Source organism: Plectropomus leopardus, chromosome 13 (assembly GCF_026936395.1).
Source record: "Plectropomus leopardus strain MGB_pleo_1.0 chromosome 13, ASM2693639v1, whole genome shotgun sequence".
Lineage (NCBI taxonomy): Eukaryota > Metazoa > Chordata > Actinopteri > Perciformes > Serranidae > Plectropomus > Plectropomus leopardus.
The window spans coordinates 31,366,365-31,488,260 of NC_142188.1; the positions used below are offsets into that span (position 1 = coordinate 31,366,365).

The window sequence follows — 121,896 nt, forward strand, 5'->3', positions numbered from 1 at the left end:
ATCCACCATATTCCGAATGACTCGTGAAGGTAACATTTCATTTACTGTTTTCAAAATCTGTCCCTTAAATACTAGATTAGCCCTCTGTAAAACAAGAAAAGGCTAATCGGTGCAGGAGTTATGGCCTCTGGTCATCTGCCTGTTGGAGCATGGGAACAATCTTGTTCTCAAGCTCCTCGTTATTTCTTTATGTCTCTATTTCTTCATCCCTCTTTATGTCTCTGTGCAGCATAAAGCTCTAGTGCAAACACACACACACACACACACACACACACAGGGAGAACAAAATACAAGAACACGCTGGCCTTCATGCTGTGATCTATGTTAGCCTATCTATGAAGATGTATGAAGCTAGGAGCAGTCATAAAGACCTTTGAAAGATTGTGCGTGTGCCTTTGCTGACACAAACAGGGCTATAAAGGCAGAGGGTTGAAGGGGGTCGTACACAGGTTCTCTCTGCCACACTGAGGGGCCTTTGCAACAATACTGCTTACACCAACATGTAAAAAAAACTGAAAAACTGAACAATTTTCACCCATCATAACCTCTGCCCTCTAGCAAGTGTTCATAACTGCATAGTTAAATCTGTCACATTGGTGGGTTGTAATGTGCAGCATGCAGTGAGCCACGGGCCATTTCATTTTTCTATTATGAAATCACAGGTAAACTATGCAGCGAGATATCCTGTGGTGCATGTTTCTGTCATGTAGCTGCAGATTTACAGCACTTCTGTTTTTGCTGAGACTTCCACTAATTTAAATTCTAACAGGATTTCAGTTCTGCTCGTTGGGTTTCTGCAGGATTAATTACTCCGAGCAGACATTTCTTTATTTTTCTATGGAGAATGCCAAAGGCAATGAATGCATATAGAAAATGATACATGGTAGTTAGAAGGAATGGGGTTTACACCTAAATAGATAAAAAAAAAACACACACACACATCAAACCCATCAACCTGAACATGCTCCACACACACTAAAGGAAAAGCAGTAAAATCTTTATCACAGCTAAAAAAAAGATACACAAAAACATGCAGCGGCTCCCCTTTATTACTTTTTTTGTTCTTTTCTCTATAGCTTGCTCTGGACTGTAAAGATGAGGCAAAGCTTACTCAGCATGCAACTGCTGTTCAGCACTACATGCAATCATCTCACATTTAACTGCTAGCAGTCTGGGCTATTCCTCTGGTAGGGATGTAATTACTATATACAGTAGATGACCAATAAGTGTGATAAAACTATAATACAGTGGCCTATAAACCTTATTTATAGATAAAGCATGATAACATGATTTTCCACCATGGGTCCCAGCGATAGAGATGGATCTCAGTGCCTGAGGTGAGCCTGAAGCTCTGCAGCTAAATGTCAATATAGCACTGACTTCATACTGGGTAAACTTCACCCTTCACTAAGTGGCTCATTTTAACCCATTGTTAGTGTTTTACTATTGCTAGTTTCTTAACCAAAACTAGTTTCTATCAAACCTCAATTTGCGCAAATTAAAATTTCAAATATAAACATGGCTGCTCCCATGAATGAGGGGCTTGCCTTGCCATTATTGCTCAATAACACACCTACCTGGCCTTCAATTTGAATAATGATGGCTAGTGCAGTGGCTGCAATATAAATAAAATGCAAATGTTTTGAACATCCATCACCATGCTTCTTGGAATGTTAACGTGAGAGGAGAAGTTGCAGAACATCACTCAGTGGAAACGCAGTCATTGCACAATTGTGTTTTTGTGCATTTTGAAGTTTTGCATAAATCTGTAATTAAAACCTGCCTACTCAACCATTGTTAAACACAACACACTCAAGTTAAACTTACAGTTGCACAAATGTATTATTAGTTGTATCAAATGGTGTGCATGGAACATGTAAAACTGTCAAGGATAATGATTATGAGACACCACTAACGACGACTGACATACCGTTGACAACCATATCATATTGTTTACATACATTTTCAAACATCAATATATTGAAACAACAGTCACACTTGCAAACAAGTCAGGTAGATCCATCCATCCAGTTTTATCTGCATACCTGGGGCCAACTCGTGGGACCAGCAGGCTGAGCAAAGTACTCCAGATATCCCTCTCCCCAGCAATGCATTCCGGCTCCTCCTGGGGGATCCCAAAGCATTTCATGCCAGATGAGATATTTCATACCTCCAGCATGTTATGGGTCTGCCCTGGGACCTCCTACCAGTTGGACTTTTCTGGAACACCCAGAGGATGCCCAGGAGGCATCCTGATCAGATGCATGAACCACCTCAACTGGCCCCTTTCACTATAAAGGAGCTTCACTCCAACATTTGTCAAGATGCTGTAGCTCCTCACCAGATCATATTTCTCCTGGAGAACAGTGATTTTTCTGCCATATTTAAATATCGAAAAAATTAACATGTTTGTGAGGCCTCTAGGACAAACATTTAGACTGGGTGAGAAACACTGAATGTAAACCTAACTCTTGTTTTCTAGTAAAATCCACAGAGCACCGTTAATTATTGCAAATTTGATTCAGTTTTTGGTGAATATCATTTTCCACTCTCCATCCCTGCCCATTTGTCTCCTACAATACTTCTGTCTGAATATCTCTCCCTGATACATTTTGTCTGTCTTCTTCCTACACTCCATATGGCCCCTGTCCACACTTCTGCCTTCCCTCTTCTCCTCATGCAAACCTGTCTTTCATAAAATATGTTGATACATTGCTAATTGGTTCTACCTAATTGCTGTATGGATTATGTTAGGTGGCAAGTTTTTCTAATGCAGAAAATATGATGTTATCGTGCTGCACAGAAGTTTTATGGAGGAGGGTTGGTGAATGTACAGCATAGACCAGCGGCTGTGTTATGTTTCCCACAAGATGCAAAATATTTGAGAAGCAAATGTTTTTGAGAATAATTAAAAGGAGACTGGTGTGCTTTCTCACATCCATCTTTTCACTCTTTCTCTCAGGTTGCTTCCCTCTGTCTCTCTCACTCCTCCCTCCTTCTCACCTCTCCTCTCTGCTCAGAGTATTCCCTATTTCACAGCCTGCAGAGCGAGGCGAGCTTCCATCAAGTCTGAACAGCCAGATACAGTATGTTCTCACAAGATGTTTTGCTTCTCACCTTTGGCTCATACCTGCCTTGCTAACGTTGCCAGGCTTTCCATTACCAGCTCTGCCAGTTGTCAAATATGAAAGAATATTTCTTTCTGAAGAAATGCAACCTGACCTGCTGTGACTGAAAATATTTGGAGTTTCATATAAAACTGGCGGCCGAAACAGGTTAATCACAGACACATACAAAGTTAAGAGCTTCAGCACGTTAAATCGGGTGAAAAAGATTTTTTATGAAAAGTCAGAGTAATAACATATTGCAGCTTTGTCAGTGGACTTCCATATCTAAATTTGACATTTTATTACGTTGTATGTACCAGGTTGCCGCTTCTGTGATGTCAACACAAGCACATGGTGGGATACTGCTGCATGTGGTTATGTTTATACAACAAACACTTCTGTGTAATATCATGCACATATGACAAGTTCCATCCAACTGGGTTCTCAAGTGTCGCAGCTCATGCAGGTATCAGGTGCCATCCGACAATCTACCGCCATATAACAATACAGTGGCTTGCCGCAAGCACTAAGCAGGTGGCCGTATTTTACGAGTTGAGAATAAGAAAAGGCTATTGTACATCTGTCCATCCTGGAAGAGGGATCCCTCCTCAGTTACTCTTCCTGAAGTTTCTACCATTGTTTCCCCTGTTAAGGGGTTTTTGGGGGTAGTTTTTTTTCCATATTTGCTGTGATGGTCCAAGGACAGAGGGATATCCTACGTTGGAAAGCCCACTGATAGTACATTGTAAAGTGCTTTACAGATAAAATGAAATTGAATTAAAGGAAAAAATATCTCACTTGCTGGAACTTAAGGGTGTCTGTATTTATTGTTATTTTTGTCAGGAAAACAGACAGATGGGCATACATCTGTCTTGTCTGATAATCCAGCCTCAATATCTTGCATAACAAGGAGTTTGTTACTGACAGCTTTAATTGCACTTTAAAACATTCATTTAAATTTATCTTCCCTGTGTGATCAAATATTCCCTTAGACTGAATAATATATTATAAAGTAATTCATTTACTCTAATTGCATCATAAAATAAATGCATTCTATCCCCACAGAAAATCTGTGCTATTCTGAGCTGTTTCAAATCAATTGATGATGTTTAATAATTGACATACACAAACACACACTAACACTCAGTCAAATACCGTTTATTTAGTAATACGTGGTTCAAAAACAGTGGTCGCCTATATGCAAAAAACATCTTTTTCATTCAGCATTTAAAAGTCATTTTTACCTACACATTTTCATGGACAAACTTTAAATTTTTTTCAATAGTTTTTTCAAGGATCTTTCCTAAATGTTTTTATTTTTCTTGTCCCACTTACCTGGCATTTTTCAATATAGATATATTTTTATTCTAGGTAGCATATACGTAGAGTAACATTGAATGGAAAAATAAAGAAACTATGTGATGGTAAGCAAAATGATAGAAATCAACACATATAAGAAAGACGTTACGCCAACAGCTATAAAAAAAAAAAAAAATTGCAGTTATGTTACGTTATATGGAAGGTTACAATGTCAAATGATTACACAACAAAATTTCCATTATTTTTTCCAAAACTTTCAATGATTTTTGCTGATTCCATATATTTTCCAGGCCTGGAAAACATGATTGTGAACTTGTGAACTCTTTTAGAGCTTCCGTGACCACAGGGAGTCCTAAAAAAAACTACATGTACATTTTTTTCTACAATATTTCCCCAAGGGACTTGCTGTGCTTTGTTTTTATGAATACCATGAATTTTCCTCCCTCTATTGGCAGTGCCATAAGAACACCTCTTCAAACATCAGAGATGATCAATATTAAACAATGAGGTGAGAGGTCAAAGGTCACCAAATCAATAACAGTGTTCTCAATTATTTTCTAATACGCGACTCTCTGTGCTTTCATTAGTGGGCCCTGCGAAACGAAGCAAGTGAGTCGTTAAGGAGCCTTAATTCTGCCTTTAAGGTGCTCTCTCAGATAGAGAATGGAGCAGATTTACATGGAAGATCTGTTTGGCTTTGTTCATTACTGCAATTTTCCCCGTTCCTCATAAGGGAAATAGCACGAGGCGACAGTTGAGCGCTCACAAAGTAGGAGTGAGGGCTGTAGAGAATTGATTTGATGATGTTTGCATTGTGACTGGGTTGTTTACAAGCTGTTTGTTTTCACAGCAGGAAGAAGACGAGTGATGTATCGGGAGCTGTCAGTTCTGTCCTAAAAAAATACCTATAAAGCTTGCATCAGTGAAAAAGACAGGAGAAAAAGAAGAAAAAAAAACCAACTGCATGCCCCTTGAAACTTTGATTAATTTAAATTTATGAATAAAACAAAATTTCAGGCTTTAATTAATAATACATTAGACATTTATTATTTGTGATTCATTATGTCAAGTCCAGTCCAATAATTTCAGCCTCCAGATGAATTTGGATATCCTTTAGAATTTGTGTGAGAACTAAAAGTATGCCTTCCAATAATGTGATGGAGAGATCTATTTCATATCATCCACATGTCCCAAAGGAAAGAAGAGGCGTTGATAAGTAAGTAAGTAGTTAAAGCCCGTTCTTATTCCAAAGTTGTCAAATACCGCTGCTTTTGGTGTAAGATCCAGATGCCAAAAGCAACCGTTCGCGTCTGCATGATACGCCACTGGACAACATCAGCTGACAACGTGGCTTGGCAGAACCACTTGTGGTGTTATTATATGCTGGCAGATGATAGGTGGCAGCATGAATGGTGGATGGTCTCTGTCAGTTTAAAACACAGCTGGTAGGAACCTGTTGCATCTGCATAATACACTGCTGGATGGTGTCTAGTTGCAACATTGCTGATAACAATGTAATACAAGGAGCATTAGGTCCCCTTTAGAATGGATGTAAGGGCCATTGGATGGATCCAACAATCTCTTGACTTTCATGCAGGAGTCAAGTGTTTGCCCTCTGTCTGAATGTGATGTTTTTTTTCTATAAGTGTGCGTTTGTTGATGTCCTGCAGTTGGTTGCCATGTGGTTGTTTGTTATAGCACCCCAGAACATCAACAGCAGAGCGAAAAGGATACCTAAATTGTAATATGTAGACACTCACGTCCACTGCAAAGTGGTGATATGTAATGACTTGGGATGAAAACGTGCTGCTGGTTAAGGCTAGTAAGTAGAGGAGTTATCATCAGCTCATTCACTGTAAATGCAAAAATCAGCTGCTGACTCGCTAGCATTTAATGTAAAATCATGACATCAACAGTCTAACACTGGCTAACTGGTAAAGTTAACATTAATACTTGCAAGTTTACCTGACTGGCATGGGTTGGATTCATAATTGATGCTGAAGTAAAAAAAAAACAAATCCCCCCCCCCCTTTTTACTCATATACTTTACTTGTAATGAGTTACTGCCCATCCGTGACACTGACCTCTGTTAGTCAGCAAGCTAGATAAATGTAAAAATAGTCATTGACGCTGGTAAAATCACCTGTTGAAGACAAAGAAAGAGCCTACGCTGTCTGTGTCTGTGTGAAGTCAAGGACTCCTCTGGAGTACACTGGATTACCTCAGTGCTGTATCTCCTCTATGTACAAAAGGCTCCAGCTGGCTCCTCCTGAGGGTCCATTGACGTATCGGCCACTTGCCACACGAGTTGAAATATGGCCCTCGCCAGGAGGGATTATATATCCCCTCGCCATGACTTTTCATATGTCAGGGTTCAAGGGTTAATGTCACATCATAACTCAGTCCAGTCTGTGGTGCTGATATTTCAGTCTGCGGGGAGACACAGAGAGAGGAGAAACTGAAAGGAGCAGTGAGAGGTACGGAGGAGAGGCTGTCAGGGTCAGGGGCTCTGCTTTAACCTCACTGGGCTACAGGGAGGATTGGAATAAAGGAAGATTAACATATCAGTCATTTGGACTCATGACAGAATATAGTGGGAGGAGAAGCAGATATGATTCAGGGCACTTGGAAAAAAGAAACAAAATCAACATTTATCATACTTTTTATCACCTGTACTGACCAGTCCTGGATTGGAGAAGTATGTGGAAATGCTTTTCCCCAACTCAGATGGCTGATAAGCTGCTCGCCACCCACAAAGTTGTGTTTGACTGTGATTTCTTTCTTTTTTCTTTTTTTTAAATGATGGTCTGTTACGTACACGCCTTTATTTACATCTATTGCACGGTTGTCCGTCCCGAAAAAAGGGGATTTCTCCTTGATTACTCCTCCTGAGGTTTCTACCATTGAGGTTTCAACACTAAGAATAAATTAACCCTTATTTCAAAACATGGGAAGAAAGCAATGAGCAACTTAAGAAGAAAACCTAAAAATTAGTGAAAAGTACAAGAAAATGACCTGAAAATTAGGGACAAATAAAAAAGAAGAAAAACCCAAACAAAAACAGAAATGATCTGAAAAAGTGTTTAAAAATTATAATTCTGTAACATAATATTGAATATCAATTATGATGATTAGAAATAGTTTTTCCCAAACTTATTTTACTTGAAATTTCCCCAGATTTTTAAAAAAATAAATAAAATTCTAAATCTACTAATTTCTTCAAACTTGCGAAACATGATTTAAATACTTGTAAAAGGCGTCTGAAAGCAGCACAAGAAAATGAAAGAAAACAAGAACTTGGCAAGAAATGCATTTCTTGCCAAGTTACTTGCCAAATTTCACAGGTGTAAATGCTTGTGAATGCAGCACGAGAACACAAATGCTGATCTAGGTTATAAGGGGCTAATCAGTGTGTGTATGTTTGTTATTTAAGGGAAAAAAGATAATTTGAAGAACAATCAATACAAAGACATAACACAGTAAGTACTACTACATAACACAACAGGATTGTTGTGGAACTCAAAATGTTAAATGTACTTTGCACATCAGATGATAAGAAATATAAATACATCAGTATGTGAATCAGTAATGCTCATAGTGACATTGTTTTCAACTAGCTGACACACTGCAGCAGCATAGTAGAATTCTTGAAATTCATCTACATAAGACAAAGAGGGAAAAATGCAAAAGATGAATAAAATGTTCAAACAGAGATAAAAGGTGAGTGACGAAAACAAATAGCTGAGCACTGAGGAGGTGACAGTGCTTTATGCAGACTGTGCTGTGACCTCCCCTCGTAGAGGAGGTGTATGACTGATGGCTACCACTGCAGATGACAGAGACAAGAGTGTTTGTGCGGAGGGTCCACAACATACAGTCTGTTGCTGTGTCACAGCTCATTGAGCCACGATCACCCTGACAGATTAGAGGTGAAAGAGTCTGAGGGTCAACTCGGCAATGAGGGATGGCAGCATTAATCATTGCATTGCAACGCATTCTTCCACGTAGAATTTATACTTTATGTATATACACACGCGTGCACACACACACGCACACACACACCCACACACACTTGTGTTTCAGAACAAAACAATTTGATACAATTATTGTGTTACTTATAGAGTAACAGACAACTGACTTATCTTTAAAGGGGAACATCACCTACGTAAATTAACCCTTAGAGCCCACTTCAATATTACACATGCTCAAATCCCCCTGTACACAACATGTGCTTTTCAAAATCAAGCTCTAAAAAGTATTTTCTACTTTCATTAAATGAATATTTTTGGACAACATCAGTCCTAATCAAAAAATAAAACATAAATTAATCTTTAGAATGTTAATCATTTAAATACCAGGTTTTCATCATGGTGTAACTATGTTTTAAGGTGAGAGAAAAAATAACACACACAAAAAAATATTTTCAATATACTACATGCTAAGTTGATTGACTGATTGATTGATTGATTATTGCAGCCTGGTATATGTCAGTAATTAGCAGCAACATTGATTGTGACAATGCACCTAATGGGATAGCATGTATTTTCTCTATATGTCTAATATGGCTAGGAATAGGCATAGGAGAAGAGACGGGTTATGAGGTGGGACTATAAGACGACGAGGGACGCAGAGTCACGGATCTGTAGGGGGATGCCTCCAAAAGGCTGGGAGCTGCCCTGGAGAGGGCTCTGTCCCCAAAAGTGTGGAGGATAGATTTATGGATGGAGAGGAGATTGGCAGAGGCAGATCTGAGGGACCGTGGGGGTTGGTAAGGGGAGAAGAGGTCAGTGCGGTGAGGGGGGGGCCAGGTGGTGAAGGGCTTTGAAGGTGAGGACCAGGTTCTTGAAGATAATCTGATGTAAGACAGGGAGCCAGTGAAGGTTTTTAAGACTGGGGTGATTTGGTGCCAAGATTTGGTGCGTGTAATGAGACGGGCAGCTGTGGGATCAAAAATTGCAAAAACTGCAGTTTGAATGGGTTTCAATAGTGCATTTTTGCACTGAACAGTATGAATGTAACAATTTTATATACACTGTGTATTTTAGACTTATTGTAGGAGCTGAGCAGGATAATGGATGAAGTTCTTGTCACACCTGTCCTGCAAGCAGCCAGTCAGCACCCTGTCTGTTCTTCTGCCTCATCACCTTATTCTCCTCACCTGAGCTTTTTCGCCCTTTTTCTCCCCCTGCACTTTATCCCCTTGTCACTGTAGTTTGTATTTAAGATCTGGTTTTCACTTCAGTCTTTGTTGGATCCTTGTTTTGTTCCTGTGATGTTATGTTTGCTGTTTTCTTTGGATTAAACAGTGATCCCCTTGAGCTGCCACTGCAGCTCTTCTTTAACACACTTCGAAGTCTACATAAGATTTAATTAATTTAGTTAATTTACTCAAAATACTAGCTAGCAACAACAAATAACCAAAAAAGACACATAATGTGGATAATTGCTACAAAAAGATGATAAATGTTGTCAGAGAGTTGGTTTGGTGTTTTGCATAACTGTGCCCTGAGGCCCATATTGTCTCATAATCTGCCAATTGGTCGCCTTGGCATTATACAATATCTTTGGCGTACCAAAATAGAGTTTATCTAGGTGATTAATTCCTATTTATTCTACACACCTTGAAAAAAATACTGTGGTCTGGACCTCTGTGATGTCAGTGATGGTAACGTGGCCATGTGTGTGTCCATGTCTGTCTGCTGTCAGTAATTTGGGGGAGCTGTGCTGGCACGCTGTTGTCTCTGACACTGACAAGAGTTTATCTGGCAGGGCTGCTGTCTGGGAGTCAGACACCTCTGTTGACACCAGTTGTTTTCAACACCTCGCTGTGATGGCCTGAGGCTGTGGAGACACAAAGGGGGAGAAAATAGGCTCTACTGGAGAAAAAAAGGAGAGTAAGAGGAAGGAGAGGGATGGTAAGTGCACAACAGAGTGCAGTGATGGCGGTTGCAGTTTTAAGCATGACAACAAAGACGTCAGAATTTCTGTAGCTATCTCCACCAACTCTGTGGGTAAGAAACATAAACTGTATGTCAAATAAGTAACCAACCTTACATTACCCTTTGGTTTGACGACTCCCATTTTAACTTTAATAACTTTTGCATTTTGGCAATGTTTTGAGGTAAGGTAAAGCCCATTATCACAAATCACAATTTGCCTCAGAGGGCTCAGACCCTCACATCGGTATTTATGTATGTTAGGTAATAAACAAACTAATTGTAATCCACAACATTTTTCTAAAACTAATCAAGTAGTTTTTCTACCTAACCCTAAACCTAACCGCAACTGTTCTACATCATTAACTCCATGTTACAATGTTTTTTTCAGCAGTTTCAGCTTTTTCAGCTTCACATAGCCACATTAACCCTTTGAAACCTGAGAAATCTGTTTTGATTTCTTTCAAAAACATAGGAAGAAGGCAATGAGCAGCAGAAAAGGAAATGACCCAAAAATTAGCAAGAAATTTGTAAAAAGTACAAGAAAATTGTTTCTAAAAAAGAAGAAAAGAAAATGGCTTGGAAAAAGTGCTTTAAATGTTTTACAGTTATGTGACATAATTTTAAATGTCTGTGATAAATACCTATAAAAGTAGTTTTTCCCTAATTTTCTTAATCCACAAATTGCAAGAAATTTGTGGAGGATTTCTTACCAAGTTGCTTACTGCCCTTTTCCCCACATTTTTGAAAGAAATTGCACCAGTTTGCTTCGGGTTCAAAGGTTTAAATCCTTTTGAAAGATGCCTGAAAGCATGAAAAATTGATGTCACTCCAGGTTTTAAAGAGTTAAAGGGTGCCCTCTGTGTCACCATGAGATGGGATGGATTTTTGAAATAACCCACTCTAATCTGGAAAAAAAAATCAAACATTAAATACAGATTTTATTTGATGATTTTGAAATGGCAAATCTACTGGGACATAAGCAAGGTATCTATCTATAAGGTTGGAAAGTTGGGGGAAAAAATCAAATATTGTTTAAAGAAAGTTTTCAAGAATCTGATGTGTAGAAAGTTTATTCCTGAGATGTTAATGATTCACCTGGAAAGTGTTGGGTGTTCACAGGAGAAAAATTTAAAAAGACTAGAGTCTGTGATTGTTGTGCTGCACTACAGGTGTTTGACAGCGCTGAACCAGTGTCACAGGTCACCAAGCATCAGGTACATTTTTAATCTCCAGGTGTTAATCAGCTCTGCAATGTGAAACCAAAGCACTGACTTGGTGAATATTTTTTACTGAGGGTTCAGGTTTTACACTGCAGGCGTTAAAGTGCTGAAACAGTGTCAGAGGGGACCAGTTATTAAGTGCATTTTTACCATATTCAAATGTAACTCTATATTTGAAGTACATATTTTATGCTTCCCGTCATGGACCCACATACACCCAAACTGGTGTTATATGTACACTTACAGGCACTATACACTGTGATTGTTGCTGTGTAAGAAAATGAAGCACATAGGAAGGTCTGCACAATTAATCAAATCTCAATCTCTTTCATGATTCTGGCTTCCCACAATTAAATGAACATGATCGACTGCAATACTGACAATGACAATGCATGCTTCGTTCATAGGAAACTCAACTATATATCAGATCAAGTCCTTCCTAAACTAATTCCCAGCTCAGTTTTTGGGGAGTTGTCAAGGTGCTGCACACGCACACTGCAGTGGCAACCTGCAAATGCAGAAAAACTTTCCTAAATGTTGTGACTATAGGCGTGGGCATTATTAAATTTTTCCAGAAACTTCACTGGTGTATATGGTATATGACGTTATAAATGTGTGGCACCGAGCTTTGGTGGTGCATGCTGTGCACAACATACAATGAGTTTAACCTTTTGAAACCTGGAGGGACATCACTTTTCTTGTGCTGCTTTAAGACACCTTTAATAAGTAAAACCTTTGAATCGTGAGCAAACTGGTGAAAATTATTTTTTTTAAAAACGTGGAAGAAGGCAAAGAGAAGCTTAGTAAGAAATGTTCCACAAATTGCAAGAAATTAGTAGTTTCAGATTTTTTTATTTATTTATAAGTATCATAATCACATGTGGAAAAAAAAGAAAAGAAAAGAAAAGAAAAGAAAAGAAAAGAAAAGGAATAGCTAATTTTTTTTCTTTAAAAATCAACCTTTCAAACTTTTTAAAGATATTTTTAAATAAAATATGCTTTTTCAAAAACCTGCGGGGCATGTCTTCTTTTAAAAATGGACAGGACAATCAACACAAAATACAGCCATTTAAAGTTTTATGTCTTTCCCCTAAATAAAAAAAAAAACATAAGTCCCTCCCTAGTGCCTAAAAATTGTTTGACATGCCTCTTCCTTTTCGCACCACCCTCCCCCTTTCCTTAATAAAAACAAAAACTGTTTTTTTTAAATAGTCAGTTTTAATCCTGTTCTGACACACAGTATATAGCAATAAACTAACTGATAAAGATTATTGATGAGTGTGTCTTTAAAGTTTGTGTCAAAGTCCTGGAGAAGTCATGGAAATTTATTGCTGAAAATACTGTTGAACACAATTACTCTATTACATGGAGTCTCCCTCATTGGTTTCAGTGGGGAATCTGGACAGAGTTTGTTGGTGTCTTCTTAACACTTGTGTAGACAATCTGTCTCTCCTGTTGTGTGTTACATAAAACAATAAGGAAATTATGTGATATATTTTGTGCATTTATGCAATAAGTTATATAGTTAAAAGATTCTCAGCATGTATCTGAAAAATTGCATCCTCCCGTCTGGGTTACACAATGCTACAACACCTCCACTGACACACAAAAAAATACACACACAGCAAAATTAAAAGAACACAGAACATTCAATAGGCTTACCTCTGCTCACTTCTAGCGTGTGCTAGGAAGGGATGTGGGGATGGGGTTGCCATGGCAACCGGCAGGCAAGCGGCCAGAGCAAGCCTTTAGGTGGACCTCGGCCGAAAAAGATGTATGGGAGTATTCCCCCGAGGCTCGGCTCCTCATGGCCAAAGCAAAGGCAATACATCTTCTCTTGTCCTTTCCAAACGAGAAAAATCAATTGGATATATTGTCAGCCCGTGCAGCACGACTCAAAAGTGTATCTCAATTCTGCCATGAATCAATGGGGTGCATGTAGGACTGCTGCTGTTTCAACAGAATAAAAAATGTGCTTGCTGAGCCTCAAAGTGTAGATTTTATTTAGATAAAATGTCCCCTGATGCACCAGATGGTTGAAAGCAACAATTTAAATATAATAAAGCATTTGAAACCTGAGTACATTAGCTTGATTAATTAAAAAAAAAAAAATGAAAAAAACAAGAAGTACAAGAAAATTGTCTGAAATTTGAAAAAATAAAATGATGATTAAGTTAAAAAAAACAACAACAGGGCAATCAAGACTTGGAAAAGGTGCTCCAAAATTATATTAGTTCTGTAACTAAATTTACATGTAATTATAATAATTATAAATATTGTTTTCCCTACCTATTTTCTTTTTTCCCCTAGACTTTTTTCCCTAGCTTAAAAACAAAAAAAAGATAAAAGAAATAAATCTAAATATACTAATTTCTTTTTGGGGAACATTTCTTACCAAGTTGCTCATTGCCTTTTCCTCCTGTTTTTAGGGTTAAAAGGTTAAAATAGTTGTGAAAGATGTCTGTACGCAGCATGAGAAAACTGATGTCAGACCTGGCTTCAAAGAGTTAAGGAGACAAATTGCCATTTTTTTCAGGGGTGTTTTGCATGATCCCATCATACATGGCACCTGTTTGGGCTTACCTGTCATGTAAAATTGTTGTGTGACATTGTTAATAAGCTGCCTCAGATGTCTCCTGTGACATTTGCTGAGGCATTTCTCCGGCTTCACTCTAAACCAATATCAGGGCAGGTCAATCTTTTCTTTTCTTTTTCCTGGGTTCAGTTGGGAGATCAGAGTCAGAGCTTTGGACAAACCTGAGCACAAAATCCTTTGTTTGTCTAATTAAGACAAGAGTAGAGATCTTAAACCTAATCTTTACAAATGCAAAAATCTTTTCAGTCATTGTTGAAGCTTAAGGCAGGAATATCCAGAAGAGATACAAGATGGACTGCACAAATAATGGAAGAGGAAAATGTGGGATGTGATTAAAGGGACATATATATATATAATATTGCAATTACATAATAGTGAACATAGTATTACAAAAAAAGAGCAATAAATAAATACATAAAAAACAACACACATTTTAAAAAGTAATTCAAAGTGAATAACTGAGGATAATGAAAGGACATAGGAATAATCCACCTCAGAGGTTGAGGGCTAAAAAAAAAATGTAACTGAATTGAATCCACTTTTGGTTTTGATCTTGATCAACCCCTCAGTATATGTTGTTCAAAACTTTTTAATAGGATTAGGATACCTTTGGTTCAAAATGTCTGGATAATCTTGACTCCAGCAAACAGTTGAATTCAGAATAGCTTTCAGGACAAAAATGCAATCATTTTTGTATTGCTCAAATAATACAACATTTGCACTTAATTAATTTAACTGTTACAGTGGTTAAGTATATAAAGTAGACATTAGGCTACCTACTCATTTGTTTACCCTGTAGTCTACATGTATATGTAGTCACGTTTAAAGTTCTATTTATGTGGATTTGATTGTCTTGAAAAGTTTGTATCTGGACCAGGGTTATTCAAGCTGATGCTGTTTCTACGGTGGCCGAAAAAGGACAAAACACGCTAAATATACACAAGCTACATATACAGAAACATGCTGCATATACAGAAACACGCTGCATATACAGAAATGTTCAGTTTTCGAAGTGTGTATGCAGCGTGTTTCTGTATATGTAACACGTTTCTCTACATACAGCGTGTTTGCGCTGCTCGGCTACTGTAGTTTGAAAAAACAGCACAAACGAAAATGGATCAGCTGATCTTGAATAGCAAAACATGGAATCCAATCATGGTGTTTGAGTCTGTAGAGGTCTGTAGAGTCTAGTGGGGGTCGGGGGGCTGTGTGGCAGTAAAAGTAATCTGTCATCTCTTACTTTCTCTGTGACTGATGACTTTAAACATCAATATAGCTGTTGTTGATAATCAATGATGTCGTAATAAAAAAAAAAAAAAAGGATGAGCAGCTTGAGAATTGCTGAACATGTGGTGTTTATGAGCTGCTGTTAAATTGTGATTTCACTCTGGTTCTGTTGTCTCACAGCATAAATAGGAGAATATGTAAATGAAAACAACTATATGGTTATGTCAGCTGCATTAAGACACAGCAGGGGACCACAGAGAGCAGGTGGACACTGAATACAGGCTGAGTTACACACTACATCTGTGGCTGTTGTCGTTAAAATGTATTTGTGTGGGTTTTGTCACTCATTAAAGCGTTGATAAAATGATTTGGTCAGCAGGTCGGTCGGCCTCACCAGGTGGCTGTGATGTGCAGTTTTGTTGTTTGTTAGCTAAAGAAGGTAAAAATGAAATATATCATTTTATATGTATGTTGTTCAGATGTTTCTATGAGGAAAGAGGTCCTACCTTAAATGGCCTGTAAACGTTAAGTGAGTTTGTAAACGGGGAGTGTGTATATATAAAAACTATTGTTAAGAAACCTTAAATTAAACTGATACTGTATGGAAACAATGTAGTTGCCCCATGTGGCAGCCTGCCAAAAAGAAAAAAATATATATTGGTACGGAATGTTATGTTATTTTTTTTTTGCACTGTGCATAATTTCAGGTAGTTCTTGTAGCATATTACTATTTTTATATATTTTTTAAAATATTCTGGTCTTCTTGTTTAGTTATAGTTGCAAGTTTGTGCATTGCCATCTTCCCATATTTTGAAAGAAATCAAGCCAATTAAGGGTTAAAATTTTCACTGTTCTATTGTTAGAAAAAAATAACGTGTGGCAGGCTTGCCAACACTCCTGGTGAGAGAAATGACTCTCCTCTAAATTCATATTCTACAGAACACAAGCTGCCATAATGTGTTGGTGATTAAGGTGTGAACGAGACACCTCTGCAGAGACGACACCAGCGCCGGCACAAAGGAAGATTTAACCGGAGACATCTGCAGCTTCAGTCGTGTAATATCCTCGACAACAGGAGCCCCAGCTGCCTGACTGCAAACACTGAGACACAATAAGCCAAATGGGAAATTACATTACAGCAGCTAAGTTATGCTAACTTCAGCGCTGGGATTTAGTTTCCAATTCTGTCAGATTGGTCTCATTTGCAGCCTCCTAATATTGAGTTTGGAATTCAGCACGGGGCTCTCTGACTCATCCAAGGTCACCACATACATCTTAAATAGCAATTCAAGAGAACAAACTATTGGTGATCCATGGCCCTGCTGGCAAAATGTCAATATCATCCGAGGCATTAAACAGTCACACTCATGTTGTCGTAACCTTTTCAGATCGGTGCAGTCCAACATGCACAGTAACTGTTGTTAGCTGATGTGCAAGTGTTGGATGTTACAAGTGTCTTTCTAGCTATTTAGTGAAAACAGATCAACGGTGAACTGATTTGATGATAAAAACACTCAAGGTCATTGTCAGTCATCTAAACATGCCTGGCTTAAAGCTTTAGGTTTCTCTCTCATCCACTACCAGATGATGTAAAACCATTTTAAAGGGGCATCTCCCCATTTTACACATAACACTCAGTTCTCAGTAATTTGCATCTGCAATTAAGTTTTGAGAGAAACAAGACAAACTGTGTTAATTTATTAACAACTGACCAAAACCACAATCATTCCTTTATGAACCACTGGGATAGATGGACATCTAGTATCCAAAATGGTATAAATTAATCCTGACCATGTTTTTAATAGTGTAGTGGCTCAGGAGGTAGAATGGTTGTCCGCTAATTGAAAGGTTGGCAGTTTAATCCCTGATCTTTCCATTCAACAGGTGACGGTGCATCCCGTTATCACTACGAACTCGTCAAGTAGCGCAGCTCTGTCAGTGCTTTAGGTGTACAAGCATGAAGCCAAAAGCCACTTTCTGCCTTCTGCCCAAGTAATAATGCCTCTGGTAACCACGTAATATGAGGAGCATGTGTGTGCTTATAGGGTGGATGGGTGAGAGGGTGGATGAGTCCCACAAACAAATGACTATCATACAGAGTTTGCAGCTAGAGTGTCTTTTCTGAACCTAACCATCCATAACGTATTTGCCTAATCCTAACCATTGTGACATTCTGTGCTGTTATGTAAACATGAAGACTGTGCAGCTTTATCCCACCATGTGCATTTGTTGACATCGCCGTAACGGCATCCTGCTGCATAAACGCAGGAGGAAAAACCTAAAGCATCATAAGTAGATGCAGAGGGTCACTGACAGAGCGGCACCATGTGACAAGTTGAGATGAAAATGTGTTGGATGGTGTGTGTGTGAGTGTATAAATATTTAAGTACTAAGAAAAAGGTTGCACCTTGTATCATAGCCTCAGCCACTAGTGTATGAGTCTGTGTGTGAATGGATGAATAAATAAGAAAAGCACTATACAATTGCAGGTCCATTTATAGTCAACTGAAACTAAAAATCATATTTTGTTACCCTATAATATCATTTATGTTAAACTTATAGCACGGATCTCTTCTTGGGAGTTCACCATGTGGTTCTATAGTAGCCCAGCCCTATTTCATGTTTTGTTCTACATCATATGCCAGTTAATACCTGACTTTGTGAAAGGAAGTTGTTTGCTGACAATTTGCTAAATGAGACTACAGACTACTACAAACTACATCACTCCTTGTGCCAAACATGGTTTTAGCCTTGTTGTTTTGGCAACATGAATTTATGCAACTTCGGTTTAGGTCATTTATAGCCCTATGTTAGTTTTAACATCTAGCAAAAGTACATTTAAGCTTCAAAAATCCTAAACGTGATGTTCTTTTGTGAAGGTTATCTTGCTGAACAAAACTTGTAAGTAACATAAATGTCTGTTTACCACAGAGCTTATTTTCTGCAGTAATCCTAAATCCAATGTAAAAATCCAAAAGGCTTTTTGACAAGGGAACAAAGGCGATGCTAAATTGTCAACTGAGGACGTGATGAAAACTCAGTTATGCTACAGTAAATACTGCACAATAAATCAATTATAATTAAGAGATTTCAAATAAATGCATCTGTTACTTATATTTTGGGGGCTGGGCTGCTTGCAGAAATGAAAAATTCTGATGAATGAGGTTATTATGGAAGCAGAGTATAGGACAGAAAAAGTTTTTGGTCTTTGCTTGTCATCTTGGTTTTCTGTAAAATTCTTCTTCAGCAGAAGAAAAGACAACAGCAGGTTGTAAAGACTCAGTGTACGACCTTGGATTTTCCTCACAACTGAATGTTTTATTCATGTGATTACATCTAACGCAGGTAGTCATTAACAGGAGCCGTTAATTAGCAACCTGGAGATGTCTGTGAAGAGTTGAGTCAATTAGCACCCAGAGCTGCGGCCCACAAACTGCTGAGTCCGGCAGAGTGAGAGTCCCTGTACCCTTTGGCTGTCTGTCTCAGAATAATGCAGCATGGAGCCCACACACCACGTGTTATCACACCAACCTCAGCCAACACTTTGACTGGAGAGCAGCTGATAGGGAGGTACAATGTTTCAAAACCCTTTTTTTCTGATATAGGAAGAGATCGCAAAAGGCGAGCCCACTAAAAATATTAGGAAGATTCCACTATCATAAAGTTTACATTTTCTAACCCCTTAAAAACCTATATCGACATCACTATTCTTTGCTGCATTCAGCTGCCTTTCACCAGTATTGAATGAGTAAGTATATATAAATATATAAAGCACATTTAAGTAAACCTTTGAAGCTTGCTTAACTTGTTAACTTGGCGAGGAATGCCCCACAAATTGCAAAAAAGATATGTAGATTTGAAATATCCAAAGAATTATACATTTATAATTATCAGAATCAACTAGTCAAAATAATTTTACAGAGTAATTCTATTTTTAGTTTAGTTTAGTTTTTCAGGTCAACCCCTTTTTTTTTTTTTTTTTTACAGTTTTTGTTTTGTTTTTGTTTTTGTCAACACAAAGGTGACTGAGCCTATGGCCCATTATTTACATATTTGCAGTTTTATTAACTTGACAATACCATTTGTGGAAAAAAAAATGTAAAAATTTGTTATATATATATATATATATATATATATATATATATATATATATATATATAGAGAGAGAGAGAGAGAGAGAGAGAGAGAGAAATACGTGTGTGTTTATAATAATTAAAATTATACATTTGAAATTACATTTCATATAATTATTAGAATATTTGAGCAGTTTTTCACGTCATTTCCTTTTTTAATATTTCCTTTTTTACTTTCTTGTGTGTTTGTTTGGGTTTTCTGTTTGTTTGTTTGTATGTTTATTTGTTTTTTGTGCTAATTTCCAGGTCAATTATACATACTTTGTAATAATTTCTTTCTATTTTTTTGAGTTGCTCACTGCCTTCTTTCCATGTTCTTGAAGGAAACCAAGCCATTTTGCTCAGGTTTAAATTTACTCACCATCTCTGTTTTAATTAAAGCCACCTTTTCACACAGCTTGCCTTTTCAAACCGAGTGTGATGTTTACTGCAAAATTAAACAGTGAGACAGATTCTGCCGCATTTTCTATGTGTTGAGTTTGGTGCGTGTTCCTGCTCGTTGTCATGGTGACCCCTGCATCATCTTGCTCTTATCCTTCTATTCTCCTGGATGTGATATGACAGGTTGAGGTTACAGCTCGGTTAACTTTACCTTTGTGCACAGAGCACTTTACCACTTGTTTTGGACTGTGCAGAACGTGGGAGTGTCTCAAGTGGTTCTATGCTCCAATGGACACGTTTTGTTTTTGTGTTTACTCGGTAAATTCTACAGGCACAGAGTGAAATTTCAAAAGACAAATAAACTATAGAACTAACAAACTATTTTCCCCTTTAGACAATCTTTTCTCTGATTTGAGTGTTTTCTTCACCTGTGTCATAATCTCATAATCTCTTCATGTCAAATTCAGTCTCATTAAATCTCTCTCCTCTGCAGTTCATGTGACCAGCTCACCTGCCTCACAAGCTGTGTCTCATCAGTCTTTAGTACAAAGGATAAAGGGTCTGCACAGTAGCAAACAAGAAAACATAAAAAAAATGCACAGATGTGTTTGGTTAAGTTTTTTAATTAGAAATGTTGAAGCAATAGTAATCTTAAAAAAATTAAATACATCTCTTTCAAGTCAGAACTCGGTAAAGACGTTTGTGGAAAAAAATGTATTAATCCCTTTGAAAACAGGGAAAATGGTTCAGTTTCTTTCAAACATGTGGAAAGGTCACATCTACTTAAAAAAAAACATAGCCCAAAAAACTGAAAAAAAAGGACAGAACATAAAGAGACAAGAAAATCACCTAGATACAGTGCTGAAAAAAATGATTGCCAGAGTTTACTAATTTATAGCAATTCGTGAGACATGTCATTGGCCATTTTGACCTTGCTTGTAATTATGGACTTTGATTCTTGTGTAATTTCCCTGAACAGTTTTTTTTTTTTTTTTTTGCCTTGCTGACTGCCTCGTGATGAAACAAAAGGATGTATGGATGCTTTATTAGTACCATGAATGCCACATACAGAATAAAGATGTTAAAAATCATCTAAAATATTTTTACATTTACAAATAAAAAAAAGTTGCACAGCCTAACACTTCCAGCAACCAGTTAGACAGTATAGTGAGAGCTGAGTGGGAGGTAAGAGAAGAAATGGCAAACAAGGCTACAGAATAATAAGTATTCTGAGAGAATCTACTGATTCACCAAAGATGAATTCATTAGCATCCAAAAAGGTTTTAGCTGTGACTGTGAGGGACTTTGGGAGTGTCCTCAGGTGCATCTCTGCGTCACTTCTCATGCTAAAAGATGACCTTGGCCAAGGTGAGAGGGAGCCCCGGATTGGGAAGGCATCCTAAACATTTTAACAGCTCTGCACACACACACACACACACACACACACACACACACAGGACTCCTAATGAGGAAGGAAACTGCTGAGTCATGTTTCTTTCTGTCTGTGTCACTCAGAGCTGCTCTCATCTCAGTTTCTCTGCAGTATTAGATGATGAAATTTTCTCTGATTGTACTGCCTGTCAGTTTTTATGCAATGGGGGAATTATATGACATAATTTCGGTTTATTGCACAAGAAATTTGTGAAAATCACTAAACAGAGGGCAGAGACTGTGCTTTGTCTCATGTATACACTACGAAACTCAAAGGGATCCCACATGCCTGTGCACACACTCACTGGCAGTCCAATCACATTTCCCCTGTGTGCTGATTTATTTCTGCGAGATTAAGTGCATTGATTGTGGAGTCTCCGGCCGAGGAGCTGAATGCTGGTTAGGACTTAAGCCAATGGTGTGTAAAGTTAACACACACACACACACACACACACACACACACACTGTTTAGCATTTGATAAAGTCCTACTCGGCTGCCACTGTGGTCTCAGCGGTGGTGGAGATGGTACTCAGATCTTTCACTTAAAGGGATACTTTGCATATTTAAACAATCTTTGTATGAAAGCAATGTGGGTTAGTGGTCTGCACAGGCTTAAAAATTAAGCCCAAGCCCGCTTCCAGCACTCACTCTCAGATTGTTTTCCTCATTTTGACTTGGCTCACCACTGACCACCCCTCCTCATCTCTGCCCTGGTAAACCTAACAACCTTCTGTCTCTGACCATGAGTTTTGCCTGTGCACTTCCTGGTTCTCGTCTGCCTGTGGCTGTGCTGTGTTTTACTGCTTCGGCTCCTTCGAGAGAGATTGCAATTCTTCTGGCTGTCTTCAGAGCCTCCGCTGAGTGAAATATCTCTTCTGTGTGAGTGCCGCTGGTGCCTATTGTTGGTTGTTGATGGTACATTGATTCCCAGCCTGTCCTTGTTGATCCTGCTTCCTGCTCCTACTGGATTTGTCTGGTCCGCTGCCTGCCTGCCTGCCTGTCTGACGCCAACTCTGCTTCCTCCTCGACCACTAGCCCTGCCCGCCCCTCTATGGAGTCCCTGCTTTTCCCACAAGCTCTTTGCTGTGTCCCTGCAACTTACCTGATACATTCACCTGCCAAGTCCGCTCAACATTTATAATTTCCCCGCCCAAACTCTGAACTATCAGAGTACCTCACATTAACTACCTGTTAATGTGAGCTCACCCCAGTCTCTCTACGAACTCTGCTCGACCCATGAACTGTACTCCACCCCAGCACTGTCTCTGCTGACCTGCAACCTAAACATACTCAACTTTGCTCCATTCAACCTGCCAAAAGATTGAATAAAGGTCATTACCAACTACTCTCCTGTTCTGTTGTGCTGCTACTGGGTCCTACCACACCCCATTACAACACGAATATCAGAAATATTGCAAAGCCGAAAATGCACTTTTGCCAGGTACTCTTGGGTCTCTCTCACCAGTCAAGTTGAAGTTCTCACACAGACTAGCCTTTCCAAGACACACCAAATCAGCATCCAAGAACTACTGGTGACAAAGGCCAACTGTTGTGTTGCCTTTCCCTCAGACAAAAAGCTACACTTGAACACACCCCAAAGACTTTAGCCAGTGGCCAACTATGTTCATCAAAATGACTCTCCTTGCCAGCAGGAGGTAGTTATCTGTCTTGTCACTCAAAAACTGAAAGAAACTACTTCTTAAAGAAATTGCTGTCCTTTAATGTCGATGCAAAAATGCTCCACAATTTTTACTCTGCATTTCTTGAGAGTGTTCTGGTATTCTGCATTATCTGCTGGTTCGGAAATACAACTGAGGCTGTGCAGTAACTTCAGCCAGTAAACTGTTAGGGATTAAACAGCCAAATATTGAATGTATTTATATCAAATCAAATCAAATCTTTATTTGTATGGCACTTTTCATACAAAGAGTAACACAAAGTGCCTCACAGAGATTAAAAACAATAACAGAAATGAAAAACATCAATGAAAATCAAGAAAAATACAGACAGCCTGACCCTCCCACCCCCACCCTAGAGCGTGAACAACACACACACAATCATGTAGATATTCCCACACATATTCGCAAAGGCACCCGAACATCCACCCCTTACCACACACACACACATACACACCAACCACACACCAATTGTTACTAAAGAGACATGGCTAGGCACTGAGACCTGAGGCGAGAAGTTACCTTTGGGGGCCAACCTCACTGAGAGAGAGGTCACGGTCCAGCACCGCTGGGCGCCGCCACAGAGACCATCCCAACCCGGGCGGACAGGAGTGCCCGCACCAAGATGCCGAGCCCTCTAGCCACCCGGGCCGAAACAGTCCACGGTACAGCACCCCCAATGGTGGACCAGAGACCACTCCCAGTCCGGTAGGCCCCGATGAGGAAACACTGGAGCTAAAAACTAACACAATAAAATAAGGTAAAGAACATAAAACCTAAGAACGTAAGGGACTGAAACAGTAAAATAAGACAAAGAATACAAGTGCACAGTAAAATAGATTAAAGGTTATAACCGCTAATAATTAGATAGATAAATAAATGGGAGACTAAAACAGTGGGATAAGATAAAATAAAAAAGGAGAATAAATAAATAAATAGTTAGTTAGTTAGTTAAAAGCCTGATTGAAAAGATGGGTCTTGAGCCTCTTTTTAAAAACCTCAACACTGTTCTGTGATCCTGAGGTTCTCCGGAGGCTGTTCCACAGGCAGGGGCCATAGTAACTGAAAGCCGCCTCCCATTTCTTTTAGAGCCAACTTGTGGTATGGTTAAAAGGCCAGTGCCGAGGACCTCAGGGTCCGCGAGGTTGATAAGGTAAAAGCAGCTCAGTTAGGTAAGAAGGCCCAAGACCTTTGAGACACTTAAAAAAACAAGTAAAGAACCTTAAAATCAATCCTGAACGCACGGGAGCCAATGAAGCGATTTTAAAACCGTGTAATATGCTCCGCCTCTGGTCCTCCGTCAGCTCGTAATGCGGCCGAGTTCTGCAATAGTTGTAAATTGGAAATGCTCTTTTTGGGAAGACCAGAGAGCAGGGCATTACAATAATCTAGGCGACAAGAGATAAAGCATGCATCAGTACCTCCGTGCTGGCCTGAGAGAGAGAAACGGGCGGACTCTGGCTATGTTCTTTAGATGATAAAAACCAATTTTTGTTGTGTTTTTGATGTGTGGGATAAAAGTAAGCTCAGAGTCAAAAATCACACCCAGATTTGTTACAGATTGTGATGTTCTAAAAGCCTGTAACTTTGGTAAAAGTCTCTCTTTCTGGCCTTCAGGACCGATGACTAAAACCTCTGTTTTGTCCTGGTTGAGCTGTGGAAATTTGCTGCCATCCATGAATTTATGTCTGAAATGCAGTTAAAAAAGGGCATCAATAGGCCCTGTGTCATCAGGAGACACAGCGATGTACAGTTGAGTATCGTCAGCATAACTATGAAAGCTGATGCCGTGACTCCTGATGACGTCCCCAAGGGAAGCATGTACAGATTAAAAAGAGTTGGGCCTAAAATTGACCCTTGGGAACCCCACACTTTATCTCATGGATTCCTGAGGAACATGTATCCATACTTACAAAGAAGTGTCGATCTGTGAGGTAGGAGTGAAACCAGTTCAGAACAGTACCAGAGAGGCCGACCAGGTTCCTCAGTCTATTTAATAAAATGTGATGGTCTACTGTATCGAAGGCGGCGGTTAGATCCAGTAGTACCAAGACAGTGATTTTATGGTTATCTAAGTTGAGCCTGATGTCATTTTAAAAATCTTTACAAGGGCCGTCTCGGTACTGTGATTCATCCTAAAACCAGACTGACACCTCTCTAAAATGTTATTTGTGGTTAAAAAGTCATTTACTTGGTTAAACACAAGTTTTTCCAAGATTTTACTTAAGAATGGTAAGTCTTGATACAGGTCGATAATTATTAAAAATGTTGGGATCTAAATTGCTCTTCTTCAGAAGGGGTTTCACCACCGCCGCTTTAAAGGAGGTGGGGAAGACACCCGTCTGAAGAGAGCAATTCACCATGTATATCAATTGTTCCTCAAAGAATGCATGAAACGTTTTAAACAATGGAGTGGGAATTGGGTCTAAGAGGCAGGTTGTGGGCTTTACTTGGGAGAAAACTTCGACCAAGTGTCCTCGCATCTACCAGGGCAAAACTCTCCAGTGTTTCCTCCGGTAAAATCAATGATCCGTGAGTAGACACTAAAATCTGATGCGGTAAAAGACTCGATCTGATGTCATTGATTTTACTTCTGAAGTGGTCTGCAAAATCCTCACAAAAGGGCGTCACTTGGTATCTTGAGGGTCTATTAAAATTTGGCGTTTGTTAAAAGGTCGATTGTGGAGAAGAGGAATTTTGGGTTGGTTTTATGGTCGTTGATTAATTTTTGAAAGTGAGAAATTCTTGCCTGTTTGTTGACAGTGTTATTGTAGGTTTTGAGGTGTTCACGAATATTTCAGAGTGAACTGTTAACTTTGACTTTTCGCCATCTCCTCTCAGCACTCCTGCAGTTTCTCTTCAGCTTTTGATGTTCATATTTCTCCAGGGCGGTGTATGTTTTGTTTTAACAGTCTTCAATTGAAGTGGGGCCACTGTGTCCAGTGTTGTCTTTAATTTATTGTTAAAACTGTCAACAATGAAATCACATGGTGCTGGTAAAATATCTGCTGGAGTGCTCTGTAAAAATCCGGATAAACTTTGCAGCCACTTCAGAAGTTAGGTAGCGTTTCCTCACTGATCTCACCGGGCCTCCCGTTGATTAAAACTGGTGACTGTAAAAACACACAAAGTGGTCAGACACAGCCAGATCCACAACAGATGGCCCCACCAATGGACAGGCCATAAGTTATGACCAGGTCCAGGGTGCGCCCCTGCTGTGAGTTGGCTGTGTGACATGCTGGCATCTAAAATCTAGGCAGTGTAAAAGGTTTAAAAATTCTCTCTGGACACTGTGTCTGAGGAGTTGTCCATGTGCAAGTTAAAATCACCAGTTATTAAAATTCTATTGTATTTACTATAGATAATTGATAAAAGTTCGGAAAATTCATTGATAAAAGATGATGAGTACCTGGGTGGTCTGTAGACGGTTAAGCAAAAGAATGGGGGTTGCTAAAACAAAGGCATGATACTCAAAATGATACGAAGTTGTTAAAAAATACTTCATTTGAGCACATGGTAATCTTGTAATTAAAGCAGTTCCGCCTCCTTTTTTGCCCTCTCGAGTTGAAAATAAAAAGTTAAAATTTGGTGGGAAGCCTCAGTGAGAGCGACAGGTGCATCAGTGCCAAGCCATGTCTCTGTCAGTAGAATGATGTCTAAGTCGTTGTCTACAATAATATCATTTATAATAAATGATTTGTTTAAAAGGGGGCGCACATTCAGGACAGCTATTTTAGTGTCTGCACTGGGACGTGTGCTTGTCACCTCAACTCGGGGATTTTTAAAATACAGTTATTTCTATGAACAGACCCTGGTCTTACCTGTCTGTTGTTTGTAATTCTGGTTTCGATTGTCTGAATATTATCCTGCGCCTGTATAGTGGCGGGTGACAGTGGAGGTGAAGGTAATTGGGAGGCAGGGGGTCTGTAAGTGCGTGTGTCATTAGTGAGTCAGGAGGAGGTGTGGAGCATGAACGGATAGTCAAGTCAATGTTCACAGATAAAAGATGTGAACCATTCTTGTTTGGGTGGAGGCCGTCGTGTTTGAAAAGGTGGGGCCTGTTTAAAAGCTGCAAAGTTGTCAACAAATGGGATAACCTTTTTCCCAGGCAGTATCCTTCAACCACCACGTGCAGCTGGCGAAGGCGGGAGGTGGTGGCGTCACCGTAACGAGGGGGAGCGGCCTGAGATAATTAACCGCTTCCCGTGTCCAGCAGGTGGTCAATTAGAATTGGCGAAGTCCCGTTTAGAAGCTCCGACTGCTGGTATTTTAGGTCGTTGATGCCGCCTCCAGGACCAGTGTAGAAGCTGAGCTATGCTGAGCACTCAGCTGCAGAGCCGGAGGATGCAACGCCCTGACCATGCGCCAGGGTGGCAGAAAGTCCGGCCGCCATGCACTGCCACGTGCCTGACCATGGAGGTCCCAACCACCAGCACAGAGGGGCAGGTGCGCCTCTCCAGTGCGTGCCTTGACTGGGCCATGGATGGTGGAGCGGGGCCGTGTGGCTCCGTGCCTCACGGAGGAATTCCCAGGTAAGCCCCAGCGGAGGAGCGCTGTTGTGCGGCAGCACGAACACTGGTCAAATCAGACCCGTTAGGACCCGGGTGGTGTCGGTCGCGGGGCCGGGGAGCCACTGCCCCGTTGAGGGTATCCGGAACCCGGCTGCTATGGGTGGTCGCGGGATGTCTTGACAGCGTTCTTCAGCAGCCTCATACGCGCGTGGCGAAGACGCGTTGCCCGGGATGGCAGCTGTTGGTCCCGGACTCCAGCGGCGCAGCGGTGGGGGCCCACCCGAGGCTGCAGCGGAGATGACAGACCGGTCGCGGCAGCGGGCGCCGCTGCCTTGGTGCCCGCCGATGAGGAGGGACCTGGGACCGGGTGGGAGGAGGTCTCCTGGGTGGTGAGCTGCGGTCACTGCGTCGGTCCGAGGCGGGGGCGGTGCAGCAGCCTCTGGAGGAGCTCAGACCCTGACCGCGCCTGGAGCACCAGCAGCATACTGCGACAGAGCCTCAAAGCGGTTGGAGGTAGGAGTGGAGGCGAGGTGGTTCCAGCTAAGGTCCTAGATCGGCCACGGGTAACCACCTCAGCCCATGAGCGCTGGAGGCGGGGGGTGGAGCAGAAGGATGGCCGCGGACCGGTGGGATCCCAGGGCACCGTGGTCCTGGAGAGCCGCTGAATCACGAGGAGATCCGGAGACATTGCTCGTGGGCGATGGTCATACACTGGTCCAGCTGGGCTTCCCTTACTCCTCAGTTCCTCGAGAGCGGCGGACATCATTCAACAGGTCAGCGATCTTTTTCCGCTTTCCTTAGTTGGAGATGATGGTCTTCAGGGGACATGGCGGTAGCCATGTAGCATAGCTTTAGGTTAGCTAGAAGCTGCGATAAACAGAGGGACAAAACCGGATTTTTCCGGTCACTTCTGTTTAGTTTGTCGTCTGTGTTGCTCATGCTTGTGCCACCAAGGCAGTTAGTTTGTCCGCAGAAGTTGTGTGAGTTTAAAGCTTAAAAGTTTACACAGGAGCGGCGATTAGCCTAGCCACCAGGCTAAAAACAAACCTGCTAAGTTAGTCCCATAGAAGTCCGGTAGGCGGGATAAACTAAAGACCCAAACGCGTCGATGGTTAAAATCTTCGACCTCAAGTTAAAGATGAAGGTAAAACAACCACAGTCTAAAAGTAAGAAGTATAAGAAGTCGCTTTAAAAGTAGAGAAAAACGTTAGTTCATGACAGAGTAACTGGCCGTACGCTCAAAACACGCAAAACGCTGTAGATTTTGGATACTTCATAGTTTTCCTATAGAGTAACGAACAAAGCAAACATCATCATGGGTGATGAGAGGCATCCACTGGCCTCCTTATTTTACCTTCTCCCATCTGGACGACGCTATTGCCCCCTCTTTTTATAAAAATCAGAACCAAACTGTCCTTTGTTCCACAGGCCATTACATTTTTAACCTTGCACAAATAATACGTAGTATGTCCATCTAGTCGAGCAAAACATCTCCTCTGTTCTCTCTTAAAATTGGACTTAAGGTGTAATGTAAGTGTGAGGTTTGTCTACTGACGTGATTATTTTATTAGGTCAATATATGGAAGTGTCGAATGATTGTTTTTGCCAACCAATTTCCCCACAGGGACAATAAAATATCTACTAAAAGGGAAACTGTGACACTAGAAGGACAGATTCAAGACACTAGTAAGTCTGTTAGAATGACAATGCATTTAAGCATTATTTTGCATAGCTTATTTCGATTTAAATTTGAATTTAAAAAAGACATGACATCTGTAATAAACACAATGTCAGACTAAAGTAAAACAAAATTCAGGCTAATTAACAGGCTAATGTTACAGCTGTATGCAAACAATTAGATGCCATTAAGCTCAACTGACTATACAGTCATTACCTCTCCTATGACTACCATCCATTGTTTAGTTACTGATTAACCCATCAAAGTGTTGCCCTTCCCACTGAGTATGTGTGTATGAATTTTCTAATGTATGACCTTGCAAAGATGAAATTAGCCTGTGTGTGTGTGTGTGTGTGTGTGTGTGTGTGTTTGTGTGTCTGTATTTAATAACATGTCTGACATTGTGTATCTCAGCTAGTGCATTGGTACAGTGCTAATTACGAGTGTTTATCTACCTCAAATGAACCGTGCCATTATCTTCCACGGCTCACCCCTCAGCTTGCAGCTCACCATTAACAAACAGGACTGGTGTGTGTGATTGTGTGTCTTTGTGTAGGTGTTGGTGTACCAGCCATGCATGTCTCATGTAGTACTCTGTTATTTTTATCCTAAAACTATAGTCTTATAGTGTCAAGATAAAGCCCATTTTCACAAATCACAAGAGGGCTTTAACAGTTTTCGACATCTCTCTGTCCTTAGACCCTCACAGTGGGTGAGGAAAAACTCCTCCCCAAAAAAACCCTTTAACAGGAAAAAATGGTAGAAACCTAAGGAAGAGCAACTGATGAGAGATGCCTCTCCCAGGACAGACAGGCATGCAATAGCTGTCCTGTGAGACAAGGGAGCACAAAGGCTTCAGAGAAGAAGCCAAGTTAGTGAAATGCAGTAATAGGACATGGATGTTTGTAAATGAAGAGAGAGAGAGAAAGAAAGAGGAATTCCCCCAGGAGACTAGGCCTATATCAGCCTAACTAGGGGCTGGTTCAAGGAAAGCCTAAGCCAGCCCTTACTATAAGCTTTATAAACAAGGAAAGTCTTAAGTCAACTCTTAAATGTGGAAATGGCATCCATCTCCCAGACCAAAACTGGAAGATGGTTCCACAGAAGAGTAGCATTGTAGCTGAAGGCTCTAGCTCACATTTTACTTTTGGAGTCCCCAGTGATACTCAAATTACGGCCTGTGGGCCAGATCTGGCCCCCTTACCATTTTCTAATTCACAATAAAAAGAAAGTGATTCATAATGGTATTTTTGTATTTTTAGTATACATAAGGTGCCAGAGTTGATAAAACAGCATCAAAATAGAGCTTGATTGACCAAAAAAGTGCCAGTGGAGGATCTTCCGCATCCCCCCGACAGAGGTCCAAGCTAAGCCCCTAATGTCTTTAAATCCTAGAAATGTCCAAAAAATCCAAGAAACATCCTGAAATCCTAAAAAAGGGTGCTTTAATCCTAGAAATTTCTTTCTTCAATTTTAGAAACATGAATGGGGCTGCTTTGACTGGCCCCTATCCTCCTGTCATTTTGCAAAAGTGGTCCCCAAGCAAAGTAAGCTGAGTATCCCTGCTCTAGCAACCCTAAGTTAACCCAGATTTCTCGAGACCACTCTTAAATGTGGGAACAGCTAAGCCTCCTGGACCAAAACTTGAAGGTGGCTCCACAAAAGAGAAAGAAAGTGTAGTTGGAGCAAAAATGGTTGTAGTGACTTTAAGTTTTGTGACTTAATACATGTACAAATGTGAAAATAAAATAAATGAGTTTACACAATATCCAGGCATGTGGGTGTCTGTGGTACATTCTCTTGCACAGGAAAACTCAGTTATTCCCATGCACTCATTGTAAGCTGGCTCAATACAGAGGGATTTATCCATCTGGCCTGCAGCCACAGTGGCCTCATTCAGGCAACACTCTTATTGATTACAGTTTGAATGAAATGGATTCCCTCATTACTGGGCTATTGACAGCAATACCAGGCCATTACATTAACAACAGCTAACGTAACTGCTACTATTTATCTTGTAATGCGTTGTTAAAAACACATTAATGTCAGAGATACAAAAGAACCAGCCAAAGAGGGACAAATAGGTGCTAGTGTGCCAGGTTGAAAGGCCTGCGGTCAGCACAAAACATGACAGAATCAGCACTCACTGGATCACTGAGGAATATAGACCTTCTTTCTCTCACTGCCAAAACCTTACACCATACATAGAGTCACTCAGAAGGGTGAATGGTGTAATTGGTCCATTTAAATTGGCATTGTAAAGAAAAGAGATAGCTATAGTGTTTGTCTAAATGTTCTGTTTGTCCAAATTAGAAAACCTGCTGAACACAAGGCTTTATATTAAGCTGAAAATGAGAAACTGCATTCTGTGGCTGGAAAATTATTTTGCAGGAGGATAACCAGGTCGCTGAGTTTCATTTAGTGACAAACACTATATAATGCACTAATCATGTTTCCACTCTATAAATCAATGTTAACGCACCCTTAATTACCTACTGACATGTTGATACTCCACCAATCAATACAAATGCCAATTAAAAGTGTATGAAAGGGTTTAAAGTGAAAGAAGGGCAAAGATGTCTTCCAACAACAGAATGGTTGTCAGTATGCCTGTCATTGCATCATAACAGTGGATTTTAATAGTGCTTGCATTATCATTAATCCATCACATGTAAGCCCATTGCAACAATGATATTTCAGATATCATCATACATCCAATAAATAAATAAAGATATGAATATATAAATATATATATATATATATATATATATATATATATATATATATATATATATATATATATATATATATATATATATATATATATATATATAAATATATATATATAAGCTATGGGCTGGTAATGTACATGATTATTTTCAAAAGAGAATCAACCAGTTATTGAATACATGTGTAAAAACAGTGTTAGTGTTGTGGTGAACATTTTGGTGATAAAAATGACCAGATTGTCAAAATGTCACAACAGCAAGTGTGTTTTTTTGTCCTTAACATCCCATACATCCCTCAGTGATTCAAATTGTGATGCAGAGTAACTGACATATGGAGTAAATATTTCAGTTTGACTTTTAATGAAAAAAGTATCATCATTTATTGTGTTCTGCACTTCAGTCTGTGTATTGAAAAGAGAAACAGAATTTTTAAATGCTGCAGATCCAGTGTACAGTGACTCCAGTTAGGCCTTCAGTAAATGAGTAGTTCCACTCCTGGGACACAATGAAATTTACATGAAGCATCCCTCTCCATTTGCACTAATAATGATGAATGATATTCAGTTTTCATTTTAATGTTTTTACATACAGTGTGCCATACACACCATACATCACGTATTATCTCAATGCCAAGTTGATATCCAATTAGATAATGCATATGAATTGATTATTACTTTGTACTATACCAAATGTTATTTATGATGAGATCTTTTTATTGTTATACAGCTCTGACTGTACAGTTTTTCACACCATCAAATAAATGCAAAGAGAAGTATTTTAGCCAGGTACAGGCTTTTACCCACACACAGTAGTGTGTGTGTGTGTGTGTGTGTGTGTGTGTGTGTGGATGAAAAAGTGTCTCAGTAGCTTTATTGCTTTCTCATCCCTCAGTGTCAGCCAGGCCGCCACTGTCTTGCAATTCTCTGGTCTAGATCCCTCAGCAGCACACTTTAAACTGTGTGTGTAAATGTGTGTGTGTGTGTGCATGTGTGTGTGTGAAACAGAGAGAGAACAAGAGAGAGAGAGAGAGAGGACAGAGAGGGAGGATATATGAGGAGCCCTGTGTTTAAGAAATCAGATCACAATCTGTAATGCCACTCTGCGGCATGGGGAGACTGAAGGAGGAAAGAAAGATCAGAGGGGCTGAGTGAAGAAAGTTGCAGATTGTTCTCAGGAAAATCATTGCAACAGAAACCTGCAGAGGTCATGAGGCTAATTTCAGAAACATACCAAAGTCACTCAGAAAGAGAAGCAAGGTAGTAAACTGCCCATCAAATCGCTGCTAAATACCTAAAAAAGACACATTTCATATCTTGCAGATTCAGTATGTAATTCTGGGGAAAGATAATTGATTGTTGAGTCTCATTCCAAGGTTTTTAAACAACGGCGACCTTGGGTTTCAGTCGGACCGAACCACCAGCCCAAAGTGACACTCAACCATAAACTGCATATAAAGATGGAGGACACACCCCCACTTACCTCCGCTAAGCGTAAGTGAGATTAAAATATCTGAGTTACAGGCATTGCCATCCTGCGATGGTGATGTCATTGAGAGCCAGAGTCTGCACGGTAGCGATATCTGGGGAGTTCCCAATGGAGTCATTGTCATTGTCATTGGTCAGACTGGTGTTCACCCTCGCAAGATGGCAACGCCAGTATCTTGGATATTTTAACCTCACTTGAGCATAGCGGGGGTAAGTGGGGTTGTGTTGTCCATCTTTCTATAAAGTCTGTGGTTTTGAGTGGTGTCAGTCCAGCAGTTTCAGTTCAGTTTGACTGACAGCTTTCACATGATCCCAAATAAACCACACCAGTGTTTAATTAAACTGCACTAAAGGGGGTAGGCATGAAAGAAAGCAATCTTAGTTCCTGAGTTTAGTTCCTGGGGCTTCTTATTTCTGGAACTATTGGGTAAAAAAGGCTGTAAAATGGTGTGCTGTCACTGGTGAAAAGGTTACGCAGTACAGAGAGCTAACTTGAGTTACAATAGAAAGCGATCTGTCTTCTTCTCTCTCCCTGTCACCCATCTTGACTCCCTCTGTCTCTAAATGTTAGAGATAAAACCACAACACACAGAATGCACGCCATATTGTATTATCTTCTACAATGAAAGAACTGTAATCACTCATAACCAAAAATAACCCCGCTAACAAATACCAGTAAATGGCAAACAGTGACTGTGTTCCCAGCTTGGCTATGCAAATGTGAATCGAGCCCCTCATCTGAACGACGCTTTGTTTACTCAGAGCCAAGACGGATGAGCTAGCGTCCCTCCTGCTCCTCTGCCACTATTGGCAAAACAACAGCCCCCTGATTGCAAGAGCTGTTCATTTGCATTGGACACACGGTGGAAATGAGATTCCCATGGTGATGGATGGGCTCAGTCTCCCTGCTATTTAAACAGACTGACTGAAGACCCATGGGTGCACGTCCCGCAGCTCAGCGCATTCCCAGTTCCTCCATCCACTGCACCCTCACAATCCCATTTTAAGATAATAGACTTGGAATGGGAATTGTCACGCTAGTGGATTAATGCTGTTTTCCCACACTGGTTTATGTTTCAGAGTAACTTCAGAGCGGTGAAGATGGATAGAGATGACTTTTATTGATCATCTGCGTTTTAAATACAACAAGCCGTCTGGATCCACGTGGATGACTCATATCTCTGCAACCCAGGCCACTCTGGGGCTTTTTTTATCAGTGCAGTGCCGGTGGCTGTTTGTTCAGTTTAAGTCGTCATTTTTCATCTCAAAATGAGTCCATGACTTTAATATTTGTAAAAAAAAAAATGAATAACCTTTTTCTTCATGAGAAAGCAGCTAGTGCCAGTTTGATTTTGCCATTACGACGTTACAATGGCTGGCACTGTTTTCACATTGTGAGTGTGAATGTTTGGCATTAGGGTAAAATGTAATCGTGGTCTTGTGTTTTGTTGCAGGAATTATATCAGAAGACATTTTGAGTATTTTGTCAAGTGTTTATGTCTGTGGACAGACGTTGTCCACACAATAAGCAACTGTGCACGATACAGTCCTGACCAGAAGGCCAGAAGTGACCAAATCTGGAAAAGAGGGTGAAGCTGTGAAGGAGGGAGCATCCCCACCCTTCAATATGTTTTCATTAGTTTGTAATCACCTCAAAATAAAAATGTGTTTTTGTTTCCTGAGATTGAGCTGTTCACATCTACCAACCCAGTCTCACTCCTAAGGCATCACATTGTGACATTCGGCCAGGGACCGTGCACATCAATTTATAACGTGTTTGGTACCACCTCTACGTCAACATTTGATGAGGTCCGAGTAGGAACAGGTTGCGTGACCATACAATATTATGGCGCACAAGAGCATCTCAAGGCAGGGCAGGTGGGGAGGTGGATGGGCAAACAACCAACCAACTAACCCATCGGTGTGGATGTGTGTGTACGTGTGTGTTTGTGTTCCCACTTTGTGTCATGTATGTGTGTCTTTTTTACACCTTACCATGTGTCCCTTTTGTCTAAACTTAAACATCCGTGACTGTGGTGCCTAATCCCAACCACACGTGGCTCAGAGGTAGAGTGGGTCATCGGAATCAGGTCAGTGGTTCAATTCCCAGCTCCTCAGGGCAACATGTTCGAAGTATCCTTGGGCAACATACTGAACCCCCAAATTGCTCCTGATGCTGCGTCAGCGGCATCCCAGCATGTCATATTTTGACGTGGGAGGGCAACCAAAAACGTCATAAAATTGATGTAGAAGGTCATTGAGTACGTGACAAATTGGAGTGAGAATGTGTTGCATCTAGTTCCTCTTCAACAGAGTATGTCATGTTGTTTCTACAGTGGCCCAAAAAGGACAAACCAATCATCAGATAAGCCCTTTCATATCCTGGGGTCGACCACCATATTTCTCACACACACTTGACGCAAGGAAGAAATTTACAGTCCTGCAACCTCACCAATAGATGCCACTAAATCCCACACACTAAATCTTTAAGTGTGTCATAAAATATATCTAGATTCCATCTAGGTCATAAGTTTTATCATACAGTTTACATATTATAATTAACAGCAAAGTGAGAGATTAAATGGAAGTCGATGCCATCACTGTGGCATGGGCCCTTTTATTTTGCAGACAATGCAAAGTATCTTACTTCCCAACAAGTGTCAAAAGTGTGAGCTCAAGATTTTAATGTAGATAAATAACCTCATTTTAAAAAAGAAAGATTTGCCAAATTTTCAATATAATGCCTGCAGTTCATTCAGCTGGACACTAAAACAATGTTAAAGTCATTTTTCTCAGTTCCACACTCTGCTGAGTTAAGGTCTTTTGTCTTTATAGAGCAGAATAACTGCAGTATCATTATAACTTTCCCGACACAAAATGTGAGGAGACTTCAAATTTCAGTTTGACTTTATAATGACTCAAACTGCATCTTACTTATTCCCAAGGACTCATCTTTGAGCGTTTACTCTGCTAAGAAAACTGATTAATATGCACAGACTTGGGTTTATGTTGATATCTTATTGTGTTTTATGACCGTGCCCAGAGAGTGAGGTTTGAGCTAATAAAGCCGATGTTAATAGTTTGCAATCAAACAATCAGACAATCAGGCAATTAGGCGTGTGCAAGTATTTAATATGCTGATGTGTTTTGTATTTGGTGCTTTGTGTTACATGCATTTCAGGCTGTATTTAGCAGAATGAGCTTTCAGGGTCATTGTGTTTCCCCTTTGCTGATCTTAATGATGTTACATGATCTTCTACACATACTGTATGTAATCTGATGTAACCTTGTTCCAACTACTGTGGTCTTCATCTGATCAGATCTCACTGTCTCAGTGCAGCAGATTCTAAATCTGATCCTTCAAACTGAAACACAAGGTACAAGGTACAAGGTAGATTTATTGTAATTTTTCTTAAACATTGTTTAAGAAGAAATGAAATTTAAGCTGATCATAAATCCCGCTACATCTTTTTTGCGTCGAAGGAGGAGTTGAGGAGTCTCACAGCCTGGGGAAAGAAGTTGCTCTGTAGTCTGCTGGTTCTGCAGCAGATACTTCTGTATCTTTTTCCATTTGGCAGCAGGGTGCTGAGGTGGCTGCTGTCTTTTAGTATCCTTTGGGCTTTGTGCAGACACCTCACTTCACCAAGGTCACTGATGCTCTGTAGATGGGAACCAGTGATGTTCTGAGCAGTTTTAATCACCCGCTGTAGAGCCTTCCTGTCCTGGGCCGTGTACAAACCATGCCAGCTTGTGATGTTCGTGTCAGTATGGTCTCTATTGCTCCTCTGTAGACGTTAACCAGGATCTTGCTCTGAAATTTAGCCTTCCTAAGTTTCTGTAGGAAGTAGAGCCTTTTCTGGACTTTGTTAACCTGGGTGGTGATGTGTGATGACCAAGATAGGTTCTCAGTGATGGTAAATTCCCACTACTCTGCAAGATTGTTGATTTCCTCCCAGTATGAACTGTCATCGTTGTTTGTAATACGGCCAATGATGGTGGTGTTGTCCGCATACTTCACAATAGAGTTCTCCTGATGTCAGGGAGTGCAGTCATGGGTGTACAGTGTAAACAGGAGGGGGCTGAGCACATAGCCCTGGGGTCCTCCGGTGTTGAGCACTAATGTAGAGCAGGTGTGACAGCCAATTTGAACTCACTGGGGTCTGCATGTAAATTTTTCAATCAGCTTGTAACACATTAAATGTAACAGTCAGGATGTTCCATTATCTGCACCTCAGATAGCATACAGACTGACAATCTGGTCAACACTTTACTGTTCACATCAAGTAAATTATTATCATATTGGGGACGGTTTATGTCAGAGCACTTTGTGTGAAGTAATATATAAGGACTTTATATTGACAGTAGTGCTGGGCCGTTAACGGCATTAACGTGCTGCGTTAACGCGGGATTCTTATCGCGCGATAAGGAAATTATCGCGCGATAAACTATTCACTAAGTTGGGTCTATACAGTGAGCAAGGCACCAATTTCACTTTGTTGTTTAAGCGCGGATGTATACCTGGTCAAATTACGCGGAGGGGGCGTGAACAAGGCGGAAGCTGGTCGGCCTGAGTGACTGGAGTGATTGGCTCAAGCCGTGTCACAAAGCTGCTGACTGTTAATGGTCTTCTTCATGACCTCTAATGTAGGCCCACAGTTCAGTTAGGGTCATGTTATCAGAGGCTGCGCCCTCTGCTGTTCATTCCAGTTAGCAGGAAAAAGCTTTTCCACATGGAGACAGAACCTGTGTTCCTAAATGTCTGTGTTTAACAAAATAAAAAAAAGTTAAACACCAAAGTAAATCTTATGGAACATTATTTTTCTTTACCAAATATTATAGTAGAACAGCTTTCTCAAGCATTTTGTGATGCATTTTCATCATTTAGATAGATAGATATTATTTTGAATGTCTTTGGCAAAATTCAAATCTATAATTTTAATCTAGATTAATCTAGATTAACTACAGGATTGCAGTGAGATTAATCTAGATTAAAAAAATTAATCTATGCCCAGCACTAATTGACAGCAACAAAACAGTGAATAGTCAGTCATTGTTAGTTAATACAGCTCCTTAATTTCTAATGTGATGCAGAGTAACCAATAATTGAAAGCACAAAAACCAGCCGTAAGGACGAGAGAAACCCTCTTGTGTCTGAAGCAAATCAGATGTTTGTGTTTGCATGCTGCCGTGTTACAAAACAGCGATATTGGTTTGAGGAAAATTAAGCAAGAGAAACTGCACTCCACATGTGGAGCTGTAACAAGATTATCAGCTATTGAATGCAGCAAAGTATGAGATGATATAGTTGCTAAACTTTACATTTTTTAACTAATTAGAGAAGCAGCACTCATTATTCACAAGTGACAAGACAGCACACGTGGGTTAACAAACCACAGGCTGACTCAAATGACTAAAAACACAAACCGTATATATGATGAGCAGCTCGGGAAGTTTCAGTTTACATTAAAATACAGACTGTCTTTGATTGTCGTACCAGTTACAGATTTCCCCATGTGTGTGTGTTGCCAGTAATTGCTCTACTCATTTCTTGATAAGTCTTAAGTGTTGCTCCCTACTATTGTCAGGGGGTGCTTATTATAGCTCTGAGCTACTAGAATGAAGATTAGCCTTCAACAGGAATTATCTCTCAATGGAGAGCTAATTAAGTAAGAGGCTGATGTCCTTTGTCTCGTGTGTGTGTGTGTGTGTGTGTGTGTGTGTGTGTGTGTGTGTGTGTGCATAGGGTGGTGTATGTCCACTTGGCAAGAATGCATATTAGGTTGCTTAAATAACTGCCCAGAACACCCTTTTGCTTAAATATGAACTTTTTGGAAGAAAAAAAGAGCTCCTTCCAGTGACAATTAAGGGTCAGCAGATTGTCCAGTCCTTGAATGTCTTAGTGTCTTCATGGATGATTAAACTGGAAAACAAATACATTATCGTATTCATGAAGGCTTAGTCAAGATTATGTTCTTGAGCAATATACAGCCCATTCTCATTCCAATCTCATAAAAAAGTGCTGCTTTGTCAGTGCTTTTTGCGTAAATATGTGATGGTAAAAGGCATATTTTGCATGTGCATGAAATGCCGTTGGAAGTAGTCAGGTGAGAATGTGGCAAGAGAAAACTGTTCACATTGTTGTTGTTCACCAGAACCTTTTGTGTGAGCATTAAATGTGGCAGGATGGTGTCAGGTTGAAATGCTGCCGTTAACGACATAATGTAAGGAGCATTTGGTGGCTGGGTGGTTGATGGATGGGTCTTACAAACAATGGACTTTCATGCAGGGGTTCAGTGTTTGCTTCATGTGTAAATGTCTTTTTTTCTACACCTTACCATGTGTGTCCTTCCTCATAATCCTAACCAGCTGTACCCTTGCTGCCTAAACCTAACCATGAATGCCAGCATGAGCTTTTGCTGACATTGGGCATCAGTTGCTATGTGCTGTTGTTGCCTAAACATAAGGACATGCAGCATTATCTCACAATGTGTATTTGTCAACATCACGGCAGACTCATCACTAAACATAAAAAGCAGCCTACATAATATGTAGACGCGGAAGTCCACTGACAAAGCTGCCACATGTGACAACTTGGGATTAGAACGTGTTGTTAAATCATAACATTCTCGAACAATAACATCCAAGAGCTCTAAAATTACACAGATGTTGCATTCTAGAAGCCTAACATTACAACATTCTATGATTGCATCATAACATTTAAGATCTGTATAATTCTACAATTACATCACTACATTCTTGTCAAACAAAAGTCTACAACCCTAGAATTCTAAAACTGACATTCTAGAATCCTGACATAGTAGAGCTAACAGCATTCTACATGATTTCACAATATTCTAGAGCTGTTACATTCTAGAACCGCAGCATTCTACAACAGCATGATGTCATTCTAGAACACTAACATTCCAGAACCCTAAAATTTTCTAAACCTTACCATGTGCCTCCTTCTGCTAAGCCTAACTATCTCTTCCAACATGTGTGTTTGTTGACATCCCTCTGTTTGATGCCATGTGTTTTTGTTGCCTGAACATAACCACGTGCCAACTTATGCCACCATGTGCATTTGTTGACTTCACAATAGCAGAAGGACAACTAGAGCGTAATGTGTAGTCCACTGCAAAGCGGCAACATGTGATAAGTTGATGTGACAATGTGTTGAAATATCTAGTAATTTATCATATTCCTTACAAATAGCAAGTCCTCAGTTACCACTGTTTTTAGATTCAGCCCTCAGGATGTAATACTTAGAGGATGTTTCAATATCACTGAGGAATAAATCTACAGTCCTGAATATCCCGTAGTGGCAGTGTCACTGTGTAGTCAATCACAGAATGAGCAGAAAGGTTGGAAGCACATTCAGTCGTCTGCAGGCAGTATCAGTTGGTAGCACGAGCACTGATTCAATAGGCTGCTGCAGAGTGAATGTGTGATCGCACAGACAACGTCGCTCACAGCTGCTTTCATTCGGCCTGCAAGAATACACTGATCTCAATACAGCTGAAAGGAACAGGCATGGACACATTCGGCTGCTAAGCCACAGAGACAAGAGTGGAGACAGAAGAAAGTACATGTGAGAGTGGATTGCATAACTCTCTAAAAACAACGTTATTCATTAGGAGCACATTAGGAGTGACTGATAAGGCATTAATTCTATAATAAAAGGAGTATGAATGCACTTATAGGGCGGGTGGAGGGTCCCACAAACAACCATCTTTCATGAGGGTCCAGAGTTTGCTTCCCATGTGGATTTGTGTGTTTTTTCTTAAAGCCTAATAAATCATGCGTGTCAGTAAGACACCCTGTAGTACAACCCGTTCTCATTGGGAGCTCATCAAATAGCGCTGGTCTGTCAGTGCTTTCAGCGTCGCATGTAACGCTAAAAGCTACCTTCTGCATCCATATGCAATGCACACCGATGGCATCAGATGAGAATGCAGTCAGACAGAAACAGTGGCATTGTTATTGTATGCTGGCTGATGGCAGGACCTGGCGCATCCACATGCAACGCGCACAGACGGCGTCAATTGCAAATGCAGCTGGATGTAACCAGTGGGGTTGTTATAATACATTGGTAGACACCGGGCACATCCACATTCAAGGCACACGAGCAGTGGCATTTGACAATACAGCTAGACGGAACAGGTCAGTCTTTTGAGCGGGAGTTCGGAGTTTGCTTCCAGTGTGGATGTGTTTTTTTGCTACATCATACCATGTGCCTCTTTTGCCTAAACCTAAACCTCTTTGACTTTGTTGCCTAATCCTAACCATCGTGATGGTCCGTGTCGGTTGCCATGTGCTAATGTGTAAGTATAAGGACCATGCTGCATCATTCCACCATCGACGCAGAAGGATAAATAAAATGTCACAAGTAGACGCGGAAGGTCACTGACAGAGAAGCACCATGTGACAAGTTGGAATAAGAATGTGTCGGAACTATGGTGGACAATGTGATTATTGTGAATGGCCCTATCAATAGCCTTTCTGATTTGTCCATTCTGGGCTACTTTAGAAACGACATGGTGGACTTCGAGAGCCCAGTCCAGAAGGCCCCAGAGTGTAGACATATGGATCATTCTAAGGTAACAAAAATGCAAAGACTCTTATTTTCAGGTAATTATAAACTAATGAATACATAGTTATGAGTATAATATTCCACTCCCTTAAATCCTACACACTGGACCTTTAATTTAACTTTACAGAGCCTGTACTGATGCCCCTGTAATCTTCCAGGGAACTGGCATTGTATCAAATAAGAACTTCTTAGTGTTTTTTGTAGCAAAGACTGCAGCTTGTCAGTGTACATTTCTGACACAAACTGACAAGCTGCTGTCTCTCACACACCCACTCAGCAACCCCTTACACACACATGCAACACACCAAAGCCTTAAGCTGAGAAGCTGTCCTGCATCATAACTCGCTGCTTCCTCTGAAGACATGGTGAGAGACAGGAGCACGCCATGTCTCATATTGCATAATGCAAAGTGAAGTCACTATTTTGCATCCCATCATCAAATATCAGGGATGCAAAATGAAATGGCACCGCAAATCATGTTGAGTTTCATTGAGTTGTATTTTAGCAGATACTTCCTCCTGACAAAGGATCATTTCTCAGACAAAACTGCGTCTTTGTCGACTTGACTGTGTGAGCGCCTGGAGCAGGGCGCTTGCAGTGACTCCTGGGAAAATGAGTTTTTTTTTACAATCCAGGATTAGTGGAGCCCGGTGAATGAGACAGAACCAGCGGAAACACTGATAATCACATTGTGGCATGGGAAAAGAGTTTAGGTCTGTTACCATGATGACGAGGTCATGTTAGCCAACAGTTGTTCACGGCTCGGCAGACAATTATGTAAGAACAAGCAGGGTCAATGAGGCAGAAATGAATGTGTGTGTGTGTGTGTGTGTGTGTGTGTGTGTGTGTGTGTGTGTGTGTGTGTGTGTGTGTGTGTGTGTGTGTGTGTGTGCCAGTGATGTAAGGGCCTAATGTGCACAGGATATATGCCTACATTTAGTCTGACTATCTGCCTCACTGCCCATTGCTCACTTCTGACTGCCCATTCAGAACAAAGAACAAGAGGAAAAAAAGAGCATTTTTTTAAAATGACATCAAACTGCCCACTTCTCTAGATCTTTATGCCAAAAATCTAAAATAGGCCCTCAGCCTCAGGGCTGGCAGTAGGAGGGCCGAGCAAACTCATGACTTACATACTTGGACTGCGGAATAAAGTGGATTCAAATCAAAGTTGGACAGCTGGCATGCCACATTTTAGCATGTTATAATGCATCATGTTGTGCGTAATCATGGTATTTAGGACATATTTATATTTTTACCTCAGGCCTTTGCAGCTACAGTACATTGTGCTCCAACTCTACAAACCTAGATCTTATGTAACTCACTAACTTATGTCCAGAAACTTCAGATAGACCTGAAAATCTGAGGTTTGCATCTGATAGTTGCAATATGGAGTTTTACTGTGTGTTTCCGTGTATTATTGTATTGAATGCTACTATACAACATGTTCTCATTCCAAACTCGTCACATGGTGCTGCTCTGTCAGGACCTTCAGTGTCCACGACATTTTAGGGATCCTTCTGCATCACCTGTTTACGCTCCACGATGCCATTACTGCGATGTCAACAAATGCACATGGTGGGTTGATTTCTCCTGTGTAGAAGGGAATAAACATATCCCAGATGATTTATCTATCAATCTTTCACCAATTCCAACATTATAGGATTTTGTCAAAGCTGGAATTAGCTAAAAGAATCAATCTCTAGAGGAAATTGGGATGTAATATAGAACACTACCTTATGATCACGATGTCACTCAAATCATGTAAATCTTTGAAACCTTTCTTTGTTCCTTTCCATTACTTTTTTAATTGCTTTATTTTGTCCTTTACTCCTGAATGTTAAATTGTTATTATCATTATTGATGTTGTTATTATTATTACTTTCTTCAATTAGGGTGGGCTTAAACCCCCCCCGAAAAAAAATCACTGTATTAGGTGATCTGTGTCCAGAAATTTAATTTTTGAAATTTACAGCAATCATGGTTAATCATTACAACAGTACTAGTTGGAGGTGATTTATCTATCAGTCTTTAACGCCTTCCAACTTCATAGGAATTTCTCGAAGCTTTTGGACGTCCTGCTTCCTATTTGTAGTGCAGTCCTGCAGGTTTGCTGTCCCAGTTTGAACAGAGCCACGCTCGCTGCCGTCTGTCCTCTCAGCTCTCTCAGTGACTCAGACGATCTCTGGGAGGCCTTTTAACTGAGTGACCAGAAATGGCGAAATATGTGAGAGCAGTCGGGTGTTGTCAGAGAAAAGGAGAGAAACAGATAGACAAGCAGACAGGGTGACTCACCAGCACAGACGGTCACGGAGGAACTGGGACAGACGTGTATACTGGCAGACTGACAGAGACACTGAGAGCCCAACAGTGCTGCATTGCAGAGTGAAGCTGCAAGTCCTGGGTACTGTGTGTGTGTGTGTGTGTGTGTGTGTGTGTGTGTGTGTGTGTGTGTGTGTGTGTGTGTGTGTGTGTTTGTGTGTGTGTGTGTGCTTGTGTGTGCATGTTTTTATGCCTACAGTGACATACCTTAATAAGCAAGTTACCTCCTCTACTGTGTGTGTGAGAGAGAAAGAGGCACAGGGAGTGATGGGTGAATAGGAGAGCAGGTTTGGTATATTATGCTGCGAGTGTGTGAGTGTGTGTGCGTGCTGTGTGGGTGGCTCATATTCAAATTTGTTTGATCCTTTGCCATCCCAGCTAATAAATAATAGGGGACCATTTCCTCTGGCTGGCAGCCAGCCAGCCATCTGTTCACTGTACACAGAGCTCATACACATACAGAGAAACACACACTCACCGCCGCTATAATTGAATAAAATAAATAAAAAATACCTGATCTGCTTAGTATACACACACAGCAAGTAATGTTATTGATGTGGCAGCAGTGTGTGTGCACCATAAGCAAAGTGTGCCGCCTCGGAGCACAGAGAGCCTTCATCTTAAAGCAGCAGAGTAAATGACAGTAGTTGGCTCCTGAATTGATCTCAAGTTTTCATGCCACTGTTGGTAAAGATCCTGCATGCTACACTCGAGCCATCACCACAGCTACACTGAAAAAAAAACATTTTTCAACAGTTTTAACAAACTCAAAATAATTATCTCAAATTGTAACCCATGAATTATTAAAAAAAAACAAGCTATGAAGTTCAATAAACACAGTTGTTTGAAAAATGAGCTAAGAAAACTCCTCATGTGCTACCGATTGAGTGATTATTTTGATTTGGTTATCAATTCTCCTTTTTCAGTGTGATTTGTAATTTTGATTATCTCTGTCTCTACAAAAGGATGATATTCTGCACAAATCATCTTTTTTGTTGACATTTTTATACATAAAACGTTCATGCATTTGGGTGCAGTTTTTGCTCGTATATATGCTTTACCATTCTGACAAAAATATAGAATAGATACTGAAGGACTTAACAAGCCAAAATCCATTCTGGCACTCTCACATAGTATATTTTTTCCTCACGCATACATATATATTTTTAACTCTGATATTTCTTCATTGTCATTCTCACCCCCCACAGTTATTCACATTTTGTATATATTTTAATTAACACATTCATATATTTTATTCTCATGTACATGCAGTCAATTTATACATTTAATATAGTATAATATATAATATAGTGTGTATGTAAGAAGAAAATGTATGTATGTCAGAAGAGGAAAACAATAATATATAATATATAATCTTTTATAGAAAAGTATGGATGCGTGTGAGAGAGTTTGTTGGAAACTGAAGATTGCAAAAACTGCAGACTTTATTGCGCTGTAGTTGGCTGAAAGCTTTATTTATTTTTTATCCTTCCCTTCTGTGCTGTGATTGGCTTGTACTTTTTTACCTCATGGTGCCCTTTTCATTAGGAACTAACTAAGCTGCAATATTATGTGCTGCATTAAATACATTCTTATATTTACAGAGGGCATGCATATTATTGAATCTATATACAATATAACCCCTTGTATATATATATAACATTTGCTTCTCGACAAATTATGTATCCATAACCATAACTTGTTTCAGTGAGTAAATACATGCAATCTACAACCATGTGTTTTCGCCGAGCACTTTAAAATGCAGAAACTTGTTCTGAAAAAGACTAAATTCCAACCAAGATATTTACATGTCTGATGAAAATGAATGTTCTACTTACACTCCTGTTTACATGCAGCTGTGCATATTCCCATTAATGTGTCCTAACATGTCGTTTGTCATGTCAAAATATGGATTACAGTGTTCGCCTCCTCATTTAGATGTGATGTTATTTTTTTACACCTTACCATGTGCCTCTTTCACCTAATTTTAACCACCCTTGCTGTCATGCGTGTTTGTTGACATCACAGTAGCGGCATCCCAGAACATCAACAGCAGACACAGCATACACACAGAGTATACAACATGGTTGCTCACTTTTACAAGTAGACAAACAAGGATGAGATGCACAGAAACAGCTGTTAACAGATTGTAGCTTTCTCTCGTAACTTTGTCTTGTCCCTTCAGCCGCGTTTCTACAATGGGAGAAAATTAGGAATTAAGGTAGAATTTTCATTTAGAACCACGAAGAACAAGCACACTAAAGGACGTCCATCTAACTGTACCTCCATCCTGTTTCAGCACCACGGACAGCACCGCACCAACACTCCACCTTTAAAACAGCCACAGGCGAGCGTCATCATTTAACCCTCTAACAGCAAAAATGACCACTTGCCTGTGCATAACAGTAATCAAATGCCAAAAATATGTAGACACCCCCCAAAAAAACAAAAAAAAACATGACACTACATAACAGCAGATATTGCATTAATTATATTATCACCAGCCTCCAAATCAATAATCAGCACAGACGCAGCAGAGAGTAACAATAAAAATGTCTTCCACCCATCAGGCTTATTTGTCCAAAACAGCCAATAAAACATCCACAGAGCCCTCAGCCTGACTTCACCTGCTTGTTTCTTCACTCAACTTGTCTCGGACAGCTCTATGTCTTCATGCTGTCCATGACCTCATCAGGGTCTCCACACTGTTGATCTGCCGAAATGACTTTGGTCTGTTTGGTCTGTCTAGTTTGGAGAAATTCAACAAACTTGATGTTTGGTTACACTGCTAATATTGATATCGCGTGATTGCCTTGAATATAACATCTTAAAGTTGGTGCCTCAGTAATGATTTTCATAGTTGATGTGAGAACCTGTTTCTTGTATTCTCAGTTTTGTATCTGTTGTGTTTTTATTGTGTTGTTTATTGTGCCCCCAGAGACCAGAAAAAGCAGTTGTATGATTTCACCAGTGCACACCTGTGGCAACTATAATCACTCTCTTTGTCTGAAACAAAGCATGTCACGACACGCAAGAAGTTCCCCCCTTTTTTTCTGGAAGTATTCCCTTCCATGAGCACGAGTGGTTTGAGGGTTAGGGTGCTAAGTGCTCCTTTTGTCTCCCTTCTCTTCTGAGACAAAAATGTATTTACGTATTTTTATAGTGACACAGGAGGTGCCGGATCCAATTAAACAGGTTGAACCCTTTGATACCTAAGAAAACTGCCTTCTTTCTTTTTTTTCAAAAAAACACGAGAGGAAAGCTATTTGCAATAAAGAAAAATTACCCCAAAAACAGCAAGATATTAGTAAAAAGTACAAGAAAAATACCTGAATATTAATGAAAAAAACAAACAAATAAGGCAAGCACGACTTGTCAAAAAATTATTGAAAATTATAGAAATTTTGAAACATCATTTTAAATATGGAATTATGATAATTATGAAAACAGTTTTCCCTGGACATTTCCCCTTGCCTTTTAAAAAATATATAATTTTTTTGCAATTTGACAAACACATCTTCTCAAATTGCTCATTGCCTTTTTTTCAACATTTTTGAGTGAAATCGTACCAATGTGCTCAGGGTTCAGAGATTAAATATTGTGAAAGATGTATGAAAGCAGCACAAGAAAAGTGATGTTGCTCCAGGTTTTTAAAGGGTTAAGCCCTGCCTAGAGCATTATATGTGTACATGGATGTCCACTGCAAAGTGACAAAATGTTCATGATTTTCAATGAGAGCGTGTTGGACAGAACTATGGCTCATTGTTTAACCCTCAGCTTTATGCTAAGCTAGGCTAACCATGTTCTGTCTTGAGCTCAAGATATCTGAAGCTTCTCATCTCAGTCTCAGAAAGTAAGCAAATATTTTGAATAAGAATAATAACGATTTTTGCTTGTTAATTTTTAAGCAATATCACACTCAAGGTCGTTTATTGTGCTGTATATCATCACGGCTGTGATTTGGTCGTAGGCTGTGATGATATACAACAGTTCTACAAGAGTATTTTATTTGTTAATAGAAACAAGTAACAACAGATTATGATTTGTTTTTTTACGTGACAGCTGTTGACAAGCAATGTATAAACATTTTCCTGCACGCTGCTTGCTAATCTGTGTTAGCTCGGTCTTCATGTTCTGCACTGACCAGCTGCTTAGTATCATGAACATTTATCTCTGTGTTTTCAGTGAAATTAGAGTCTGTTAACAGACACTTTGGAGGCCTGTGTGATTCAGATAAGTTAGTTCGATCAGACAGATCGTCGCTGAAACCTCACTGCTGGATCTCCATCACCTCGAGTCATGTGTGTGTGTCGCTGTCTCTCAGGCTGCGGTAAGCGTCTGACGAGTGTGTCCCTGTCTCACTGCACATCCTTGTAACATCTGTAACAGCTGGTTTACTCCCAATGAATGGCGGTTTACCAAAACCCGTCTGTCAGAGCTGCTCCCTCCCGGGCTTCCTCACAACTTTTAGTAACTTTAATACATGTCCAGTCAGCTGAAGACACACTTCAAAATTCCTGCTCTTTCTTGCTCGCCCCCCACTCCTCTATCTCCTCTTTTTCTCTCCTCCCTCAACCTGACCAACTGACAGCTACGTGGACAGCGCCAACTAGCTGTTTGAACCTATGCTTACACCATACTATAAACATATCCCACTTTTAAAACATATCCCACTTTCACTCTTACACTAATTCACGGATTTGAAATGGCTATGAAGCGGAGTGATACATGCAGAGTTAAAAGTTAACAGTCCCAGTGATGTTGCACTCCTATATCAGCACTCATGGAGTGCCTCTCATCTAATCAAATTGCTTTGTTTGAACTAACTGTTGTATAAACAGTTTATATATACATTCTATATATTTGTGTATGTATCCATCAAAAGCATAAAGACACAATAAATACTTTCTGCCAAGGAGTCGGTTTTACATAAAGACACTTTATTAGCGTATACATACATCTCTGGTTATAATAATAATTAGTTATATAATACCAAGAAGTCAAAAATAATAACTGTAGTTATATATTTATAAAACTAAGCAGATATACTACTCTTGACTTTTAAAAACATAAAGGTCTTTTATAGTATATTATAGTTCTTGTCTTGTTTCATCTGTCACCAAATCTAAAAAAAAAAGGGGGGGGTGACGAAGTTATACAGTATGAATTCAGGATAAATGTACGCATATTTGCGTATGTCTGTATGTGTATACTATTGTGAGCCACAGTGTGTGCGCCAAGTCAAATGTCACATTTTCCACACGTCCAAGCGTCCAGTTTTATTAAAACAACACGTTTTTATAATTTCACCTGGGGGCAAAAATTCTCAAAATGCTCCGCTTTTCAAGAGGTAATTAACATTCTGGCATAAATCATCTCACGTAGTTTGACGACAAACATCCCCTGATACTAATCCTGCTGAAACTTAGCTTCCTGTCAGGAAACATACTGGCCCCGATGAATCTCGAATGGATGATTTTAAACACATCCTTGACACAAACCAAAAGTTCTGTTTTGCAAAGTCATTTCTTGTTAAAGCTTGACCTTGGATTTGGTGCATCAGTGCTTCTAGTGAAATCTATTTTTCCTCTGTAAAAGAAAAGCACAAAAGCACATACTGGAAGTATGTGGGAGAATTTCTTTTCATTAAATCTCTGAGAATAAAGACTCCTTCACTAAAACACCCACAGCAGATAGAACTGTGGTTCCGTCATGAACTCAGAAGATGTTTCTACCATTTAGAAACCATGAAAACAGAATTTACGGGTTCACTAATGTCCGTGATTAACATCTTTATATTAAAATTGTGATACAAAAAAGTGTCATTTTCATTTTCCAATGATTTGCCATAATGTTATAATTATCAATGGTGTGTGTAAATTTATGTGCAGCCAAATGACAATATCATATTTAACCCTTTAAAACCCTAAAAAAGCAAATTGGCCTCATAAGGTGTGTGCTTTTGATCACAATTGTTACATTTGGTAACAAAAAAAAGGTGATTTTCATATCCTACATAAAAGATATTATCTCTTTTGTGAGAGATAGCATTCCGTACATAGGAGATAATATTATGGTCATAGGAAATAAAATGTCTTTTTTTTTCCTTGCCTCTCAGGGCTTCTGTAGGGATGGTCATTTTTTCTCAAGAAAACTATGTTTACTTCAGTCATTCAAAAAAGTACCTGAAAGGACTACAACAATAAGCAACAACTTTTATTTATGACTCTATCAATTCTTCTGCCTAACTGTTTATGTCTAATTGAAAATTGGGGAATAATTTATAGAAAGTAATAGCAATTTAAATGCAATATTTATAAATAAAAAAGTAATTAGGTTGTCTTCAATAGTTCTGCCCTGAACAAATGTTTACTCTGTCTTTTTCATATATATATATATATATTCAAAACATATATATATATATATATATATATATATATATATATATATATATATATATATTCAAAACATAATTCGCTCTCCCGTTAAAGCCACACACTTATTTTAGTGCTACTGAATATCCACTGTACGGCCCACAAATCTCTCTCTGATCTTTGTCTTCTGACAGCTAAACCTTCATATCAATGTCATATCTCCTTAAAGATGCAGTTAGTGGTTAGTGGCAATATGCTTTTTGTCAAATTCAGCGAATATCTCCTAATTGTCCACTTGCTGTCCATTCTGTGTGTGTGTATGTGCTGAAAAAAAGAAGCCTCTGTAAATGCAAACATTGTGGCTTGGACTGAGCGTTACAACCCTGTGTTGGCTATTTATAATATCAGAGATATTATTGAAAGGGTGTTTTTGTTTGGGTGTTTGGTTTACATATCAACAATCTCTCTCCAGAACCACTGACTCCACCTTTAACATGCTGTGATAAAATGATGCCCAAAACATGTTGTCAATGTCTAAATAGCTGGGAGTGTGGAAAATGTAAAGCACACACACACAGCACCATATACATGACTGAACGCTGACACAAGGTTTAGAATACTCTAACACTGTCGGTATAGGAACAGACCTTGACACAAAAGCTGAACAAGGAGCAGAACGTGAGCAAACCTTTTCTTTTCCCCTAAACAACGACATATTTAAATCCCTCCCCACACATCCCTACAGTTCTCTGTGTAACCCATTCAGTTACTGCACCCTGGGTATAAATGCCTCATTATTACACAGGGACAAAATTTCACACAGAAGCTATGCATACTTCCAAATATGGCAACTGGAACTCGTTTGGTTCACTGTTAGCTTATTTTCATCACGTGGAGGTAAATGCAATCTGTGCTGGTAACTGCCGTCAGACCCAATAATTTGAATTAACTGCTGTCTATATGTTCAAAGAAAAAACAATGTGTTTGCTCGACGGAGGTCTTCAAACTATAATTTATCTTCATTACCACCTTGCTTTTCGTAGTCATGGTAATAATAACAATGTACTTATCAAATTAAAGGCTGCAGCTACTTTTCAACACAATCCCCAAAAATATGGCATTGCACATTTCTATAAACCACTCATATGGTAGATTTGCACATGATTATGTAGTGGCATAACTTTTTTTAAATCGGTCAAATACAGAAACATATCAGGGGCCAAACAACAGAAAATGCATAGTGTTCAACAAGTTACACAGCTGTAAAGTCTGTGTTTCTAGACCAGAAAAGCCCATTTACCATAGAAAATTCATTTTTTTTATGAAATTACTAAGCAACACATCTCAACAGTTTAACCTTTGACATGAAAGAAGCTTTGTTATTTGTTAATCTTGAACAGTAGTCTGCAGTTTGGCAGGCGTCTCTCCAAGTGGCATGCCTTCCACCATCCTCTCCAACTCCAAAATCAGCAAACAAAGTCAGCTCATATACTACTTCACTTGAGAAATCTCAATATGTATTAAGTGTGAAAATGAAATATAATTGTGGTTTGCAGAAATGTACAATACCAACATTTTTCTGGACAACTGGGCTATTAGTTTCCATGAGGGGGATCAGTAGTGAGGGATCAACATCTGTGGTGAACTCACTGTCAGTGCAACCTCCAAATTATGTGGTTTAGGTGATGTAACTAAACTAGCTTGTTTATGGGTGTCTGACCACTTGTGTTTGTTGCCTTATGGACTGTTGTGTCAGTCAGTATGTTGACATGCACAGAGAAGCGCACAACGGTTATAGCTCCATTGGACCATTTAATTAGACTACTGTCCTTGTTCCAGTATACAAGCACCAGGGGAAAATTAATTTAATAATTCAAGTATATCTGACACGTCCGGTTCATCTTTTACATACCAAAAAATTTAGCAAGCGGGAAAAAGAGTGCATGTGAAACGGCCAAATAATGTCTTGCTTTGTTTTCTACCTTCTTCTTCTTCTTTTTTGTTTTTTCCTGGTTTTCTTCTAGGAATTTATGCTGTTCGATTTCCAGCTCAATGTCCGGCGTGGGGACTATGGTGCGTGTGCAGAACACCTAGGCCAGTTATGGTCCGATTAAGGTGTGTACATGAGTGATTAATCTGACCCGGAACCACATTATTTAGGTGTGTCAGTCTGACTTCAAGAAATTTGACTGAATACAATTTCAGTCGGGCTAACACAATAATTTGACTTTATCTGCCATTGTGTAAACATACTGAATATTACCATGTTCCCAAATTTCAGGCGTACCTTTGGTGAGTACAATGTTAGTATATGCTTTTAGCTTTAACATCCAATGAGGCTTCAAAATTAATAATAGAAAGTTTTAATAACAGATTTATCTTTCAAATAACTCAGAGAACTCTTTTAGTTTAAATGACTCAGTAACTTTTTTGTGCTTTAACCCCAGGCCCACAAAGACTTTGTAAAAGTAGTTACCATCATCACATTAGGTATTATGTTTAAAAATAATCACTGGCGTTGTGATTGTGTCAAGAAGGGGCTGTAACCTCCAGTGTTTCTCCTCCATGTACAGGTTCCTTCAACCACTCTGTCTCTGTCTTTCCAAAGAGGTAGGACTATTTTGTTGGCAACACAAAGATTCTCAGCTGTCTGACATATTTTCCTCTATTTTGGCAATGCAGGGATGAGCCTCTGCCCGTCCAAACAAAGACATTCAGTCTCTTCTGGTGGTCCACAGGGAATGCATAGCAGCAGCAGCAGCAGCAGACAGGGCGGACAGAGCGTTCAAGTATTTCCAGTGTTTTGTCGCCTAGTTTCACTCATCTGCTCCCTCGCCCTCACTGCTTTATTTTTGAATTCCATTATCATTTCTCCATCCAGTTATGCCTTCGATCGGCTCGTCCTGCCTTCCATCTATCCAGCCTGCTAATAACCCTCTGCTTGTCTCTCTGGGGTGTGTGTTGTCACTGCAGCATCTGATCAGGAGGCATGTCATGGTCAGGAGGCATCAAAGCTGAAAGACAAGAAGGAAAGCGTGCAATTACTACATGTGCACGCATGTATGTATATATATATATATATATATATATATATATATATATATATATACATATATATATATATATATATGTATATATATATAAATAAATGTGTGTGTGTGTGTGTGTGTGTGTGTGTGTGTGTGTGTGTGTGTGTAGAGCCCATGCTCAGCAGAATGCAGGGGGTCTGTCCTCTCCTGGTAAAGATGGAGGCTGATTTATTCAGCCATTAGGAACTGCTTCATCATTAAATATTAACCCTGCGCCATCACTCACCCTGCGGCCAATGCATTAAAGCAGGGGTCACACCAGGGTGACCTCTCTCACACACACACACACACACACACACACACACACACACACACACACACACACACACACACACACACACATACACACACACACACACCACAAGCCACCTCCACCAAAAGCCAACAACTGCTTAAACAGCCAGAGCTGTAGCTACCTTTATGGACAGTGATGTCATATCCTCTGTGTTTTAGGGATATTTGGGGATCTTTACAACCTGAAGAGGAGTTAACATTTTGCATTTGAATGACTACACAAATCATGTAAATGATATGTTCTCCAGCAGCATTCCTAAGTCAGTCATTATCTACTCCCCCTCATGCCGATGGAAAGTCAGGTTAAGTTTCATAGTTGACAAAACATTGCTGAAGGTTGGGCTCACATGAGTGAGCGTTCATGAACACGGCTCCCACACTAGGAGCTACAAGTTATAGCAAGGCTAAAAACATGGCACATCGGGGCTTCAGGACGCTTGGATTACTAACTACAAGCAAATTTGGAGACATTTTGTGATTTTATTATGTTTTTTCATTTGAGTTCTCGTCACCATCTGCTTCAGTTGTTTGGGAGATGAGTGCAACGCCTTTTCCCTGTGCTCCCTGTGAGCAGTGTTTTGTCAACTATAAAACTTCACCCAACTTTCCATCGGCATGAGGGTGAGTAGATAATGACTGAAATTTCAGTTTTGGGTGAACTATCTCTTCAAGGTGGATTCTGCTATATCCAGAATCAGTATTATTATCCTTATCACCCAAACAGAATAATACATAGTAACTAGAGGTCTACATAGTATGTGTAATACATATACATATACATATATATAGTAATACATAGTATTAGAGGTCATCATATAAGCAAAATAGTAAAATGACTATAAAATAAAACTGAACCAAAAATATGTTACCAATGAGATGAATATATGTCAAGGTACTGCTAAAACTTGTGTGTATGTGTTCCCTTCTCTGTTTTCCTGTCTCTCCATGTTTAATTATGTCTATGTGACAAGGAGAAGGACAGGAGAAGTTGGAGCCCAAAACAGACCAAAAAAAGTGTGTGTGTGTGTGTGTGTGTGTGTGTGTGTGTGTGTGTGTGTGTGTGTGTGTGTGTGACTCACCTGTCCCAAAGCTTTACACTCCTACAGGAGTTGGTGCAGCATCCAGCAGATATCAGAGCTGCAAGAAAAAAAAACATCATTAATAATCAAATCAATCTCAGCACTCACTGACAAACATGGGTATGAGTGTTTGTGTGTGTCTTTCAACCACAGAAAAAAAACATGGAGGAAAATACAATGACCAACTTGGCAAGAAATGTGCCAAGAAATTATACTATTATTATTATTATATTATATTATATTATATTATATTATAGGGGTGGTTAGAGAAATATAAAAACTAGGAAAAAAATATAAAATAAAATAAAAAAAAATATGTTAATATTTACTATAAATTAATGTTACAGAAAATCTATACTTTTTTTTAAATGTGTGTTTATTTTAAGGTTATTTTCTTGATACTTTTTACAGTTAAAAAAAACAATTTTAGTAAAATTTTTACTGATTTTAGTTTTGTTTTGTTTTTTTTAAGCCATGTTTCAATAAGTACAACTCTCCAAGTTTCAAAGGGTTAAGCCAGTTTGCTGCTACTATTCCAAACACGCACACACACCTACAGTGAAAGGTGTACCTCCTCTGAATTGCTTCAATGACTGTGTGACACACACACTTTTCTCTTACTGTCAATCCACTCTGGTTCCCGCCATGGATGGGCAGCCACTGGCAGCACTTCCTGTTACCCATCATTCTCTCCTGTACTTTCTTTCAGTGACAGTTACCATAGATACCGTATGTCAGTCTGCTGGAATCCATTCTTGGTGCAAAAAAAAAAAAAAAAAAGCATCACAGTCAGACCTTGATACGCGACTCTGCAATAATGATTATGAAAATGAACTGTCAGAGAAAGAAACGTATGTCTGCTTTGCTGACAAGAAAAAAACGGGTGCTGTTTTTTCTACTTTTCTTCTGTTGTGACCCTTTCTGTTCCTCTGACCCCTCCAGCTGAACAATGTGGCAGTATGTCGGAACAGAGCTGCCACACCAAATACTGTCACTGTCCACCACACACAAAATGACGCTGATAAATGGAAAAAGAAGCCATAATCCAAATTCTGCTCTGTTTCACTGAAAGCAGCTCTCTTGTCTTGGCAACAGAGTGTTTGAGACCAAGATGTCAGCTCAATTTGATGAGGCAACGAGACAGTTTCCCATTATCTCGCAAACAAACTGCTCAGCGTCTCACGCATCACACACACATTTCTCTCATGTGCCAAAGATGAATGTTGATTGGGTATACACAGATTGGATAAAATTGTGATATTAATGCAGTTTGTCAACGTGGTTCTTATCCTTTTTCAGTGACATACTCAGAACTGGAAGAGAGGCTGACTACTGGAAAAAAATGTTGGCATCGTCTGTTTCTAAAGACCACACATACATTACATTACTAACATTGCATGCTTCATACATATTATATCAATGTTTCTTAAGTGACAGAGTATATGAGCTGACTTTGTCCCCTGGAGGTGGAGGGGATGGTGGATAGCGTGACACCTCGGCAAGACACCTGCCAAGCCGCAGACTGCTGTCTAAGACAAACAACAAAAGTGGTTGCGATTTAGCGAGTCGTTGTTTTCTGGAGGCATTTTATGCACCAAAGTTGGTGATTTGTGACTTGCAGGGGCGTCATAGGGAGGGGAAATGTGGGACTGATTACCCAGTGCGTACATATCAAATATGTGCGCTCTGTCAGTGCTTTCAGCATATGAGCGTGACGCCAAAAGAAACTTTCCACCTCCAAACGAAACACAACTGGATGGTGTCAAATGAGAATGCACTCGGACAGAAGTGGTAGCATTGTTATTACATGCCAACGGACAGCCAGATGGCCAGACAGCGATGGGCAGCGTTACTTCAGAACGCGGCCAGATGGAACAGTCGTAATATGATAAATCTATAAGGTGCACGTGCACTTATAAGGAGTCTAGGATTCACTTCCTTTGTGGATGTGAGTTTTTTTTCTACACCTTACCATGTGCCTCTTTTGCTTAAACCTAACTATCAGTGACTTTGTTGCCTAATCCCAACCATCGTGATGGTCCGTCTTAGATTACATTCTTGTCAGCAGTGTTTCAACCTGCAGCGTTTCATGAGGACATGACAAGTTCCGCCCAGCTGCGTTCTAATCTGCTAGTGTGTAATAACACTGCATCTGGTTCTGTTCAGCTGATTTCTCAGCTTCATCCAATGGCATATGGACACAAAAAAGTGGCTTTTGGCATCTGGACCTTACAATGAAATTCCTGCAAAAGTGGAAGTATTTGACAACTTTGGAATAAATAACAAAATAATGACATTATATGGACTTACAAAAGCAACAATGAGCTGAACATACTTTACATGCTAACTTACATTTCCATCATCAGCATCCCATTTTTATTTGTCCCCTTACTCACCTTTATCATAGTTTTAATGTATCATATCATATGGTAATAGCAGTATGTTCTGCTGTACAGTGAGTTTATATCACATTTTTCTCATGTGATGTCAGAACTAAGAGACTGTCAGATACTGCACTCAATCACAGCTGAATAGCCTAGATGGAATATAATGATCCAACATAACAAAATCAGCATGACCAGAGCTAGCATGGCAGTGTGTACCAGTGCAACAGGAAGATTACTTTAAGTGAACACACACTGCTGCGCCGTAACAGCCGTTTCTGCCGGTTACCACGGTGGAACTAATGCCTGCTGTACGTGTTGTACAACTCAGAGTGAGCATGTGGCAGAGCAGCTGTGGAGAGGAAGAGAGGCTGACCACTGACTGTGATCATTTATCAACCCACAAACACAGCTTAACCAGTCCGTGTGTGTGTGTGTGTGTGTGTATACAGGATGCTGATGAATATTCTAATTACAGAGGAAACACTGACAGTTCTTTGGATCACCCTGTGTTACTCCATCTCTCTCTCTGTTTCATACATTCACACTGCCCTCATTCTCACTCGCTCTCATGTTGACCTGCTTACGCCTCTGGTTTTGTCTCAGTGGTCCAGGCTGTCAGACACAAACACACACAAACACACACACACATACACATACACACACGCGCCTCTGGGTTGTTTCACAGCTGTGTGCTCTGCTTCGCTTCAATGCGCCTCCCTGTGTGTGTCAGAGAGAGTGATGGACAAAGGGAGGAAGGGTTGGAGGCACAGGAGAATGCACGTTCAGGGCAGTGTGAATTTTGGCAGCTATTTTAGATTTAGACTTAATCCTTTCGAACCTGGATCAATATTGGTTCTCTTGTGCTGTGTTTATATGCCTTTCACAAGCATTCTAAGCCTGTAGAACTGAAGAAAATTGGTAATGGGCAACCTGGCAAGAAATGTCTGGAAAACTGCAAAATAAATAAATAAATAAAAGTAAAAATAAATAAATAAATAAAAACTGAAAATTACAGTGTAGGTGACAAGACAATTACTTAAAAATTAGCTGTCGATAATCTGTTAAAAGAGGAAAAAATGTCCAGAGAACTATATTTGTAAGTCTTAAAATTATGCTAGAAAAAAAAAATATTTTGTTTAATTTTATTTTATTTTTTTACACTTTTTATGTGGTCTTTTTGTTTTTACTTTTTTGGATTTTGCCTTTTTCCTTTTTACAAAAGTAAAGATTAAAAAAAAAAAAATCTAAATTTTCATGCAGTCTTTTCCAGGGCATTTAGTTTATTTTTACTTTTTGTTAATTTCCCACTAATTTCTGGGTCACTTCTTCTAAAACTTCAGTGTTTTTGAACAAAATCAGTCCAGTTTGCCTAAGTTTCCAATAGTTAATCATCAAGATCTATTTCAGGTCAACATCTCGTCTTGGTCAGGGAAAAAAGGTTGTTGACAATTTTTACATTTGTTAACAAAATTACCACTGGTTCAGGAAGAGAAAGAGAGACATTGGCACTTTAGCAATTTTAGCATTTTAGAGAGGAGATAACAGAATCTGAGGATCTCTTTGAACAAGAGGACTGGCCTTCTGTCCCACATCAAAGAGCACACACACACACGCCTCATACACACCTCAATCACGCATACACACTAGGTGGTCGAGCACACACACACACACACACACACACACACACACACGCACACACATAGGGAAGGTGAATATGCTGCATCTATTTGAATAACTTACACATAAAGCAGGCTTGGAGCCCACACCTGGACACTTGTATTTTTGTGTATGTACCCTCCTACAAAGAGGTTTTAAATTAGTGTGTGCACATGTGTATTTAAAAATGGTGTGTGCATGTGTGTGATGGTCAGTGTACTAGAATATGGGCTCTATTAATATGCAAAATGTTCCTGTTTTGAAATAATAGGAAAAAAGACTTCAAAGCTGACTAGAGATGAATTGCCAGGGAAGCAGCTGTTGGCCTAGTTAGCAGGCCTGTCCTTAACACAGGACCTCTGATCACACAGGCACACAGGCACACACACACACACACACACACACACAGCCATGCATTGCACAAGATCGTGCACGTTCACACACGCCCCCCCCACCACCACCACCACCACACACACACAGCCTTTGGATGAACACGCTAACACAAGCTGCCAGCTTCAGCTGAACTTTGCCTGAGACCTCTGCTGACCTCCCGACACGTTATTATGCATGTAAGTGTACTTCCATTTGTTCATCTGGGCCCGTGTGTGTGTGTGTGTCCCTGATTTCCCTGAACTGTAGCATCCCAAATCCACCAGGCCCTCAGGTCAACACTTAATGACTTTCTTGCCAAATATTCCGAAGCTCCGCCACCTTCTGACTCACTTGCTCATATAAAAAGAGGACCTATGTCATATACAGTTAACCTGCAGCAGGCCAGATTTTTATGAAAAACATCAGCCAACATCACGAAATAAAGGAATGTAAAAGAGAAAAGGAAAGCTACTCCCCCCCTTGGACATTTAACTTAACATTCTGAACTGCTGACATCTGACTTCCTGTCCCTCTCTCTTTTGTTAAGCGTTGATTTGTCATAAATATGCTTATGCATTTTGCTTGTACACACTCTTATTCATGCTCATGCATAAATACACAAATGTACATAGATCCATACACCCTCAGATTTGTTTTCTTTTTTTTTCTATGTCTTTGTTATTTCATATTGGCCTTCTAATTGCAGTTTATTAATCCTATGTCTACTTTTCCTATGTGCTTTTTTTCTTGATACTGTAGGATTATGAATGTGTTTTTGTAATCCATTTTGAGGTGAGATTCTCTTATAAACCTTTGAGGGGTTTTCTGCAACTCACCTGCACAATTTGCTTCTATTTTGTTGTTGTTCTGCTGGTTTGTTTTTACTGTGCAAAAGAAATTGATAAAAAATAAAATTCAATAGAAATAAAACAGTCAAATCTTATATGCAGAAAAAAAACCACCAGTGTGCTAAATCTGAAAGGCTGAACTACATTTCCCGCCACCTGAGGTGATTTCTGGGTAATGAAGTCTTTGGACAGCCATTTAGCTTACAGTGGCTTAGCAACTAGGGATGCTGGTTAATCAGATCAGTTAATCAGTTGATCACTGGTTTTGATTGGTTACACTCTTCAATCTGAGGTTAATTTTGATATTTTTCTGTGTACTGCACTGTGCACCACCCACGTCTGGTCAGAGCTGGCTAGTATTGTTCATTCAGACCATAGACTGTATATTAAGAGGACAACATGACAGTTTCCACAATGCGTAACTTTACAGTCTTGATCGCCCCCTGGTGTCTGTCTGCAGTACAGGTCATAAAGCCCGCCCTTCTATATTACTGAATGGGGCATAGGCCAAACTAAAAAATCAAAGTACATGGTAAATACGCTTTTCCCAAAGATAGTTTCTGTCACTGAAGGTAGTTCTTGTCACCCTGATGTTTGTTCGAGTGTTTGTTTTTATAAGTTCTGTTTTAATGAGTTATTCAATTATACAAAAAAGATGATTTTCCCCTATGAAGACAGCTGTGACAGCCAATCCATGCGCTCGCATTCAATAGGGCTGCTCCGTTTTTTCCCCCCATTGTTAATTTTGTGTAAAAATGTAAAGATTGTCGTCAACGACCTTTTTCTGCCCCGACTGACCGGGAATTCTTCACAAAATCAAATTATTTTATAGTTCAGTTTCATCAAAGTGTTTTTGATTTGTCACAAAGTGCTGCCTGCCTGTCTTTGTGGATGCAATTAGGTAAGCAACCACAGTGACATACAATAGATGAGCAGACAAGGATATGCTGATGGACACTGGCAGGAGAGGGTGACTGATGATGATGCAGAACTTTGGTGTTTGGTGTCATATTGAGGCCAAACTGCACAGCCACAGCAGTGTAACACAGAGAGGCATCGAGAGTGACAGTGCAATACTACACTTGCAGATTGAAGTGGTTCAAACATCCAACTGCTGACATATGCATAATGGTGCATTTCATGCAGGAGTTTGAGAAAATGCATGTCTGAGTCCACAGAGTACACTGAACATCAAGTCTTCTCTTTCATTCTTATTAATCTGTTTCCCCTGAGTGTAAACTGCTACTGACAATCTGCTTTTCCATACCTTTCTTTTCCTTTATGTGCTAAGTACTTCAAATAGGCTTGTTTGGATTGAGTTACACTGAGGTAAAAAAAAAATACCAGTGGAGCATATAACCTACAATGTAACACACACACGCACAAAGACAGTGAGCATCTAGCAGGAAATTAGTGTGTCATTGCTAGTTCAGCCCGGAGCATACACCCACATACTTCACTGCATCTCTCTCTCTCTATCTCTCTCTCCCTCCCTCTCACTCTCATTGATGCTACTGTCAAATTAACTGTCCCTTGGTAATGTTCCCCTCCATTAGCAACAAACCAACTGTGTTCCTGCAGGGTATTCACAAAGACAAACATTCACATACACAGTACAGCAGGCTGGATACAGTCGGATAGTGAGCAATAATTAGGTTTCAAATAAATCTGCATCAGTTTTGTATCCAATAGCGATTGCACCAAATCCATCTATGGACATGGTTTAGCAGCGCTGCTAACAAGAGAGCAAATTTGCTAGAATAGCAAACTAATGACTCACCCTACTCTGCCTTACGCTTGCCTTACCCTGACATTCTTACCCTAAATCATACCAATCCCACTTATCTTGCCTAAACCCAACAAACCCAACCAACAAAAACAACTAGTACTAGCCAATCAGTGGTAGTACGGAAGGGCGATCATTCCTTCGCTATCCCAAGGAGAATCAAAAGAGGAGAAGTCTTCAATGACGTCACTCCACTGGGGCATAACACACTGGTTCACAGTTCTCATCCCAACTCGTCACATGGTGCCCCCTCTGTCGGTCACCTTATGCATCTAGTTATGATGTTTAAGGTGTCCTTGTACGTCTGCTGTTTACGCTCCAGGATGCCATGACCGTGATGTCAACATATGCACATGATGGGATGAAGCAGTATGGTCCTTATGTTTACACAACAGCATGGACTGTCACAATGATTGGGATTAAGCAACAAAGTCATCAATGGCTAGGTTTAGACAAAAGAGGCACATGGTAAGGTGTAGAAAGAAAAACCAACACACATCTGAGCCAGAGCTCCAGACACCTGCACGAAGGTCAGTACACAGGACACCGTTTACTGTTTACCATTGTCCACAGGCACAATGGTAAAGTGTCCAATTTCTTTAGGCAATGATCAGGTGCATTCATAAAAAGCAGATCACCATAATCCAACAATGTGAGGTTTGAACAACAAAGTTTGGTCAATATTAATACCAAGATACTTACAGATGTTAACCATTTCAATTTCAACTCCTTGGGCAGTTAGGATCTTAGGAGAAGTAGATGGGAGCTTTTTTCCATTTGAAAAGAGCATGACTTTAGATTTGTCTGCATTTACAATGAGCTTGAGTTGAGTCAGATGGGACTGAACAACATGCATCAAAGGCAGACTGCAGCAGTGTTAGAGTTTGAGCTGCCGAGGGAGACGAGCAGTAGATAACGGTGTCATCTGCATAAAAATGAAAAGCAGCATTTGATAAACTGATACAAAGATTATTCACATATATGATGAACAACAATGGACCTAAAATGGAGCCCTGGGGCATGCCTTTTGATACAGGGAGGGAGGTAGAAGAAGACCCAGCAAACTGGACACACTGTGCACTATCAGACAATTTGTGAACCAACCTACAGCATGACCAGATATCAGATCAGCCTGATATTACAGAGCCTATCCACCACAAGGACATGATTGACTGTGTCAAAAGCTTTTGACAGGTCAAGAAAAAGAACAGCACAAGTTTTTTTGCAGTCAAGTGCATCAATAATATCATTCACCACTTTAGAAGCAGAATGGTTGTGCTGTGTTTTTTCCTTAAGCTGGACTGAAGCACTTTTGAACAGCCTTGCACTATCCTAGGAAACCCAAATCTGCATCCTTGCTGGATGCAAATTTGCAAGGTAGAACTAGAGGTGAGCTCTTGTTCTGTTCCTCCTTCTGTTTTGTAAGACTAATAGCTGTTTTTTCTTTTCTTTGCGAAAGCATGTGCTTGATGCACAACTGCTGATTGTGTCACTTTTATATGCCAATGTACCTGATTGTTAAGTTCTGATCTCATGAGAAAGTGTCCTCGTAAAAAAGGTAATGCACTTTATGTACCTTCTACATACAACAAGTTAGGGCAATAGTTGTTATGCATATATGTAAGCCATCAAGGAACATGCTGGTATTAGCTGGTAACCAAGACCAGCTGACTGTCAGTTAACAAGCAGTCACATAGTTTATTCAACAGGCATATTTGAACCCCAAACTTTTAAAACACATATCTTTTTTATTGAGCACTTTTCAGACTTTCTGTGAAGGTGACTCCATGGTGTAAGTTGTATTTGATGCTGAAGATTTGCATTTTTTCTCTATAAATGTATCTGATTTTATAAAAATTGATTCATTTCACAGCAAAAATGTACCTGGTGTGACATTTCATTCATTGATTGTTTCAGCCACTTTAGGGCAGCAGACCAGCCATCAAACAAAATATTGACATTTAATGGCCGAAAGTTGATATGGATAATGTGTTAGACCATCAACACCACCTAAACTGAGACCAGGTCATGACTGAGGCCAGAGTGTGTCGAGACCGAGACAAGACCAAGACTTTGAGTGGTTGAGACTGAGTCAAGACCAGACCAGTGTAAGTTCCACACTGCATGACACACTTATGATAAAACGTGGAAACCATAGGCACTCCTCAAACTGATCTCAAAGATCCACATACCCATAAAAACAGCCACAGATTTTTTTTCTCAGTTACTGCCATGCTGTACATATGTGTATATGTAGCATGCCATCAGAAATGTCTTGATAAAGTAATCAAATGACATTGCAAAAGTGAAATTTATGTGGGAATTTTGCTTGTGGTGTTAAGAGCAAAAAAAAAAAAAAAACACTAAGGAGCTGAAGTCAGCAAAACCATCTTATTTCAACATTCCTTTGTTGCACATGCAATTTAGTGAAATCTCTGTAGTTGTGGTCTTGACTGGTGTTGACATTAAGTCCTCTTTGTCTGAGGCCAAGAGAAGACCCAGGAAAGTGCGGTCAGTTCCGAGACAAGACCAATCTGAAGAACAGTAAAGATGTAGGCCATAAAGCAATGCTATTCTGTGGAGTACATAATCAGTATAGTTTAGTTTATTGGAAATGATTATATCCGAGTAAAGTTTAGGATGTTTCAGCCAAATCTCACTCCGAACACGTCAAATACAACCACTCTGTCAGTGCTTTCTCAGTAAAAAGGTGAGGCCAAGCCACTTTCTGTGTCCAACCTGAGTGTGGCCGGACGGTGTCGGATGAGAATACGCTCAGACAGAACGTGTGGCATATAATACACCTGCAGACATGGCACCAAGCACATCCACATGCAACATGCACGAGTGGCATCACTTGTAATAACGTTGTCGGTAACAACATGATATAAGGTGAGCCAGTGCACTAATAGGGTGGGTGCATGGAGAGGTGGATGGTACCACAAACAATTGACTTTTGTACAGGAGGCTAGAGTTCATGTCCCGTTTGGAAGTGAGTTTTTTTTCTACACCTTACCATGTGCATCTTTGCCTAAAACTGACTTTGTTGCCTAATTCCAATTATCATGGGAGTCCACACTGTTATTTAAACTTAAGGACCATGCTGCTTTCTGCATGCTGTGATATCACAGTAACGGGCTGCGTCATCCCACAATGTGCATTTTTTGACATCACGGTAACGGCATCCCAGTGCCTAACCAGCTGACACAGAAGGATACCTTAAAACATCATAAGTAGACGCAGAAGGTCACTGACTGAGTGGCACCATGTGGCGAGTTGGAATGGGAATGTGTTGGATGTACACGTTATGTAATTCCTCAGTGAGGTTAACAACATTATGGTACTTGGAGGAACATAGGGTCTAAGCAGGGACTTGTAAAAATTTAGTTTGACGGCTGACTTTGCAGTTGCCTAGCAAAAAATACAGGACACTTCCAGGCTTAGCCTCTCATTTCCATTTGGCCCTGATGTGTTCATGTTTCCTTGTGGTGACAGACTTCGCAAGTTCAGCTTAAAAAAATGACATTCAATGTGTATCCCATGGTTGCATCTGCTTTTATGAAAGAAAAAAGGCTCCATTTCATCTTGAATGCAGTGAGAACAGGAAGTGGAATATGTCCTGACCCCTCCCCTGCTCCCCCACACAAAAACCACACACACACATTTGCTCTGCCTCAGCCTGTCACTCTGACACAAACTCTGGTTGTGGTCCATCTCTGAGGGGGCTGCACACAGCACAGGGAGCAGATGCAGGTGTGTTTAACCCGAAATCAGGGGAAGGACAGTTACATCATGTTCTAGAACATTTATATTCAAAGGAGGGTTCCTGATCACACCACAGACATGTCATCTAAACAACATAGTCCACATATAACCACGCTCTGATACCGAGTCATCACATGTTGTTGCTTTGCAGTGAACTTCCACATTTACACATTATGTTTTATGTATCCATCTGGGTCAGCTGTTTATGTTCCAGGATGCCGCTACCATGATGTCAACAAATCCACATGGTTGGAATAAGCATCATGTGCTTATGTTTAGACAACACAAGCATATGGTAACCAACGGCAGGACGTTAACAAACGCACATGCTTCCACAGATGTTTAGGTTTAGGGGAAGGTGGCACACGGTAGGGTGTAGAGAAAAATACATTCAGATAGGAAGCAAACACCAGACTCCTACATGAAAGCTCATGGTTTTTGGCATCCATCATGCAGACACAACAGGTACTGTCTGGCTGTTTGTCAGCATATAATAACACATAGACTGATTCTGTCTGGCCATCACCTGATACAAACCAGCGGTGTTTCATGTTCACACCAAAGATGCACAAAAAGCACTGTCAAAGTGGCACTATTTTACAAGGTGGGCATGAGAACGGGCTGTACAATCCCATTGCAATTTCCTTTTGAATACACTCTGTCATCCGCCAAACTACATGACAGATACTGAAATTACAGAGAAATTTTACAAGACTTGCCCCCAAGTTTGCCTAAATTCAAACATATTCAAAATAATTACAAAATGCAAAAGCGTATATCCTCATTGTAGCTCTGTATCCAGCCAATATTTGTATGTGGGGCCCATGCAAATGATAAATGGGCTGGAAAATGGGCCTTAAATGGGATTGTCCATAATCCAATAATGGCCCCATACCAATTGCCCACATTGGTAGGTTTATCGAGGTGGGTTATACTCAGGCTACCTGGGTGCCAAGAGGTTATGGGCCCAAAATGTGTATCTTATCTGGGACCCACTTGGGAAATTCACTAGTTACACACATGGGCCACACAAACAAATGTTGTCTGGGCAGTTATAACGTAGTAACCTACTCGTGACTTCGTTTTTCCAGAGGAAAGCTTTTCGGGATTTTTCAGACTAATAGCTGATAGTCACAGTTGGGGCTGATGTGCTAGCAGTTAGACTTCTTCAGCCATTTAGGAACCCCAAAAATAAATGCACCCTGGCAGCATGCATCTCTCATCAAACCTCTGACAATATATGAATCATTACTCGCCTCTTTGAAAATGCTAGCAGGCCTGACCTTATGACTCTTGGTCTGTTGAAGTTATCTATTATTAAACTGTGTGTGCCCTCTGTATGTGCCATAGTTGTTAATCAGGAAGTGAGAGGTGAGCGCAAGTCTGATTTTACAGTTAAGTTTCATTATAATGGAGAACAAATCATAGATCTGAATATATTTAGAAGCTATAAACATGGAATATGTAACATTGCTGGGTTCATCTAACTGGGCTGTTATAAGGTGATGTTTTTTGCCATTGCTCTGAACCTTTCCTTATCTCCTATGTTGTGTTATATTGTCTTCTATGTAGGAGGTATTATCTCCTGCATTTGAGATATTGTCTTGAAATGTTGTCCAAAACCTTAGTTTACCTCATACATACAAGATAATATCTCACACATAGGAGATAACACCTCCCACGTAGGAGATAATATGACACAATTTATGCGATAATATGAGACAAACTTAAGTTTTGGCCATCTTTATCTGCAAATGAATAAAAAAATAAATAAATCACCTAACATCTAAGGGCTTCCACTTTAAAAGGAGTTTAAAGAGAGAAATAAGGGGGAAGAAAACAGCACAGATCTGGTAGAGAGAAAGGAGGGAGGGACGTGCGTGCTTCACCCAGAGTTACTCACAGTCATCCTGAAAGACGCAATGACCTTCAGCTTGGCACATAGCTGTTATGACACATCACCAAGGTAAATACTCACTGTTCTTCAAGCACACACACACACAGTCAGAGCATGCGTCAGCCTGTCAACATGCGTCACACACATTGTTAGTCGTGCCAGTCCTCTATTCAGTTAGATTCAATCCAAAGTCTCAGTGATGGAGTTAGACGACATATTCTCTCTCTGGTGGTGTGAAACAAGGAGGCTCATACTTCTGCCCACACACACACCATATTGACACACACACTAACAAATCTGATTTCCGGTTTTCTATCAACCACACACGCAGTCCAGTTGTCAGGAGCTGGGGGAACAGATTGTGGGGGCTTAGTTGGCATCGAGGGTCACGAACGTCTGTTCCAACCCCCCTCCACAGGGAATTCAATTTGGGATAAGAGCCAGCCAACTCTCCCTTCATTCTGCCCTGCTGGACATTCATCCTCACAGACCGCTGCTGGATGAGGGAACACACGCCCACATGGTGGAGATGGGATGTAAGTCTAATGATGCCCGTGGGGAAATTTCATCATTGCAGCAACAGATTTTAAGTCAAAATATGAAACAAACAAAGTGAGACCGGATAGGAGTGAAAAAAAAAACACAACAGAGAATCCGATATGTTTAGAAGCAGAGTCAGTAGGTGTAATATTAGATCAGCATCAAACCTGCGCATTGGTACATAATATACAAGACTTATTGGCCAATGAGTCCAGTTTAAAGGACTGTTTGTTGCATTTTATGTGCTTTTCATTCTTCATTTTTTGATTACTTTGGCTGTGTTCATGTATATGGCATAACCTTTAACAAGATTGTGTATTTTTGTTTAATCTTGGATTTTCCAGTTCAGCTCCTACAATAAGTCTGAAATACACTGTGGAAACTAAATTGTTATATTCATACTGTTAAGTGCAAAAAATGCGCAATTAAAGCCATTCTAACTGCAATTTTTGATCCCACAGCCATCAGCATAAAAACATGGATTGTATTATTTCTGGGTGTCATTCTGGGATTTTTGCTTGGAATTTGTCATTTTTACTATTTTCCACTTGATTGCATAATTTTTACCATATTTGGCATATGTAGAAAATACATGCTATTTCCACAAAGTGCACTGTCACAGTCAGTGTTACTGCCAATCATTGACATATTGCAGGTTGCGATAGTCAAAAAATGTACTTTGCATGCAGTATATTGAAAACAATTCATTTCTGTGTTTGATGCATCAGGAGTTGACTTGACTTATTTTTTTTCTCTAACCAAAAAATTAAGAGAAAATGTAAAAGAAATTTCAGAGAATGTTGCTGCATGAGGCCCAGTGGTTGTGTCCTCCAAATTTAGCCACACAAGACTCCATTTTCGGACACATCTGGAGAAGCCTTGAGTTGAGACAGGTCTTGTCAACCCTTTGTGACACTTCAGACTTCAGAGAGTCCAGCTCCTGAATGAGACACAGCAATGTTGTTTTATGTATGGCCATAGCTGCAACATTCAAAGATAGCCTCTTATCTCTCTGTCTGCCGTCGCTGTCTGGAGGGTAAAATCATTGTCTGTCTCACAGTTTGATTTAGAGAAACTGTTTTGATGATGGCAGGGGGACATGCTGTCTCTGAGGCACTTAAAGGAATCTGCCTTCGCTGAGGAATTAGGTTCATTTGATTATTGAGGGATTTCGCTTCTGACTCATTGGGACCATCATCACAGCCTTATTGATATGGGTTCATCGTACACATAAAACATGACCCCATGGAGGCAGAAATGCATTATGGGAGGGAGGTCCACAGCTGGATCATTAAATTGGCAATTAGGTTGACATATTTTAGTGGTTCTGCAACCGGTTCAAAAGTTTGGCACCAGGCAGCAATTGTCGAATTATTTTGAGATCATAAATGACGTGCTTTACATGGCTCTATGTAGTCTTCCAGTAAAGTAAAACCTGTGTATAAAAACAAAAAAATTGCCTGGGTGAAAGACAGACGCTGCTGTGCTGTGATGAGAAATAATCTGGCTCAGTATCAGTGTCTTGGCAAAGATAGACACTAATGAGAAAGAAAGATGGAGCCTCCTGTTTATAGATATGTTGCTTTTTACTTTCACAAAAGTTAGTTTCTAGCTAAGACAACTTCTTAAGAGCTTTTTTAACAAGTTCTCATCCCAAGTCATCACATACTGCCACTTTGCAGTGGACTCCCACGTCTACATATTACACTCTAGGTATCCTTCTGCGTCTGCTATTTACGTTCCGTGATGTCACTTTGATGTCAGCACAAGCACATGGTAGGATGAGACTGCAAGTGGTTATGTTCAAGCAACAAAAGCACATGGCAAACAACCAGGATGTCAACAAATGCACATGTTGGCACAGATGGTTAGGATTAGGGGACAGAGGCAAATGTTAAGATATGAAAAAAAAAACCATCACATACAGACAGGAAGTGAACACCAGACTCCCGCCACCATTCCTGTCCGCCCTACAGGCACCCTCGCGCTTCTAATATTACGTAGTTAGCGGCATATCAGGCCGGTGTATCATTTTGACATGGCAGGTGCCTTCCAGTTGTCGGCAGGCATATTATAACACAGCGACCAGTTCTTTCCAGCCGTGGTCTGACCTGACGCCGTTCAGCAGCATGTTATGCGCACATCAAAGGTAGCTTTTGGTGTCAAGATCTTACACCGTAAGCATTGCAAAAGCGTTGAAATTTGACAACTTCATAATAAGAACAGGTTGATTCTGCTGGATGTGCCAATAAGCCATCAGCTTAGCGACAGAAAAGATGACAACATGGCGACAACGAGAAAATATCGTCTGACTCCAATGTGCGGCCGATAAATAAGGGCATTCTTATTTAATTTTCATTAACCCTTATACATTCCATTGGCTGGTGAGGTGTGTCTGCCCTCAGGAGGAATGTAGGGAGGGATGCATGAGGAATAGTGAATTGTCTCTTTCTCAAAAAAAGCCAGTTTCTATACTAAACTGTTGCTAACACATATAGAGTATCTTTAATACTTTATTGTGACAAAGCCATCAAAAATGAACAAAAGACTGCTTATAGTGTATTTAGTTAAAATATTCAGCCGTTCTCACAGTTCTTGGGTTAAATGTTGACAATTTCCATCCCTACTAATTCAAGATTTATACACATTTTTTGATGGATTCAAAGCCAAATGGATAGATAGATTTCTTACTTATCATCTCTTTATTTAGTTCTTGGCTTTGCAGTCTCTCTATTGCTCTTTTTTGAATGTTTCATCTGATTCCTGCAAGATGTATCAAATATCATTGAAAATGAATTTTAAAGACTTCACTGTCAACAGTTTTCACTGGGACTATTCAGTGCTGCAAGGCAACTTTATTTACATAACACACTTCATCACAAGCAAACTCAATGTGCTTTCAACTGTTCACAGCAGGGTCTGTGGATTATCTAGAGCAGTGGCTCCCAAAGGGAGTGACGCAGCACCCTGGGGTGCTCTGAGAATTGTCCGAGGGTGCCACAAGTTTTATTAATTTTCATATTTTTCCATTAGGGCTTTTCACACTGCATATTCATAGCTCAGGGCTATACGAGTCACAGGGCACTTCTACTAGTCCTGGGTTAAATACCCAGAACACGGAACTGATGTTTATATTCTTGAATGAGGTGTGACTACTTTGACAAGGCTTTATGTGAGAACAGTGGAGAGAGGAAAAACTTGAAAGAATAATTTGTTATCTGACCTTTTCCAGCTGTAGCAAAAAGATGAGATGTTGGTGATTTTGTACCTACTGGCATTACTATAGAAAAGTACCATCATCTAACAAACAGATTTGTTTAAAGATACTGAGCTTGCTGGGTACTTCCAGTTTTGGGTAGTAGCCATTTGCATGGTTAGAATGAAAACAAAAAACGTGTGCACTGATGACGTGAAAAAATAAGGTGTGTGATTAGCTAATCAGCTAATCATTATCTTTTGGGGAAAATGCAAGTATGCAGAGCTTACATCTAGATACTGTATATATACAGTATCTAGATGTAACTGTGGTTTTCTTGTGTTGCATTGATCAAACACAAGAAACTCCAGCTTTCAAATGGTTATATTATGACCAAAGGACTATTTCTGATTTATAGTTCAATGTCAGATTCCAGCCAGTGATAGCACAACTGCAATACTACTTAATATCGACTTCACTTCAAGGGTACTTCTCCAAAAACAACTCGAGAGACGTCGCATAACATCACTCAATGGAAATGCAGTCATCTTGCCATTTTGTGTTATATTGCATCAGTTTTTGTGCAGATCTGTAATGGAAACCTGCCTAGTGATGGCTGTCCCACTGTATGTGCTAATGTCTCTGAGTGTGAAAATGACTTAGCAATGTTAATATGCTACACATGACATCTTAAAAACGTGAGTGCACAGCAAGTTTTTCTTAAGTAGTTCAAATGGTCACAAATGTGTTTGTGCTCAGGTTTATTTTAGTGACAGCCCAAAAGCTGCAGGTATCCAAAACTATGTGGCTTATGTTTATTAATAGCAGCAGCTCTGTAATATATTATGTGCTCCCTTGACAGAAACTAGAAGACTGTGTGTGTGTGTGTGTGTGTGTGTGTGTGTGTGTGTGTGTGTGTGTGTGTGTACTTTCAGCTCGCCATGAAGACACTTTCTGCCTATGCACAGTAATGTGAGCTTGGGCCAGCTGAGCCCAACAAAAACTGCTGTGTTTTCAGTTTCACCTAGGGCACTGATATTACACACACTCACACACACACACACGCATAGAAACACATGCAGACACTGTAATATACACACAAACATGCATACAGGCCATCTGTTGCAGTCAACACCATACCTGACCCCTGTAAACAAACAATAGCACACCAAGAATCCATGCAATCTATACACACATGTGCCACACACACACCTGCTTCCCTCTGTCCACACATACACACACACACACACACACACAGCCGAGAATTAATTAAAGAAGGTGATTTTGCAGCCGTGCACAACGTGAGAGTGCAGCAAAGGTCTCGTGTCACACATTGTTGCTCTACATCAGTGAAACTGTGTGTCTGAATAGGAACAGTTTGGGACTTTACACTCAGTAGTAAAGCTAATCAATAGGCCATTGTAGAGGATTCAGCCTGTTTAACTCTGGCTCCATTAGCAGATGAATGATGACAAAAGAGGCCTTTCTCATTTCCTAAATTGTCCTGTCAAACTGATATGGGCCGGGTGTGATGTAAGAGCCACAAATCCTCTCAGCCATTTGCTGGAATTTTAGATAGGAGAGGATGTAATGGAATATAAAATGTCTTTTTAAATCAGTGATTGGCTTCACCTCCTGATCTGGGATGAGAGGTGTCTTGCTTTATAGCATTTGTTGGCAACAGATAGGAATCAAACAAGGCAGAATGAGTAAGAAGTGGGCTTTTATAAGTGCAATCTTTTGTACAAATGTCCACTGGAATTGGGACTTCTGAGAAACTAGTTGCAGTTTACAGGAGACTATTATGACGACAATATAACAAGGAGATCAGATAAAGGTATGTGACAAGGATAGGCATGCAAGGAGTGATGAAGAGGGTTGGGAATTCGGATGATAAAATAGTCGGAAAACAGAAAACAGAAAAAGTTAACTAAATAATAATTCAATAATACAGGACATAAAACAAATTTAAAAATAGGTTATACCACTGCAAAACATGTCAGTGACTCTAAAGTGATGATCCAGAGTATAAGAGATTTACAAAAACTGAGGTTGTCAAATTTAAGCTTCCACTGGCCCTGGCCTGCGTTTAAGTTTATTCACAGAGCAAAAACTTATTCTAAATACACCAACAACAAAGCTTAAATAACGGTCAAAAAAAGGTTTTTGCTCAACATTTTTGTTATCAGTGGTGACTGAAACCCAACAGATACTAGATTAAGGAGTCTTTGTTTTTTAAAATAAGGGGAATTCATGATGTTACTGGATATGAGGCAACAATGAGGAAGCAGCATTTTACTGTTGTAGTGACATAAGTAGTTTAGTTCAGGGCTTCCGAAACAAGGGTCTGATCTTTCCCTGAATAAGGCCACATTCTGACCCTACTAAAAAACGGAAAACCCTTTTGCATTTAAAAAAAAAATCTGTGTTTACATGAACATTGTGAAAACAATCCTCGTGTTCACGGATCCACAAACTGAAAATGCTGTAGTATGGATACCAGGCCAGTAGTTGGTAGTGTAACTTTGTAATGACACATGATAGAAGAACACCAGGCGCAAAGTGTGGCTATGACATTACCGTTCTCACAGGATCTGAGCATTGCCAGTTCACGACAGAAGGGCAAATGGGGTGTATTTTCAAAAGATTACACTCTGGAACCTGGTTTCAGAAGTCTGCATTTCCAGGCCTCCAAAATGCTGATGTCGTGTGGAAGCTAAAATGCAACAAAAGTTTATTGTTTCATGCAAGAACCATTGGCAAGTAAATGGCCCCTAAATGTGCTTAGTTACAGCCAACGGTAATGGAAAACCTCTTCTATGTTGGAAATAGTAACCTTCCAGCACCTCTATAATTCACTCCCTAACACTTTATATCTTTATTTGTACATAATCAAAGTGTGAAAAGCAACACATTGTGGTGTTAGAAGCAGTCATAACCACTGCTAACACTGCACAGTGTTCTTCATAGTTTGTGTAATACCCTACTAATTAGCACCCCATGAATGACGTTACATCCTTAACATTAAGTTACATTATTGACATAAAGTTATGGAGGTCAGATTTAGTAAAATAAACATGGAGTGGAGGTACTTTATGACTCAAAGTTCATTCAAAGTTTAGTTAGCGCTGCATGCTTATATCATATACCATATACTGATGCCATATTACTGAGATCATGAAATGCATGCAAACTATGAGGCATCCCCCCAGTGACGCAGGAGAGTCTGGAACATGCTCCAGGACTCCTCCATCGACATCACATATGACATCAACTATCTAACTGAGTCAGTGGTGGATTTCCTTTATGAAGCAACAGAAGCAAAAACACCCAAGACTAAAGTTAAATCATTCCACACCCAGAAGCCATGGAACATCAGAATCATCCAGAATGCACTTCTGGAAACATGAACAATTATAAATCAGCAGCAGTAAGAAGACGCAAAATGGACTAAATTGCAATGCACAGGTTGTAGGAGCTGACAGGATCGCATTTCCCTGGAGTTGCACCTTGTATGATTTCATGTGACACATTGATTGACTGAATATATATCACAATGACAGCTCATAAAAGTGAATGTTAAATGAAAACTACATAGCTAAAGTGATAAAAGAGGACGGACCTCTGAGAAAGACAGGTAAGGAAAAAGGTAAAAGAAACTGATTAATATAAAGGACGGGGAGTAAGGAGAGAAGGGATGACGGAAAATGTCAGCGGAGCCAATGCCAGCTCCATCCCTCCCTCCTACAGCCAGGATCTCTGGAGGGCACAAATTACATTCCAGTTTGACACCAAAGCAGCTGAGGTTCACGTTATGCACTGACACACACACACACACACACACACACACACACACACACACCACAAATCACACTCATTTCAGTCTGGAGCAGACAAATTCAATTAGACCAGCACTGCCTAAATGGGTTTATCTGAACAGTGCGAGCTTGTTACATGGAGCCCCTAAGCCTTGTGCTTGTGTGTGTGTGTGTGTGTGTGTGTGTGTGTGAGAGAGAGAGAGAGAGAGAGAGAGAGAGAGCTTTAAAGCATGAAACCACAAAAGCTGAACTTGCATGAGGGCATGCTGTGTTTCAAGTGTCCGATGCTAACAGGAAACCATGAATAGAGAATAATTTTATTTACACACCACAGCTAACTGACTGACAGAGGGTTTAATAACAGGAGACTGTCCTTGTTTGTAAGGCTGCAGGTGTATCATTTCAGCATCTAAGTAGAGAAGTTTGCACGCACATGACATGCATGACATGCAATGTCAAGTAATTAACCCATGACTACTGTTACAGCCAAGCCTTCACCTTTAAGACAGATGTGTATGTGAAATACACCCACCTGCCAAAACATTAAAACTACATCTACAGTCCAAGTACTCCTCATGGCAACAGCACTCCCTGATGGCAGTGCCGCCCCGGCAGAATAATGCCCCATGCCACACCACAAAAACTACTCAGGAAAGGTTCGAGGAATGTAACAAAGAGCTTAAGACATCATCCTTGCTACCAAATTCTTGAGATCCCAATCTGATCAAGCTTTGATGGGACTTGCTGGACCTCAGAGGTACCCCCAATCTGTGGTGGGGCCCTCTTATTGGACTTGGCTGGGACCTGTTAGGCATGCACACAGGACCTTTGCAGGGTGTCCTTTGGTTGGGGCGTTGGCGGTGGATCCTTTGACACCTGTAGATTGTGAGTCCCAGCAAGTCCCATAGACAATTGATATTATCAATCTCAAGCTGAAATCTGGGAAATATGGAGCCAAGTCAAGGCCTTGAGGTCTTTGTCATGTTCTTAGGGTAAAATGGCATCCTTTTTTCCACGACACACTCTCACTGCACCGTGAAGAAGGGGCAACCTGATACACATTGGTGTGTTTTTAATGTTCTAGCCCCATGACTTCGAACCACTGTTTTTTAGATATTTCCTTCCATAAGCACCAATGTTTTGAGGGACACCAGAGGTGTCCTGCTGCCTCTCTTTCTCACATGTAAAAACAATGTATGACGTTGTATGGGTTGGAGGACTTGCTGGTATACAGATGGCCCCGCTACCTTATATAGCAGCATTATGGCTTTGTTTATGGAGCAGCCTTGGTGCTGTTATGGTCACAGACGATACAGACGCAGGATTCATTTTCCGTCAGATTCTAAAAGGTTCTGCAGTAAGGTTGCTACAGCACAAATTTGACAGACCTATACACCAAAATGGAGTAAGAGCAAGGTGTCATTTGGTGTCTTGATATTGAGGTGAAGGATCTTTTTATACAGTCTCTTGCTGCTTTTATTGTCTTAACCTTATGTTTAGACTCTTTATTCAGAGGCGTTTGGCATAGACACCGTATGTACTGAACCACTACTGATTCTGGAGAAAACCGTCTAAACTGGATGTTGACGCAAGATCTGAGAAGCATTCTGACATAAATTCTAAGCAGATTTATACTCAACAGATAGAGTCAACACTTTTTTGTGCTGGGTTAAGATGCCTGTCAAAGGTAGTTAGACCTTTATACCCTGAGTACAAAAACACTGGGGAAAAAAAGGAAATGAGCAACTTGGCTATAAATGTTATAATAAGTGGATTTAGAAAAATATTTTTGAAAAAAAAAGCTAGGGAGAAAAATTGAAGGAACTGTATTTACAATTATCATTATGTATCTTAAAATTATTTTTATAGAGTGTTATACATTTTAACCAATTCTAAAGGTCAATTCCTTGTTTGTTTGTTTTTTACTTTTTTATTATTTTTTTTTCTTTTGCTAATTTTCTTGTTATATTCTTGTGCTTTTTACTAATTTCTTTTTACCAATTGCTTATTTCAGGGTCATTTCTTCTTACCTTGCTCAACACCTTCTCACCATTTTTTTTTTAAGAAATCAAGCCAATTTGCACAGGTTTCAAGGGGTTCATTAGTGTCACATTTATAATGCTCGCGGAGTGTATGTGACTGTATGATGTGTACATACATACATCAGTGTGTGTTTAAATAAACTAGTGTGCATATATAATGTGCAATAATTTATGTGTGTGTGTGTGTGTGTGTGTGTGTGTGTGTGTCATTAGCTCTGCCACGCATGCTTCAATCAAAGAGAGACGTCGGGCTCCTAATGAAGCATGGAGAATCTTCTGTTCTCCTCCTCTGTGGGAACAAAGACTCCACCCCAAATCGACAATCTCATCTGTACTGGAGCCTGCTTTGGGTTCTATGTACAGAGCCTAATGAGTTTTGCACACTAATTCTTCCCATCTGATTCAGCACATATCCACCCAGGGCTGGCAACAACACCAGCTGGGTTCAAGAGAACAGCTTCACCACAAAAAGAAGCAAGCTAATAATGGAGAAAATACACATATTTTTTGCAAACCTGTGTCGTACACAGCAAAAAATGTAATTGTCAGTTGTGCTTCTGCAAAAAAAACATGCAGAATCTCCAAGTTTTACAGTTAAAAGGTGAGCTAAAATATGTTTCTGAAAACTTTTTTGGCAATTAATATTCAACACAGTAACATCAGTGCTGCCTAAGGGGCTTTCACACTGCTGCTTGATAACTAGCCGCCTCCAGTCATTTCAGTAAGGTGAAGGAGGCAGAGGGGAAGAGGTTTTGAATAAGATGGTTGACGTATGAAGCAGGTTCCACCAACATGCACGTGGACAGTTTTTGCTCTGCTGCATTGAGTTCACCGTATTAAACTTTTGGCAGTTGCCGCTCAGGAATGGCCAGTCAAACAGGATAGCAGTCATCATGGAGGCAGAAACAAGACAAGATGGAGGGGCTGATAATGTTGGTGTCTGTATACCCAGAGTTGTTCAACAAAGTGCAAGCAACTTGTGATGACAGAGGAAAAACTTGGATAATATTTCCATCAAACTTTAAATGACTGTTAAATTGTCCGAATATGTAGAAATCTGTAAAGCTGTAATTTCAGTAGTTTTAGTTGTGTTGCAACAGCATCCAGCTACAAGCTAGCTTGTGCTTCTGCCAGTGGCATCACAGCCGCGGACCGTGGCTTTAACACATTATTTTTTTGGGAAATTCATCTTGCAGGCAGGCAGTTGTCAGGGCAGTTATCATGCGGCAGTGAATAAGTTTAGTTTTACCATTTGATCTCAGGTTATTTGGCTGCTGTTTTCACTGTGCAGGAAGCATGATGCCCACTTCCTGTTCCCAAACTCTTGACATTATGGCAAAATGGGGCATTAAAATATGTTTCTGAAAACATTTCAAGCAATAAAAAGGCAGTGCGGTAACATAATCTTGATTTATATTTGATCATCAATGCCTAGTTTTACCATTTGATTGATTTTAGCCTGAATTGAGCAACATGTTCTCACTTTGAACTCGTTACCTGGTACCATTGTATAAGTAGCTTTTGCATCTACCTTTTGCGTTTTAGGTATGGTTTTGCATTAGCAATTTACGTTCCAGGTTGCCATTATTATGATTTCAACAATTGCACATTGTGGGATGATGTCATGGTGGGATGAAGCAGCGCAGTCCCTATGTTTACAGAACAGCGCAAACTGTGACGATGGTTCGATTAGGCAAAAGAGGTACATGGTAAGGTGTAGCACAAACACACACATATCTAAATGGGAAGTGAACTCTTAACTCCAGCTCGAAAGTCAATTGTTTGTGGGAGCCATTCACCTCCACACCCATCGTCCTCTCTCAGCATTTCAGGCACGCAACCGTCTCTATCCAACCGCATCCAGCCACTTTCTTAAGTGATGGCGTCTGTGCACATTGCATGTGGACATGCCTACTTCCTTCCAGCCATTTGCCATCTTACAATTACAACGCCACCAGTTCTGTCCGACCATGACATTTTCTGATGCCATCTGTTCGCGTTGCATATGATTGTGTAAGTTGGCTTTTGGCGTCACATTTGTATGCTGAAAGCACTGACATAGTGGCACAATTTGACAAGTTGGAAATGAGAACAAGCTGGTTTAAGACAGTGAGAGGATCTGTCTCTTGACCAGCTGTGGACACTTTGTGTCCAATCAAATCACGCAAATTATGTCATTTGGTATTGCGCCAGCAGGATGGCGTGGAGGATTATCTAGGCACTGGTTAGATGGAAGAAAGTTTACCAAAGTTCACCTACATACACCCTACACTGTCTTGACCCAAGGCTGGTTGAATATCGGCAAAGTATCCCTTTATCATAAATTCACTTGACTCAAACTAACTTTATCACTAGCTAACAAACTCACTTCACAGACCAGTGCTGCTTTGGAGGTCTGCTCTGCACTTGCTGATTAGGGACTTCAGACTCTGCTGGTTCCCAATTGGCATGAAAACACAGCAGTCACAGCACTTCTTAAAAATGTTGACTACATACCACAGACTGCTGTGTTCAGGAACTCTTATGGCACAGTGCACTGATCAACCTCTCTGTTATCATGATGCACAGGTATCTCATGAACAGACAGCCTTCAGCTCCGGCCCACTCAGACAGACAGCCTGAGGGTCACATTAGTTTTAGAAACGGCATGTATCGATAGTACCAGCACTACTATAGAAGGTGAAAATCACACAGGGCCTTTTCAATTATTTAGTGCACTAAGGCAGCAGTGCAGCGAGACCACTGAAGTTAATGACCTCAATTTGTAAAAGTGCTGGCCCTTGATGGAGTCAGCTTAATGAAGATTTACACTGGCTCTACGTGGGGTGGCAACAAGAGGTGGAGACCTGCAAAGAATAGGTATTACATGCTGGTGGTGCGGTGCAGAGGGACAGGGCAGACAGATGTGAACAGGGTGAAAATCGAAGTGGAATGAATGAAGGGTGGAGGAGATGGATGATGCTGAGGAGAAGGATGGGATCGGGGAAGCAGTGAAAAGATACAAGCTGCAGAGAAACTCTAGTTTCTATTAAGTCAGTTCAGCCCCAGTCACTGAACCACCCGATGGAAGAGTTTCCAGTGACTAATTTTCATATTTTGACAGTCAGGCCACTAAAATGCAGCAATTATAGTAAACACAACACAAGGCAACCATGTTTACTCAGAATTAAGAGGTAAAAGCTGCCACTCAAATCAGAAACTTCTCTATAGTATTAAAGTTGGCAGCGCAGTTTGTGTGCAATTCGGCTGGGCTGTCATTTAAGTTAGATGAAAACAAAAAAAAAGACCAATGTGAGCAAGCGTTAACTCAGGTTGGGGAGTCTCTGATGATTGTCTGATCTCGAAGAGGGAAAATGAATAGCTGACTGAGATCTTTATTTCCTAATAAACTACCATTTTACACCGTGAACACAGGGGAGAAACAAGTGAGGACGACCTTGATTAGAGGAGTTTCTATTCAGTATAAATGACCAGGAGAAAGGCCACATAAAGGAGCATTAGTTCACTAAACACTAAATCCTCAGCATTCTGCATGTTTATAACCAGGAGGACTGACAAATATCTTTAACAATCAGACAATATTGATCTTAAATGATGCTCTATTTGATAAATGGCCTATATACAGCTTTCTTGTCATTGCTGCTTCATTACAATAATAAAAAGTCATTAAATTTGGACTCAGTGGGGTGAAGTTATGGCGAGTGACACATCCTATTAAACTAAATTAACTTCCGTGTTTCTGCCACCTACACTGTTCCAGAAAATGTTAATTTTGTCCTCTTCAGACAACATTTCAGCTCTTTATGACGTCTGAGTATAACCATTTAAACCTGAAATGTTCACAGTTGCAATCTAAGTCATGTGCTGATTAATGCATCTATTTTTACTGAACTGGATAGTGTTTTCTACTAAGAATCCTACTGGGTGCTAGAAAAACTGAGGAAAGCTGGAGATTGACTAAGCTTTCACTGCTACTGAAAGCATATAGTTTGCTGCAAATAGTATTAAGGCGTGAGTATATGTATGCATCATCTAATCTTACGGTACAGTACATCAAGCCACTATTGTTTCCTGGTAACAGCTGAGTCAGGGATCCTGCGTCCACCCAAGGTACAAAGCTATTTCCCATGGCCTGAGCTGTAATATAAAGCATTTCCACACAGCACTATAAAAATCGTTACTGCTACTGGACAACGTAGTATGGCACCGACACGCTTGTGTTTCATTCACAAATAGCATCAGATACAGCCGGGAAACAGAAAGACTCCAACCTCCAACATGGAGCCTAGAGTGTAAGCAGTTGCTTCAAGGGTGCAAAAAACATCATATCAAACCAGTTGCTATGCTACGCAAAAAAGCTGCAGAGCTCCAGTAGTAATCAACAGTGAATATGCAAAGCTTTGGCTGGAGGGGGGAGGTTAATAAAGAACATTTTCCAAAAGATATTGTATGTTTTATGCATTTTTTTGTGGCATAATAACAGCTTGTGAACATTCTTCTCATAAATCATGGATCTACATCAATTCTTATAGTAATAAGTTCTGAATCAGAGGTGTGCCTGAAAGGTGAAACAGAACAGCAGAAACAGCACACAATGTGAAAAGCTCCTGCATACTACAAAAACTATTTCACTTGATTAACCAATAGTCACAAATGCATGGACACAGAATGCATTGGCTTTTCCACTAATTTCTATTTTAAAAAATACCTATGGAGCCCCTGAAGTCCCAACAGTTCACATATTACCTTGTGCACACAAGTAATTAATCTCATTCCCACAGAGTAATTAACTTTTGCACGGAAAACAAAAAATATCATGTCTCCTGACTTTAAGGGCTCCAGATAAATCTGCATATGAATGCAGATCAAATTTTAATAAGCTAATATAAAGCTAAATTGTTGTCAGGCTATAGCTATGGATTCTGCTCACCCACCCAGAGTGTTTTCCTGCTCCAATGTGGTTGATCATTACCAATTATTACATCTAGCCTGGCTCTTGTAGAGGGAAGTGCTTCTCCCCAAAAACTTTTATAGTAACAGTCTTTTCAAATAACCCACCTGAGATAACAGTGCAAAACTGGAATTACTGCATCACTGTTGTATGCCTCCATGATCCACTCAAGTTGCACTTATAGTTGCTCAAGTTGGAGCTTTACAACCCAACAATATCTGACTATGTCTTTCCTGCTGTTCCTAAATTATGATATTGAGAAGTGATCAGAAGTGTTTTTGCAGAACATTATGATGCCACAATGAAAATCAAATTTGGATATTAAATGTCATCACTTTATCATTATGTCCCGTTTTGTCATAATTGGGGAATGAATTCTTTAGTAATGACCAAAAACATGTTTAGTGAGATCATGTTTTAGGTAACACCCTAAAGACTTGAATGAGATGTAAGGTCACTGTGACCTTGACCATTGACCACCAAATTCTAGTTACTTCATCCATGACTCGTGGACGTTTGTGCCAAATTTGAAGACATTCAATAAGGGTGTCCCGAGATCATGGTGAACTTGACATTTGACTTGTGACCACCAATATCAGCTAATTGCCAAATCCATGTGGACGTTTGTGCCAAATTTAAAGAAGTTCCATGAAGGCGTTGAGATATCACGTTCACATAAATGAGAAGGACGAACAAACAAGCGTACAAATGGATGGACAACCCAAAAACATAATGCCTCCGGCCATGTCTATTGCCAGCACGGAGGCATGAAAACTCTCCTAAATCAAATTCTGCTCCACAGCTCCTAGGATGGGTGATGTGGTTTCACCCTCCACTGACTTTCTGGACACAACACATTAATTCAGTTGCACTCAAAATAAACATTTAGAAAAACAGAAAGACAACTACACCAGACACATTACAGGGGGGTGCTTTGGAATATGTAATATTATGTAAAACATAATATTCATGGCAGTTGGAAAAAAAATTCTGGTTTTAAAGCCAAAAAAAGGAATTTCACATCTCTATCATTTCAGAGCACATGTGTCCTCTGCTGTCAGCAAGCCCTCTTTTATAGTGTGCATGAGGGAAAAATCAATCTGAAAGAAGTGTTGAGCAACTGTCGAATGTGAGCTAATTAAAATGAGCCGTCAGCTGCACAACACACACTCTACATGTGTGTCGACCTGTCGTTGTGTGTTAAACCATCTTTCTCGTGTGTTTTTTTTTTCTCTTTATTTTGAAATGTGGTGATAACAGAACAAGTGAAGGCAAGTGGACAAAAAGAGACAGAGGACATGATGTGAAGTGACACAAAGACATACAGTAAATGTGGAGACAGAGTAGATTAATATTTAGAAATATTCTCAATGTTAATCTCGTGTGTTTTTAAAGACTTTCTCTATGCTCTCGCTCGCGTCAGTTTCTCAATGTGTGTGTAAGTGTGCCCTCAACACGCTTCTAGCGTACCTTTGTAACCCACACACACCCTGGAGAGTTGCATCACCCACGTTCCCCAGCTCACAAACACACACAGATGAGTACACATCTCCCTCACTCTCTGACAACTATTGCTACAGCCAGTGAATCCACATAAGTGTGTGTGTGTGTACGTGTTTTATGGTTAGTCTGGCCCCTAAACTGGGTCTAAGCTTAGTTGAATACTTGTGACTTTTTGTGGATGAACTAGACCTTGTGTTTTCATACCATACATTAACCCTACACTAGCAGTCTACCGATGTATGTGAACACATAGCTTGAGTCTGTGTGTGTGTGAATTCAGTCATTAAGTACAGTTAATAGAAAACCAGGTTTTAAGGAGGATGAATAAACAGTGGGGCACATGATATAAACTATTGCTGGTTTCAAATCGGTAAACAATGCATTGTGACAGACCTACAGTGAGTATCACAACATGCAAAATCAACTTGCATAAGGGGTCAAACTCTTCTTGTAAACATTTCATGCCATGGGAAGGACTCTTCTGAGATTTATATACATTTGCAAGAGGTACAAAAAATCACCCCTTGCAATTTTCAAAACCATGTCACAAACAGTTATCATGAATCAAGGTCGCAATTATGAGTAATGCTAAGTTGCACTCACCAACTCTGTTGTAGAGATTCAGTAAACGCAACCCAGCCAAAACAAGTAAATCAGACAGCCTCCATAGGCTTTCCATATAAATATCATACCCAAACGCTTGCTTCTGCAATGGGAAATGTCATTGGCTTATGCCAATAGCTTAAGCACTGCAGGTTGTATATGTGGGGGATATATTTTTCAGTAAAAGACTATTTTGTTGGTGAAACTTGTGGATTATAATTAGGGCTCTCCCTTGAAAGTCACAGACTCAAATCATAATTAGTCAGAGACCCTCAGTTGATTGTGATTGCCTCAAGTCGAACAGTCATTGTTTTTGTGCAATGTACATCTAAATTTAATCTATTCATTCTCATGATTGTGACTGGCGTACAACAATTTTTCTCAAAATACGATAATTTTGAGCCAGTGGTATAATAGTTACATTTCCAATCTGGCAACACTGATGAACGGTTTCAAACACAGCCTAGGTCTCTTTTGATTTAGTGCATCAAAAGCTTAAGAGGTATATATATACATATACGTATATGTGTGTGTGTGTGTATATGTATGTGTGTATATATATATATATATATAAAGTGTGTGTTATATAATCAATAGCCACATATCCATCATTTCAAAGCCAGATGACAATGACTCAATCAGCCCATTACGATTTCAAATCAATATTCTAGTGTATCTTAATGTAAATTTAACAACTGTCTTCTTTATGGGTCATGAATGAGGTATGAATTGAAATACAAGATAAGAGTTACCCTGTGCCTACCGTTGTACAGACTCTGGTGGTGGGGGGACATCTCCTCTCCCGCTGCCCTCCTCTGACCCCCGTCCCTGCCAGGGGAGCCACCACTATACCTCCCCTTGTCATGCTCCATCCCGGAGCTGTGCTGAAAGTGATGGTGGTGTCGTATAGACTCTGGACTACCCACGATCACCCGCCCTTTCCTCAGGTGCTCCGGCGTTCCCATCGTCACCGGCTTGGCCTCGGGACTCCCGCAGCCTGCCCCCGCCATGATAACCGGCCGGTGTCTCTGACTCAGCTCTGGGCTGGACTTGGCAGTTCCCTTTCCACAGCCTGGCGATGCCTGCTCTGACATCAATAGCTGTTTCTGGGCTAGTAGGTCAGAGCTGCAGGGTTTTGGGTGGGAGTCACATGGTTGCCTGGTGGGAGACTTGCTATGTTTCTCTGGGCTGTGTCCACGAAGGCCACGTGGGTCCAGGTTGGTGAGGGACCCCCCGCGAGGGCGACAGGACTGGGGGAAGGTGTGGTACTCTGGGGTGGAGCTGTGCCTCCTGCCTGTGGATTCACACACCTCTCCTGGTTTGTGGTCTGAGGAGACACATCTTGATCCAGGGCTGTGGTTGGAGCCCAGAGGAGGAGGTTTGAGGTGAGGGTTATCTGGGCTGTCTGTACTCCCTGCGCTGGAGGTGCTGCTCCCGTCGCCAACGTCCCGCAGCAGGCCTGGTGCTGGGACACCTCCACCCAGCTGCAACAAGCTGCTCTGACTGTCAATGGAGCTCCTTCGTCCCGGCCCTCCGTGCCCACCCACACCTCCACCTCCTCCCCCTCCAGCCACAGCCGCAGCCCTCTCCTCCTCCAGCATGAGGCACACCTCCTTCAGCTCCAGGTTCTCCCGGATGACCTCCACCTGCCGCTGCTCCAGCTCTTTCAGTTTCTGCAGGTAGATGGCCACCTCCTTCCTCATCAGGCCAGCACTGTAGCGGCCTAGACGCTGCCACTCCCGCGACACCCGCTTCCCCTTCTGCCGGTCGTCGTCCAGGAAGCAGCACAGGTCCCGCAGCTCCTGGTTGTCCTCCTGCAGTTTCTGGTTCACGTCCTGGTTTACATAGGCACACACAGGAGCAGAAACACACACACACACACACATACACACACAGAAGGACAATGAGGGATTACATGCACATTCCTGCTGGGACTGATCATATGATGAGTGAGAAGAGTTCCCATCTTGCAATTCTGTGTGTGTGCTTGTGTGTGAGGTGTTTCTTGTCAAGCTGAAATGATCAGCCGGTGGACAGAAATTTATCTGCTGCTATTTTTATAAACATTTGAGTTGCTTGTTAAGCAAAAACAGTCTCTGGCTCGAGCTTCTCAATTGTGAGGATGTGTTGCTTTTCTAATTTGTTTTGGACAAAAGAGACCATTTGAAAATGTCAGATTCGGCTCTGTGATATTATAATGGGCCTTTTTTTGCCAGTTTCTGACATTTAATAGGCAAATCCATTGATCAGTTCAGTGTCAGACTAGCCAATAATGAAATCAGGTCTGCAAATAATGATGAGTTTTATTAACAATTTGTAATTTATTCTTGTTGTTGTTCTTATTCTTTACATAATCAGTGTTTCATCAACTACTGTCTAACTGATGCACCGTAAAAAGGATTTTGAAGGGTGTTAAATAAAACCCATACATATAATTTCAATTTTAATGAAGTACATTGGTTAGCAAGTGTAAAAAATTAATAGTTGGTCAGTTTGACCTACTCTACCTATCTGATAACAGTCAGTATGTTTACATGCACACTTAAGCAGAGCTATGGTTATACCTTGATTAGGTCATTTAATTGGACTACTGTCCTTGTCCCAGTTTACAAGCAGCAGGGGAGAATTGATTTATTGCCAGAAGTATTTCGGACGCCACCGTGGTAGGTGGAGATATGCCCTCTTTCAGCTAGCTGCTATTGGACCTTTCGGTTGACCTGTTACTTTACATGCCACACAAGTTAGCAAGCTGCAGCAAGGGAGGGAATGTCTAACAGTTAAAACATGGACAACTTTTTGGCGCTGTACATTTCTTACAGACTTAGTCTCCAGATCAGGTCCGATTAAGGTGTATACATGAAAAGGTAAATCAGCCCCAGACTGTGTTATCTAGGGGTATTAGTCCAACTTTGAGAAATTCAACTTACTATGATTTCAGTCGGACAAACATGTTTACTTGTATTTTAAAAGTCCAGTTTTAGTTGGACTAACACATTAATTCAACTTTTTCTAACATCATGTAAACAACTGCAACTTAAGAACAATTTCATATACTATTGTCCCAAGATATTAGGTAATTCCTGCACTTTAGTGTCAAACAAACAAAAAAAAACCCAACTGAAATCTACTTTAAAATGTTAAAGAAATTTCTGTTTCAGCTGAATATTCAGAGTGAAGAGTCCTTTTGTTCCTCTTTTGTTTGTTCTTTGAACATTTGGTCAGTTTTTAAAAAATGGCATGATCAGTATTGTTTCTGGGTAGCATGGTAGCGCGCTTGTTAGCAATGTCGCCTCACAGTTAGGAGTACCCTCCCTGCAGTACGATGCCAGGATCCGCTATTAGTATTGTCTCATGTGTATGACAATTTTTCACAAAAAGCTAAGCTTATCTGAAGTGCCCGGTTAATTGGCCATATTGATTACCTATTAATAATTACCATAAAGTAGATGAACAATTACCTACTCCAAGAGTTCAATCAAGAGTTCATACTACTCACTTTTTATGAGTAATTAGATGTGTAATGTAGGAGTCAACCGATATTGTTTTTTCAGGGCAGATACTGATACAGATTATTAGTAGTTAATGGGACCGATAACCGATATCTGGAACTAATATGCATTTACTGTAAAAATGAAAATATTTCTGTCAATATTTAGAATTTGGAATGTAACAAACTCCTACACAAAACTTTGTTTAAATGTCTCTAGCAGATGTTTAATAAAAACTGAAATGTTTGACATCATATTCAGCAAGTTCCCTGCAACTTTTTTTAATTAAGCCATGTGAAAATTAAAATAAAAAAGGAAGTAAAAAGTAAAGTAGCAAGTAAAAATAGCTCACCGACGTTTTACAAAGTGAAAGTTCATCCCATGCCGACACTTTCTTTGCACTTTTTCATTAATTAATTTTGTCAGCCATCATTAAATTAAATGCTGATACAGATGACTGGCAAAATGCCAAATATCAGCCCCAATAATTGACTGGGCCGTTAATCTGTCAATTCCTTGTGTAATGTATTGAAAAATGTTGGGTTTTTTTACCTATGTTCTCATCCAACTCATCACATGGTGCCACTCTGTCAGTAACATTCCGTCTCTAATTATGACAATTTCAGCTGTTTAATGTTGTTGCAAACAAACGCACATACGACACTGCATGTAAGGGTGTGAATCTTTCAGTATCTCACAATTTGATTCTATTCGATTTCAATTCTTGGGGTCACGATTCTTGATTCAAAACGATTTCCGATTATGGATTCCCGATTCAAAATATAAAAATATGCAATTTCAGGATCAACTCCAGTCTGTTTTGCCAGTGGCATATTATGTATGAAAGTGTGTTTGAAATTATGGAGATTTTGTTACGTACAAACTTTTTTGTTGTAGAAAACCTTTCTCCCAAGTGTTGGGAATCATAGAGTGAAAAAATAAACATTGTAACTATTATAGTTAAAAAAAATAAGCACACTTTTCCAAAAAAAAGTCCCATTGTTTTTTTTCAGTTGTTTGTGTATCCCATTATCTGCACCTCTGACCTCTCCATGGAACCATGGAAAACCAATATGGTGTTTAGCATCGATACTTATGTACTTTTTACAGGATCTTGTTCAATAAATACATAATGATAGATGCGATATTGGGTGTCTTCCATCCATATTTTATCCATATCTCGATGATAAAATACCCAAATTCCCAGGCTGGATACTGAGGCTTCTAAAAGAGCATAGGACTCATCCCTCTGAGCGACACAGTCAGCAGCTTTCACTGGCAAGAAAAAGTAAGGCGATCCTACAAACGGTCTCAGAATTATTAAGACTTTTCTAAATGATAAAAATTGGGTTAAGAATAGACTATATTTAGTAAATAATAATTAATAATAATAATAATTGATGTTTAGGATTTTTTAATCGATTCTGAATCGTTAAAAACGAGAATCGAGATCCTTGTGTGAATCGATTTTTTCCCCCACCCCTACGGGCAAGGTCCTTATGTTTACATAAGGAGCACATAGTAACCAATGCAGACCATCAGATGAATGGAAGCGATGGAAGTAAACTCCAAACTCCCACACAGAAGTCAGTTGTTTGTGGGACCCACCCACATCTTATAATACCTAGTTACCAGCAGCGTTATTACCTGACGCCATCCAGCCCCGTTCCGTTTGGACACAGAGGGTGGCTCTCTCTCATCGAAAGAACTGACAGAGCGGACATTTTTGAAGAGTTAAGAATGAGAATGGGCTGGTATTCTTTACCTAATAAGTTTTTGTGTGTCATAGCTGTTAAATTGAGGTATTTGTTACTAAAGACATAAGATAAAAATCTACCCAAAAAAAGGGGGAAATTTATCAAGTTGATTGCATAGGTCTGTTTTAACAGTGCATAACAGTGCAATAACAGTGCAATTTTTTGGAAAATTGGCAAAATGTCATCATTTTAATATTCTACTGGAAAGCCATTTCATCCAAAACACATTTTATACAATAAATATATTGGAAGTTAATTTCATCATTGCATGCAGTATTCTGTCTATCTCCTACGCAACAGGTTTAATGATTTCAAAAGATTGGTTATTTTGAACATTTTGGCGTTGGTGAGAATCTGTAAATCTATCCAGATCTCAGAAGCTTTCCTTTTTCACTGTTCCAGTCACAGATCCACATCAGCAGGCTCATTGCAGCCTCCATACCTGTGTAAAACCTCAGGGTGCCTGGTAGAGCTCCCCGGGGTCCCCCACCCATCTCACCTTTAAACTCCGTATCTCGTTGAGGTGCTGCTGGAGCCTCCGGTTCACCTCCCGCATCAGATTGCCGTGCTCTACGATGGCGCTCCTCTTCCCCGCCTCTGCCCTCCGCAGCCGCCGCACCAGCTCCTCTTTGCCCCACTTCAGCAGCTCCTCATCGTTAATTTTGGAGATGTCCTCCGCCGGACTCTCTGCGCTTTTGGACAGCTGCTGCTGCGCGCCTTTCTCCATCCTTTACAACTGGATGCTGGCAGCAAGAAAAAGTACTGTGCTTGGTGAATTTCAGAGAATGAGACACCAAACCAAGCCCCAAAATACACCCGGGACAACTCTGATCCAACGCTGCTCGGGTTCCCCCCACCCGCCCTTCTTATGTCCGTGGAATTACATTGCTTTCGTTTTGGCTGTGCTTCTCTCCCACGCCCATGCTGCAGCTCCGATATCCGCCCGGTGCTCTGCTGCTATGTGCCTACTGTTAGAGCATCAGTCTGCAGGCTGCTGAGTCTCCGGCTGAGCCCTCGGACGGCTTGGCGGGGCGGTTTCTCTCCAGGTGCATGCCGGCCGCCGTGCGCACTCCCGCTGCTCGGTGCGCACTACCGCTGTCCGACCGCCGGGGAGGAGAACAGGAAGAGGAGGACTGCAAGGGGAGGCTGCAGGTGCATAGCCGGAGAGCCAGGATGAAAAGGTGCGGAGAGCACACTCTCTTCGCTCTCGCTCCTCCACGCGCTCCCTCTCCGCGCGCCTCTCTGTCGTGTTGCGCCATCTGCTGCAGCTGTGAGGTATCGGAGCATCTCTGCGCTACCTGCTCAAGGTGAGATTTCCCTTTTCTAAGTTTAGTTTTCTAATGAGGACAACTGGCAGACAAGACTGCAGTAGTCCTATGTTTCGTGTCATAGAATGTGAATCCTCATTAACCATTTGAAACCTGGATCAACATCCGTTTCTTGCACTGCTTTTGCAAGCTATGTGACCCTTTGAAAACTGAGCAAATTGAGAGAAAGAAAGAAAAAAAGATAGAGAAAGAGATTGTTTGTTTTGTTTTGGGTTTTTTTATTTTCAGAAAATAATCCCAAAAGGGGAAAAATGTCACCATAATAATAATAATAATAATAATAATAATAATAATGATGATAATAATAATAATAGTAATTATTAGTATTATGTCATATTCAAAATTATGTTTCATTCATTGTTTGATTTTATTGGCTTATTTTATGTTTATTTTAACATTATCTTCCTGAAACTTTTCTTTTTCAATTTTTTGCAAATTTTTTTGGGCCAAGTCTTATTGCCTCACCGTTGTGTTTTTAAAGAATTTTTTAAAAATGCGTAGGTTTCAAAGGGTTAAGAAACACAAATGCCAGTGGAGGAAGAGGTCTGCTGCTTACTACTCTTAATCTTGAACAGCAGAGATACACAAGAGATGAGCACAAATACATCAGAGTATTTTGTTACACATTTTAAATACTTACTTACGAAAATTAAATACAAACTACTGATGTGGAAAAACTGTATTTAATCAAATATATATAGGTGAAAACACAAATATACATTCTCTACAAAGTAATATTATCTCTCTCTCACACACACATGCATGCCCAGCAGAGAGGAGGATACCTGTTCATATGCTGCCACCTAAACAAGCATTTTATGTCAGTCTGTGAGTAGAGGAGCAGCCTGCTCTCATTCTTAAATCATCAAATACTGCTGCTTTTGCAGTGATTTACACATAAGATGCCGACACCAGCGGCAGTATGATATTCAAATGGGAAGTCTTTTTTTGGTTATATATGTTATGCATAAATTTGACTTATTTGACAGTTCTTCTTCTTGCCTGCCCTGGCTGCAGCTTCAGGTGGATCAGGACCAGAAAAAGTCTGAAACCTGCACATGCTTCCTCAAAGAGAGAAGTGGGGGTCCTGTCATCTGCAGCACTTTGAAAGCAGCTGACACTTCTGATGCTCACTGTAATCATTAGAAAGAAATGCTCTGAAGGAATGTCTGATTTTTTACTTTTTATATTATTTTGTCTGTAACATTGAGTCATGCGTGGGGTCATGGAGGGGACAAGAAAGTTTTGTTTTGTCTGCACAGTTTTGTTTTCTTGATTTGTGTGTGCTATTGTGTGTGTGTGTGTGTGTGTGTGTGTGTGTGTGTGTGTGTGTGTGTGTGTGTGTGTCTGTGTCTGTGTGTCTTTGAGGCGTACAGACAACACAGGCCACCCCTGAATTCTGATTGGCCACTCCAAGATGCCACTGTATTTTGATTGGCTATCTGTTCAGTCAGTTTGAACCGTTTCATGATTAAAATGAATTTCAGGTGCAATTCAATCTTTAACCTGAGAGGCAGTGATGTGCCAGAGTCATGTTGAACCCAACTATTTTTACATACAAATAAACTTTATACTTTATACTTGCTATTGTACTTTTTACTTTTGTATGTAGTATGGAAGCTTTATTTAACATTTGTGTAGTGTCACTCTACTGTGTTGTGATTAGTCAGTCTTTTTATCTTTTAAACTAAAGTATAAAGAGAAATGTAAGACACTGCAATGTTAGTTATTAAAGTAGGTATGGATGGTGGAGACAAAAATGTCATATTGTCCCATTTAGACCTCCAAAATGAAAAGTCTCCTGGCACTATAATTAAAAAACATAGAAAAAAAAAACTGGAATGACTTTTGCTGCTTCTCACTCCAGCAAAGCTCAGAGTTTACTGGTTTTGTTTACAGTAATGACATTAACTGAACCCACATGATCCTAACTTGCATAATCATCTCAAAATAAATGTTAACCCTCTCTCACCCTGCATTCTACGTCTGTCCTTGTTCTCAGCCTCGTCATCTCCCGTATCGATTACTGTAACTCTCTCCTCTTCGGTCTCCCTCCCAAATCCCTGCATAAGCTTCAACTGGTCCCAAATTCAGCCGCTCACATCATCACCAAAACTCCCTCATTTCACTCCACCACCCCCATCCTACAGCAACGTCACTGGCTTCGGATTAAATTCAGAACAGAATTCAAAATCCTCCTGTATGCATTCAAGGCCATCCACAACCTCGCCCCACCTGTCAGATCTCCTCCACATCGCCATCTCCTTCCGCTCCCTTAGATCCTCCTCCTCCATCCACCGCACTGTGCCTCCCACCCACCTCAGCACCATGGGGAGCAGAGCTTTCAGCCGTTCTGCTCCTCAACTTTGGAACTCACATCCAAAACACTGACTCTCTTCCTCTCTTCAAATCCAGACTCAAAACTCACCTGTTCAAAATTGCCTACTCTGTGTAACTGCATTCTTCCATTTTATAATGTGTGTATCTGTTGTTTTATTGTAATTGTTTTATCTCTGTAAAGTGTCCTTAAGTGCTGAGAAAGGCGCTTATAAATAAAATGTATTATTATTATTATTATTATTATTATTATTATTATTATTATTATTATATATTTTATCACACCCACACATGTCAGTATAGACACTGAACAAAAATATATATACAAAATATTTGTTTTGTTTGTTTTGTTTTCTTAGGAGACAAAAGGTTTATCTCTCTCAAATTTTGTTTATGAATTTGTTGCAGGCTGTGTTAGAGAGTACTTGCACCTGTGCCAAGATGAATCATCCACCTGACAGGTGTGACGTATCAAGAGGCTGATTAAACAGCATCATCGCTATAAAAGGCCACAGGCAACAGGTAACATTCCTCCAGCCAGCATACCAACAACATACACTCCCTTTTGTTTTTGCCACTGACTTTAGGCCACTTCTTGACATTTACCATGCTCATTATCTTACTCTAGCTTATTAGCATGCTTACATTTGCTGATTAGCTCTTGAGTCAAAGTTAAGGCAAGACAAATGTATCTACCAGAAGGCAACCTAAAGTCCTTCACAGATTACGCAGGTGCAAACACAAGAAACAAATTTTAATAAAAATAGAGCAAACAATGAAAAATTTAGAATAAAAATGAATATAACAAACAAATACAATTGGTTTGAGGAAAATAAATTAAAAGCAATTATAAGTCTTTAGGTTGCATTTGACAGTGCTCAGTGTAGCAAACCCACTTTGTGTTTTGTGCTTGCTGTTTCTCGTTTTGTCCACCAGAGGGCAGCTTGCACTGTATATACGTTCAATTGGGAGAAACAAATAGTATTTTGACATGATTCCTTTATAAATATATTTCATGATTAGAGTTTTGCTAAAAAAAATAATTTCATCTATATGTATGTGTATATTTTGCTCATTTAAGAGCTAAAAGGGTTCATCTTAAGAGTGCAAGATTTTATTTTGAAGGTCGCTATGTCGTAATTCCGGGTTAATAGTGTGTTGCCGGGAAAAATTCAGCCATGAACACGGAATCAACAAGTTGACGGTAAAATGATAAAGTTGGCTGTAAGGTAAACAAAGGAAAATGCATGTGAAGCAGCAAAACAGAAACGGTGATGGAAACAGAGTGTATTTTAGCAACCCCCTGAAGAGGCACAAGGTTGGTGTGTGGTTGTAACTATATTTTTGACAATGTGTGTGCGCAGGAAATTTATGCTAGCTTGTCACTCATGTGTTTAGCGATCTCACGATGTATTGCTGAGTATTCAGATAGGCTTGCACTGTGATTGTTTACCAGTTATTATATACGGAAATGGTAACAGAGATGTGATTTGTTGTTTTCTTTGTTTTTCTTACAAGTTCTCACGTTGGTTTATTGTGGAGCTAGTGGAAAGGAATAAACACTAAAAACCATCAGTCGAGTCTCTTACCATCTTTTGGAGGGTACGCTACAGTGAGAACTTCACCCAGAGAGGGACCAGTGACAACTTGTATGCAACATCAGCTGCCTGTGAGCTCTACAATCAAATATCACGGCAAGGCACGGAGCAGCGCTGCAGCATCGTATGGTGAAGTGATGGTCATGGGACGGTGAGGAAGACAACTGCAGTCAAAATGGATGCCTTAAAGGAACGGATAAATAAACTAAAGGCAGAAATTGAGGAAAATAGAGGATTATTAAATCAAGGAGATGAAGAAGGATTATTGTCAAGGCAGGAATTAAAGGAGCTAACTGAGACTAAAAGAAAACAATTAGTTGAGCTGGAACATGAAATGGAGGACATCCAGGAATTAAAGACATTACGTCATTCAACACGCAAAAGTGTACCCACAGAGAAATTTCTTGCCTATCAAAACGAAGAACAGAGTAAAAAGAGAAAGAGGCTGCTTAGTCTTTATGAACAATGGAAACTTCAAATCAGATCAACCAAAGAACATTTAAAGGAAACCACGTCAGATATGGAACTGGCTAAAATGGCAGACAACATTGAAAATGGAAAGGATGACATAATGAAAGTTTACCACGAAATAAGACAAGGTACAACGCAAAATGGATGCTTGTCATGCCGTCACCAGAGACATTATAAAAATAATAAATGAACGCTTATCTGGAATAGATGATGACTTTGATGCAGAGCGTGAAAGGCAGAAACTCCGTGAGCTACAGGCTCATGACTATGCCCACTCCATATATGGCACTGCTTCTCAGTCAGCGATCAGTCATTCTTCTGAATCAGTCATGGCCGCAAAAAGAGCTGAAGCAGCCGCACAGCTTGCTGCAAAGGAGACTCAATGTAAACTAATGGAGGAAGAAAGAAAGCAGAAAGAAAAAATAAGGATGATGGAGCTACGACAGAGAAATAAGACAGGAAGCCGACAGTCAGCCCTTACAGCAACTAGACAGTCAATACATCAGACAAGACCCTGTTATTTCCTTTGTGCATCACCAAAGCCCTTCCATCGCCCCACCAAATCCCTCCACTGACATCTCCTCTCTAGCCCAAGCGATACAAGACAGCATAACCATTAACAGACTCCCCATGCCAATGCCCACTGTGTTTGGTGGAGACCCTATCCACTACATTGAATGGAGAGCTTCATTCATGTCATTGATAGACAGGAAAGGTATTTCGCCAGCCGACAAACTTTATTATTTAAAGAAATATGTCAGCGGCCCTGCCCACAAATGTATTGAAGGCACCTTTTACCGAGACGATGATGAAGCATACAAAGATGCATGGAATAAGCTCAACCAGCGCTTCGGGCAGCCATTCGTCATCCAAAGGGCCTTCAGGGACAAGCTGTCAAAATGGCCAAAGGTGCAAAACAAAAACTCTGAAGGATTAAGGGCTTTCTCTGATTTCCTAAATGCCTGTCTCCAAGCCATGCCTCACGTGAAAGGTTTGGAGATCTTGAATGATTGTGAAGAGAATCAAAAGCTGACACAGAAAGTCCCAGATTGGCTAGCAGCACGCTGGAACCGCCAGGTCTCAATAGCCCTCATGGAAGGTGAAGACTTTTCCACTTTCGAAGTTTTTGCTGCATTTGTGTCAGTTGAAGCGGAGATAGCATGTAATCCAATCACGTCCCTGCATGCTCTGCACTCATCTAACTCATCCTATGTCAAAAGAAGCACAAATGAAACAAAGGGAAACAAAGTAAGTGTCTTCAGCACTCAAACAAACGCAAACACTGAAAATTCGAGGTCAAATGCTGGAAAAGAAAGGCCTCCCTGCATGTGGTGCAAAGACGACAAGCATCAACTACCCAAGTGTACAAGTTTCAAGGAAAATTCCCTCGATGAACGACGAGAGTTCATAAAAGACAATAAGCTGTGTTATGGATGTGTCAAACCTGGTCACAGTGCCAAAGAATGTCGTCACCGTCACACTTGTGAGCTGTGTAAAGGAAGGCATCCCACCTGTCTACATGATGAAAACTACAAAAGACATGAGGAAAAGGACAGACCTGTAGTCATGGACAGAAAGAAATCTACAGCTAATGTGAATGCAGCTTCAAACTGTGTAAATGAAATTGTGACTGCTAGCCCACTCTGTGTCACTAAAGAAGATCAGTCATGCAACACGTCCATGATCGTACCTGTGTGGGTCTCCTCTGCTATGCAGCCATCCAAGGAGCAGCTCGTCTATGCACTGCTAGACACCCAGAGTGACAGCACCTTCATTGAGAGAGAAGTAAGTGATGAATTGCAACCAAACACTTTTCCTGTACAACTGAGGCTTACTACTATGTTGGGAAAGAGCATGATTATGAAAAGTGAGAGAGTAGAGGGACTCCGCATCAGAGGCTATAGTTCAAGTGTTTACATCGACCTTCCTCCTTCTTACACAAAAGACTGCATCCCCCTGAATCGTGATCACATACCTACCCATCAAACAGCGAAACAAAGGCCTCACCTAGCAGCAATCGCAAATCAGATGCCACCTCTCCTGAGCTATGATGTGGGACTACTTATCGGGTACAACTGTCCCATAGCAATAAAACCCAGACAAATGATTGCTGGAATGGACAACGAGCCCTACGCCGTCCTCACAGACTTGGGGTGGAGTATTGTGGGCTGCTCCACACCTGGCCTCAATGAAAGTCAATCCAGTCTGTGTCACAGAGTTGCAGTAAAAGAACTCCCTCCAGTAACGCCAATGGATGTGATAAGTGTACTGGAATCAGACTTCAAGGACACTAAAGGAGATGACAAAATTGTCTCACAAGAGGATCTCATGTTCTTGAGCAAACTCAAAGATGGAATAAAGAAAAATGCCCTGGGTCACTACGAAATGCCTCTTCCTTTTAAAGAATGTCCATCTTTACCTGACAACAAAAGGCTCGCTGAAATCAGGCTCAACCATTTACAGCGAAAGTTCAGCAAAGATGAGAAATACAAAAGAGATTACACAACGTACATGAAGGAAATCATACAGAGAGGTGACGTGGAAGAGGTGCCGACAGATGGAGCTGAAGGTGAGCGGTGGTATATTCCACATCACGGCATATATCACCCTCAGAAGCCTGACAGACTGCGTGTTGTGTTCGATTGCTCTGCAAAATACTGTGGCACTAGCCTAAACAAACACCTGCTCCCAGGGCCAGACATGATTAATAACTTGACAGGCATCCTCATACGGTTTAGACAGCATCCCATCGCTCTTCTATGTGATATAGAGAAAGTGTTTCACCAGTTTCACGTCCAAGAGGAAGACCGCAACTACCTCCGGTTCCTGGTGGAAGGATGGAGATACCATCACACAACCTCAAGAGTACCGTATGAAAGTGCATCTTTTCGGGGCGGTGTCATCGCCTGGGTGTGCGAACTATGGACTTATTTAGCTCTTACTTAACTGCTCTTATTTAGCAAAAGAGCACAGCCACTCACACCCAACAGGTGCCCAATTCGTTGCAAAAGACTTTTATGTGGACGACGGGGTAACAAGTACTGACACTGTAGAAAAGGCCATTCAGTTGGCAAAGGAAGCAAGGGAGATATGCATTAAAGGTGGTCTTCGTCTCCACAAATTTGTGTCAAATAACCATGCTGTGTTGCGGAGCCTTCCCCCATCAGAGTGTGCAGCAGAGGCAAAGACAAGGGATTTGACATTCAGTGACACACTGGAACGAGCTTTAGGAATCCAATGGAGTGTAAAGAAGGACTGCCTCAGATTCAACAGCACCTTAAAGGACCAACCAGCCACACGTAGAGTCATATTATCAACTGTTGCTGCCATATATGATCCTCTCGGCTTTCTCGCTTCATATGTCCTCAACGGGAAGAGAATCCTTCAAGAAATGTGCAACCAAGGCACCGGCTGGGATAAACCCCTGCAAGAAAGGTTCAAACCATGGTGGGAGAGTTGGAAACATGACTTCATCAACTTGCAAAAGGTAAAAATAGCTCGCTGTTACTTACCTGCCAACTTTGGGGAAGTTGTTGAAACTGAGTTACACCACTTCTCAGATGTGAGCACCAGCGGATACGGCCAAAGTTCTTATCTAAGAGTCAAGAACAAGAAAGGAGAGATTCACTGCTCACTGGTGATGGGAAAGGCTCGTGTTTCCCCTACGAAGGTGACTACAATACCACGGCTCGAATTAACGGCAGCAGTGATTTCAGTCTCCATCAGCGACATGCTCAGAGAAGAATTGAGAATTGTTGATGTGAAAGAATACTTTTGGACGGATTCAAAGGTGGTGTTAGGCTACATAAATAATGATGCTCGGAGATTTCACACCTTTGTCGCCAACCGGGTCCAGAAAATCCGCCACTCCACAAATCCCCAGCAGTGGTGTTACGTCCCTACGGATGAGAATCCAGCAGATGGAGCATCTCGAGGTAAAACTGTGAATGACCTGCTTGCATCCAACTGGTTCACTGGCCCCATGTTTCTCTGGCAAAGGGAGATACCCAGACTAAATGATGCAGTACCAGACCTCTCCATCGGGGATCCGGAAGTCAAAAAGGCACAAACCCTGCAAACAAAAACCACAGAAATAAAGAGTCTTGTCGACCATCTGTCCAAGTTCTCACCAGAGCTGTAGCCCGTCTGCTTCGGAGAGCAAAAGGGGTGACATCACACACCCTTTCTACAGTGAGCGAAAGACAAAGTGCTGAGCATGTCATCATCAGAGATCTGCAAAGACAAACGTATGAAGAGGAAATCAAGTTGTTGAGCAAAGGTAATCAACTACAGCGTCACAACAAATTACACCACCTTGATGTTTTTCTCGACGCAGATAGTCTCCTTAAGGTGGGAGGACGACTCCGCCACTCGTCACTCACTGACTCTTTCAAGCATCCAATTGTCATTCCTAAAGAGCACCATGTGACAAAGTTAATAATCACTCATAACCATGAAAGGACAAAACATCAAGGAAAAGGATTCACAATCACTGAAATCAGAGGCAGCGGATATTGGATTCCAGGAATGAGCAGAGCAGTGGCATCATGCATCCATCAGTGTGTAACTTGTTGTAAACTCAGAAGAGCTGCAGAGTGTCAAAGAATGAGTGACTTACCTGTTGAACGTGTCGAGCCCTTCCCTCCTTTCACATACTGTGGAATGGACTGCTTTGGCCCTTTCACGACTACACAGGGAAGGAAGCAGCATAAGCGATACGGCCTGCTCTTTACTTGCTTTTGCTCACGAGCCATTCACATCGAGATGTTAGAGGATATGTCCACTGACACCTTCATCAACGCCCTGCGACTCTTTATTGCTCTTCGAGGTGCAGTTCGTCAAATTCATTGTGACCAGGGCACTAATTTTGTAGGTGCTAAGAATGAATTCAAAACAGCATTGCAAGAGCTTGACACACAGAGACTGAACACATTCCTGTCACAGAAACAGTGCGACTTCATCATGAATGCACCCCACGCCAGTCACACTGGAGGCGTGTGGGAGCGCCAGATAAAGACTGTCAGAAGTGTCCTGAGCTCTACTCTGTCTCTTTCTCAAGGCAGGCTCAGTGATGCTTCATTAAGGACTGTATTGTACAAAGCTATGGCTATAGTCAACAGTCGACCCCTCACTGTTGATAACTTGAACTGCCCTGACAGCCTTGAACCACTCACCCCGAATCACCTGATCAACATGAAGTCCAGTACAGCACTCCCTCCACCAGGCACGTTCCCTAAAGAGGACTTATATGGAGCAAAAATATGGCGTCGTGTGCAGTTTCTTGCAGACCAGTTCTGGAGCAGGTGGAAACGAGAATACCTGCACAATATCACCACCAGACAGCGGTGGCACACGCCAAAGAGAAATTTAATGGTGGGTGATATAGTGATGGACAAAGATGAACTGTTACCCAGAGGTGAATGGAGACTCGCAAGAGTCATAGAGACTGTCAGTGGTAAGGATGGACTTGTGAGGAGGGTGAAAATCTCTGTAGGAGATAAGAGTCTGAGCAAGAAAGGTGAGCGTCTTGCCAAACCTTCTATATTAGAACGCCCAGTGCAGAAGTTAGTTCTGCTGTTTGAAGCTTCTTAAACTGTGGCATAAAGACAATGACTCTCTTACTGAGAAAATTATTCTTTGTTCACATCATTTAATGTGAAACACTCATAATTTTGGTGGGAGTGTAGCAAACCCACTTTGTGTTTTGTGCTTGCTGTTTCTCGTTTTGTCCACCAGAGGGCAGCTTGCACTGTATATAAGTTCATTTGGGAGAAACAAATAGTATTTTGACATAATTCCTTTATAAATATATTTCATGATTAGAGTTTTGCTAAAAAAATTAATTTCATCTATATGTATGTGTATATTTTGCTCATTTAAGAGCTAAAAGGGTTCATCTTAAGAGTGCAAGATTTTATTTTGAAGGTCGCTATGTCGTAATTCCGGGTTAATAGTGTGTTGCCGGGAAAAATTCAGCCATGAACACGGAATCAACAAGTTGACGGTAAAATGATAAAGTTGGCTGTAAGGTAAACAAAGGAAAATGCATGTGAAGCAGCAAAACAGAAATGGTGACGGAAACAGAGTGTATTTTAGCAACCCCCTGAAGAGGCACAAGGTTGGTGTGTGGTTGTAACTATATTTTTGACAATGTGTGTGCGCAGGAAATTTATGCTAGCTTGTCGCTCATGTGTTTAGCGATCTCACGATGTATTGCTGAGTATTCAGATAGGCTTGCACTGTGATTGTTTACCAGTTATTATATACGGAAATGGTAACAGAGATGTGATTTGTTGTTTTCTTTGTTTTTCTTACAAGTTCTCACGTTGGTTTATTGTGGAGCTCGTGGAAAGGAATAAACACTAAAAACCATCAGTCGAGTCTCTTACCATCTTTCGGAGGGTATGCTACACTCAGCATCATCTCAAGCCTTAGCACTTCTTCCAATTAGTCTCACACTTGAGCAGCATTGAAGCTTAGAAGCAGCTATGTTAAGTCTGACTCTGACAGGCCTGGGAGGCTCATACCAGCTCTCGAGATCTGATATCTTTGACTTCAACCATTCAGCGATTTATAGACAAAGCAAAGAATTTTGAAGTTGATTTAAGAAACTGGTACCAAATGTAATGATCTGACAACTGCATCGCCGAGTCTCTTGTTCTCGTTACAGTTGAAGAAATGTCAAAATCAAATTTTACTGTAACTGCAAAAATGCCATCATCATTAATTTGTCTAGATCATTTATCAATACACAGTGTCTAACCCTAACCCCCCACCCCTGCCAATATTAGAGCAACTTCCTTCACATAATCCTCATTCTAAAAGAACAAGATATCAAAACTTTATTCTCAAAATCTCAGAGAATACAGATGTGTGGGGAATGCAAGGGAAGTTTTGATCATGAGCAGAAATCTTGTGTGTTATTCAAGTCCAGATGTTTAGGAATTATGAATGAAAATTAATTAATTTATTATTGATATGAATACATGCCACGTACACTTATTTTTATTTCCAAAAACAAAAGACAAAGGTGAAAGGAAGACTGAAGAGCAAATTATGCCTTCATGTGTGTTGACTCAGCACACAGCAAATTACATGAAACAAAGAATTGATATTTCAGAGTAATAGAGAATGTTGAGAGTCTTACTGCATTCCTACTACTCCATTATTGTATTTTATTATATTTTAAACTTTTACTTATCACCTGAATTGTGTTGTCTTTGCATAAATAAAAACATTTCCACCATAAACTGGTGCATAAAGCTTCACTGGCATGAAGGAAAAGAAGAGTTTAACGCTAAATATGTCCTTTGGATGGAAACCCTGTTAATATGTGCTCCTACTGATGCTGAAATCAAACTTATGCCCTTGAGTCCAGCTGAAGATAATGTGATCTTTCAGCCAACATGAGAAGGATATCTTATTCCTTTTAGTATCAAATTCAGTGGAATGTTGTGAACAGATAAAACACACAAAAGACTGATACCACATGTAAAATCATATCCTGAGTACAAATGGTTTTTACTGCAGTACAGGACATGCGCCTGCTCTGGTAACAACATATTGCCCTTAATCTTGTTTGCAGTTTGCAGGGCTAAAATGAATCTTTGTTTACGCTGTGACAAACTCTGAAGTGTAGCAGTGGATTATTGACCCTACAGTGCAACAACTCTCAGAACTGATGCATTAAAACAAGAGGTCATTCAGAAGAAGACAAAAATCACATATCATGACCTCGACCTGCTTTGAAAGGCGCCTATAAATAAAATGTATTATTATTATTAATATTATTATTATTTTTTATTTTTTATTTTTCCAGAAAAACACCTGCTTGTGAAACCAACAGGCGGCGACGGTGACATGAGGAAAACAATGTGGGCGTGCCTGTGTGACCTGATAAACTGGTTTCTTGAGATGTGTCATTATCAGTCGCTTAAAATCAGCAGGTGTGTGTGTGTGTGCAGATGAATCTGCGGAGTTACTTTGTTGCGGAAGGATGAAGCTGCCGCTGCTTGCACTGCTCCTGGTGTCGCTCTGCAGAGGAGAAGAATGGGAAACGTATTGCCATAACAAACCGTGTCCCGAGTACAAAGTGATTAAAACTTACAAAAAGGTAATTTAAGAGCAGTACACACACATACATATGCACGCATCAAGAGTGTATGTACAACATTTGTATGTTTCTATTGTCTACAGGCTGGTGAGGCTGGTGAAATTGTGTTCGAGGAGCGTGAGTATAAACCCTCTAAATGGATCAGGACCAAGATAGCGAGCGCCACATATAATGACTTTATGGCTGCACGCAAAAAACTGGAGAGTGTTACAGGTGCGTCAGGGTGAAGCCAAAAGTTTCCATCACAGTTTTGGTTGTGTAGTTGCTAGTAACCAATTTGATATATCGGCGAAATTCTGAGTCAAACTGGGATTGTATTTTTCTGTATTTCTCTGCATTTTCGCTGTTTTTCAAGAGTCTGTAGAGAACCGCAGCTTTATCATGTCATCATGTTATTCATCAGTAAAACAAGTTGTAATAATGTTTTGAAGAAAACATTTTAATCTAACGTGCAAAGAACTTTTAAAGGATGTTTGTTATTTCAAATAACGTCCCTGTAAGGATAAAGGCGACCTATTGTTTTTAACTGCAATATTCTGAGAATGTTTTGATAAAAAAAATACAAATAATAAAAATAAATTAATTAATTATTAACAACGATGGTGATAATAATAATAATAATAGATTTGTAATATACTTTACATTTGGAACAAATTGCTACAAGGTAAAAGCGTAGGCATAAAACAACCAACATAAAATCAAATTTTAAAGTTTAAAAAAATCTGCATAAAAGCAAGTAGAGCAAACAGCAAGACTGCTGTTCTGCTCAAAAAGAAGTCCTTTAAAAAAAAAAAAAACTCAATGATGATGTCAAAAGGTGACAGATTATAGAATGTTCTTTTTTTCAAATGTTCCCACAATGTTTTGTGAGAACAAAGGATGAAACATTTTCAAAGCAACATTAAGAAGGTGTTTTCAGGATGATTTTGAAGCCTGAGATTATGTAATATTTTTTATGAAACATTCCTGTATTGTAATATATTAACAAAATAAACCAAAAAAAAAAATATTTGTAGAGAATGTTACCCTTACTTTTAGAAGAACATTATGTGAACTGAAAGAAAGTTGCTGCTGAAAACAGTACTGAAAATTTGCATTGTAGCATTTTTAGAATGTTTTTCGGACCAACAATTGCTAGCTGGGTAATTACCTAGTAATGACCTTCTGACACACCCTGAACAAAACACCTCTTCCTGTAACTCAATTGTTGCATATTACGAATCACTTCAAATTTAGGTACTTTGAACCTACCTTTATTGCTGTGTATCATCCTAAAACCCACCAAAGAAGAATATAAATATGATCCAAGAATATAAATATGTCACTGTTTGTCGTCTGAAGGATGTTTTCATGTCTTTTAACCTTTGCATGTCAGAACTTTTAAAATTCATACCAGATTTTCCTCCAAGAAATGTCTAAATTTGTAGCTGTTATGTCTTAAACAAATGTTGAATATGTGTAAGTTTTGTCTTGAAGTAATGTTGGAGTTTGTATACATTGTAAACTTAGAAATTTTGCTTAAAAATTGTACGAGTTTTGCCTCCTAGAAATGTGTCTGATTTTGTTGACAAAATGAAAAACCACTGTGTAGTTTACTCAGAAACATCCCTGTAGTCCTGTACAGTTTTGGAAATAAGCTTCTAACCATTTTGTTTATAATTTCCAGGTTATGTCAACTCCTGGCCGTCGCTGATCAACGTCACAAGTGACAATGAAATGTGGTTATCCTGGTTTGTTGCTCCTGGCTCCGAACCCGTAATCACTGATTCAGATGTCAGACTGGAAAGTCGGCCTGAAGTCACCGTCTATGTCAGGTGAATAGTACCAATTTTGATCTTTCAGTTGATGGTTGTCTTGGACTTTTATTTAACAGAAATTCAGTGTTTAAACAACTATAACCTTTCTTTACAGTTCCCAAGCTACTAAATAGTAATAAGACAAAAGGGCAATATGGACACATATCAGACAAGATTTGAGCTTTACTGGGGTCAAGATTTACTGTAACTGTGACTGTAAATTCATGATCTTCACTCTACTAATTTGCAAATTTAAAGCTGTAGTTGGCAACTAGTATTAACCTTTTGAAACCTGAGCAAATTGGCTTATTTTCTGTAAGAAAATATGGGGAGAAGGCAATGAACCACAAAAGAAGAAATTACCCCAAATTATTTAGAAATTAGATTTTAAAAAGTACCAGAAAATTAAAAAAAGAAACAAACAAAAGAAAACAGAAATGAGCTGGAAAAAGTGCTTTAAAATTAGAATAATTTTGTAACATAGATTTAAATCTCTCATTTTGTTATTTATACATAGCTGTTTCCTTGATTGTTGTTAAAAATAATTTTCTAAATCTACTAATTTCTTGCAATTTGCACATTTTTTTTCACCAAGTTGCTATGTGCTCATGTTTTTGAAAGAAATTCAGCCCAGTTTTCTCAGGGTTCAAAGGTTAAAATACTAATGAAAGCTATCTAATCTGCAAAGGAAATGTAATGTTGTAATGGAAATGTAATGGAAATGTAACTTTATGTTAGATGTGCTGTAATTGTTTCTAGACTTTGTCAAATTACCAATCCAGAATTTTCCACCTCAGCAGGTACCAGTTAGTAAATATTTTGGTCTTGGCCCATAGACTAAATATCTTGATTCTGATTCTGATGATTCTAATGGTATTTGCTAGAATGAACAAAAACAACCAGTCAGAGTTAAAGAGTCTCTGAGGCAGCTGTCAATCATAGAAGTTTGTGAACTGAACTGTCAAACGATCAAATCAAGATTCTGTAAGTTGATTACCTATTCCTGGCCTTAAATGTTTTAAGAAGCATATTTTAGTGTATTGTTTAGCTGTGAAATACAGTCAGTTCATATTCCAAAGCTGTTATATATCAATGCTTTGTCAGTGATCTCAGCATCAGACACCAACGCAAAAAGCAACCTTTCGTGGCAGCATGATAGGCCTTTTACTGTGTTATTATACGCTGCTAGCACCAGCCACAGAGCACCTGGCACGGCAGTATGAAATGCGAATGAGCATCAGTTCAATGCAGCCCGACAACACTTGTCACAGCTGTATGTTACGCCATTGGACGGTGTCAGGTTGAAACGCTGTCGACAGTAATATAAGGAGCTGGAGGGGCAGTGGATGCATGCAACAAACCCTGGACTTTTACCTGGGAGCCCAGTGTTCACTTCCCATATGAATATAGAGGAAAATCAATAACATGCTTTTGTTGGCTTATCCTAACCATATGCTTTTGTTGAAGCATAGCATTGGTTGCAGTGTAAAGTCAGCTGCTGAAGCAGGAGGATACCCAGTGTGTAGAAGTCCACTGACAGAACACTGATGACCCAGCCACAAGTTTGAAAACACTCGAGCCCAAACCAAGCACTGCCCAGCTGGAACGTTCTCATTTTTATGGCTAAACCGTACACTAGAATATGTTCCTGAAACACCCCTGGTAAGAAATCGGGGATGCATTCACAAAATCTTGATTCATATTTGATCAGTGCTGTCTAGTTTGATAGTTACTGACATGACTGAAAGCTGCATTAGAGACTGCTTCAATCTGATTGGTTGTTGTCTTTCAACTGCAGTGGATTCTAGCAAATGTAGTTAAGAATTATAGGAGAAGGAATAAGATTTTTTTTTCACAGACTGTGTTATGTACTACTGTGTGAATATAGTGACAGTTTCAGCAAATATAACAAAAAGTTATTTGTATTAAGGTTTCCAACTGCAGGCTTAAGTGGTTGCATAATTTTCCAGCAATATCAATATGACATGCATACAAAACAAGACAGAAATAGAAGATAGTAAGTAAATGTAGAAAACAAACTACCAAGCAACTCTACAGTAAATGATGATTTTAACAAAGTATCTGATGTAATCTGAATTCATTTTTTCTGTCATTGTTTTCACATCATACAAAAGGACCTTTGGCGGCACTCCAAGCATCGCAACAGGTCACGAAAATGAAATGGAGCTTTGCCGCGACCTGTCTGAAGCTGGGATAAAGTGCACTGAACACCAAACTTACGCTGGGGCTGGTTATGACCCATATATCTCTTTTTATCACCACAATGAGATCTGGATCGACAAACCCCAAACCCAGTAAACTGAATCACTGCAGTTATTCTCTATTTATCCTTTAAATCAGCATATTCACTGTTTCACTTTTGGGGTAGAATGCCAAGTATATGTAATACAATCACAGGCACCTTTTGCACGATCAAATTCTGCAGTCCTGTTGAAATGAGCAGACAAATTGTAGGTAGCTAGCAGACAGACATGCCTTGATGCTTGTGATGCATGCTGGAAACCGGTTTTAGGAATGTTATGGTATTTACCAGTAGTCCTTCCTGCTTTTTACTGATAAGTGATGATATTTTTGGCATCTTATAATGCTTCTTGCTTTGCTATAATCAAAAAATATACTGTATATCTGTTCTTTCTCTTAACAATACATTTTTAACAGATTTATCTTCGTTTGCTCGTGTGGTTAATGTCACAAGTTATTACTTCATCTCTCGCTGATGAATACAGAGTTCACTGCAGGTCGGCCCTGCAGGGACTCCCTTCCAAAACAACAAGCTACCTAACTAAACAAAGGCTCATCTCCCATTACACTGAAATGTTATTGAGTACAGGGTGCTGCTTCCTCCCATAGGAGTAACAACTGTTCTGAGCATGTGCAGTGTGACTCAGGTGATTCATTGCTTGTTCCTAGTTGAAGAAATTCAGAGTGTCACAAGCATCCCTGGTCTCCTCTACTGTTCAGCTGTAAAATGAGAATGTTGGTTTTGACTGGTGGGGGGTCCTTTAGCACGACTATTTTCAACTTGTTGGTCGGGGAGGTTTTTGGGGTTTTTTTCTATTTTTCATGTCTTTATTAAGCAAGGACCATGCATAAAACACATTCATCTCAAAATGAGAAAAAAATGATTCATGCCAGAAGCATGAAGCAGTGACTGACATGATTGACAGCTGTGTTACATACTCCTCAGCTCTGATTGGTTGTTGTCCTTCAGGCACAGTGGATTCTTGCAAATGCTATTAGAAGCACTATAAGTAGGCAGACAGACAAGTTTTTTCTTTTTTCTTTTTCTTTTTCACAGGCTATCTGTCCCATGTGTTGCTGTCAATATGTAGTTAAAATGTCAGTAAATACTATATATATATATATATATATATATATATATATATATATATATATATATATATATATATATATATATATATACAGTGCAGCAAAAAAGTATTTGGCAGCCACCGATTGCGCAAGTTGTCCCACTTAAAAAGATGAGAGAGGTCTGTAATTTTCATCATAGGTACCCTTCAACTGTGTAAGACAGAATGTGGAAAAAAAATCCAGGAAATCACATTGTATGATTTTTAAACAAATTATTTGCAAATTCTTGTGCAAAACAAGTATTTGGCTCCTACAAACAAGCAAGAATTCTGGCTCACACAGACTTTACACTTCTTCTTTAAGAAGCTCTTCTATCCTCCACTCTTTACCTGTATTAATGGCACCTGTTTGAACTCGTTATCTGTATAAAAGACACCTGTCCACACCTTCAGACAGTCAGACTCCAACCTCCACCATGGCCAAGACCAGAGAGCTGTCTAAAAACACCAGGGACAAAATTGTAGACCTGCACAAGGCTGGGATGAGCCAAAGACATCAACTGTTGGAGCAATCATTTGAAAATTGGAGAAGATCATTGACAATCTCCCTCGACCTGGGGCTCCATGCAAGATCTCACCTTGTGGGGTACAAATGATCTTGAGAATGGTGGGTTTTTAAGTTAACTGAATGATCATGACTATAAGAAAACTATAATTATAAATGCACTGATCGGTTCCAGCACTACCTGGATCACTTGCGTGTGATGCCGATATGTAACACTAGATGGTGCTGTAGGTGTGTTTAAGAGACGCGTCCGATAGAGCACAATAACACTCCACATGATTTTGATTGACATATTTCCTTTGTAGCTGTTCCAAAGTGAAATGACATCATTTGTTGTTTGGGGGGTCAACCTTTAAACCTGGATTGCCATCAGTTTTCTTGTTCTGCGTTCAGGTGCCTTTTACAAGCTATATGACCCTATATATAGTTATGTACATAGTTAGAAATATACTGTTATATTTAAAACTTATGTTGCAGGGAAAATAAAAATAACCACGCACACAAACACACACACACACACACACACACACACACAAACACACATACACGCACACACACACATATGTGTGGAAAAAGTACACTGCACAAAAAAAGGACTGCTCAACTTGAAACAGTCTCAGTTGACTGTAGGTCGAATCTCTGACTTTTAAGGGGCAGACCTACTTTTTCAAAACCTAATCACAGACCTTTGTTGCTTAAACCTAGGGAAATAAACCCTTACAACAAAGCGTTTTACTGAAGTTCTAAGTGCATTTTGAAAAGAAACAGAGCATCTTATAAGCGTAAATTGACAAGCTGTCCCTAAATGTTAAAAATAGAAGCACTAGAATAGCTGGGGTGTCATACCGAGGTTCACTGACAAAGCAGCCCTATTCGACAAGTTGGGATGATATCTTGGATATCCTTGCTTGGAGAATTAATGACAAAAAGTTCTCATCTATTTAAAAGTATAACCACGCAATTATAATTTTCTTTCACAACAATAATATTAGCCCTCTGAATCCTGGAGCAACATCACCTTTGTTGTGTTGCTGTCAAATGCCAATCACAAGTATTTACACCTTTAAACCTTGAGAAAAGTGGTCTGATTTTTAAAAAATAATAATTAATAAATAAACATGGGGGGGAAAGGCAATGAGTAACTGGGTAGAAAGAAAAAATGGTGAATGAATGAATTCGTCAAATGAGAAAATTATTTTTAAAAAGCTAGGAAAAAATGTTTAGGGATGAAAGATAAAGGCTTGGGGAAAACTAAATTTATTATTAGGCTTACATTGAACAATTCTATCAGCCTTAGAGTAGGTAAATACTGTAGGTATCTGTATGTAATGGCGTAATCCAAACAGAGGGCTCCTTTGAAAGTACAGACTCTACATACTGTATCCAGGGCTCTATCAGCGGTGTTGACGTGTTGAGTGTGTGAGTGCAGGCTGGGGTTATTGACTATTGACTTGTCTTCTCTCATCATGTACAGTATGAGTCATTGATATATAGACCCACAGCATCTGTACAACACTCAGGTAACTCTGTTCAGCAACTGCTGCACAGAAGGTTTCACCAAGGGAACAAAAAGTAGCCTTGGAGCGGAGCGGTATATCACTGTTCCTCATCACAAGACCGTCATCCACTCAAAGGACACGTTCAGTCACCACAGCAACCGTTTCTATAGCAGGAAGCCGGGCACACTTCACACGCTTTTTTTATGGAAAGCTGGAGTAAAGGTAGAAGAATGTGACCGTATGACTCATACCTAACAAGGACGTACTTAGCCATCTACCATTTTACATGCCTGTTAACTCTCTGTGGAGGAAAGGAACATCTTTAGAATATGATCATCTCTTTGACATAATTCAAACCTCACGATGGAGACTCATTTTTTAACACAGACAATCAAAGCTTGGCACTTGCAGTATGTTCTACTTTGTACTACTAATGGGCTATATTTATATGGCACTTTGCTTACGGCTAATTTCCACTTGATCCATGTTCGCTCCTACTCTGATCCACCACTGCAGATGGAGTAAATAGATTACACTCTAGTCTATGTGTTTACTTCCTCTGCATTGTGAATTGACTCCGTCCCAGCTCCGGCACTCCAAACCCTTGCAGACAGTATATGCAAGTCTTTTATTTTTGCCAGATGCCGGAGCACTTTGCATCAATTCAGCAGAATTTAACACAGAAGAGACAGGAAGTCAGAAAGCGACATTAAAACATGCACTTAATTTTCAGAATAAAACACTCTGTGCTGACATATCATATTTCACGTAACTACATTAACAAAACTTGGGCGGGTCCACGGCCTGGAGTTAACAGGTCAGAGGCTTCAGAGGTCACCACCAACACCATGGGCAAGCAGAAGCTAAAAAAGGAAAACCACAAAATCATTAATTATTATTATTAAGGAAAGCCATAGAAAAGAAATGGTGTGGAACACTATTTCAAGAGTTATGGGAGTGGATGATGAGTTTTTACTAATTAGTTTCTGTACTGATATAATGCATGTGATTCTGATCCGGTAGTGTTGTGCTGTGCTGTACTCAAACCACAACCAGTGGGAGCACAGAGCAAAACCACAGTTGAGCCATTCAACAATGCACATGCAAGCAGCAGAAATCCAGGGTTAGTCAACCACTCAAAGTGCCTTACAGCAATCCCCACTCAAGTAGCCTCGATCTCCAGTGTATGAATACACTGGTGGTAGAGGCTACTATGCAAGGTGCCACCTGCTCACCCACCAAAGGCGAAGCCATCGGGAGCGCTTTCCAAGTCTGTATCTTGCCCAAATACATTTGACATGCAGATACATTTAAATTACCAACCTTCCAGCCCAGTCTTATTCTGAAGTCGCCATATACCACAACTTTGACTGTGATTTCAGCGTACGATTCAGAGGCCAAAAGCCCCCATCAGTGGCTCATATGGAAATTTAACTGCTAAGTTGCTGAGAAAGAACAGTGTGAATAGTTGGCTTGGTGGAAAGTATCAAATATTCTCAAGTCAAGTCCAATTGAAGTCACAAGCCATTGGTGTTAAAGTCCAAGTCAAGTAGCAAGAGTTTGGATTTGGTCAAGTCTGAAGTCATCAAATTCATGACTCAAATCTTTAATGATTTTTAAATAATTTACTTTTTATTCTTTGGGTTTGGGGGAAAGGTGTCAAGTTTCAAGTCAAAGTTGTTACAGCTAAATGAAGTCACAAGCTATTGGTGTTTAAGTCCAAGTCAACGAGTGTTTAGACTTTGTCAAGTTGGGTGTAAAGTCATCAGATTCGTGATGCAAATCTGACCTCTGGAAATGGTAAACCCTTTCTTTAAAGCAGGAACCCCAACTTTTGATCACCTATTCCATCATGTCAAGATTCTCCTGTATAAACCAGTTGCTTCCCTGGGAAAACAACTTCCATGTTGATGAAAGAAGTTTGCTCATCAAAATGTGTACTTGCAAGAGGTAGGGCTGTTTGAATGTCTCCCAATTTTTAAAAAAAATGACAGGTCTGTTGCTAGCATTTTACAGAGAACTGCCATGGAGAGAGACAATATGTATACATTTTATATTTTCATTTCGTTTAGATCACTTTGCAGTTTGTACAATTGTGAAATAAACATTACCGAGGTGAATGCATCTTCAAAGCACTGTACTGTGAATCAACTTGAATTTTTGTGAAATATGCAGTTTAGTACTCACTGCTGGTTGGAGTTGACCTGTTTGGTTGTGAACAAGTTACATGGTAGCAGTATGCAATGGAAGTATGTATGACTGTTTTGTACCATCTGTTCACTCTCACCGTTTGGCTCTCTGATGTGGTTAAAGGGACTATATGAAGCTCTGTAACTTTAATGTATCATTTTCGCATTAACTTTGTGATGTTGTGTTAATTATCATCAACAAACAACTCTATTGCCAAGAGGATTAGAAGCCTCCACGCCACATTTTACTTAATGTGCCGTCAGGAAGGATTTGGCAGCGAATCTGAGGAATTGTTTTGTGGCAGAAACCTGGAAGAGGGCTGCTGCTCTTGCAGTTCTTGCTGTTCTTCAAGAAAATTTAAAACTAGCAATACTGCTTATTACATGTGACGTTGAGTATATTAATTCTAAAAGATAGTAAAACTGTGTTCATTTAGTTAGTACCTAATGTGGCTAAGGTATATCTGAATCTAAATATAGACAGACGGTGTGTGTGTGTGTATACGTACAAATTAAGTTGAAAGTCTCTTATTCTCTTTGATTCTGTCCTCATCCTGTGTGTTTTTGGCTGGAGATGCCCAAATTGGAAGCAACATGCTCATTTCAGAGCATCAAACCATTGGAAATGCCTACAGTGACTTCAGCGTATGAAACATGTATGAGAAATAATCTGAGATGTGACTTGCTGAAAAGTCCCCTCTGCCTATATTCGTCTCTGTGGTTTCTTAATAAATCCCTTTCCCTCTCTCGCTCTGACACAAACACACACAGGCCTGCTTGAACTATGTGTGTCTGTTTGTCACGTCCACAGGAGTGTGTGTGTGTGTCCTCTTGAGGACAGCAGAGTCTGATAGGGGAAGTCAGTGTCAGCCCTGAGGGAAGATGCCTGTTAATAGAGTTTGCTCTGTGGAGGAGTGTGTGTGTGTGTATGTGTGTGTGCAAACACTCATACACACAGCTCATAATGGTCCTCCAATATAGGTCCATCTGTAGTTTTTTACTCCACTTTAGGGCAAATTTTGTTGACATAAAGACACACACACACACACACACACACACACACACACATCTACTTAGGTCACTTTTGGGCAAATTACATAGACATACATTCATTTCCTGGAGACCCTACCCTTAAACTAACAACACATTCTCATCCCAACTCATATCAACCCGCTCTCATTCCAAATGCAAGAAATAATGCTGCTTTGCCAGTTCTTGTTGTAAGTGAGTAACGCCAAAAGGCACCTTTCGCGTGCATATAAAATGCCGCTGGAGGGTTTCAGCTGAGAACACGGTGGAACAGAACTAATAGCGGTGTTATAAAATGCTGGCTGACAGCTGGACGGCACCTGCAACATCTACTTGATGCGTATGGGCAGTGTCACTTGAGAATGCAGCCCAAAGGAGCACCTGTCGCACGTGCGTGAAATGCAGCAAGACGGCGACAGGACGCTAACGACAAAATATAAGGAACACGAGGGTGCTTATAGGGCAGTGTGGAGGGGAGGTGGATGGGTACCAAAAACCCAGACTTTGATACTCCCACATCAAAGTATCATGGCCTTGATGCAAGAGTCTAGCATTCATTTACTGTTTGAATGTGATGATTTTTTTCTACCACCACCCATGTGCCTCCTTGCCCTAAACCTAACTATACGTGACTTTGTTCTTAGACGTAAACATCCGTGCCAGCATGTACATTTGTTGGCATTCTGGAATCTGTTGCCATGTGCTGTTGTTGTGTAACAGACGTGGCTAAGGCACATATGGAGGCTGACACGGGGACTGGTTTCCAGAATTTAATTTGGTCTGCAGAAGACACAAAACACACAATTTGCCCTCTGTTGGTCTGTCTGCACCTCAGCTCCCTCATCAATGCGAAGCAGCATTGTGCTGGTCTATTAACGATATATACATATGCAATAAAATGACATATAAATATGTCATTATTATAACAAACAAATTGCTTATTAAATTATTTGCGAAGCCAGGCCAAATATGACTGAAAACCATGAATTTTCTAATTTATTATTTTAACAAATCACCCAAAAACATTTAAGAGTATATTCATGAAACAAACAGTGACACCTCGTGGACAAGGTAAAAATGCACAGATGAAGGGGGGGACTAAACAGAAACAACGGAAATTACAACATAAATCAAACAAAAACATACCTGCAGAAGACACAAAACACACAATCTGCCCTCTGTTGGTCTGTCTGCACCTCAGCTCCTAAACAACACATTTTTAACAATGAATAAGGTGGAAAATCTCCTGCTCTACATTAGGATGTGACTTCTGGCGGTACACAGTGTTGCAACGGTTACTATAACGACAATAACGGTTACAAACATCGTGCAAACTACTAATAAAACTGTTCTGAACAGTACAAATCGGCTGTATATCATTATATTAACAACTGTTAACACCACACACCAAGGGTTACGGATTATATAGCTCATTTTCACATGTAAATAGCAAAATAATGTCGGAGCATTTTCTCACACAACTTACCCTCATCAATGCGAAGCAGCATTGTGAGGGCAGAGAGGAGGAGCTACGGAAGCTCAGGAGGTACAAGAGCCATGAAGGGCAAAAAGGACCAGTTTCTACAGGAAAATTACAATAATAACAACAAATAAAAACAACTAATTGAGATAAAATTCACAAACACCCAATAAAATGTTCAAATAAAATAATTACAAATTGTCAAATATGGATTCAAAATATATATTGAGAATAAAGTATTTAACTTCGTTACAGTTGCGTAAACACAACCACATGTCACATCATCCCACCATGTGCATTTGTTGACATCACAATAGTAGCATCTTGGAACATAAACAACAGACGCAAAAAGATACTTATCTGGTAATATGTAGACATGGAAGTCCAGTGACAAAGCTACAACATGTAACTAATTGTGATGGCAACAGCGTCATCGATATCACTGCTTTGCAGTCGATTTCCATGTCTACTTATTACAGTATACTTAGGTATCCCCCTGCATCTGCTGGTGATATTCTGGGAAGGCGCCATGGTGATGTTAACAAATGCACATAGTGTGATGACGCTGCATGTGGTTGTGTGGTCGGGCCAAACCTCTGTTTCATCTGTAGTGCTATAAATGGCTAGTAGGCTTATCTCTCGCTGATGGACAATCACTGTTGTGAGTGTGAGCTCTGCTGAATAAAAAAATGATTTATAGCTAAATGGATCAGTCAACATAGTGAGAATTATGTAGCCCAAAAATTGCGTAAGAGTAGAAAGCACTCTGCAAAACAACTACCCCTAGCACTACACTTTACCAGAAAAATGAGTCAAGTACATGTAACTGAGTAAAAGTAAGGCTTTACTACCCATCACTGATATAAACACCTTAAACAAGAGAAATTAATTCATTAACCCTATGAAACCTTTAGCTACATCATTTTTCTTGTCCTGTTTTTAGATGCCTTTCACAAGTATTCTCCCTTTTAACCCTGAAAAATAAGTGTGATTTCTTTCAAAAACATGGAAAAAGGCAAAGAGCAACTTGATAGGAACTGTCCCGCAAATATCAAGATATTAGTTAAAGGTGACAAGAACTGTGTTTAAAAAATTTTTAAAAATTAAAAACTGCAAATTGCAAGACACTTTACAGTATTGTTTTACAAACAGCCATTGAAAAATGTTAAGGGAAAAAGGAAAGGAAAATGAACAGATTTATTATAATTTTTAAGCACTTTTTGGGGGTCATTTTCTTGTTTTGTTTTTTTTTTTTTGTTTGTTTGTGTGTTTTCCAATTTTCAGGTAATTTACTTTTACCGCTGGCTAATGTCTTACACATTTTTGTGTCATTTCCTCTTTTGTTGCTCATTGCTTTCTTACCCTTTTCTTTCTTTTCAAAGAAATCAAGGCAGTTTACTCAGATTTCAAAGGGTGAAAATAACATGAATGCCATCTTAGCTTGGAATCGGCAGCAGAGTTACAGGTGCTTAGTTATGTAATCACGTCACAGAAACGTTATATTTTCATAATACTAGCAGGTGGAAACATGGTCATTTGCATTTTATTTTGTCATCTTTTTTAGAAAGATGTTTCGTTAGGCACATGACTTCACAGTGTTAGAGGAAAGGCTTTACGTTGGACACAGAGCACTGTGCATTATCCTAATGTGGTTCATGTCACTGCTGCGCCATTGCAAGTATACAGTGTTGATGTGGACTTGCATGGATTATACGGCATTAGTTTGCCCACACTGAGTTTGGTGCAGGATTAGTCAACTCACTTGAGCGCAAAGGCAGATTTTCTCAGTCATATATTTTCGCTCTCACAGTCTATGTCCATCTCACTGTCACTGTAAGTCAAATGCACACACACACACACACACACACACAAATCTCCCTTCCCCCATCCTACAATCACAGGTCAAGAAACGTGCTATGGTCCACCCAGACAACAGTTTAATGCCATACTGTTAAACTCTCTGAAGCAGATAATGTGTTTTCATATGAAATTTGTTGTCTACCCTTCAACTTTGATTTAAAATATATAGTGTTTACATAAGATTTCACATTCAATTGAATCTAAACACCCACTAAATTGAAAAAAGAATTTAAAAACAAAATCTCTTTTTTCTAGAATATTTCATGTCTTCCATGTGATGGTGGTGCTTTTTGTGGTTGGTGTTGGGTGTCGGTGTTGTGGTTGTGGTGGGTGGCTGCAATCGCTCATTGCTTTGCAATAAGGAAAGGACTTTAACTGGCTTGCCAGGTCAAGGTTTTCAAATATAGAAATCTGTAAAAAGAAAAGAAAAAATTAGCCAAATTAGCATCATGCTAATCATTATACAGGAGTTGGATGATAAACTGTGTAAATGTCTGTGCCTGCATCAGTTTTCAGCAGAATATTAGGAACTGTAACATCCTTTGTTACACCAAAACTTGGCCAAATCCTGGACAGCGCCAGTCAACATGGAGACTCTTTACAGTATAAGGTACAAGGTAATTTTTTAAACATAGTTTAAAATTTCGTTTCTCCCCTCTGGTCTGACTGGCCGCTCGCCATATGCCAAAGGTGGGGATCCTCATGCAGTCCTTTGTGTTCATTCCAAACACCACTCAACTTTTCCTGATGCTGATAAGTTCTTCTCTATCATAGAAAAGTCGTGCTTCAGCAGAAGGGGCCATGGAGTCGGGAAAATATAGGAAAAAAAAAGCAAAAAAGTAGCAAGGATTTGAGCAGCTGCATCACATGCTCCACTGCCGTCGTTAATTCTTGTGGATGACTTGTTAATGAACGACACAACACCAATTCTTTTCCTCCAGCTTGAGTTTGAGTATATCAGAGAGTTACATAATGCGTCTCCTCTTCTGTGTGAGCTCACTGTTTGATAATCTGTCACCAAGCCTCCCAACCTTCCCAAAATAACAGATTATGATTCTGGAAGTCATGGCTTCAGATCAGTTCAAGTCTCTATTTATATGCTTTTACATCATCCCATGATAACTTCTATTCTCTTCTATTTTCACCAATGTCTTCTTTTTTTTTATCATCCATTATCCATTTAGATTATCCATTTCTCAATATGTATGTTTTTTTAAATTGTGTTTTTTTGAGCTCCAAACCAGTGTGCATTTAGGTTTTAAAAAACATTTTCAACAGCAATTGTCACACACTGCTTTACAGCATGAATAAAGTAAACTAACTTGCATACTGTTTCATTAAGTCAAACAATGAACTTTCTAATTTAATTTGGACAAATGTATTTAATTCATGCTTAAAGATGTAGACCGTAAAAAGCCCCAAGGACAACATGTAGCCCCAAATATTTACAGATATCTTTAATTAAAAATTTTGACATGCTGAGCTATACTTTAGACTATGAAAACTAAATCGCTATTGTCAGCCCCGCTGATTAATTGTTAAAGGAGCTTTCCATACTGGAATAAACAAACCAGTTGGATCACAACCAGAAGTTTTATAGAAAGGCACACTTGGGGTCAGTGAGTGGTCATAAGGTAAACACATTTGCAGCTCATTCAACCCAACATGTCTCTAACAGTCCAAAGGAAAACTGCTCATTGAACTTCACCCCATACAAAATTTCAAGGAAGTAGCTCTTACAGTATCTTTCACCTGGATGTAGGCACATGTATCAGTAGTCACTTATATTTTACATAAATTATACTGGATGGCATTACAATCTAGGCTACTTTTCCAGGGATGATTGTTATTGTGTTAATCCCTGTACTGTATGCCCACATGTTGACACAAAAAAAGTATTGTAACTGAAATTAGTGCATTTAAGCTACAGTACAGTTCATTTTAATAAATTGTGGCGAATATGGTAAATCTTAAATTGTTGCAGTTTAGCCTTTTGTTAATGACAATGGCATTTTGATGGCCTGAAAACGCAAATGTCTGAAATCGGGTTCCAGAGTGTAATTTTTGGAAAACGCTACCCCTGTGTGGGATGGATCCAGTGAGAATGGTGATGTTATAGCCACATTTAACGCATAGCCACGCACAAGTAGGAGGACAACATTAACAATAATGGCGGACTAAAGAGCTGCGTTTGTGCCACTGACTCGACTGAGGTTATTAATGCTGGCGGTTCTCATGAATGCATTTGCCATCATCTTCTTGCTTGTTTATACTCACTGCTCTGTAGAGAAATGCCTTTATGCGCAGGCATGTGGTGTTCTTCCATGGTGTGTCATTACAAAGTTGTACTGCCAACTACTGGCCTGGCATACATGTGTTTTTGGTTGTTTTTACAGATCTGTGTAAATGCAAAGGAAGACTTTTCTATTTTTAGTAAGGCCGTTATCATTTAAAGGTGGCCTTAGACAGCTGAAGTGCTTCTTCTTTATCATGAACTCCGCTCTAATTACAATTTAATGGGATTTGTAATCAGCCGGTCTCACAATGGTGGATCAATACTGTTTGTGTATGTGTTACAGAGGGAATAATTGCATGTTAAACCATATATTATAGGTATGTCCACACAGCCATTCAAATCCAAGCATCCATGTACCCTCTGTCCATTTCTAAAGGCATACACACACTTTATCCAAATTTAAAATGCATTGAGCACACTTGCCCATATAGCATCACACTCTCCTCTTAGCAACTGAAAGCATGCAGTTATGCATTAGCGGTACTTCTGTTGAGATTGCATGAATGCTAATGTGCATGTTTGTGAGGGGGTGTGTGTGTGATTGCTGAGGCTAAAGACGGCCTGTTCTGTTCACATCGATTTGCCTCCTACCACCTGCAGCACCACGTCCCTCTACTTCGCACACTGCCTGAACATCCTAAAACGCAGTAAAACATGTTTGCACCAAATAACACCAAACATTTCTGTGAAAGTGCAGATGTCAGAGTCCCTGGAAGCTGGTCATGAGCAAGCAGAGTTGTGTTTGAAAAGTGTGTCGCTCACAGTTTGTCTTCCTGCTGTGATTTGGCTCATTTTTAACAAGAACTATTATGCATCCTGCCAGTGTCGCAGTGTGACTGGAGAAGAGATGAGGGTCATCCAGACAGATTGGCCTGACAGTAAATAAGCTCATTTATTCAAACAAACAGCCTCATCCCCATGCTTTTGTTTTGCCTACAACCTTGTATCCTTTAGTCCAGGTGTCCTTTCCAGATGGAGGGTCTCAGTTGGCTGTCCCGTGCAATCTGAATTTTAAAAACAGTCCCAAATTCGGTCCAGAATAAAAGGATAATTACAGTTTATTACAGTTTAGTTCTTATACTCATAGTTTCAGCCACCATTCTGTTGGTGTTAACATTCCTACAGGAATTGCAAACATGTGCATTTTTAATTTGTTCATCAAAAAATCCTGAGTGGGCATGCCAAAAAATGAGTGTATAGATAAAGGGGTTCAACAATGAATAAAGGATGACGTAATGTCCAACACGCTCTCAGCTCAACTCATCACATGACACCACGCTGTCATTGACCTTCCACATCTACTTATGACGTTTTAGGTCTCCTGCATCAGCTGTTGTGATGTCAACAATGGCACATGGTGGGATGATGCAGTACATTGTTATGTTTGCGCAACATGAGCACATGGTAATCAATGCAGACCGTCACCTGCCAGCATTTAATAACAACTCTACCTGTTCTGTCCACGCACATTCTCGTCTGATGCTTTCTATTCGCGTTCCAGCTGGACACACAAGGTCACTTTTGGTGTCACGTTTGTACACCAAAAGTACTGACAGAGCAGACGTATTTGGTGAGTTCAGAATGAATAGTGTTTTGAATAGAGCATAAATAGTAAATATTTCACTTTCAGTTTAGTTTTAAATACTAAGGTTTGAGGGAAAATGGTTGCAGTTATTAAACACAGCCCCAATCAATAAATTAATATGTTTGCCATTTTCAATGAAGGTATGCAAGATAAACAAAATTTTCTTAAAATAATCAAAGTAACATGGTATGGCTATTTTGTTAAGTATTCCTTTATAACTTGAATACTAAAGGACAACTTTGAATCTTCTCAACTAAAATATGCAAAGTGCTTTGTGTTCATTTGTGTTCTGCTGCTGTAAATGCCTCAATACAAACTGATCCACAGTAGTTACCTTGTTGAACTGTTTGTCTCATCCTTTTCACACTGGGAATGCACCATGACCCAAAACATGTTAATATGTAAAAGGCAGAGCTAAATTTTGATTAAACTGAACTTAACTGATTTGATTTTAACCTAGAAATGTAATCTTATCATATAATCTTTTCATCCTTTACCTCTCTTTTCCTCTGTACTCTCTCCTTCTTTTTTCTCTTTATCACACCCTCCTCTTCCATCCCATCTTACCCTTTGTCCGTGAAGTGACTTTGCAAACAGATCTCGTCCAAATATAGAGAATGGAGTCTAA

The 121,896-nt window shown here is 40.0% G+C and overlaps 3 protein-coding genes across 8 annotated transcripts; 2 read left to right on the forward strand and 1 right to left on the reverse strand.

The window, feature by feature from the left end:
• Positions 1 to 50,761: 50,761 nt before the first annotated feature.
• LOC121954775 (uncharacterized) lies at positions 50,762 to 90,981 on the reverse strand. 2 transcript variants are annotated; one of them, XR_015778381.1, is made up of 4 exons: positions 90,290 to 90,981; positions 85,298 to 86,380; positions 55,182 to 55,239; positions 50,762 to 53,733 (listed from the first exon to the last, which is right to left on the reverse strand). XR_015778381.1 is itself a non-coding variant. In XM_042502470.2 (4 exons), exons 1-4 carry the CDS (start codon positions 90,515 to 90,517, stop codon positions 53,718 to 53,720), a joined length of 1,374 nt encoding a protein of 457 aa, XP_042358404.1. In that variant the 5' UTR covers positions 90,518 to 90,979; the 3' UTR covers positions 50,762 to 53,717. The 2 variants fall into 2 exon arrangements, 1 of the variants encoding a protein (XP_042358404.1); XM_042502470.2 differs by having other exon boundaries at positions 85,309 to 86,380; positions 90,290 to 90,979.
• On the forward strand, positions 90,958 to 99,938 carry LOC148187750 (uncharacterized). 2 transcript variants are annotated; one of them, XM_088086330.1, is made up of 3 exons: positions 90,958 to 91,097; positions 92,136 to 93,977; positions 94,974 to 99,938. In XM_088086330.1, exon 3 carries the CDS (start codon positions 96,155 to 96,157, stop codon positions 98,468 to 98,470), a length of 2,316 nt encoding a protein of 771 aa, XP_087942456.1. In that variant the 5' UTR covers positions 90,958 to 91,097; positions 92,136 to 93,977; positions 94,974 to 96,154; the 3' UTR covers positions 98,471 to 99,938. The 2 variants fall into 2 exon arrangements, with proteins under 2 accessions (XP_087942456.1, XP_087942457.1); XM_088086331.1 differs by lacking the exons at positions 90,958 to 91,097; positions 92,136 to 93,977 and adding an exon at positions 94,456 to 94,773.
• Positions 99,939 to 99,959: 21 nt separating this feature from the next.
• Positions 99,960 to 108,117, forward strand: LOC121963353 (heme-binding protein 2-like). Of its 4 annotated transcripts, XM_088086332.1 has the most exons (6): positions 101,471 to 101,642; positions 101,843 to 101,926; positions 103,489 to 103,637; positions 103,721 to 103,850; positions 105,304 to 105,451; positions 107,569 to 108,117. In XM_088086332.1, the coding sequence occupies exons 3-6, from the start codon at positions 103,521 to 103,523 to the stop codon at positions 107,750 to 107,752; spliced, it is 579 nt and encodes a 192-aa protein (XP_087942458.1). In that variant the 5' UTR covers positions 101,471 to 101,642; positions 101,843 to 101,926; positions 103,489 to 103,520; the 3' UTR covers positions 107,753 to 108,117. The 4 variants fall into 4 exon arrangements, 2 of the variants coding, with proteins under 2 accessions (XP_087942458.1, XP_087942459.1); XM_088086333.1 differs by lacking the exons at positions 101,471 to 101,642; positions 101,843 to 101,926 and having other exon boundaries at positions 103,472 to 103,637; XR_015778383.1 differs by lacking the exons at positions 101,843 to 101,926; positions 103,489 to 103,637; positions 103,721 to 103,850; positions 105,304 to 105,451; positions 107,569 to 108,117 and adding an exon at positions 103,344 to 103,398 and having other exon boundaries at positions 99,960 to 101,642.
• Positions 108,118 to 121,896: the final 13,779 nt, after the last annotated feature.

What these genes read in the sequence shown, in the direction of transcription:
- LOC121963353 (XM_088086332.1), top strand. Translation starts at nt 103,521, where the DNA reads ATGAAGCTGCCGCTGCTTGCACTGCTCCTGGTGTCGCTCTGCAGAGGA. An exon ending in AAAACTGGAGAGTGTTACAG is followed by an intron (nt 103,851 to 105,303) that starts GTGCGTCAGGGT and finishes TATAATTTCCAG; the next exon opens with GTTATGTCAACTCCTGGCCG. An exon ending in GAAGTCACCGTCTATGTCAG is followed by an intron (nt 105,452 to 107,568) that starts GTGAATAGTACC and finishes ATCATACAAAAG; the next exon opens with GACCTTTGGCGGCACTCCAA.
- LOC148187750 (XM_088086330.1), top strand. Translation starts at nt 96,155, where the DNA reads ATGCCAATGCCCACTGTGTTTGGTGGAGACCCTATCCACTACATTGAA.
- LOC121954775 (XM_042502470.2), bottom strand. Translation starts at nt 90,517, where the DNA reads ATGGAGAAAGGCGCGCAGCAGCAGCTGTCCAAAAGCGCAGAGAGTCCG. An exon ending in ACGAGATACGGAGTTTAAAG is followed by an intron (nt 86,381 to 90,289) that starts GTGAGATGGGTG and finishes TATGTAAACCAG; the next exon opens with GACGTGAACCAGAAACTGCA. An exon ending in CCACCAGAGTCTGTACAACG is followed by an intron (nt 55,240 to 85,308) that starts GTAGGCACAGGG and finishes TTTTTCTTGCAG; the next exon opens with CTCTGATATCTGCTGGATGC.